General features: G+C 46.9%; 4 protein-coding genes, 1 long non-coding RNA gene and 1 pseudogene across 7 annotated transcripts; 2 read left to right on the forward strand and 4 right to left on the reverse strand.

The window, feature by feature from the left end:
• Nucleotides 1-5,209: 5,209 nt before the first annotated feature.
• On the reverse strand, nt 5,210-42,265 carry OTOP1 (otopetrin 1). Its single transcript, XM_008017904.3, has 6 exons — nt 41,798-42,265; nt 29,212-29,348; nt 22,389-22,447; nt 18,962-19,092; nt 13,711-14,642; nt 5,210-5,563 (listed from the first exon to the last, which is right to left on the reverse strand). Exons 1-6 carry the CDS (start codon nt 42,198-42,200, stop codon nt 5,393-5,395), a joined length of 1,833 nt encoding a protein of 610 aa, XP_008016095.2. The 5' UTR covers nt 42,201-42,265; the 3' UTR covers nt 5,210-5,392.
• A 6,250-nt stretch (nt 42,266-48,515) lies between these two features.
• TMEM128 (transmembrane protein 128) lies at nt 48,516-63,010 on the reverse strand. Of its 3 annotated transcripts, none has more exons than XM_038008708.2 (5): nt 62,878-63,010; nt 60,737-60,878; nt 55,561-55,719; nt 53,026-53,134; nt 48,516-49,628 (listed from the first exon to the last, which is right to left on the reverse strand). In XM_038008708.2, the coding sequence occupies exons 1-4, from the start codon at nt 62,972-62,974 to the stop codon at nt 53,035-53,037; spliced, it is 498 nt and encodes a 165-aa protein (XP_037864636.1). In that variant the 5' UTR covers nt 62,975-63,010; the 3' UTR covers nt 48,516-49,628; nt 53,026-53,034. The 3 variants fall into 3 exon arrangements, with proteins under 3 accessions (XP_037864636.1, XP_008016096.1, XP_008016097.1); XM_008017905.3 differs by lacking the exon at nt 48,516-49,628 and adding an exon at nt 50,781-51,495; XM_008017906.3 differs by lacking the exon at nt 48,516-49,628 and adding an exon at nt 51,504-52,029.
• LOC103246376 (uncharacterized) lies at nt 63,009-69,810 on the forward strand. The gene is made up of 2 exons (XR_502408.3): nt 63,009-63,147; nt 63,397-69,810. It is a non-coding gene; the product is annotated as an uncharacterized lncRNA (long non-coding RNA).
• Nucleotides 69,811-69,860: 50 nt separating this feature from the next.
• Nucleotides 69,861-82,406, reverse strand: LOC103246546 (SH3 domain and tetratricopeptide repeat-containing protein 1-like). The gene is given in 9 exon segments (XM_073012401.1): nt 69,861-71,057; nt 72,287-72,467; nt 77,284-78,012; nt 78,015-78,846; nt 80,039-80,082; nt 80,224-80,328; nt 80,420-80,554; nt 81,414-81,647; nt 82,328-82,406. Coding segments are annotated over 9 exon segments (2,922 nt in total). The 3' UTR covers nt 69,861-70,474.
• A 1,168-nt stretch (nt 82,407-83,574) lies between these two features.
• On the forward strand, nt 83,575-93,842 carry LOC103246378 (uncharacterized; annotated as a pseudogene).
• Nucleotides 93,843-106,973: 13,131 nt separating this feature from the next.
• On the reverse strand, nt 106,974-118,841 carry LOC103246379 (SH3 domain and tetratricopeptide repeat-containing protein 1-like). Its single transcript, XM_073012402.1, has 7 exons — nt 118,818-118,841; nt 116,710-116,734; nt 116,383-116,549; nt 113,242-113,364; nt 111,880-111,967; nt 110,410-110,606; nt 106,974-107,363 (listed from the first exon to the last, which is right to left on the reverse strand). The coding sequence occupies exons 1-7, from the start codon at nt 118,839-118,841 to the stop codon at nt 107,010-107,012; spliced, it is 978 nt and encodes a 325-aa protein (XP_072868503.1). The 3' UTR covers nt 106,974-107,009.
• Nucleotides 118,842-121,936: the final 3,095 nt, after the last annotated feature.

Raw genomic sequence — 121,936 nt, forward strand, 5'->3', positions numbered from 1 at the left:
TTTATAAGATGATATGACTAATGAAGAGAAAAGGCAATGAAGTTCTTAAAACCGGCATGAACCAAATGCTGCCACTGACTACCTATGTACTTGTGATCCAAAGGTTCCCTGTGTTCAAACAAAATAAGTGCTTACCTAACCAGGTCAATTGTGAGCTGGGACTTCACAGACAGGCGTAGGGGGAGACGGATGCGGGAAGGGCTTGTTAGCTGAGAGGGTCATGCAACTGGAAGGCAGTAGCAAGCATTTTCCAGTTGGATCTGTTGGCTGACATTTGTGGCGAGGAGACAAACAGGTCTAATTTGCCCCCCGCGCATGGGTAGGTAGGAAGATGCTGGTGGGTTTGGTTCGACAGTTTGGAGAATGTCTTGTGGAAGGGGTGCTTTTTTTAATGCACACTCAGGCACCATGGGAGCCTGTTGTCACCCTGGATATCTGGCTCCATGCCCTTGCTCTTCCACTCTGCCTCGACAAGAGTCATGGCACCCAAAATCCATGGTTCAAATCTGAGTTTCACAGGCTCAGGGACGAACTCAAGCTACCAAATGCACAGGTCCCTCCTGTATACGGTTACAGCAGGTAAGGGAATAACTTACTCAGTGCAAGCTGCTATAACAAAATAGCACAAGCTGGGTGGCTAATCAACAGCAGGCATTTATTTCTCATGGGTCTGGAGGCTGGAAGTCCAAGATCAGGGTGCCAGTGCTGGCATGGTTGGGTTCTGGTGAGGGCCCTCTTCCTGGTCACAGGCAGCTTTCTTCTCATTGCATCCTCACATGACAGAAAAGGAGTGCACAAGCTCTCTGGCCCCCTCTTACAGGCACTAATCCCATTCACAAGGGTCCTACCATCATGACCTCATTACCTCCCAAAGACCCACACCTCCAAATACCATCACATTGCGATTAGAGCTTCAACATATGAATTTAGGGGGGAAACAAACATTCAGTCTGTTGCAGATTGTCCTGATAATATGTGTGCCCAGGACATTTTCCCCACAGCGAAGAGCTACATTGGAAGGCAAACCAATATCAGGTTTCCTAATATGCACAGAGTCATCCCTGGAAGAGTGAGTCCAGTGATCTTACCAGCTAATTGCATTGAGCTACCCCACCTTGGGGATCTACCTGCCAAGGAGAACAGAACACCACTGACTTTGACACCCATCTCTCAACAATGATGGATGAATGCTGGAAATTTACCTGCTTGGGTGGCTTTGTCTAAGTCCATCTTCCTTATGCAGACTTTCTTTTTTTCTTGCTCTCAAATACTTTTATTATGAAATATCTCATTTAAAAGTTCATTAAAATACATTAAAAGTACACTTAAAGAGTACATGTTTAAAGTGCAGATGAAAACATAATGAATACATCTTTCTTGAGAAAAAATATTTCGGACACAGCATGAACTCAGTTGTTGGTTCCAAGCCCCTCCCCTTCTCACTACACTGAACTTGGCATGCATTCTTTCTTCAGGTGTGTTTGTAATCTTACTACATATGGACATATCCCCCAGTAATATCAGGGATTGTCTTGCTTGTTCCTAGACATCATATTAATGTATCATACCAATTGTACCCCTGTGCTACTTAATGTTTCATTCAACACTGTTTTGGGGACACTCCATGTTGATACATGAATTCAGATGTGTTCATTTCTTCCTCTTGTGAAATATTCCATTATGGAAATAGTCCCTAGTGTGTCTATCTTCACTACTAATTGACAGGCATTTAGGCTGTTTTCTATTTTCCTAATTACAAGTGATGCTGAGTGAACATTCCTGAACCCATGCGTGAGGTTGTCTCTGGAGCACATGCCAAGGAACGGAATTCTTAGGTGGTAAGGAATGTGTATCTCCAGCCTTCGTCAATATTGCCAATAGCTCTCCAATCTGATTTCATTCATTTACACTCCCACTAGCAGTATATGTGAGTCTTTCTTTCACATCTTGCCAACTCTTGCCAATCTGATAAATGGGAAGTGGTAACTCATTATTATTTCAATTTGTATTCCCTGTATTAATCCCTGAGATCTTAACACTTGCGTATTGCACATTCTGGTTCCTCTTCGGCAAATTGCGTTGGCATTAAGATAGTAAATTTTCCTTGCCACCTACCCTGGTTGAGTCAGGTTGCTTAATTACTTGGAGGTAAAAAGCACCTTTCTGAGTGCAGATTTCTGGGCCCTCGTCCAGACTGAATCTGCACTTCCAGCTTGAAGGGCTGGAATCCTAACAAGTTCCCCAGATGAGTCTCAGGCACACTAAAGCCAGAGCGTCGATGCCTGGGACCCAAAATAGGGAAGAAATAGCCACCCCTGAGGCTGCCTGTTGGGGATAAGAGATGCTCCATCCATCTTTAGGTCCCTTCTTGGAAACGCTGAGCCTGGCCAGTCATGCAGGCTTTTCCAAGCTCTGATGCTGCCCTGTGTCCACAATAGCATCCCCACAGCCTGGATCCAACATCCCAACATTATGATGGCTCCTTTGTCTCCTTGGCAGAGCCCAGAACTCCCAGCTGAGGCCTCAGGGCTGTTCTAATGTGCTTAGAATGGGGATAAAGGTAATGCCAACCAAAAGGGGGAAACCGGTATTCCTGCTCAGTCACTGCCGAGTCAGCATGAATCGCTCCAGAGCACAGCTTGTCACTGACCTCAAAGACTCAGTTACAAAGATGATCACCATAGCATTGTTTACAGTAGTACCAACAAAAACAAACTACCTAAATGTCTCTAAATGTCCAACGTCATGGTTTGAAAAAATAAGGAATGGTACATCCTTCCATGGAATGTACCCACCCAAAATCATACTGCACACGGATACTGCGCAATCACACTGCACAATGTCAAGGAAACTTGCTCAGGAGTTCATGGACTCCCAAGGAGATGCCTATCAAAGGGAGTTGGCACCCCCTGAGATGCTGATGAAAGTGCAGATTTCCGGGCCCCCCTCCAGATTGAATCTGCACTTCCAGCTTGGAGGGCAGGAATCCTAACAAGTTCCCCAGATGAGTCTCAGGCACACTAAAGCCAGAGCATCGATGCCTGGGACTCAAAATAGGAAAGAAATATGCTGGTATATCAAGAGGAAAAAAGCAAGTTACATACAAATGCAGTATATATATATAAACCACCCCCTTCATGTGGGTGTGAGTGTATGTGTACTTTTGAAAAAAAAAAAAATTATCAGCCAGGTGCGGTGGCTCACGTCTGTAATCCCAGCACTTTGGGAGGCCAAGGTGGGTGGATCACCTGAGCTCAGGAGTTCGAGGCCAGCCTGGCCAACATGGTGAAATCCTGTCTGTACTAAAAATACAAAAATTAGCTAGGCATGGTGGCAGGCATCTGTAATCCTAGTTACTCCAGAGGCTGACACAGGAGAATCACTTGAACCCAGGAGGCAGAGGTTGCAGTGAGCCAAGATTGTGCCATTGCACTCCAGCCTGGGCGACAAGAGTGAAAGTCCATCTCAAAAAATAAAAAAGTTTAAAAAAATATATATATTATTTATTTATTTATTTATTTATTTATTTATTAGCGATAGGATCTTGCTGTGTCACCCAAGCTAGAATGCAGTGGCACAATCTTGGCTCACTACCCAGTTTCAAACTCTTGGGCTCAAGTGATCCTCTACACTCAGGCTCATGAGTAGCTGGGACTACAGGCATACCCCACCGCACCTGGGTTTTTTTTGTTTTGTTTTTGGTTTTTGTACAGACAGGGTCTCACTATGTTTGTGTTCCCTGGCTGGTCTTAAACTCTTGGCCTCAAGTGATCCTTCCGCGTCAGCCTCCCAAAGTGTTGGGATTACAGGCGTGAGCCACCACGTCCAGCCTGTGTGTGTGTACTAATAGCTACCTAGATAACAAAACTTAACAGCAGTTACCTCTAGATTTCCTCAGCACCATTGACAATCAGCCTGATGCCTCTTTGCGGTGGGGCTGCCCTGTGAGTTGTAGGGTGTTAGCAGTATCGCTGGGCGCAGTAATGTAACAATCAAAAATGTGTTTGGTAGCACAAAAGCGCAACTATAGTTAAGAATAATTTATTGTATATTTCAGAGTAACTAACAGTGAAATTAGAATGTTCCTAACACAAAAAAAGATACATACTTGAGGGTATGAATATCTCAACCACTCTGATTTGATTATTACTTATTATATGTTTATATCAAAATATCACATGTACCCTATAAGTATGTACAAATATTATGTAGAATTTAGATTTATGTAAATTTTAATAAAAAATAAATATTAAAAAATATCTTAAGATATTGCTAAATGTCCCCTCAAGGAACAAGGTCCCCAGGTGGAGAACCGATTCTTTAGATGGGACATGTATAGATGATGTTTTCCTTTGTTTTTTTAGTACATATGCCTAGTTTTTTGTTTTTTCTAAAATAAGTGTACTTTAGTCATATATAAAAAAACTTTGTATCTATTATTATCCCATTGCCTGCACTGTCTGATTAAAAAATACACTCAGATGAAAAGATATTCACATTAATACTTACAGTAAGAAAATTAATTTTATTATTATTTTAAAATAACTATGGAAAAACTACACAAAGGCCTCCCAGATGTCAATATTCCTTAGGCAACTTTGAAACATTTATAATCTTAGTCTTTGGACTAGGCATCCTAATTGTAATTCCATATCTTAAAGAAGCAATTCTAAACATAGGAAATGCTTCACAAATAGGGTTGATTTTTGCAGAGTTACTTATAAAAGCAAAAAGTTATAAACACTGTAAAACCAATCATAGGAAACTACGTTAATTAAGGTACATTCACTTGATAGACTATCGTACAGCATTAAAACGATATTTATAAAGAACTTATAACAATATGGGGGGCAAGGTTTATGCCATATTGTTAAGTGGGAAAATAACTGAATACAAAATCAAATATGTTACATCACATTCAAAGGCATAATAATGACAACGAAAAGAATCTCATCAACATGGTCGGAAGAAATACACCAAGATATTAAAAGTAATTGTTAATTGAACAATGGCATCATAGGTGACTTTTTCACTCTACTTTCCTGAAATATCCAAATTTTTTACAATAAACATGTATGTATTTACAGTGAAAGAGAGAACAATGAAATTTCTTTTTAAAAATACTTGAAAATGATCACAAAAATGTGCCAACATTTCAGGTAAGAAATATCTTTTTATATTGGATAGATTCCAGCCACCTCATGGATTTTGATTTAACTTGTTTACATTCATCAGGGGTGATGAACAGTTCCAGCCCACAGGAAGCACAATCTTTGCAGACAAAAGGTGGCCCTTCTCATATTTGTCAGGCAATATTTGTCCAACCTGGCTACTCCCAGGTGGCTCCAATGAACCCTTGTTAGCTCACTCCTCTGTCTCTTGTGGACCCAGACTATATGTTACAATAGACCTCAAAGAGGGAGGCAGCTGCGTGCATTCGGTAGAAAATAGAAAAAGGCATGGCCAGGTTGACCACAATTATCCAGGGTTCAAAGCCAAAGACAATCTCCTCCAATCCGTTGTCATACTCGGGTCGACAGCCAAAGGCAGGAGGTATCCAAAGCTGCAAGAGAAGAGAAAATGGCCTGTGGTGGGGAGCGGCTTCCAAGCCACCACAGAGGCCCCACTCAAGTCCCAGGCCTCGTGGGAGCTAACCTGGATACATGGGGACTGAGTCGCCCCTGACAGAACAATAAGGAAATCTCGCGGCATTTCCCATCTCCACAGAAACCACCAAATCCATGTCTGCCATGATCCTGCTCACTTCCTCACCCACCCTTCCCTGCAATCCATCCCAAATGAGCGCTTTTTGAACCCATCTAACTCTCTCCATCCCTACAGCCCTCGCCCAGCCTCGGTTTCCTCATTTGTAAGATGGGAATTCTAACACGTGTCTGAGAGGGCTTAGATGAGAACTAAGTTTGCAAAACTGAAAGCAGTGACTTTTGTTTGTGTTGCTCACGGAACCTACACACTGTTCCCTGCTTCTCAGTCTCTTCTCTGTCCCAGTTCTCTCTCCTTCTGCCACCCCTTGAGTTGTCAGGCTCCTCACTCCCACTTCAGGCTGCACACTTCTTCAGCTTCCTCCACCCCCTGGCTGTGGCAGGCAGCCTCTAGGATGACCCTCAATGCTCCCCAGCTCCTGCAGTCACCCCCTTGTGGAGTCCCCACCCCTTGAGTGTGGGATGCACCTAACAACTCACTTCCAACTCACAAAATATGGCAAAAGGCCCGGGAAGTCACTTCTGAAATTAAGTTGCGAAAGGACCTGCTATCCCTCTTGCTGGTGTTCTCCTGTAAGACAGTTGGCAGAGCTGCCGTGCTGCGAAGCACCCTGTGCGGCAAGGAGCCCAGGGAGCACTCCCGTCAACAGCCAGCAAGGAATTCAGACCCTCAGTTCAATAAGCCACAGCTGAATCCTGCCAACAGTCACATGAGTAGATTTGGAAACAAATCCCCTGCCACCTCTCACAAAGTCAAGCCTTGAAATGAATGCAGTCCCAGCCAAAAGTTTCAGCCTAGGAATGGCCCTGTGCAGAGACACTCAGCTAAAACTAGTTGGATTCATAAGTCAGAGAAACTATGAAATCATAAATGTACATTGTTTTAAGTTGCTGAGTATTGGGGTGCTCTCTTCCATAGCAATAGGTAACTGAGACACGTAGCCTTCATTAGTATCACCATACAGAAAACTCCCTGGTATGTACAGCCAACCTCTGTATCCAGGGACCTGTGTCTGTGGATTCAACCAACCATGGATCAAAAATACTCAAAAAGTAGGCTGGGCATAGTGGCTCACACTTATAATCCCAGAACTTTGGGAGGCCGAGGCAGGTGGATCACCTGAGGTCAGGAGTTCAAGACGAGCCTGGCCAACATGGTGAAACCCCGTCTCTACTAAAAATACAAAAAATTAGCTGGGCATGGTGGCACGTGCCTGTAATCCTAGCTACTCGGGAGGCTGAAGCAGGAGAATCCCTTGAACCCAGGAGGCGAAGCTTGCAGTGAGCCAGGATCGTGATGCTGCACTCCAGCCTGGGCAACAGTGAGGCTCTGTCTCAAAAAATAAAGATAAATAAATTCAAAAATAATATGGTTGGTTGTGTCTGCACTGAATATGTACAAACTTTCTTCTTGTCCTTATTCTCTAAACAATACAGTATAACAACTATTTACATAGCATTTAAATTGTATTACATATCCTAAGTAATCTAGAGATGTCTTAAAGTATAGGGGAGGATGGGTAGGTTACATGCAAATACTACCCCATTTTATATAGGACTTGAGCATCTGTGCATTTGGTATCCACCATGGGGGCCCTGGAACCAAGACCCCTCTCTTCTACTTTGCTTACTGGCTTCTGTGACTCTTAGGGTCTCTCCTACCTGTTCGTCGGGTCCCTCCCAGTCTCCTTTGCTGTTTCATCCTTTGCTCTGCCTCTAAATATTGGCCAGTGTCCAGAGCTCATTCCTGGGTCCCTTTCTATTCTCTATACACATGAGCCGTGGGGCTCTCTCCCAGTCCCTGGTTGTAAATACCAGCTATAGGCCTATGACTTCCCAGTCTAAATCTCCAGCCTGGACCACTCCCAAGAACCCCAAGCTCATAGTTTCCTGTGGCAACTTGAGTGTCTAAAACACATCTCAGACTCAACCTACCTTCCCCATTTCTCCATCTGATCAGCTACATCGTCCTCCCAGGTGGTCCATCGAGGTTCCGGGTGTCATCCTTATTTCCCTCCTACTCTCATAACCACAAACCCTCCCATCCAGTCCATCAGTGCATCTCCACTGTGCACCTCCAAAGCAGTATCTTCAGCCCGCCTGTGGCTCTCTCTCTCCACCTGTCCAGTCGGACTCTCTCACCTGGACCATGGCGGTGGCCCCCTGCCTGGTCACCCAGCTCGCACTAGGGCTCCACTCGGCCACCAGATTTACATTTTATGGAAATCAGATCCTGTCCCTACCTTGATTAAACCCCCAAAGTCTTCCCAAAATGTTTAAAATAAAAGCTACACTCCTGCATGGGGTGATAAAGCTCTCTTAGCTGATTTCTAACCACTGCACATGCTTCTCCTCACTCACCCCACCCACTTGGCATGCAGCCCTTCTTCCTGTTTCTCAAACCAGACCCGCTCACTCCCACCGGGGGTTTTATACCAGTCCTTGTTCCCTCTGCCCTGAACATGTGTGGCCAGCCCCTCCCTGTTTCACGTCACCCTTCAGTGAGGCCTTCCCGCTAAGCTGGTCCATCTGATCTGCAATGGCCACCCAAGAGCTATTTCCCACACCCTCCTTTTCCACTTCTCTGCTTAATACGCGTACACTATAAGGTGTCTTTCTTGCTCAGTTGATGGTTTTGCCTGCTGTTGCCTGGTTTGTAAGCCCCATAGGAGGAAGACCAGAGATCTTGGTCATTGCTCTACCCTCACCATTCATAGCAGTCCCTGGACCTCTGTAGGTACTCAAGGGACACCTTTTAAAGGAAGGGAGAGAGGAAGGGAGAGGCAGACGGGGGGAGAAAGGAGAAGAAAGGAAGGCAGGAAAATGGGACCTCTTTTCTGAAATCCACATCTTTATATCTGCTGTTCAGCTGTCTGTAAATTCTTGTTACTTATCCTATTGAGAGGCGGCTTATGACCTCTTTCCTTGAATCTATATGGACTCTGTCACTACATGACTAATAAAATATGGCAGAAGTGACACCATGCAGTTTCCAAGCCCAGGGCTTAGAAGACAAGCAGCTTCCAGTTCAATCTTTTGGAGGGTTGGCTCTGGGACCTTGAGCCACCAGGTACGGAGTCTGACAACCCTGAGACATCATGCTGGAGACCCAACTGTGGATACCCCAGTCAAGAGTCCTGCTGAGCCCAGCCTCCCAGCCACTCCCACCCAAGACATCAGACCATGGAGCTTCCGGCCAAGACTTCACCAACTTCACTTGATACTGTGAGGAACAGAACTGCCCATCCAAGCCCTGCCATGAGTCACAATAAATGCCATGAGACAAAAACAGTCATGCATGTTGCTTTTGTCACGTCTTTGGGGTAGTTCATTGCATGGCAATAGAAAACCAAACTATCCGCCTACTGGGTTCATCCATTTGGATGCTGCAGAGGCACCTGAAACAGAACATGTCCATTACTTAACTCTGGTCCTTCCTTCCACACTGACCTCCACCCACCCCTCCCAAGGTTGCCCCTCCTCCAGTGTCCTCCGTCTCCAACATAAGATCATCATCTCCCCAGGAACTCAAGTGTGAAGGCAGGGGTCACGCTTGGCATCTGTCACCCTTTGCGAGTTGCAACCTGGAGACCTTGGAGGGTGTTATGATGAGTAGTCACAAAAGCACTAATACTCCACAAATCCACTTATATGAGGCATCTAGGAGTCAAATTCCTAGAGACTGAAAGAACAGTGGTTGTCAGGGGCTGGGGAGAATGAGGAGTTCATATTTAATGGGACAGAGTTTCAGTTTTGCCAGATGAGAATAACCTGGAAAAGGGCATTGGTGATGTTTGCACAACCATGTGAACGTACTTTACTCAACTATACACTTGAAAGTGGGTGCAATGGGAAAGTTTATATGGTATGTTTTTTACCACAATTAAAAATATAATAAAATAAGCGTGAGTCAGATCCCATCACTCTCAGTGTAGACCCCTCCATGATTTTCTGTTGCATTTAGGATCGAGTCTTGGCTCACAGGCCCTGTGTGGTCTCCCCTCTGCCCTCTGCTCCATGCTCCCAGGTCATGTCCAGTGAGCCCTGCCTTGCCTTGCATCCGTCCCTTCCCCACACCTGTAGCTCTGCCCTGATAGTCTCTCACCCCAGCCCCATCCACACCCTTCCTTAGAAGAGGCCTTCCCTGACCCGTCTCCCACAGCACCCTGCCCTTCCCCGTCACCATACCCACCCTCTATTGTCTCCAGGGCCACGGCTCCTGGAAATTCAACTAACATTTCCATCTCTGTCTCTGGAGTGGAGCCCACCCCACCTGGACAGGCACATCAGCACCTGCAGCTGGGGCCTCTGGACTGGCTCCCGATGCTGGAGAAGACAGCTTTTGCTCTCTGCCAGATGCCTTTGGCACCACCTGAGGTCAACCACAAGGTTTCTAAATGCCACCCAATGAGCCAGCATGGGCATCCTAAGACAGCACCCTGTGATGATTTCCATCCTCTGGTTCAATCCCCCAGAACCCAACCAGTGCCTGGGGGCATCATGGGCCAAGCATAGGGAGGAAGAAACGAAGCCCACTCTTTTCCTTGGACTGGGCCCTGGGTCTGGCCTTTGGGTCCTGACAGACCATCAGTTGCCTCTTGATTCTGGTATTTCAGACAGTGCTATCTTTCTTCAAGTGGGTCCAAAAATGTAAGCCAAGTATTTCACCCAGTGGTCAACCAAAAAGGCAACCAGGGAAAAATAACTTTTCAGAACTCAGTTTTAAAAAGATATATCAGGCCAGGAGCGATGGCTCACGCCTGTAATCCCACCACTTTGGGAGGCCGAGGCGGGCAGATCACCTGAGGTCAGGAGTTCAAGACCACCTTGACCAACCTAGTGAAACCCTGTCTCTACTAAAAATACAAAACTTAGCTGGGCATGGTCAGTGCATCCCTGTGGTTCCACCTCCTTGGGAGGCTGAGGCAGGAGAATCACTTGAACCCAGGAGGCGGAGGCTGCAGTGAGCCAAGATCATGCCATTGCACTACGGCCTGGGCAACAGAGCAAGTCTCCATCTCAAAATAAATGTATATTAATATTAATCACAGGATATGTACAAAAAGCATATGCTTGAGGAGGATTCTAGAACTAGCTCTGACTTTATAAGAATTTGCATTTTGGAATATGCACCTCAAAAAGCTGCAGCCGACTAGTATCTATCTCTCTTGTTAACTATTTAAATTCTTGGTTCACTGCTGCCCCAACATAGTCCCTGGCATACAGCAGGTGCCTGGCAAATGTCTGTTAGATGGAGAAGAGGGTCTGCCTGCAGCCAAACTCTTCTTGACCTTCCCCCTTCAGAGCCCCTCCTCACTGCCTAGCGAGCTGAAGGAACCCGGGTGATCCAAGGCTAGGGTGGATCAAGTTTGCTTGGCAGACACACATCCATTCTGACTTCAGAAGGGACCTTCCCAACTTTGCGTTCTTAGGACTATATCAAAAGTTGCAGGCCTTGTATGCACCATCTGAAATTCAGGGGAGGAAGCTCAAAAGCCTCTGAGCTTCTGGGGCAACAGAGAGCAGGCTTGATAATGGAGGCTGGTAGCAGAGAGCTGACTTCACCCGGAGTGATGGGCAGGCACCTCTGTGGACTGGGGCATTCCCCTCCAGCCACCAGTCACCATTACTGCAGAGACTCATGCGGTGGCAAAGGCTGCTTCCCCCTCCTTCTCAGCAACCCCCACCATCCTTCCTTTATGTGTCTTTAAAAAAATCCCAACAGCACACAGTGCTTCTTATTTCTTTTTCTTCTCTCCATCCCTCTGTCACTGCGCTGGTTCAAGCTCCTCCCCTTCCTGCCTGGGCTGTTGCACGGCTTTCTCTCCCAGTCTTTCTGCTTCTGGCCCTGTCTGTCTCCATCCTTGCTACACACAGCTGCTGGGAGGATCATTCCAAAACACAAATCTTAGAGAATTCTCGCTTACCCTCAGCATAAAGACCAGACTCCAGCCAGGCCTAGGAAGCCCTGCTCAAGCCAGAGTCCACCTGGCTGGGCCCTCTCTCCTATTTCCCATTCTGCTGCTCCAAACTACGTGGTGCTCCCAGAACATGCCATGGTGTCTTTGCTTCTGTGTCTTCACATATTGCGTGCCTCTGCCTGAAATGCTTTTCCCTGCCTTGATCACCTGGTGAACTTCCAGCCATTCCTTGCTGATGCAGACAAGATTGGGTGAGTGACTGTACACCTTCCTCTCCCTTGCTACCTTCCATCAGAGAAGCTGGAAAGCAAACCACCCACTTCTCCAGCCTCCCTTGCAGCAAGGGGTGCCCACGTGAGAGACACAGCCCTTCCCTGCTGCTTTCTGTCTTGAACCTAGATGTGATGCCTGGTGCAGCTACAGCCATCTCATGACCATGTGGCAACAAGCGCCACACCACCCAAGTGACAAAATGAACGGTGCCTGGATGCCTGATGACATGGTTCAGCTGCCAGGCCAACCCCAAGCAGCCAACCTCTGGAATTCTCATGAGACAAACATTGTTAAGACTGAAGACACTGTGAATAAAATCACCTATCACTAGCAACCAAAAGCACTCCTGATTGACACTGGGCCTCACGTCAAGCACCCACTACTCACTGAAGTCTTTCTGGATCCCTGCTCCTAGTACACCTTGCACAAGCCCCTCTCAGCACTTGTCCTGCTCACTGTATTAGATTTTCTTATTGTCTCCGTCTCCCGTTATACTGAGACCTTTTAGAGAAAAGAGACTGAATCTTTCCACTTTAATCTTTAGTACCCAGCCCAGCCGCTAGCATGCAGCAAATCTTCAGTAGGTAGATTTGTAGAATATAGGTCTACTTTCCAGTCTTATGTTTTAATTTTGTACTTACAGTATTTTTATTACAAGCTGCCTCCATTCCTTATTTTAAAAAGGCAAGAGAACCCTAGATGTCCATTAGTAATGGACTGGATAAAGAAAATGTATTATGGCAGGGTACAGTGGTTCACATCTGTAATCCCAGTACTTTGGGAGACTGAGGCAGGAGGATTGTTTGAGCCCAGGAGTTCAAGAGAAGCCTGGGCAGCACAGTGAGAACCTATCTCTACAAAAAAAAAAAAAAAAAAAAAAAAGTTTTGGCCAGGCGTGGTGGCTCACACCTGTAATCCCAGCACTTTGGGAGGCCGAGGTAAGCAGATCACTTGAGGCCAAGAGTTTGAAACCAGCCTGGCCAACATGGTGAAACTCTATCTCTACTAAAAATATTTTCAAAAACTAGCCAGGTGTGGTGGCTGGTGCCTGTAATCCCAGCTACTCTGGAGGCTGAGGCAGGAGAATCACTTCAACTCGGGAGGCAGAGGTTGCAATGAGCCAAGATCACGCCACTGCACCATAGCCTGGGCAACAAGAGTGAAACTCCATCTCAAAAAAAAAGAAAATAAGTTTTTTTAAATTTGCCAGGTGTGGTGGCACATGCCTGTGGTCCCAGCTACTCAGGAGGCTGAGATGGGAGGATTGCTTGAGCACAGGAGGTTGAGGCTGCAGTGAGCCGTGATCATGCCACTGCACTCCAGCCTGGGTGACAGGGAGCGACCCTGTCTCAATAAATAAATAAATAAATAATGTGGTAGCTATACACCATGGAATATTACGCAGCCTTAAAAAAGAATGAAATCACATTATTTGCAGCAACCTGGATGGAACTGGAGTCCTTATCCTAAGTGAATTAACCCAGGAACAGAAAACCAAATACCACATGTCCTCTCTCACAATTGGGAGCTAAACATTGGGTACTCATGAACACAAAGATATGAACAATAGACACTACTAGGTACTAGTAGAGGGGAGAGGTCAGAAGTGGGGTGCAGGCTGAAAAACTACCTATCAGGTACTATGCTCATTACCTGGGTGATGGGATCATTTGCTCACCAAACCTCAGTGACACGCGATTTACCCATGTAACAAACCTGATGTGTACCCCTTGAACCTAAAATGAAAGTTTAAAGTAAAATTAAAAGAATAAGAATAAGTTGGTGCAGATTACCGAAATATTGCAGAGGAACAAGAAGGCTGCAATATTCCTCAGGACTTTTCTCTTGGCGTTGCCCTGTAAGAAACGGGGAAGGCGGACTGGGCTTGGGCTCCCTCCCCAGCTGCTCTCCTCCTGCTTCTCCTCCTCCTTGCCACAGCCTTCTCTCATGCACACATTTCCTTCGGCTGCTGGTGGCATGTCCCTGCCCCGGGGAGCCACATCTCCAGCCACACCTCCACTTTTGAGGCAGGAAGAAGCAACGGGCTTGCCATTGCAGACTGTGACCACGCGAAGCGTTCGGATGTCCTCAGAGAGCTTTTCAGGCTCTCGGTGAATGGATTCGATGATGAAGAGGTTCTGGATGTACTTCTCCACCATCACCAGGATGGAGTAGGGCAGGTTGTACCAGGTGTAGCGGGGGTGGTCCTCGGCACAGAGGATGGCCAAGATTGAGCCCCAGGAGATAAGCCAGGAGCCCGAGGCGGTGCCCACCAAGAGGTCTGAGTCCAGTTTGCGGGCTGGATTTTTGGACTCGTCCAGTGATTTCTCCTCTATCCTGTAAATCCGGATTCCAGCCAGACCCGCAGCCCCCATAAGCATCAGCAGGGTGATGGCATACAGGTAGAACATGATGAGCGCCGACTCGCTCTTGGTCTTGGAGCGCCCAATATGGATCAGGTACACCACCACCACGGCAATGGTGGCGGCCAGCGCAGTCAGGCCCAGGACTGTGCCCACCATGACCCCATCAGACTTGAACTGCATCTTCTGGTGCTGATGGCTGTCAACTTTGCGCCCGATGTTCTTCCATAGGACGTAGAGCATTGTGGAGGCCAGGATCTGATACTCTATGTTGAAGGGGTAGAGGTAGTAGATCCCGTGGGAGATGGCAGTGCAGAGAGTTGGGGGTGTGCAGTTACACTGCGGCGTGTGGTCATCTAAAACTAGGGGAGACAGGTAGATCACACAGGAGGGCGATTAGCATGTGCAAGGGGAAGCAGAAAAGCACAGAAAACCGTTTCCACCATGGATTCAGGCTTGGATCTTCCCACTGGATTACAAACTGTATCATGTAATGGCTTATTATCACGTTTAATGTCATGGCTAAGTTGATAGCCCTGAGTATCCCCAAAGTGTATGTATGCATTACCTAAATCGCATTTATTTTGTGGGTTGCCAAAGAGGATAGAGAAGATGACTCTATTGTTGTAAAACATAGACATGTAGATGATAGATAGATGGATAGACAGACACACAGATGGGAAAAATCTGGAAGGACACAAACTAAAATCTTAACAATGGTTATCTCTGGATGGAAAAATGACAGATGATTTTTAATGTCTTCTAGATTTTGCTTCCCTGTATTTTCTAAATTTTCTCTGTGAAGATGATTTACATGTGTGATTTTTAAAAATTAATTTTTAAAAATACTTTCTGGAGAAATTGCCCCTTTTAATTAGCAAAAGATATGCCTCTTAAGACTCCAGTGCTAGCAAGCATGCAGGAGACAGGCGCTCTCCAGCATCAGTACGGGGAAAGCAAATGGGCCACCTTCTGGAAGAGAAGCTGACTGCGGTATGGAGGGCCCTGTCGTCACAGGAGGGCAGATGCTGCAAGAAAATGACAAAACGAGTCACCAAAGCCCTAAAGGCAATGCAGTCTCTGACTCATAATGCCATTCTTCCCATTCTACCCTTCTACTCAAAGGGACGAATAAAAAAATATAATCAAAGAGTCAGGTAAGGCCGGGCGCGGTCACTCAGCCCTGTAGTCTCAGCACTTTGGGAGGCCAAAGCAGGAGGATCACTTGAGGTCAGGAGTTCAAGACCAGCCTGGCCAACATGGCAAAACCTCATCTCTACTAAAAATACAAAAATTAGCCAGGCGTGGTGACAAGCCTCTAATACCAGCTACTCAGGAGGCTGAGGCAGGAGAATCGCTTGAACTTGGGAGGCAGAGGTTGCAGTGAGCTGAGATTGTGCCACTGCACTCCAGCCTAGGTGACAGAGCGAGACTCAGTCTCAAAAAATAATTTTTTTAAAAAAAAGGTTAGGTAAAATTATGTGTGTGTGTGTGTGTGTGTGTGTGTGTGAGAGAGAGAGAGAGAGAGAGAGAGAGAGAGAGAGAGAGAGAAACAGCTCAATGTCCAACAATTTAGAAATTGTTAAGTAAATTTTAGTATATCCCAACAATGAGATAGTAGGCAACCACTGTACATTATAATTAAGATGTCCTTGATGGTTTTTTGGTATTTGGGAGGGGGGGTTGTTTGTTTGTTTTGAGACAGAGTCTCCTGTTGCTCAGGCTGGAATGCTGTGGCACAATCTTGGCTCACTGCAACCTCAGCCTTCTGTGCTCAAGCATCCTCCCACCTCAGCCTACTGAGTAGCTGGGACCACAGGCCAATGCCACCATGCCTGGCTAATTTTTATATTTTTTGTAGAGACAGGGTTCTGCCATGTTGGCCAGGTTGGTCTTGAACTCCTGAGCTCATGCCATCCACCCACTTCAGCCTCCCAAAGTGCTGGGATTAAAGGCATGAGCCACCACACCCAGCCAAGATGTGTTTGAATATTAAGAAAGTAATCCCGTTTCAAGGAAAATGGGAAAAAGTGAGAACAAACTGTGTATCTATTTTTTTAATGCAAGTCACAACCCAGTACCAGGCTGTAAAATCAGGTAGCAACCAACTTTTTTGTGGCAGAAATAATTTTCAGTGGACTAGAATAGCATAGAATGGAGTGGAATCAACTACCATAAAATTTGGGAGCGTCTCTGACATAGTAAAAGTAAGTATTATTTCATCACCCATACACACATAGGTATGTGCGTGTTTGGGTTACAATGTAAAATCTGTCTCTTATTGTAGGTTGCAATAAAAAAGATCAAACATATAGTATAAAATCAACTATAAAAATGTGACACACTACAAAAAAATAACCAAACATTCACAGCATTTACTGCATTTCTGGGTAAGTGTTGTGGATTTTTTTTTCCTTCACACTTTGTCATTGTTTTAGTTTGTGATATGTATATATTACTTATAAAATCTGAGAAAAGCTATATCGTAGCATTAATTTTACATTCACAGAACACTATGTAATTTTCTTTTTCTTTTTTTCATTTCCTTTTTGTTTTTTTGATATAGAGTCTCCCTCTGTTGCCCAGGCTGGAGTGCAGTGGCACAAACACAGCTCACTGCAGCCTTGACTTCCTGGGCTCAAGTGATCCTCCTGCATCAGCCTCCCATGTAGCTATAGCTGGTACCACAAGCCCATGCCACCATGCCTGGCTTTTTTTGTTTTTTTTGTTTTTTGGTTTTTTTTTCCAGAGATGGGGTCTGTCTTTGTTGCCCAGGCTGGTCTCAAATTCCTAGGCTGAAGAGGTGATCCTGCCTTGGGATTACAAAGTGCTTAGATTACAGGTGTGAGCCACTGCCCCCGGTAATAATCTTCAATCCATACAGGGCTTCCCTAGCACTTACAATTCAATACGGCGTTATGCAGAAGACAAGGGAAGAAATCAGGAGGAAAAGTTCAGAGTAACAGAATGTTAGAGCTGACAGAGTTCTTTTTTAGAAAATTAATCCAACCTCATCTTTCACAGAGGGCCTTGAAGCCAGATTGCTAAGATTCCAATCATGACTCGATCACGTGTTCACTGTATTACCCTGGGCTAACTTCTCCGTGGCTTGAGGTTAATATTGTCTACCTGAGGCCAGGCGTGGTGACTCATGCCTGTAATCCCAACATTTTGGGAGGCCAAGGCGGGTGGATCACAAGGTCAGGAATTCAAGACCAGCCTGGCCAACATAGAAAAACCCTGTCTCTACTAAAAACACAAAAATTATCCGGGTGTGGTGGCACGCACCTGTAGTCCTAGCTACTCAGGAAACTGAGGCAGGAGAATCGCTTGAACCTGGGAGGCAGAGGTTGCAGTGAGCCAAGGTCGTGCCACTGCACTCCAGCTTAGGTGACAGAGTGAGATTCTGTCTCAAAACAAAACAAAACAAAACAAATCAAAAAAACACATATATATAGCCTACCAGAGAGTGTGGGGGCACAAATTAAATGACATGTGTAAATTTCCAAGAACAGTGGCAGGCACTCAGCAAATATAAAAGTTTACTTTTGTTATTGTTGCCATTGCTGCTACTGATATTGGTACCAAGGAGGACATGAGGCCCAAACACCAAGAGTGGCTGCTGGTTGGGGGTGGTGATTTCATTGTCTCCACCCCACTGCTGACGAAACAGGTTCAAAGTGGTTCTCCAGGACAGGCTGGGTGTACACAGCTGGCACAGACTCACTGCACATTAAAGCCGGAAGGGATCTTTGCAAGTGCATGATTTGGATACCCTCACTTTACAAAAGTGAAAAGGGAGGCTCAGAGAGATTAAATGTCCTTCCAAAGGTCACACAGCTCACACATGATGGGAACAAACCTGAGACACCCAGTTCCCTGCCCCACATTCCCCTCAGCCTGAATGTTCTAATATAGGAGTGACATATTGTAAATGCTAAAGGATTTTTAGAAGAAAATATAAAGATTGGGGGGGAGGAATAGCATTAGGAGATATACCTAATGTAAATGATGAGTTAATGGGTGCAGCACTCCAACATGGTACATGTATACATATATAACAAACCTGCACATTGTGCACATGTACCCTAGAACTTAAAGTATAATAATAAATATATATGTGTGTGTGTGTGTGTGTGTGTATATATATATATATAAAGATTAACCCAACAGGCTCTCAGATGGGAACAAGGTGGAACAGACATGAGCTAGAATTATAAGCCAAGTACAGTTAAATTAAAACTTTAAATGAACTACAGCCTATTAACCACAACCTACCATTAGACTTCTATGAATTTTTAAAAGCCATACTTTCACTAGAAGGAACTGGTAATAGAGGTTTAATTAAAAACACAAGCAGAAGCAACCATCAATCTTCTCTAGCTGAAAACAAAGACATTTATTTCTGCAGCAAACTGGACCCTGAGGAATGGCCATCAGAATGATCACTGTTGGTCTCACAAGTCCCTGAGTCATCGAAGAAACCTTTAATTATACATCACGTATGAGAGATTCAGGTTTTGGAAGATTTTCAACAACAGGGGGCTGTCTGGCTGATGCTGAGTTGGGTGGCCCTGCAGTTCTTTGGAACCTGCACTCCATCTCTGAGCACTGTGGACTCTGCAGGTTTCCAAGATATTCCAACATGGCAGAAGGGCCACTCACCTCTCTCACCACTCACCTGTGGTTATGTTCCCAAAGCCCAGAGTGATGAGCCGTTCCTTGTGCTCATTGAGTTGGTGCTTGGACTCATTGAGGACACCGTTGGCCCACAGAAGCAGGTTGGTGAACACTGAGTGGATCACCCCAAACCTGAAAAACACAAGGACTCAGTTCTCAAGCAGCCCTGGGAGAGCCGCAAGCAGCCCTGGGAGAGCCTCAAGCAGCCCTAGGAGAGCCTCAAGCCCCCCTAGGAGAGCCTCAAGCCCCATGGGCTGAGACAGACGTGTGCACACAAATACACGGCTCCTTCTCAGCCATGATTCTGGTTTCACCTAGCAGCTCAGACTCTGGACAGGCCCCCTGCCTGGCTGGGTGGGGTAGATCAATGGAACCTTCCAAACCCACAGACTCTTGGCATTCAGCCTTAGTCTTGAACGTGCTAGTACTCAACTCAATGCCTACAGGACATCAAAGAAGCTGGGTCTTGGAAGCAGAGCCAGAGGGATGAAAATTTACTAAAAGCAGAAAAACCACCCCACCACACCCCAGATATTTTTCCCAGAAGAGAAGAGGAGAGGAGAGAACAATGAGGGAAAGATGAAAGAGTACCACTGGAAATCTGGACAGCAGGTCCAGCCTTACTGCTGATTGGCCAGCCCCAACCATCATCCACCCCTCTACCATGCCACCTACTTCTAAGAACACTGAAACAAGCCAGAGACTCCTTGGCAGCTAGGCATGGCCATTCTGGCCAGTGAGATGTGAGCTTTAGTCTACTGGGCACTACTGAAAAGCTTTTGCTTTCCTGACAAAAGAAACAAGAATAAGAAAAGTCTACTGTGGTCCCTTTCTCCTTTTTATCTAGCCTTGAATGTGGACATGAAGGCTGGAGCTGTGGCAGCCGTCTTATGACCATGAGACAGCTAGCTTGGGCTAAAGCTGCAGCCCACTGAGGATGGCAAAGTGGAAATCTAGAAAGAGCCTGCTCGGTAATGACATTGTTGAGCTGCAGGAGATCCAGATAGGCTCAAGGATGAGCCCATGGTCACACATGGAGTAAGCAGCCACATGGGGGTTTGCCAAGACGGTAAGCAGCAGAGCTCTTCTAGTCTGATTCCAGAGTCCTGCCCTTGGCTCTGTGCCATGCTGCCTCCTACGGCAGAAGATAGAAAAGAGAACTAAGTGGAAGGTGGACACTGGACTCTGGGTAGCAGGCGAGAGATTCATGGGGAATGCGGTCCCCATAAGGTCACTGATTTCTTCAAATACTCCAAAGTCTTCCTATACCTGCAGGCTTAAGGTGTATTCACACTGGTAGCTTTCAGGGTACTTAGCAACGTGCCTTGCAGGTAGCAGGTGCAGCAAACACTGGTGATTTGAGAGAGGGATTCTTTAAAACTTTCTGTGGAATTGATCACTCCTAAATTGGAAAGCAGAGGCCCACAGGAAGCATGATTCTGGTTTCACCTGGCAGCTCAGGCTCTGGGTGGGTCCCCTGCCTGGCTGGGAGGGGCAGATCCATGGAAACTTCCAAAACCACAGAGTCTTGGCATTCAGCCTTAGTCTTGAACTTGCCAGTACTCAACTCAATGCCTATAGAACATCAAAGAAGCTGGGTCTTGGAAGCAGAGCTAGAGGGATGAAAATTTACTAAAAGGAGACAAAGACACCCCTCAACCATGATCTGCCCACGGGAAAAATGGTGCAACTGCGTTCTCAACCTTGACCCTGCCTCTTCTCTCCGTTTTAACCTCAGCTGATCTCTCTGGGACTCTCACGGGAAACTGCAGGCAAAACCTTGCCTCATTTGAATCCTGGCTTCTTTTGGCATAATGTCCAAGCACAACTGGAGAAGGAAACAGAATCCCAGGGTGTCTGAGTCAGGTGTTTGCCAATCTGTTTTCCCCTTGCGCTTGCCCAGTTGCTGTAGATCATGGCCAGCCTTCCCCAAAGCATCTGGGAAGCATTCTATAGAGCCTTTGACAAACGCAGACAATGCTGTTTGCCTCATACTGACTGGCTTTTCTTTTACTCATAATGCACACAGCTCCCCTTTCTTCTCTCCTTTTTCCTGGTCCAAATGGCACTATCCAGTCCCAGACCCATGGAACTCAAGGAGGTAGCACTGTTGCCACGCATGGCTGTAAGCTGTTCTGCCACGCAAGCTCCCTGCAAGCTGGCAGCCTCCTGTTGGCTTGATGTGGAAATGGTCCACAAACCAAGGGCAGATGTCATTTTCCCATGCCAGGCTGCCTTTCTCATCACTGGATTTGACAATCCCAGACTACTGTAAAGGGAAGGCTCTCATGAGCCATTTCTAATCTCAGTGTATGTTTCCTTCATCTGTGTGTGTGCACATGGTGCTTTCTTACACGGTAACAACACCTTGCAGTTAGGAGATTCACTCCATTACCCTGTCGATTCTTTCCTTCCATCCTCACAATCCCCTGGGAGGGTGGTGGGTGGACCTAGTAACAGATCCTACACTTGCTGAGTGCCTGTTACATAGTGCTTTACATCAATTCCTTCATTCAGTCCTTGAGGCAGTCTACGTTATTTTCTCTGAAAGAAACCAATAGATTCTTCTCCACGATACTGAAGATTGTCGAGCGGCAGAAGGTTAAAAACTCAGGGGACATTGCCTCTCCCTGTGCCTGCCTGATGGCAGGAGGGCGATTCACAAAAACAAAAGATCTTGCTACCTCCCCTTCCTTTCCTGCATACAGACAGAGATGTGAGTTTTGTTCTTATTGGGGACAGCTCTGGGCTCTTACCAGCTCAGAAATGAGGTCAGCAGAGATAGGAGAATCTGGGAGCAAACTTAGCTTGGTCTTGTTTGCTTATAAGATCTTATAAGATTTTATAAATCTTATAAGATTTATGGCTCTTCGTTAAAATACTATCTAAGCAAGGCCCCCAAACCACTGCCTTAACAGAAATTTGTTAGAACTGAGGTCCCTCCCACATTATGCGCACACGGCAAGTGTCAATAAACTCCTGTTAGTTTTTCTCTTGTTAATCTGACCTTTGTTTTCAGGACAGCATCTCAACTGAGAATTTATGAGGGTTAAAAAAAGAAATTACATTTTCTTCCCTTCATCTCCATTTCATAGATGAGGAAACTGAGGGTCATAAGGGAAAAGTGTCTAAGATACAGACTCAAATTCAAAATGGTCTGAATTTCAAATTCAAATTCAAAATTCAAATTCTAAGATACAGACTCAAATTCAAAATTCAAGGCCACTTCTTGCTACTTCTGGACCCGTCCCATGGAGAAGCCAAAGGCAGAAACCCTCTTCTCTCTGCCGTAAGTGAGGGCTCAGCTTTTAGGACTGAGCGGAGAGTTGGTCTGTTTTTATCATCGAAGCGAGATGGCAGTGACGAGTTTTGATCATTCTAAATGAATGCCAAATTCAACATACAAAGCAATTACCCACAATTTTTACCTTTCCAGTGTTTTGAAAGACTGGATAATATCCTTTGCATGCCCCCAAAGAAAATACACCTAGATGGAAATAAAGAAAGAAAAGAAAAATCGGTGATACACTCATCATTACACTTGCAAACTTGAGAAGCTATAAAACTCAAAGAAAAGGTATGAGAAAATTCTGGGACATCAGTGACCTCCTGCTCCATCTTAGGTGGCAGTGCCACTCCCCACTGGGGACAATGATCCAGGACTACCGTGCAGAAAAATAAAGTGAGGCCTCTTGGTTCAGGAAGAAATGGTGCAGCAATTCATTAAGGATGTCTTCTGTGTCTTCTGTGAGATGCGGCGATTGATTTAGGATGTCTGCGGTGGGACAGAGTACGGAAGTAGTAGCCTGCCCGACATTAATCCTATAACTGGTTTATATCACATGTTAGTTTTCACCCAAGAAATATTCACTGTACAGTTACTGTGTGCCAGTGGCCAGAAAGGAAATGTTGAGAGCTTTAAATGAATAATGAAATTGATTTGGGCTGGCTTTTTATTTCACTCTATTACATATGCTAAGCAGTCCCCCGGATATGCAGTCACTAGCAGCAATACAGGGAAAGGATTGAAATCATGGATTCCCTATAGTAACAGACCTGTGAAAATCCTGACTTCCTCACTGAATAACCCATGGCCTTGGACAAGTCAGGGAACCTTGCTGAATCTGTTTTCCTGTCTTTGAAATGGGGATGACGGGAACTTACCCTAGCACCTGAAGAAGCGTGTGTGTTTTCAATAAATATTCTCCACTGTTCACTCACTAATTCACTGACATTGTCTGAGCTCCTCCTATATACCAGGCATTATTTGGGCTTCTAAAATGTTTTGGGCTTTATTTTAGAGATAAACACATATTGAGCAGCTACTGCATGCCAAACACTGCTAGGCATTTTATAAATTTGTCTCATTTAATCTTTATTTTCTAATTAAGAGTCACAAAAATCAAATCAGACAGTACAAAATAAAATAAATATCCACATATCACCTCGTTCACATTCTTTTACCTAAGATTTACCATCTTACTCAGGAAAACACACTCAGGGCATTAACTGTCTTGAAACATCCAGTAATAAAAACAGACAGCAGTGACTCCTCATTAAAGCATTCAGCCCAATAACAGGGAAACAGTTAAGTAAATTAGCAATTATCAATGATTTGAAAGTAGACAGCCATTTAATTGATGCTTTTTATAAAAACTACCTACCAACATTGAAACCTTTTTCTAGTGAAAAACTTGTAATAGAAAATTCTACACCCACAAACTTTGAGAAGAATGTACACTTTCAGTACAATGAATGGAGGAAATACATAAAAACAATAGCGAATGCTGGTTTCAGTTGATTTGCTTACAGGTGCATTTTTATTATCTTTTCCATTTTTTCTCAGTGATGTTACATTATATTTTTAAAATAAATGCTTTTTGCTTTTTTTTTAGAATTACCATATGGTCCAGCAATACCACTTCTGGAGATATATACACATACATACATATATATATATATATCTCCAAAAGAAGTGAAAGCAAGTTATCAGAAAGATATTTGTCCACCCATGTTCATAGCAGCATTATTCACAATAGCCAAGAGGTAGAAGCAACTCATGTGCCCACTGATGGATGAGTGGATGATCAAAATGTAATATAAACCAAAAAGTACCTGAGATAGGTCTCAATCAATTTAGAAGTTTATTTTGCCAAGATTAAGGACACGCACCTGGGAGACATGTCTGTGCCTTTCTTTACAGATGATTTTGAGGTCTTCAACATTTTAAAGAGAAAGGAAAAATACCGTGAAACAAGGAAGAAATGTTTTTATAAAGGTGTGGGTAGATAAGAGGCAAATGGTTGCATTCTTTTGAGTCTTTGATCAGCCATTCTCATGTGAAGAGGGTAGAGGAATAGTCACTTACACATCGGTCTAGCTCGGTGAAACTGCGTTTCTACTAAGATAAAACAAATGTAGGGCACAAGAAGCCATCAGGTATGCGTTTGTCTCAGGTGAGCAGAGGGCTGACTTTGAGCTTTGTCCTTTGTCCTGTGCCTGCGAAGATCAGCTATCCATTTACATTGTGAGGGTGAAATTTAACACAACTGTTTTAGTGTAAAGATCTTGGATCCCACAAGGAATTTCCTAGTGGACAAATTGTGAGGGAGGTTTGTAGCTTTTTAAAATCTTTAAAATCTGTGTAGCTATCTTATTTAGGAATAGAATGGGAGGCAGGTTTGCCTGACGCAGTTCCCAGCTTGACTTTTCCCTTTGGTTTAGTGATTTTGGGGTCCCAAGATTTATTTTCCTTTCACAGTGGTATAGACATACAATGGAATTTCACTCAACCTTAAAAAGGAAGAAAATTCTGATACGTGCTACATCATGGATGACCCTTGAGAATATTGTGCTGTGAGAAATAAGCCAGACATGAGAAGACCAATACTGTATGATTCAATTTGAATGAGGCATCTAGAATAGTCAAACTCATAAAGACAGAAAGTAGAACAGAGTTTGCCAACAGCCAGGGAGGGGGAGGAAATAGAGAGGTGTTTAGTGGGTTCAGAGTTTCAGTTTTGCAAGATGAAAAAGGCCCGCAGATTGGTTGTACAACAAGTGAACGTACTTAACATTACTGAACCGTATGCTTAAAATGACTAAGATGGTAGATGTTATGTGATTGTCAACCTACAAAGAAAAGACACTAGAGAAAATTATCTCTAAATATGTTGGATTTCCTTGGAAATAGAAATAGGAATTACAATCCAGAATGTATGGAATGGCAAGCCACCAGTGCATTCGGTGAGGGAAGGGTAAGGAGGAGCTGTTATTAGCAAAGAGAGATTTACATAATTCACTGAGAAACAGAGTTCATTGGTTCTAGAGGCTCAAAGCCAGAGTTGTCATCAGTTCATTGGTGGAGATGCCAGTGCTGGGCAAGAGTTCTTCCAGGAGCATCTTATCTGCTTTACTGCAGTCCTAAAGAACGTCTAGTAATGTCTAGCTTCATCAAAGCAGGAGATGCATGGAAGGTTTTTAGAAAGTCCTTGGAAACACTTTGTATCTCAGACACATAGGCAGGAGTCCCCTCTCCTTGGTGCTTTCCCAGGCCTGTTTTGCCTGGGTCTGACAAAAGTGATTTCATCCTGGTATCTACAGGTTTTACAGTATTTGCCACAATTTTAAAATAAATACTCTGTTTTTTAGAAGAGCGCCTAATTGTTACATATATATGTGTGTGTGTGTGTGTGTGTGTGTGTGTATACTGTTTTCCATTCTCCAGTCATCTAATGTAGCAAAAGCACATGGTAAGTGTCCAACAGGTATAGAATGATTAATTCATTGACTTGCCAGGCCAATAAAATGCCTTAAATTAGAAAGCTAGGATCTCCAACCCACCAACTAAGAGGGATATTTTGAAAATTCATATCTGTCCCGGTCATTCTTCTGCCTAAAGCCTTCAGTGGTTCCCCACTGCCCTCGAGGTGAAACCCAAGCCCCTAGCTGATGATCAGCCTTGACCAAGAATTTGCTGCACACCTAGCCCTGTGCTAAGTGCTTTTCATACACCTGTGCCTTTAATCTATACAATGAGCCGATGAAGTAGGTACTGTGATTGTCCTCACCTCGCAGGTAAGACCCATGAGGCCCAGAGAAGTTAAATAACTTGCCTGAAGTCACACAGCTGTGGTCAGAGCCAGAGTCATGCAATCTGACCAGAGTGCAAGCTTACAAGCCCTACGCCAAACCGCAAATCCAACCTGTGCCCACACATCCTCTCCCTACCCCACTGTGAGGAAAGACACCCTCTTCCAGTGGCCTCTGACCCTCTACCCCTGTACTCCTCCCTCTCTCACAGATGGTTCTGGGACCTTCCCTGGCAGAAAGCAACCCTCACGCCAAGCTGCCAAAATGCCCTCCTTTGTGTTCCCTCATTGCTCTGGGACACTCTGGTCAAAGCACTGAGCCCAGTGTTGTCACTGTTTTGGGGACTGTCATCTAACTGACACCCTCATGGTGTGTGCCACAGACCATGGCTTTGCACCTTTGTATTCCCCATGCTGAGAACAATGTTCACCCAGTACTTAAAGATGAACTGCATGAAAAATGAATGAATGAATAAATGCAGTTCTTTCTGGTCTCATTAAAGCTTCCCACATTGTCACTGAATCACTATAAGGCTCTGTCTTCATGGGATTTGGCTCCCCTGGAATGAGCAGCCAGTTATCTTTGATCGGCTCTGGCTTCCATAACAAAGGACCACAGACCATCAGCTTCAATAACAGGAATTTCTCTTCTCTGGGTCGTGGGGCTAGAAATCCAAGATCAAGGTGTTGGCAGGGTTGGTTCCTTTTGAGGCCTCTCTCTTCGGCTTGTAGGTGGTCAATTTCCTCCAGTGTCTTTACATGGCTGTCCCTCTGTGTGTGTCTGTGTCCTTCTCTCCTCTTCTTATAAAGACACCAAGGCCAGGCACAGTGGCTCATGCTGTAATCTCAATACTTTGGGAGGCTGAGGCAGGTGTGTCGCCTGAGGTCAGGAGTTCGAGACCAGCCTGGCCAACATGGTGAAATCTCATCTCTACTAAAAATACAAAAACTAGCTGGGCATGGTGGCAGGTGCCTGTAATCCGAGCTACTTGGGAGACTGAGGCAGAAGAATTGCTTGAACCCAGGAGACGGAAGTTGCAGTGAGCCGAGATTATGCCATTGCATTGCAGCCTGGGCGACAAGCAAGACTCCGTCTCAAAAAAATGAAAAATAAAGACACCAGCAATATTGAATTTGGGCCACCCTAATGATCTTATTTAACCTCAATTTCCTCTAAACGACCCTATCTCCAAATACAGTCACATGCTCAGGGACTCAGAATGAGGGTTTCGGCATATGAATTTCATGGGGATACAACTCAGTCACTCAGTCCATAACAGCTTTCGAGTGCAAGGTAGCCCCTCCAAATGAGCCCCTCAGCAAGCTCCCCAGCGATCCCACCGTGCCACCACTGAGTTAAACTGTTTCCAGGCTCACTGGGCATGTTCTGTCTGTTAGCTTCACTGTTCGAGAATGTGTTTGATCTAGAGAAACACTCTAAGATCATCCAGTGCTATCTGGTATGTCAGCTAGGGATACCAACTGAAGGCCATTTTGGGTAAAAGATGAAGTTTTAAAAATGGCATCCCTGGTTTTCTAGAGGTAGAAAACTTTCCAAAGAACATTCCCAAACTGGGAACTCAAAAATATTTCCAGCAATGGCAGGATCACTAGAACAAGTTCATGGTCTTCCAGGGTGACTTGTCAGGAAGAAAATAATCATTGTGTCTCCGCAGTGACTTTGAGCAAGTTATTTGTCTTCTCTGAGCTCCAACTTCTTCCTTAGAAAAGAATGAGGGCAGAGCCTGCCATTTGCAACAACATGGGCAAATCTGGAGGACATCGTGCTCAGTGAAATAAGACAGATACAGAAAGAAAAATACTGCATAATCTCACTTATATGTGGTATCTAGAAAAACATTTTTAATCAAATGCATAAAAACAGACAGTAGAAGCTGGGCATGGTGACGTGGGCCTGTAGTCCTAGCTACTAGGGAGACTGAGGCAGGAGGATCACTTGAGCTGAATTTACGGCTGCAGTGACCCATGATGGCACCACTGCACTCCACCCTGGGCAACAGAGCAAGACCCTGTCTCTAAAATTAAAGTAAATTAATAAATAAAAATAAAATAACATAAAGAGTGGAATGCTGGTTGGAGGGGAAAAATTAGAAGATTTTGGTCAAAGGGTACAAAGTTGCAAATATGTAAGATGAATAATTCTAGAGATGTAATGCACAACTTGAAGACTATGGTTAATAATATTGTATTGTATGCTGGAAATTTGCTAAGAGAATGGATTTTAGGTGCTCTTACCATACTTAAAAAAAGAAAGGCAACTATGTGAGATGACAGATATAAATATGCTTGACTGTACTAATCACTTCACTACGGATAGGAATATAGAAGAATCATGTTGTATACCTTAAACATATGCAATAAAAAAGAAAAACGAATGAGGCTGACAATTCAACAATTCAGATCCTGACTCTGACAACATTACCACGGATTTCTGCCAAGGGCAAACACTACCCTGAAGGCCCATCTAACATTCTTTTCAACCATGAGATTTTTCTGACCCTGAGCTATGTATTTCAATCATATTTATCAAATCCTTACTTCTGAGCCACACCAAGTTTACTGGTGCTACGGGAAAAAATCCTCATACATTTCTAAAAGATTTTAATCCCCAAATGAGAAAACAAAAGTGTTCCCATGACCCAGAGGAGGCACTGCAAGGGCACAAGGTTTCTATGTAGGAAGAATATTAAATTTTTTTAAAAAAATAAAACTGATTTTGGCAATGTTGCATAACTCTATGAACAGACTAAACCATTAAATTGCACATGTTAAATGGGCGAATTATATGCCATGTGAATTCTCTCAATAAAGCTGTTACATACCCAGAAAATAAAATTCCCTCAAGCCTTTACTGTAGACTTTGGCTTGGCAGAATTTCCTGACTCTTCAACATTAGAAGTTCTGCCTCATAGGATCCCTGCAGAAACGGCCATGGGGACACAGACTTTTATTTTGCAATGGAGGCAGCTGAAGAACTAAGCCTCAAAGACAGACTTCAGTTCATCTTGGGACTGGCTGAGCAGTCCACAGCTGCTCACACTGGCTCCACTTGCCGCACGTCTTGATGTTACAAGTTTCTACACACCCTGGGAGATGCTTCACAGGAATGAGGCAATATAAATAAACATCAGTGGTTTACCTGCAACAAAGTGTGCACTGCATGCATGACAGGGAAAACTCCTTCAGTGGCTGATAAACATTCTGAAAATCCAATGAAGTATCCAATTTTAAGGCATCCCAGGACGATGGTAATGACTGCAAACAATGTGATACTACCTAAATGCGGGATGAAAGGGGAAGTGGAAACACACACATTGCATTAATATACATTGATGTCATTTCAAAATAATTTATATTATGTATTAAACCTTTATGTATATGGTCAAATGATTTTTCCCAAGGGTGCCGAGACCATTCAATGGGAAAAGGGCAGTCTTTTCAACAAATGTGGTGGGAAAACCGGATATCCACATGCAAATGAATGAAGTTGGACCCTCACCTTACACCATATACAAAAATTCACTCAAAACAGATAAAAGATCTAAAATAAAAGTATCAACCTTGTAAAAGAAGACATGGGGGAAGCTTCATGACATTGGCTTTGGCAATAATTTCTTGGCTGTGACACCAAAAATTCGAGCAACAAAAATTAAAATAAATAAGCTGAACTACATGAAAATTAAAATTTTTTGCATATCACAGGATGCTACCAACGAAGTGGAAAGATAACCCACAGAACTGGAGAAAACATTAGCAACTTATGTGTCTAGTAAGTCATTAATATCCACAATATACAGATTTGTTTACATTAAATACCTTGTATAATGAAATCGTACAGTACTGTCCTTTTGTAGTTGAGTTTATTTTACTTAGCATAATGTCTTCATGGCTCATCCATACTGTATCATGTGTCAGAATTTCCTTCCTTTTTAAACCAAATAATATTTTGTTGTATGTCTATACCTCATTGTGTTTATCCATCTATCTGTTGATGGATGCTGGGTCGCTTCCACCTTTTGGATACTGAAAATAATGCTACTATGAGGGAATTTATAGAGAATTCTTATATATCAACAACAGTGGGCTGGGCACAGTGGCTCACACCTGTAATCCCAGCACTTTGGGAGGCCTAGGAGGGTGAATAACTTGAGATCAGAAGTTGGAGACCAGCCTGGCCAACGTGGTGAAACCTGTCTCTACTAATAATGCAAAAATTAGCCGAGTGTAGTGGTGCATGCCTATAATTCCAGTTACTTGGGAGGCTGAGGCAGGAGAATCCATTGAACCTGGGAGGCAGAGGTTGCAGTGAACTGAGATCACGCCATTGTACTCCAGCCTGGGCAATAAGAGCGAAACTCCGTCTTCAAAAATCAATCAATCAACAATGACGAAAGCCAATTTAAAAATTGGCAAAGGACTTGAATAAACATATCTCCAAAGAAGACATAAAGATGGCCAGCAAGTACATGAAAAGATGCCCACCATCACTAATTATTAGAGAGATGTAAATCAAAACTACAAAAATACCACCACACTATCAGGATGGCTACTATCAAAAAAAAAAGAAGAAGAAGAAGAAGAAGAAAATGATAGAAAATAACAAGCATTGGTGAGGATATAGAGAAATAGTGCTCTGTTGGTGGGAATGTAAAGTGGCACAGCTACTACAGAAAACACTAGGGAGGGCCTTCAAAAAATCCAAAACACTATTACGGCAATGATCTGGCATTTCCACTTCTGAGTATATACCCGAAAGAATTGAAAGCAGGGACCCGAGGGGATATCTGTATTCTCCTGTTCATAGCAGCATTATTTTCAGTATCCAAAAGGTGGAAGCAAACCAGCATCCATCAACAGATGGATGGATAAACACAATGAGGTATAGACATACAACAAAATATTATTCAGCTTAAACAGGAAGGAAATTCTGACACACGATACAGTACGGATGAGCCATGAGGACGTTAGGCTAAGTAAAATAAACTCAACCACAAAAGGACAATACTGTCGGATTTCATTATATGAGGTATCAAATGTAAGCAAATTCATAGACAGAAGTAGAATGGTGGTTGCCAGGTGCTGGAGGGAGGGAAGAATGACGAGTTAGTGTTTAATGAGGACAGAGTTTCGGTTTTGCAAGATGAAAAACTTCTGGAGGTTGGTTGCACAGCAGCGTATATGTACTTAATACCACTGAGCTGTACACTTAAAAACTGGTAAGCTGGTAAATCTTATACATATAAATGCATGTTTTACCATGATTAAAAATATGTTAATAAAATAAATTCTAGCCCAGGCATGGTGGCTCATGCCTGTAATCCCAGCCCTTTGGGAGGCCATGGCGGGAGGATCACTTGAGGCCAAGAGCCTAAGCAACTCCATCTCTACCCAAAAATAACATAAAAATTATTTCTAAATAAATAAATAAATTCTACTGTTGAGTTGCAAAGGTAAAACTAGAAGGCAGGTGCTGTGTCCTGTTCATCACTGTACCCACCCCATAGCCCAGAGTCTGACAAATGATATACAATCAACAAAACCTGGTCCAATCAACAGAAGGCTTCTAGAAGCTTTTTCAAAAAGGAGCAATCTAAGAAGGTCACTGTTCTACTCAAAAATCTCAGTTCTCTAATCCTAAAATCCTGTTCTCTGAAGAGTAAGAGTGCAACTGGCCGGGTGCGGTGGCTCACACCTGTAATCTCAGCACTTTGGGAGGCCCAGGTGGGTGGATCACCTGAGGTCAGGAGTTCGAGACCAGCCTGCCCAGCATGGAGAAACCCCGTCTCTACTAAAAAATACAAAATTAGCGGGTGTGGTGGCGCATGCCTGTAATCCAGCTACACAGGAGGCTGAGGCAGGAGAATCACTTGAACCCAGGAGGTGGAGGTTGCAGTGAGCCAAGATCATGTGACTGCGCTCCAGCCAGGGCAACAAGAGTAAAACTCTGTCTCAAAATATATATATATATAAATAAGAAATTAGAATGCAGAGTGTGCAGGTCATATAGGTATACAGTAATTCTCTGAACTATCTTTGCCACTTTTCCATAAATCTAAAGCTTTTCTAAAATAGAACGTCTATTTATTTATTTATTTGAGACAGGGTCTTGCTCTGTCACCCAGGCTGGAGTGCAGTGGCATGATCTTGGCTCATTGCAACCTCTACCTCCTGGGTTCAAGTGATTCTTGTGCCTCAACCTCCTAAGTACCTGGGATTACAGGCGTGCACCACCATGCCCAGCTAATTTTTTGTATTTTTAGTAGAGACGGGGTTTTGCTATGTTGGCCAGGCTGGTCTTAAACTCCTGGCCTCAAGAGGTCCACCTGCCTCAGCCTCCCAAAGTGCTGGGATTACAGGCATAAATCACTGAGCCCATCTGAAAGCATATCAAAAATAAAAAAAGATGAGTAAGGGCTCTAGAGTAGTAGCTGAGGAAGGGCCTGTGCTAGATGTACTGAAGAAAGGAAGCAATCTTTGATAAGATAATGAGCATGGTTTTGCCCAAAATATAAAAACAAACTAATAAAAAATATGCATATAAAGAAGACTGGAAAGGAATATACGAAATACATTAAAAAGACACTTGGTGACAAATGAAGAAATTAGTGAGAAAAAGGCCGTGATCATGAGCTCTTGATCAAGTCAGAGATCCTCATCTGTCTCCTGGGCTAGCATTGACCGCCATTTACACATTTGCTCCCACCAACAGGAGGAAATTGGATCATGTAGGACGTGCATTAAGGCACTGAGCAGAGAGGAGGGCATGAGCCATAACATTGGGCTATAACGTTACAGCTCCAGCCTGAGAAGCCTCCTCTGAAGAGTAATGCAATCGCCTGGCACTTTTCCACTGCTCAAAGCCTTATAGAAACAACTCTAATTCACTTTTTTTTTTAATCCTGGAAATGCCCCAATGAAATCAGAAACTTTGTAAGAGTGGAGATTCGATCCCAGTGCTTTCAAATGTTTTGACAAATACGTGGTTGGTTTTAATTACAACAAAACATAGCAAGATGAGGCGAGGCAGCGTGGTTGAGTGGCAAGAGCACAGGCCTGAAACTGTAGGGACCTGGATGCTCACAGAACATGTGAGTCACTTCCTGCTCCCAGCCTCAGGATCCCATACAGAAAATGAGGATGGTCTACAGCAGTGGCTCTCAAACTGGAGCCTGCATCAGAATCATCTGGAGGGCTTGTTAAAACACAAATTCCTGGGCTCTGCCTCCAGAGTTTCTGATTCAGGAGGTCTGGGCGGGGCCCCCAAAATTTGCATCTCTAACAAGTTTTCAAATGGGGCTGCCACTGTTAATCTAGGCCCCACTTTGAAAACTACTGGTCTAAACCATCTCTGTGGTTGACATGTCAAGGGTTCAGTAATAAATATTTACATATTTTCTTATACTCTTTAAGTCCTCCCTTTCTTCCTGTGTTCATCCATTCATCCATGGATTCATTCACCTAGTTATTTATACAACAAATATCTTGGGGACTCCTACTATGCATGAGACATTATGCAAAGGGCTCAAAGACAGACATACGAGATTGCTATAGAAACAAAAATATACGAGTATAATATTGCATAAATTGGGGTGTGCACGAAATATCAGAGAGATGAGCTGGCAACAGACTTTTTCTGCACAGCCTGGGAAACCAGAAGACAATGGAAGAATCTGCCGCAAGGAAAGGACTGCACCTCAGAAACCTTCTTCCCAGCTAAGATGTCGCCCACGTGTCAGGGCAAAAGGCAGAACGATGTTTGAAGATATACAAAATGTAAATTTTTCCACAAGTGTTTATTGAGCAGCAACCATGGGCCAGGCATTGTCCCAGGCACTGAAGAGATAAAGGTCAATAAAACAGAGTATCTGCCTTGAGGAGTTTCACATCTAGTGGGGAAGGCAAAAAACAAACCAGTAAATAGTAGACATATAAGGAATGTCAGGAAGTGCTAAGTGCATGAAGAAAAGTAAAGCGGAAAAGGGGACTGAGGTTGAAGGTACATGGACAGGAAAGGAGGTGACTGTTGAACAGAGAACAGAGGGTGAGAGAAAACTGTCATACGCATAACTCGTCTGACAAAGGACTTGAACCAAACAGCTTGGAACTGGCAGAGAGTCCCCAAAAGAGGGGAAAAGGAGAGCAAATTACAGCGACCAATCAACTTTGTGGAAGGCTGGAGGCATAAAGGATGGAGAGACAGATGGAGATAGATAATTAGATTCATGGGAGAGAAAAGAAGAAAAGAACTTAAATTCAAATGGATAAACTGCCTGAGATGTGTAATTTACATGCCCTATAAAGACTTGTCATACAGAATAGACATTTTGAGGCGAAATTCTATTAACCATCTCTACAAAACCCCTAAGTTCGGCCGAGTGCAGTGGTTCACACCTGTAATCCCAGTACTTTGGGAGGCCGAGGCAGATGGATCATCTGAGGTCAGGAGTTCGAGACCAGCCTGTGCAACATGGTGAAACCCCGTCTTTACTAAAAATACAAAAATTAGTCGGGTGTGGTGGCAAGCACCTGTAGTCCCAGCTACTCAGGAGGCTGAGGCAGGATAATCAATTGAACCTGGAAGGCAGAGGTTGCGGTGAACCAAGATTGTGCCATTGCACTCCAGCATGGGTGACAGAGAGAGACTCTGTCTCAAAAAAAAAAAAAAAAAAAAAAGAAAAACCGCCAAAAACAACAACAACAAAAAAAAACCTAAGTTGGAGAAGGACTGGATACGGAACAAAGAAAAACCTTTGAAAGCCTTCATGGTAAATAAACAGAAAGGGAGAGGGAGGAAGGGAAAGGAATAGGGAGGCAAACGCACGCTAAAGGTCCCATCCCATGAGATAGAGAGGATGTGGGAGCAGCGAGCATCTTGGACTGGGACACAGTGTGGCCCGCTGAGGGAAATGTTCAATGTTTTGTTTTCAAATAAGAATGAAGTAATAGGCAGCCGGGCGCGGTGGCTCACACTTATAATCCCAGCACTTTGGGAGGCCAAGATGGGCGGAACACTTGAGGTCAGGAGTTCGAGACCAGCCTGGCCAACATGGTGAAACCCTGTCTCAACCAAAAACTTATCCCAGTGTGGTGATGGGCACCTGTAGTCCCAACTACTCAGGAGGCTGAGGCAGGAAAATCACTTGAACCTGAGAGGTGGAGGTTGCAGTGAGCTGAGATCATGCCACTGCACTCCAGCCTGGGCAACAAAGCAAGACTCCGTCTCAAAAAAAAAAAAAAAAAAAAAAAGAATGAAGTAATATGCATCTAATTATGAGAGTAAGGAAAGAAAAAAAATGGTCATTAATGGAATAAAATATCACAATAAATTTTTCAAATGCTTAAAAAAGGCAAACATCTGGAAAAGGAAAAGGAAGAAATAGGAATGTAAATATATCATTATAAACATCGTAAAGAAAAATGGAAACAAAAAAGTCAAATATATAAATTATTATTGTAAATCAGAATGATCTAAATCCTCCCACTAAGTAGTAAGCAACAATAGGAAGATTGAATTAAAAACAAAACCTAGTTACATGATCTTTACACAAATCACACTTTTAACAAAGTAATAAAGGTTTAAAATAAAGTAGTGGACAAAGAGGAATCAGATAATGCAAACAAAAAGAAAGTCAGAATGGCAATATTAATATCAGACCATACAGAATTTAAACTTAATGTAATAAGTAGGATAAAGAATCCCTCCTCCTTTATCACTACATATGATAAAAGACAGACTGTATGAGGAAGATATAACAGCCACACATGTGGCCAAATAAAACAGTTTTTGCTTTATATATACACATATACGTATAAATATATAAATATAAATAAATACATATACATATACATGTATATTATATATATATATTTTAGATGGAGTTTCGCTCTTCTGGGCCAGGCTGGAGTGCAGTGGTCCAAGCTCTGCCACTGCGACCTCTGCCTTCCAGATTTAAGGGATTCTCCTGCCTCAGCCTCCCTGCTTTATGTATTTAACTGCTGGTAATAAAAAAAAGAATGGAAAATTTCAGAACTAGATAGATCAAGTAGACAAAATATAAGACATAGAAGAATTGAATCATACAATCAATGAATTTGCTTTTATATGTATATAAAATCTTGCATACCTCAGAACAGAGTATACAATGTTGGATGTCCATGGAATATTGACAAAAATCATGCTCTAAAAGACAGTAGAACATAGAGTGGCAGAGGCCAGCTGCCCAATTCCTACCACTTATTAGTTGATGACCTTGGGCAATTATGTAACTTACCTTTGCCTCAGTTTCCCCATCTCTAAGATATAATGACAGTAATAACACCTATCTCATAGGGGTGCTGAGGAGATTAAGTGAGTCATTACATGGAAGTCACCTAGAACAGTGTTCCTTAACTAGAAAGTTCTATAAGCAGGATGTTATTGTCATCACTCAATTGCCAAGAAAAAATCGATGCATTAGAATCAATTAGAAAGTTTACCAGCTACAATACTTGAGAATAATCCAAAGACTACCTAGGGTACCCATCTAGTGATGGCAGAGGGACCCCCCTCCTCTTTGGTAGGCACCCAAATCCCTCCTAGGAGGCTAGAATCTTGAACCCCCCTCTTAGAGGTGGAAAGTCTCACAGAGTTAGTCTACATTCTATTCCATGCAAGAATGCTTTCCAATGCATCATGACTGGCAGCCATCTGACCTCTACTTGGACAAACCCAGGGCTGGGAGGCTCAACATCTCTCAAAGCACACCCTTCCATCACCAGCTGGTACTTACTTTATTTATTTTTTATTTTATTTTATTTTATTGAGATGGAGTCTTACTCTGTTCCCCAGACTGGAGTGCAGTGGCATAATCTTGGCTCACTGCAAACTCTGCCTCCCGGGTTCAAGCAATTCTCCTGCCTCAGCCTCCTGAGTAGTTGGGATTATAGGCACCCCACCACGCCCAGCTAATTTTTATATTTTTAGTAGAGACAGGGTTTCACCATGTTGGCCAGGCTGGTCTCAAACTCCTGACCTCAGGTGATCTGCCCACTTCAGCATCCCAAAGTGCTGGGATTACAGGCGTGAGCCACCACGCCTGGCCTGGTGCTTACTTTAGAATGTTTTTCTTTATATTGAAGTGCAGTTCACTTCCTAGAACCATCATCCTCTTCCCTGGAGCTTCTATCATCATTCACTTATGCATTCACGCATCTAGTCATCCATCCATCTATCCATCCATCCATCCATCCATCCATCCACTAATTCATTCATCCCATTATTCAGTAGATATGAATTGGTATTTACTACATGTTAGGCACCATGCCAGGAGCTCAGGATACAATGGTAAGCACATTCAGACAGGGTCTCTGCCTTTCGGGGCTCAGTCCGGCTACCCCAACAGTCACTGAATAATACAATCTCCTGCTTGATTCGTGCTAGAAAGAAAATGAAGAGTGCTATGAGACCATACAACCTGGGAGCTGCCCCTGGTCTGAAACTATCAGGACTCTTATTTGCTGAAAGACAGAGGATGGCCTGGAGCTGACAGGTACAAGGCAGCAGCACTTTCTACTCTGTGACCTCCTCATCCTTCTCTCTTCTAGACTGACCCTCCTTTTGTTCCTCCTGCCACCATTCTTTCCAGGGGCCTGTAAAATGCTCAAGGAGGATGATACCCTCCACACACAGTCTGACTTCCTTTCCAATGAAAGCCAAGCTTGCATCTGATTTTTTGGCAGCAACGTTCTCTTGTTTGTGTTGAAATTGTGACACTATGTCTATATTTTCCACTGGACCAGAAATTTCATCTAAGAAAATAAATAAGTAAGAAAATGCATGCAGTTAAGCAAGACTCTCATAGTGGCCCCAGAATTGATCTTGGGGATCACTCCTCTTTTTCCTGAGGGATTTGCCCTCTGCCAATTGATCTAAGATTGTCACCAGCACCAGGGCAGAGCTGAGTTCCTGGGTCAAACCTGTCCTTCCAGCTAGAATTCCAGAGGAAACCCTAGTCCCTGTTGGAGTGCTTTCTTTTGGCACCAGGGCCTCCTGACACTAATAATTAGCTTCTTGCTTCTTTGATGAACCCACAGGAATGGCCAGGTCTTTGCAAACTGCTTCTCTTAACATCCCTCAGCTGCTCCCAGAAAGGCTGGGATTCTTATCTTACTGATGAGGAAAGCGGGACTCAGAAAGGTGAAGGTGATAGAGCTGAGACCTCAAGTCAAGCCTCCCAGAGCCAACACCATTTCCATGATACACACACCTCACTTGAATTACATTATTATGACGAAACTCCCTGAATGTCTAAATAGCCACCATCTACTGAACACCTATCACATGCTCTCTCTACCTTGCCCATTTATTCCCTCTCTACTTAGTGTCCCAAAGACACCTCAAACGTAGCATGTTCAGAAGAGAAATGTAACATGTCATTGGTTTTGTGTCCCCACCCTGCTCTTCCCTTTGGCTTCCCAATCTTGGGAAATGGTGCAACCGTTCACCCATAGACTCAGGCGCCAATGCTCGGAGTCAACCTGGAAGGAGGCAGAGAAAGAGGAAGAACAAGAAAACATGGATGGATGGATGGATGGATGGATGGATGGATGGATGGATGGACGGACAGATGATGAATAAATGAATTATGATAGAAGCTCCAGGGAAGAGGATGATGGTTCTGGGAAGTTAACTGCACTTCAATATAAAGAAGAGCATTCCTTGGATAAGCACAGACTGACAAGAAGGAGAAGGAGAAGGAGAAGGAGAAGGAGGAGAAGGAGAAGGAGAAGAAGGAGAAGGAGAAGGAGAAGGAGAAGGAGAAGGAGAAGGAGAAGGAGGAGAAGGAGGAGGAGGAGAAGGAGAAGGAGAAGGAGAACATTCTAAATTTACCAGGCCAGGTATGGTGGCTCACGTCTGTAATCCCAGCACTTTGGGAGGCAAAGGCAGGCGGATAACCTGAGCTCAGGAGTTCAAGACCAACCTGGCAAACATGGTGAAACACTGTCTCTACTTAAAAATAACAAAAATTAGCTGGGTGCGGTGGTGTGTGCACCTGTAGTCCCAGTTACTCAGGAGGCTGAGGCAGGAGAATCACTTGAACCCTGGAGGTGGAGGTTGCAGTGAGCCATGATCCAGCCACTGCACTCCAGCCTGGGCAACAGGGTGAGATTCCATTAAAAAAAAAAAATGAAAAACAACAAACAAACAAACAAAAAAACAGCAGGAGAGAGAGGAAGAGAAGAAGGAAGAGAAAGAAAGGAGAGAGGGAAGAGGGATGGTGGAGAGGATAGAGGAAGGAAGAGAGGAAGAAAGGATAAAGGAGGAGAAGAGAGAAAGAAAATGAGGAAAAAAGAAGGAAAGGGAGGCTGGGCATGGTGGCTCACACCTGTAATCCCAGCACCTTGAGAGGCCGAGGCAGGCGGATCATGAGGTCAGGAGTTCGAGACCAGCCTGGCCAACATGATGAAATCCCGTCTCTTCTAAAAATACAAAAAATAGCTGGGCATGGTGGCAGGCTCCTATAATCCCAGCTATTTGGGAGGCTGAGGCAGGAGAATCGTTTGAACCCAGGAGATGGATGTTGCAGTGAGCCAAGATTGTACCATTGCACTCCAGCCTGGGAGACAGGGCAAGACTCCATCTTAAAAAAAAAAAAAGAAAGAAGAAGAAAAGAAAAGAAAAAAAAAAAGAAGGAAAGTGAGAGAGGAAGGAAGGGGAAGAAATAGGGAGGGAGGAGGAAGAAAGGAAAGGAGAAGGAGGGAAGAAAGAAGGGAGAAAAAAGGATGGAGGAGAAAAAGAAGTGAGGAACAGAAAAGGGGGCTTTGACTGCAGGAAAGCACAGGTAAAGGCTCATGTGTATAATCCTTTTTAGCCTGTGTAAGTCAATATCCTAAAACAACACTTTGTGCCTTGTTCTAAATAGTACCAGATTCACTGTCATTCACAGAGTCACAAAACCATGAACTTCCCTAAAACAACCATTTTCAGAACAGGAATTTGGGCCACCCTGCAATGGTATCAAATTTTCCCAAAAGCAAGATACTAGATCCAGTCCCTGAGCCTAAGAAGCCTAAAATCTCATCTGGATGATAAGGTTCATATCCAATAGTCATAATACAAGGCAGAAATGGACAAAGACCAAAAGACCTTTCCAGAAGGAAGGTCACGGTGGCCCACAGAAGTGAGGAGTAATTCCTGCCAGGCATTTGGAAAGAAGGTGGCATCTGGCCAGGACCTTTGAAAGAAATGTGGAAAGGAGGCCTAGTGTGTGCTGGGCAGCCGCCTCATCAGTCACTGGATCCTATCCAGTGCGGGATACCTGTTCTACAGATGCTGAAACCAGGGTTCAGGGTAAGGGAGGCAATCAAGTAACTTGCCCAAGCTCATGCATGCAAGGAACACGGAAGCCCCACTCTAATGGAGATTTAAATTCAGGTCTAATGTGAGAATCCAAGTGGCCATGTGTGATGTGTCTGGACCACATGTTGTGAAATGCACTCAGCCTCTCCCAGGAAGGTTACTCAGAGGCTTTCTTCACAAGCACGCTCCCCACGACCTCCTCCCTTTCACCTGCACCACATCTGTCTCCCATTCAAGACTGGCAGCCCCAGCCAGGCACAGTGGCTCATGCCTGTAATCCCAGTATTTTGGGAGGCCAAGGCAGGAGGATCCCTTGAGGTCAGGAGTTTGAGACCAGAAGACAACACAACGAGTCCCTATCTATACAAAATAAAACAAAACTTAGCCGGGCAAGCCCATGTGTGCCTACAGTTCCAGCTATTCAGGAGCCTGAAGTGGGAGGATTATTTGAGCCCAGGAGGAAGAGGCTGTAGTGAGCTGTGATTGTGCCACTGCACTCCAGCCTGGGAAATAGAGCAACACTGTCTCAAAAATAAAAAACAAAAACAAGTGGCAGCCCCTTGAGGAAGGGAGAGTTCCTGTCTTGACAATTTCAGTCAATGCCTGTGAGTACCAGCAGGAGCCTCTATCCCTCTCTGCCCCACTCTGCATCCACACATTCATTACTTCATTCATCCCCCCCTCATTTTCTCAACACCCACTTCGTGCCAGGCCCTGAGGTGGCCTGAGGATCGAGAGACAGGGATCACAGAGCTCCCCAGTGGAGTGGAGGGTACAGACATGTCGACAAGAACACTGGGGCCCAGTGCAGGCTGGGGGCGTGTGGTCAGACCTGCAAAGCAGGGAGGAGAAGGGGGTCGGAGAAGCTTCGCGAGAAGAATGGGGGTGAGGCCTGAACCCTGTCTCGGAAAGCAGGGAGGCAGGTGGGAGAGTGGAAAAGACATTCCTGGAGGAGGGAACCGAAGGTGCCAAGTATGCAGAGGCAGAGATCCTGCCAAGGGAGAAGAAAGTCAGCGAGAATGACCCCAGGACAGGATGAGAACAAAGGAGGGGATCAAAGGAAACGGGCCCTCGGGGGTCGGATGCTAGAAGGCCCTGAGTGCCAGGAGAGGGAGTGTGGCCTCCATCATGGGGTCAGTAGGGCCACTGCATGGCTTTAAGCCAGGGAAGGACTGAAGAGATTTCTGTAACTGTAGCTGTAATGATGGAAGCGTCTGGGAGAGAGAGAGGAAAGAAGGGCAGACGGGAAAGCAAGGAAAGATGCACAGAGACCAAGGCAGGAAAGGCTGAAGGGAAGACGGCAGCGGTGGGAAATGCGCAGAGCCGCCTCAGGATGCAGCCAGCGGGCGAGGAGGCTGAGAACCGCTCGCCCGGTGCCTGGACTCACCGCGCAGCCAGCCGGCGCCGGCGTGCGTGTCCTTGAGGCGGAAGAGGCGGCGGTGCGCGGAGCTGCGGCCCACGTACCACAGCATCCACAGCAGCTGCAGCAGCATGAGCGCCGTCAGGAAGCACAGCAGGTCGCTCTTGCCCACGCCCGCGGCGTGCACCGCCCAGGCCAGCAGCAGCAGCAGCCCCGCCACGAACACGATCAACCCATACTGGCTGCTCAGCGTCTCGGCCAGCTTCTGTGGGACGCTGGCGCGCACACCGCCCCGCCGGGGGACCGGGGACTCCGGGGACCTCGGGGCCGAGGGGGAGGGAGGCGGGCAGGCCGCGGGCCCCGACGACCCCGCGACCGAGGTGCTCGCAGCTGCCGGTGGCGAGGCGGGCAACCCCAGGCCCTCGAGCATCTTGGAGACACCCGCGCCAAGTCTGGTCCCGGGGGTGGCTGCCGTCGGGCTCCACCTGCACTCCTGGCTCCTGTCCTTGCCCCGACGCCTCTGCCAACCAGCACCCCCCTTTTCACCTCCCCTCCTGTTCCTACCCCACGCCTCTGCCAACCTGCTCCCTCTCCTGTCACCTCCCGACGCCCTCCCTCGCCTCTTCTACCCCTTCGTCCTCCGTCAAGGTACCACCCTGTCCACTTACCCAGCGCCCCACCCCGCTGACCCAGGATTCTACGAGCTCCCCTGCCCACTGCCTCTCACTGGGCAACGCCCCGGGCAACCCCCTGCCCGCTCCAGGACCTACGCGGACAGCTCCCCGCCCCCGATCCCTGGGGACACAGGCCAGCACTGCCGCGACACTTGTGCGTCCTCCCGCACCTCCCCCCGCGCGCCCGGCCCCTGCCCGCTGTCTGCAGCCCTCACCCCTGCGCCGACGCCCGCCCACCCTGCCCCTGTCCGGGCGCCCCGGAAACGCTGGGTGACTAGAGGTGCCTCCCGGGGTCGCGGGGTTGCGGGGCTGGGGAGAGGGGGTCTCCTGGAGCCAGCCCGAGGGAGTGTGCGCGGGGGTGGGGGTGGCTGTTGCCAAGTGGGGTGCCCGGGACTCCACAGGGGCGTGCGATGCTCCGGGCTTTCCCAGAGGGTCTCCGTTGGGGAACCCAGAGGTCCAGGTGTTCCTGCCTGGGTCCGTGTCCGAGCGTCCTTCGGTCTGTCCTCGTCCCTGCGTATTTCTGTATTGTCTTCTCTGTGCGGGTCACTCTGGCCGTCTGTCTTCGGGTGTGTCTGGTTAGGGGTGGAGGAACGCCCGTCACTGGCTCTCTGAATTGGGGGAGGGGCCGCCTTCTGTGGGTTTTTTTGTTTGTCCGTCTGGTGTGCCTGTGTGTTGGCTGCGAGATGCCCCCAAGCGGAATAAGACCTGAGCCACTTCCTAAGAAGAGACCATCCCGTACCCTCTCCCAAAGGAGCGGCAGCCATTCTGGACCGAGAGGAGCTGGAATGGGGGCGCCCCGGGGTCTGCCCTGGGGCTACCCGCGTCCAAGCCTCTCCACCAACCCCTTCCAAAGCCCCGGTGCCCGCCTGGCACCCGCCTGCTCCCGGAAGGCGACTGTGTCTGCCAGGGCTCCCCGCTGGGTTGCCGCTAAGTGGAGGTCTGGGAAGTTTCTGCAGAAGAGCATCCTACGGGTCGGGCGTGGCTGACAGGAGGCGCCGGACCCCAGCCGCAGGTTGGAGAGGGGAGTTGGGAGCCAGGCGAGGGCGAGTCCACATCCCACCGTGCAGCAGCCCAGGGCTGGGCCCCCGAAGACGACCCTTTCCCTCTTGGTTTAAGGCTCTTGACGTCTTGAAATTCTTAATTTTTGAAAAAGAGGGCCCATATTTTTGTTTTGCGCTGAGTGCAGCAAATTGCAATAGCAGGTCCTGACTAGGTGGGTAGCCCTGGGCCGGCAAGGAGTCAACCTGGGGGACCTTGCCTTGCCACCATCATTCTTCCAATTCATGCGTTCATTCATTTGATCAACACATATTTATGTGTTGACTTATGAATCATTTGCTGGTCTCTGTTCTAGGTGCTGGGGTTTCAGCTATGAAAGGCTCTGCTCAGGTGGAGCTGATGTTCAGGCAGAGAAACAGCAATAGACAAACAGCTAATGAGCCCTCACTGGGAAGCTGGGGAGCATGACCTGTGAGACTTAGCCCTCAACTTCTAGGAGCTTGGGGGTGGAGACAGAGTAAGCAGCACAGCACCCTTAAGCAGGGCTAGAAGAGGGGCCTGGGGGGAACCCAGGTCTGCAGGAAGGCTGAGAGGTTCAGGGAGGAGGCAACACCTGCACAGTCTTCTTTCTTTATTTATTTTGTTTTTAATAGAGACAGGGTCTCCCTATGTCTCCTAGGCTGGAATGAAGTGGTGTGATTATAGCTCACTACAGCCTGGAACTCTGGGGCTCAAGTGCTCCTCCCACCTCAACCTCCCGAATAGCTAAGACTACAGGTGTGTGCTACCACGCCTGGCTCTGTTTTTTGTGTGTTTGTTTGTTGTTTTTTGTAGAGACAGCGGTCCCGCTATGTTGTTCAGGTTGATCTCAAACTCCTGGGCTCAAGCCATCCTCCCACCTCAGCCTCCCAAAGCACTGGGATTACAGGCCCAAGCTACCAGTCTGGCCTCCTGTACTAGGCACCCTCCACATTCTCCCCTCCTCTTCCTACCAATGGATGCCCACACCAACAGCTAGAGCAACCTGGGGGCCTGAGCTGAAGATGGAAGAGGCAGTCTGCCTGTCTCCCCAGTGACTGGTGAGGCAGCTTCGTCTCCCGAAGCTGGACCTTACACAAGTGAGAAATAAACTTCCATTGTGCTAAGCCACCACAAGTCTGAAATGTTCCAGTAGCTAGCAGTACCTTAACCCGCTGCGTACAAAGATAAATAACACTCAGTCACCATCTGAAAATCAGGTGGAATGCCTGTCTCTGGGCTACCTGCACTTTTTTTTTTTCGAGATGGAGTCTCACTGTGTCACCCAGGCTGGCGTGCAGTGGCGCTATCTTGGCTCACTGCAACCTCTGCCTTCCAAGTTCAAGCGATTCTCCTCCCTCAGCCTCCTGAGTAGCCGGGATTACAGGCATCTGCCACCATGCCCAGCTAATTTCTGTATTTTTAGTATACCATGCTGGCTAGGCTGGTCTCAACTCCTGACCTTGTGATCCACCTGCCTTGGCCTCCCAAAGTTCTGGGTTTACAGGCGTGAGCCACCGCGCCTGGCCTGCATTTTTTTTTTAAGAAGCAATGAAATGAAAGTTTCTGGAGGCTAAAGTCAGCCCCGTTTATTGTAATCTCAAGACAATGTTAAAACTAACTGAGAGCCTGTAATCCTAGCACTTTGGGAGGTCGAGGCAGATCACTTGAGGTCAGGAGTTCAAGACTAGCCTGGCCAACATGGTGAAACCCCGTCTCTACTAAAAATACAAAAATTAGCCAGTGTGGTGGTGCGCACCTGTAATCCCAGCTACTTGGGAGGCTGAGGCAGGAGAATCGCTTGAACCCAGGAGGCAGAGGTTGCAGTGAGCCAAGATTGTGCCACTGGACTACAGCCTGGATGACAGAGCGAGACTCCATCTCAATACATACATACATACATACATACATACATACATACATACATACATAAATCAGAGATTTACCCACACTGTGTTCTGCCTTCCACTGGTGAGATTTTTTTTCAAAAATCTGAGCCACACGGGGCCCCCAATTTCTTATGACTGACCCCTGCTCTGTGGTGGACAGATACAAGGGGTCAGAAATGATGCTCTGGTGGCACCCAGGCCTTAGGTTTTCACCACATTTGGCGCATCTTACCCCTGCCCACACTGTGTCCTGAGAACTGTGTGGCATGGCTCAATCAGTGTAAAACCTGGAAACGTCCTGACCAGGCAGCTGCCTCCCAATGATGATTCAGTACCACGCAGATGGACAGGCAGACATGCTGCCCTCAGACATGGGCTCCCTTCTTTTTTTATTTTTTTTAAATACTTTAAGTTCTAGGGTACATGTGCACAATGTGCAGATTTGTTACGTATGTATACATGCGCCATGCTGGTGTGCTGCACCCAGTAACTCATCATCTACATTAGGTATTTCTCTTAATGCCATCCCTCCCCTGTCCCCCTACCCCACAAGAGGCCCCAGTGTGTGATATTCCCCACCCTGTGTCCAAGTGTTCTCATTGTTCAGTTCCCACCTATGAGTGAGAACATGCGGTGTTTGGTTTTCTGTCCTTGTGATAGTTTGCTCAGAATGATGGTTGCCAGCTTCATCCATGGCCCTCCAAAGGACATGAACTCATCCTTTTTTATGGCTGCATAGTATTCCATGGTGTATATGTGCCACATTTTCTTAATCCAGTCTATCATTGATGGACATTTGGGTTGGTTCTAAGTCTTTGCTATTTTGAATAGTGCTGCAATAATCATACATGTACAGGTGTCTTTATAGTAGCATGATTTATAATCCTTTATATCCAGGATTGAGATCGCTGGGTCAAATGGTATTTCTAGTTCTAGATCCTTGAGGAATCGCTACACTGTCTTCCACAATGGTTGAACTAGTTTACAGTCCCACCAACAGTGTAAAAGCGTTCCTATTTCTCCACGTCCTCTCCAGCACCTGTTGTTTTCTGACTTTTTAAAGATCGCATGAGCTCCCTTCTTCCAGTGAAGATGATGGGATTTCACAAGGCCAGAGACCCCCGGCACACTCAGCTACCAGAGATAATAGAAGGTCTCAAGGGGCAATTAGAACATTTTGCCCCCAGTCACCTTTGGTGGTAGCTATGTAATCCCAGTATTTTTAAGAACAAAAGAGTTAGTGTATCCGTTTCTTTTCTTTCTTTTTTTTTTTTTGAGACAGAGTCTCACTCTATCGCCTAGGCTGGAGTGCAGTGGCGTGATCGTGGCTCACTGCAACCTCTGCCTCCTGGATTCAAGTGATTCTCCTGCCTCAGTCTCCCAAGTAGCTGGGATTACAGGTGCACACCACCATGCCTGGCTAATTTTTTGTATTTTTAGTAGAGATGGGGGTTTCACCATGCTGGCCAGGCTGGTCTCGAACTCCTGATCTCGTGATCCACCCACCTCGGCCTCCCAAAGTCCTGGGATTACAGGCCTGAGCCACCAAGTACAGCCAAGTGTATTCATTTCTTAGGAAGGGTGTAACAAAGTGCCACTAACTGGGTGGTTTTAAAACAATGAAAATTTATTCTCTCACAGTTTGGGAGGCCAGAAGTTCAAAATCTAGATGTCAGAAGAGCCAAGTTCCCTCTGAAGGCTCCAGCAGCGCTGGCCTCTTCCAGTTTCTGCTGGTTGCTGGCAACCCTTAGCATTCCTTGCCTTGTGGCTGTATCACTCCAATCTTTGCCTCTGTTGTCATTTAACCATCTTTCCTCTGTATCTGTGTCTCTTTTCCTCTTCTTATAAAGACACCAATCATAATGGGTTAAGGGCCCACCCTACTCCAGTATGACTTCATTGTAATTTACAACTTAATTTACAAAGATTCTATTTCCAAATAGGGCTACAATCAGAGGACCAGGGGTTAGGATTTCAACAGATCTTCTGGTGAGAGAAAATTCAAGCCATAACACACAAATCATAGTCAAGATATGCAATTAACCTATGCATCCATCAATGGATGAATGGACAAAGAAAATGTGTGTATGTATACACGTTGTATACATACACAACAGAATACTATTCATTCAGCCTTAAAAGGAAGGAAACAGCCAGGCACAATGGCTCACGCTCGTAATCCCAATACTTTGGGAGGCCATGGTGGGTGGACCGCTTGGGCCAAGGAGTTCAAGACCAGCTAGGCAACATGGCAAAACCTCAACTCTACAAAAAAAAAAAAAAAAAAAAAAAAAGCCTGAGCGCGGTGGCTCACGCCTGTACTCCCAGCACTTTGGGAGGCTGAGCCAGGTGGATCACCTGAGGTCGGGAGTTCGAGACCTGCCTGACCAACATGGAGAAACCCTGTCTCTAGTAAAAATGCCTATAATCCCAACTACTCAGGAGGCTGAGGCAGGAGAATCACTTGAACCCGGGAGGCAGAAGTTGCGGGTGAGCCGAGATCGTGCCACTGCACTCCAGCCTGGGCAACAAGCGTGAAACTCTGTGTCAAAATAATAATAATAATATTAGCCAGACCTAGTGGTGCGTACCTGTAGTACCAGCTACTTGGGAGGCTGAGGTAGGAGGGTCATTAGAGCCTGGGAGGTCCAGGTTTCAGTGAGCTCAGATTGTGCCACTGCACTCCAGCCTCGGTGACACAGCCAGACCCTGTCTCAAAAAAAGAAAAAAAAAAAAGGAAATCCTGACATTTGCAACAATATGGATATGAACTTGGAAGATACTATGTTAAGTGACATAAGCCAAGCACAGAAAGACAAATGCCACATGATCTCATTTATATGTAGAATCTAAAAAAGCTGAGGTCATATAGGTAGAGAGTAGAATAGTGGCTACCAGGGGCTGGGCAGCAGGGGGAATTGGGGGGTTGGGAGATGTTTGTCAAAGGGTACCAAAGTTCAGTTAAGAAGAGTAAGTTCAAGAGACCTATTGTACACATAGTGACTACAGTTAATAACAATTTATAGCATTTTAAAAATTGTGAAGAGAGTAGATTTTAAGAAATCTCACCACAAAAAATAAGTATGCAAAGTAATGCATATATTAATGAACGCAATCTAGCCATTCCACATGTACCCTCGGACTTCAAAATTTGGAAACAATGAATTAAAAATAATAGTATAAACTTTATTTCTCAACATAAGCTCCATCAAGTTCAAGACACTTCTGTATGTCATGATACAGCCATGTAGCCCATCCCTAAGGAACTGAAGGTCCTGAGAATTTAACCGTATCAATGCAGTCTTTTACACATTAACTGAAGATAAAAGGGTACCCTTTACAGAATTTTTAAGATTAGGAAACGAAAAGAAGTTAGGAGGAGCCAAATCGGGACTGTAATGATTTCCCACCAAAATTCTCCCAAAATTGCCCTTGATGACAGGAATAAGCAGAAGCATTGTCGTGGTGGAGGAGGACTCTGCTGAAGCTTTCCCAAGAATTTTCTGCTAAAGTTTTGGCTTTCGCAAAACTCTCTCATAATAAGCAGATGTTACCATTCTTTGGTCCTCCCGAAAGTCAACAAGCAAAGTGTCTTGAGCCCCAAAATACTGTTGCCACGACCTGTGCTCCTGACTGGTCTGCTTTTGCTTTGACGACCCACTTCCACTTCTTGGTAGCCATTGCTTAGATGGTGCTTTGTCTTCAGGAATAGTACTAGGAAATCCATGTTTCATATCCTGTTGCAATCTTTTGAACAAATGCTTCAGGATTTTGATCCCACGTGTTTAAAATTTCCATTGAAAGCTCTGCTGTTGTTTGCAGCTGATCTGGGCACAACAGTTTTGGTGCGCATCAAGTGGGAAGTCTGCTTTCAGTCAGAATTGTGTAACCTGAACCAATTGTTCAGTGTCTATGACAGTGGTTATTGTTTCTGCTATTGTTAACTGCTGTTAATCATCAGTCCTCTTTGATTAGGGCATAAACAAGATTAATTTTTTCCTCAAAGATCCATGTGTAAGGTCTCTCACTGAGGGCTTCCTCTTCAACATCATCTGGTACCTTCTCAGAACAACTTATTCATTTGTAAGCTGTTGATTTCTTTGGGGCATTGTTCCCATAAACTTTTCGTGAAGCATTAATGATTTCACCATTTTTTCACCCAAGCTTCACAATAAATTGATGTTTGTTCTTGCTTCGATTTTAGCAGAATTCATGTTGCACTGATGTGGTCTCTTTCCAAACTGATGTCTTATCCTTTTTAGTGTCTCAAACTAGATCCTGTTCAGACATGTTATGACAAGTTAAAGACTGTCTCAAAAAGTCTCTTTTTAAGTAATAGGATAATCTTCATACCATCCTAATTGGCCAGTTATTAGCACTTGGGAAACTAGATTTTAACTAATTGTTGTAAACACATCCCAGCCTTAGATTTCTATCCATGTTGTAAGCATACTCTTCAAGAAAAAATAATAAAAAAAGACAGATATAAAATGTGTGAAGGCTGACACTGGGGCACTCTTCACCCAAGCTCCCTCCAGGGGATCTGATCCAAATGCCCTACCTTCCAGAGCTGCAGCCTCAGTTATGCTGGACCCTCACATCACTGCCTGGTTCATCCCTGCCTGACTCAGCTGCCTGATTATGGCCTTCACCTGGCCTTGCTCCCTATTTTAAATGACACTCTCGCCACACCTGCACATACCCATGACCACAAACTGGGTTTGCTTCTGTCCATTCATCATGCCTGACTTTCCCTTTTGCAAATGTCATAACCGGATGTGATATTCCTGATCCTAGATTCTGCTTTCCCTTTCTTTCCCTCTCCATTACCATTTATTGAGTGGACACCTACTGTGTGTCAGGCACTGTAATTGGTGTTTTACAAACATTATTACTATTATCCACAACCCACAATAAGACAGATATTATTCCCACTTCACAGCTGAAAAAAGATTACAGGCTGACTACCACTTCTCTGAAATGCTTGGGACAAGAAGTGTTTTAGATTTTGGAATATTTGCATTATATTCCAAAACCTGAAATGCTCCAATGAGCATTTCCTTTGAGTGTCATGTCAGCAATAAAAAAGTTTCAGATTTTGAAATTAGGGATACTAAACCTAAACTGCTGAAGGTCTTGCAGCTAGTAAATGGCAGGGTATGATCTGAACCAGACACACACACAAGTGGTGATTAAGTCAGGTCATTATTAGAAGTCACCTTACAGAGAAAACAATCAACATGAGGTACCTTCTGTCACAATGCTTATGCTGTTTAGATTAAATGCAGACATACTGCATTTGAAAGTGCAAATACTGTCTTTATAAAGTCTTTGAAGAACAGAGCCCTTGTTATTTATACCGTTAATTCAAAGTGCTCATAGCTAAAAACCAGAAGTTATTCCAAAGTTTGCATGAACAAAACTCACAAGAAAGTTGTAAAAATATTTTATTTAAATGGTACAGAAAAAAATATGTATACTTAAAAATGATTAAAACTGCACATTAGGAAATGCTAAAAACCCAGTAATTTACACAATGATAAAATCTAAAGTGATGGGAAAACGTAAAATACTTTCATTTGGTCCTGTACCTGACAAAACTATCATAAATATGAGATTATAGTAATTACTAAAGCTGGTTAAAGGCACATGACAACATAATTCCTTTATACACATCCAGTCATTTTATATAAGGAACGGTTATCCCTTAAATAGAAGAGTGAACTATTTGTTTAAAATATTAGGAGTGCATTATGCACCTATAATGAAACCACCTTCTCCAAATATTCAAATGGATTAACATTGCAAAATAGTATTCCTATATCACTGACTTCTGAAAATTTTAATAATTTAAGAGTATGCAAGTGAAATATAATTTATTCTGATTTCAACAACAGTTATACAAAGTCACAATTTTTCCCAGGAAACCATTCACTTCATAGTTGCAAAACCACACTGTAGCTTTTCTGTGAGGGTCTGCCATACTTTCAGCTAGCTGGATGTTTAACCATTCACTTCAAATTTACATGTCCAGCCAGGCACGGTGGCGTGGGCCTCTAGTCCCAACTCCTTTGAAGGCTGAGGCAGGAGGATCACTTGATCCCAGGAGTTCAAAGCCAGCCTGGAAACATAAAAGACCCTGTCTCTTAAAAAAAAAAAAAAAAAAAAAAAAGTATATGTCCTTAAATCTGAAAGAAAACCAGCATTTATGTACCAAGGAGAACATTCTATCTTAAGCTATTGCATTTAACACTAAAAAGCATAGTTCACTCTGTGATCTACAGCACTGTCTGAGTCTCCGTCACCAATTATAAATTCATGTCAGAGTAACAGCTCCCAAACATCTGTAAAAACTCAAAATTGAAGAGCCAAAGAAGGGGCTGAGAACATGAGGAGAGAGATGGCTGACAGGGTCAGGTGAGGAAGTGTTCTGAGATGTGTAGGATTCCTCCAGGCCCAGAGCCGCTTGTGGCACCACAAATGTATAGGAATGAAGGGCCTCCAGTGAGGGCTCCCAGTGATCCCAAGACACAGCAAGGTGCATGAAGGAGGCTGGAGACACTGGAATGGGCATGGAGGTGCTAGCAACTATTTTCAGACTGCTAACAATGAGACTGTGTCCATTTCTTCTGTACACGGTTACCACTGACCTTCCTTTAAATCCCATAGAGAGAGCATGCTGTTGGCAGAAATGTCAGTTTTTCATTAACATCTTGAAAATTTAGTGTATTAACTTTCATTTCCATAGGCCTCAGTTTCCACACCTGTCAACTGCTGTATAAAGCAGATTTTCTGCAAGTTCTGATGTAAGTGACCTGACAGGAGGCACTTTGTCCTTTTCACCATGCCCCTAGGCATCTGGAGTGAGCATTCCCAATATACACTTATTTAATAACAGAGTTATCCGACACTCAGAAAACAGCCTCCACTGTGTAAGGCAGCAGATCTCAGGATGGGGTTATCTGCGGGGAGGCAGAAATTCTATGAATAACACCAAACCAAAGCTGATTGTGTCATCCAACACATTTTTATGAGGAAGTCAGGACAGTTAGAAGATGGCAGATTTTTTTTTCCCAATTGGGTAAAATTGTCCATTCTTCCTGTATTCCCACTGCTTAAGAATGATCTAGCCAACAGTCATTGAATGTAAGTTGACAGAAATTAATATGATCTCAACATAAAATGGTCTAACGTGTGAATTTAACTATATTGGAAGGTGCAAATCCTGTCTTTATGAGGTCTTTGAAAGGCAGTGTACCTTTTCTAAAAAGTAGTAACTTAGAACCAACTTTTTCAAAAGAAGGAGTCTCAGTCCCCCACCCCCGACAGCCTGGGCAGCACAGGGAGACTCTGTTTCTACAGAACATTTTTTAAAAATTAGCCAAGCATGGTCGCACATGTTTGTAATACCAGCTACTTGGGAAGCTGAGGTGGGAGGACTGCTTGAGCCCCCAGGTGGTCAAGGGTGCAGTGAGCTGTGATCATGCCACTATACTCCAGCCTGGACAACAGAGTGAGACCCTGTCTACAAAAAAAAAAAAAAAAAAAAAAAAGTCTCAATCCCTCCTATCTCAGAGGTCAATGGACGGATAATTCTAGTGTGGACAACAAAACTGTCATAAAAGACATTTTTCAAACGAGTTCATTTTTAGAAAAACCATTCCTGATATCTTACCTTCAGAAATCATCCAAGGAGTGTGATAAACATTACAACCCCCATAAACTGGGTAAACAACAACAACGGAGTGAAAAATGACCACACATGCCATAGAGCAATGTTGAAGCTGAAAAAACAATAAATAAACAGTTGACAACTCTGATATGCAACAATATATTTTACTCTAGAATCTAGATTTAAAGAATTCAATGTGGAAAAGTTCATCCAGTCAGCAACTGTCTCTATGTATCATAATTCTCAGTTATGTGACTTAGCCAATGCTGAAAAGGAAAACTCTAGATATACTTATACAATTATCACAATTTCTTCAAGAAGGCCCTGGAACTGAAACCACTAAAGGTCTCCTAATAGGAGTTGACATGGCTTAATAGAAACTGAAGTCTCTTAGTTTCTGCACCTGAACAAGAATTTAAATGGCTACAGCTTGTTTTTATGAAATCACACACTAAATTATCATGGTAAAAAATACCAAAGTATTTTCTCTTAAAAACAGAATGAAAACAGTTATCATTTATAAGCTGCTATTATATCTTTCATTGAGAAAAACACTATTCCTGTCATCAAAGTAAAATTAAAAACTTTCTAAATATAAATGATTTTTAATGACTGAAATGTCTAAGAACAGAATAGGGAAAACTATATTCAAATAAGCTCAGATAATTATTGGTTTTAATATATAATATTTTGATAAGTGTGAGTATTAAATAACTATAATCACACTGTCTAAAAAATTAATGTTTCTGGAGATGACCTTAGCCTTATGGGAAAAGGTAAAACAACGTATCTGTATGCCCCCACATCACTAAAAAGGTTAACAATAACCGTATCACACTGTCAAACAACTTTGAACTTCAACTACAGAAAGTGAGTCATAGAAAGAATACATTTAAACTGAGTATGTATAAAGGTATGTGGTTCTTCCAAAATAAAAATTCAATTAGGCTGGGGGTGGTCAAGGTGCACGCCTGTAATCCCAGCACTTTGGGAGGCCGACACAAGCAGACGGCTTGAGGCCAGGAGTTCGAGACGAGCCTGAGCTGCATGGCGAAACCCTATCTCTACAAAAAATACAAAAAAGAGCCAGGTGTGGCGGTATGTGCCTGTGGTCCCAACTACTCAGGAGGCTGAGTGAGGTAGGAGGATCACTTAAGCCTGCGAAGTCGAGGCTGCAGTGAGCTGGGATCACACCACTGCACTCTGGCCTGGGTGACAGAGTGAGACCCTGTCTCCCTCCAAAAAAAAAAATTCAATTGATATAAAGAAAGAAAAAACTAAAGAGCTACACACAACATAGGAAAACTAGTTTTCTTTCTGGTTGGATCATAGGATGTATTTCCTTTGTGTTTTTCTGTAATTTACAGATTTTTTTTCCTCAGTGAGCAAGTCTTACTTTTATAAACAAACCCAAAAAAACCCTGTATTTTTCATTGAGTACTTAATTAACTTATGAAGGAGGTTATTCATTGTGGCATTGTTTGAGTATAAATATAATTAAGTCCAACAGCAGGTGACAGGTTACATAAATCATGATATGTCCATGCTGTGAAAACTATGCAACTGCTTAAAAGAATGAGAAACATCTGTAAGTACCATTATGGAAGAATCCCAAACTATAAGAATCCATTGAAAAATAAAAGGAAAAAAAAAATGAACAACCACTTTGGAAAGCAGTTTGGCATGATATATTGAAGTCAAAGATATGTACACCCAACAATTTTTCCCCTTGGAGTACATATATATATACACACACACATATACACACACACCAACTTCAGTTGGGTGTACCCAACTGAAATGTGTTCACTGTGCTACAAGAGCCATATACAAGAATGCTCTTTACAGCATCCTTTATAGTAACCCCAAATTAAAAAAAATCTAAACACAATCAACAATGGAAAAGAGAAACTGGGATTCAATTAAACAATGGAATGCAAAAGGGCAATGAAGATGAGTCACTGTTCGGGGCGACGACATGAAAGAATTGCACATAATGCTGCACACAGCCAGCTCAATGTGAAGGAATACACTCTGTACCAATCCATTTCTATAAAGTTCAAAAGTGTAGATGAAAAAAAAATAGAAAACCTAATGGAAGCAAAGCAAGTAGTTACCATGAAGGTCAGGGCAGTATTTACCTGTGGCAGGAGGGAAGGTGTAGCAACTGTGAGGGAGAATGAGGGGGGTTCCCAGTGTGCTGGCTCGATTTACACCAATACTCACTTCATGAGAATTCATTCACTAATTCATTCATTTTAGTTTTTTCCACTTTTCTATATGTATTGTATGTCAAATACATTTAAAAAGCAAAATGCAAAATATGTACAGAATGTCATCATCTGTCCTTTAAATAACTAGATCCATAAATAGAAGGAGAAAGAGATACTAATGAAAAGGGAACCAGAGAGCATGAATGACCAGAAGATTATTTTTCTGTTATACCTTTTTTCTTTCAAAGTTTGGACCAAGTATATCACTATCTGATCAAAAAAAATTTGTTGTTCATTCCTTTTAGTCATTTCAAAGTTAACTTACCATATTCCTGCTGCAATAAAGGAGGCAGTGGTAATAGGTATCAAGGCTGGATACCTGACATCATATTCTCGAATTCCACAATACCATTCCAGGTAGACTACGCAGTAAAACGCAATTGATAAGCTGACAAGCAACAAGGCACTGCCACAGACAAACCAGCTGTGGAGATAAAAACAGTAAGAGGGCTGACAGCACTTAATGAATCATCGGGTATCTTAAGTTTTCAGTAACAGCTTAAAAATCTACTTCTAAGAGGCCGGGCACAGTGGCTCACTCCTGTAATCCCAGCACTTTGGGAGGCCGAGGCTGGTGGATCACCTGAGGAGTACAAGACCAGTCTGGCCAACATGGTGAAACCCCATCTCTACTAAAAATAAAAAATTAGTCAGGTGTGGTGGCACATGCCTATAGTCCCAGCTACTCGGGAGGCTGAGGCAGGAGAATCGCTTGAACCCAGGAGGCGGAGGTTGCAGTAAGCCGAGGTCACGTCACTGCGCTCCAGCCCAGGCGACAGAGTGAGACTCTGTCTCAAAAAAAAAAAAAAAAAAAAAAAAAAAAAAATCTACTTCTAAGAATATCAAGTGGTGCAGAGAAAGCCATACTTAAACAATCCAGACTTTCAGAAAGTCTCAATCTATGGGAGATGGGGGTCAGAAAAAGAGACACACAAGTCAGGAAAGAATGAAAAGACAGACCTGAAATACATGCATTTACATATAAACTCTCATCAGCCAACCAACCAAGGGAAAAGTCTGGTCACGACAATGCATTTTCTTTAAAAATACAAGGAAGAGGCTGGGCGCAGTGGCTCACGCCTGTAATCCCAATACTTTGGGAGGCCGAGGCAGGCGGATCACCTGAGGTCAGGAGTTCAAGACCAGCCTGACCAATATGGAGAAACCCCATCTCTACTAAAAATACAAAATTAGTCAAGCATGGTGGCACATGCCTGTAATCCCAGTTTCTTGGGAGGATGAGGCAAGAGAATCGCTTGAACCCAGGAGGCAGAGGTTGCAGTGAGCTGAGATGGCACCACTGCACTCCAGCGTGGAGTGCCCGGGCAACAGGAGTGAAACTCTGTCTCCATAAAATAAAATAAAATAAAATAAATAAAAACAAAAATACACGGAAGATAGTGGCTTTCTGGTTGTTTCTGAAGTTTTGAGTGTGACAGGATTAAAGAAGTTTATCACTGGGCAACTTCATTCCTCCAAGTTAAGTGGACTTTATAATTCAAATTTTCTCTCATAAAAGATTCCTAAATGAAATTCTCCCATTTTCAAAATATCTTCTACCCACCACCTCACCCTCAATGCCAATGCCTTTTGACTCCCTTCCAATTCTACCTGTGATCTGATTCAGCCAGTGTGAGGCAACCTGGACAACCCCTTCCCTCCACCCCAGCTGGACTTGGGGACTGAAGTCCCTTTCCCATTCTCCCAACTCAATCCAATATCCCATCATCATCTGCTTCACTACGGGAAAAGCCTGACAGTACATGTGGAAGAGAGAGGGAGAACAGATAGCTACAACTGTTAAGTTACAAAGGCACAAAGTGAGCTTCCAATAATGCAAGGTTCCAGATTCCATGAAGGCTTTTTATGACGATGCAATTCTGAGATTCGGAGTCATGAGAGGCAGCAGAGTGAACGGGTTAAGAGCACAGCCTCTGAAATCTGTCTATATGGGTTTGAATCTTAACTTGAATAAGACTAGTTTTGTGACCCTAGGCAAATTACCTAACCTCCGTGTGTTTCAGAAATACTGACAGTACTTAACTCAGAAGAGCTGTAAGAATTAAATCAAGTAGTCAGCAAAGTGCTCCTCACAGCTCACCCTCAATCATAATCATTATTATTCCACTCATGTTATTTTTATTTTCATTTATTTATTTTTGAGACAGAGTCTCGCACTGTTGCCCAAGCTGGAGTGCAGTGCCGCAATCTCAGCTCACTGCAACCTCCGCCTCCCAGGTTCACCAATTCTCCCGTCTCAACCTCCCGAGTAGCTGGAATTATAGGCGCCGGCCACCACGCCCAACTCATTTTTGTATTTTTAGTAGAGATGGGGTTTCACCATGTCCATGTTGGCCAGGCTGGTCTTGAACTCCTGATCTCAGGTGATCCACACACCTCGGCCTCCCAAAGTGCTGGGATTACAGGCGTGAGCCACCGTGCCCGGCCTAAGAAAAATTTTTAAACTGCCTGAACAAAATATAATACTATCAGTCAGTGGTCCTCGGCCCTGGCTTTATATCACAATCACCTTGTACCTTTCTAAGAGAAACTACCTAGTCCCCAGTTTCCAAAATTCTGGGCCCGAGCATCTGGGATTTTAATTTTGCTTTCTGCTTTTAAGTCCACAGTTGATTTTGATGCACACAAGCAGAGTTTTTTAAACTGTGATTTCTATAGCATCACAGTGTTTTTCAGTTTTTAATACGGACCTGCTCTCCTATCTTTGAATAATATAAAGAACCTTAAGGCCTCAAGCTTCTAAACTTAGGCTACAGCCAGGGGAAAAAGAAATCACCTCAGGTGTCAGAGGAACAAGCCATTTTAGCCATTTTCCAAAAGCAGAACTCAGCCAGCACTGTCTCTTGTGCCGCCCTCTCATTTCATGGCTGCTCAATACCCTCCAACACCCCTTAATGAGTCCTTCCCAAGAAAACAATGCGACTCAAAATCCTCAGCCTTTGAGAATGCATTTATGCCTTTTGCTCTCTAAGATGACACCTTGTTGAGGACAGATCTACGACTTCTACTTATTTTTTCCAACCCCCACAGCCCTGGTCCCATTGTCTGCATCCCGGCTTCGCCACACAGCAGCTGTGTGGCCTGGGCACTCCACTTCACTGCAGTTGCCCCCAAACATCTTATGTGTGATCATTTCTTACTCTGCCATTTCTTTAAACTACCAGAAATACCCAATAAAAGGACACAAATAGAGAAGTTATCTCACATCTCCTAAAACCTCAAAAAGATCTCAGTCCTGAGGCTGACCTGGACTAGGTACCCCTCCTAGACGCTCCCATAATATCTTGCGCCTACATTTACAGAGCACACACGAGACCTGGTCACTTGTCTGCTGCAGCCTAAAATGAGCTGTTGGAGAGCTAGAAATGCACCTTCCATGTGTTTGGCACCCACAGTCAAACACGTCTCAGGTTCCATAAAGTCTCTAATGAAGGAAAGAGCAGCTGCTGTTGGTGGTGATTAAAGTATCCCTCCCCTCCAGGCAGGTGCAGTGGCTCACACCTGTAATCCCAGTACTTTAGGAAGTCAAGGTGGGAGGATCACTTGAGCCCAACAGTTTGAGACCAGCCTAGACAACATGAAGAGACCTGGTCTCTATAAAAAATAAACCAAATTAGCCAGGGAAGGTGGTGTGCGCCTATAATCCTAGCTACCTGGGAGGTTGACGTGGGAGGATCACTTGAGCCTAGGAAGTCAAGGCAGTAAGCCATGATCGCACCACTGGAGGGTGACAGCGCAGCGAGACCCTGTCTCAAAATAAAAATAAAGTATCCATCCCTCTTTTCCCAGGCCACATTCTAAGACAGATGACTGAGTCAAGCTGATGAAGATTAAATGTCTGTTATACTGATGCAGCGGTGGGAAGAATATGGCTTTGGTGAGTGGTGACAAAGCACTTCCTAATACCGGGTCTCTGAGACCCAGAAACCGGCAGGCTTACCCACTGGGTTCCAGGTCAAAATGAAAACCTAGAGACCTTTTCCTGTGAGGGCTGCCCCCATGAAATGACACCATGGGAAGGCAGACCAGACTCTGCACTTCCTACGGGCAGCTGACGTGCAGGAGAAGAAGGTGCTGAGCTACCTTTGTCCAATTCTTCATCACACACTCAATCAGTCACACCACCTCCCACAAAGGAGTGAGTGACATGGAAGGGCAGAAGATGGGAGTGTTTAGGGAAAGTTTCTCCCCTAGAAAGTAGAGGACAGTTTAAATAAACTCCCCTCTGCCTACTTTCCCCTGAGGGCTTGTTCCATGTGGCTCGACAGTCTCCCCCGCCAGAAATCACTGCTCCTCCTGAAGGCCCTTGAGGAGAAATCATGTGTCCTGCCGTGATACCAGGGGACCACAGTCCTGTCTGCATCTTCCTAATCCTACTGGTACTTCCAAATTACTACTCTTGACCCTAAGCACACCAGCCCTCCCAATGCCAGCTCTGCTGCTCACCAACATACCTCTCCTTTCCGTTTATTATCTGAGGGTTTCCACATCACTCTCCAATGTGCAGTAAGGACCCTAGGATATGATTCCAACCCTCTCCTGCATGTCAGCTCTGGAGACTATACTGAAGGGATCTCAGTCCCTGTGAATGAGGAACTATTGTACATCTGGCCTGGCCACAAAGCTCGCACTCCTCCCACTGCTGACCTTCACCTGCACTCCAACGCAGTCACACCCCGTAGTTACCTTGTCAGCTGTAAGTACCCTCTGAAACCAACCTTGAGACCCGGTTCTCACCGGCCACAGTTCTCAATCCTTCCTCCCAGTACTCTTGTACTTGGTCTTCATGAAGACCTTCAGTCAGTCTTTCTCCCTCCTTTTTTCCCCAAAAGGATTAGGTCCTTCTTAAATTTCTTACCTTCGTCATCCTACAATATATTTATTTGCATAAAAATAACTTCCAGTTCTCTTCCACTCTACTGTGTATGCCCAAAGCACACACCCTCCCATTGGTTTTATTTTTTCCATCTTTATTGAAGTATAATGGACAAATTAAAATTTTATATATTCAAGATGTACAATGTGATGACCTGATATATATATATATATATATATATACACACATCGTGAAATGATTACCACAATCAAGTTAATTATCATACTCATCACCTCAGTTACCACTGGTCAGGGAACGGGGGAAGACATAAGACCTACTCTTAGAAAATTTCAAGTATACAATACAGCATTATTAACTATAGTCACCATACTGTATGTACATTAAATCCCCAGACCTTATTCATCTTACAACTAAAAATATGTACCCTTTGATCCCCATCTCATATTCATCTTCGTACCACCAGCACCTCCAACACAGGGCCTGGCAGAGAGTAGGTGCTTACCGTTTGAAGAATTCAACTAACAAAATATAACACGAAAAATCAGACATGCGTTTAATTTATGAAGCAATAAAGTTTTCTTACCTGCTAGTGTGGAAGTTTTCTTTAAGAGTTTTAAAGAAGTCAACATAATAGGTCACAACAATGGATGCCAAAATCCAGAATCCAGAATGGATATTAAGTCTTGGAAGAGGTTTCTCCTTTTTCTGAACAGCTGTGGAGGTTTCTGCAAATAAGGGAGATTTCAACTTATTAAGTTACCATAATTTTGCGAGGAAAAATTACACTTAATTTAAGCCAAATAAAATCATTTCCTAGAGCTAAGAACCAGTCTCTCCCATGATAACAAATTCTTCTGTAAAACCCTTGACCATCCTGGCTAACACAGTGAAACCCCGTCTCTACTAAAAACTACAAAAAACTAGCCCGGAGAGGTGGCGGGCCCCTGTAGTCCCAGCTACTCGGGAGGCTGACGCAGGAGAATGGCATAAACCCGGGAGGCAGAGCTTGCAGTGAGCTGAGATCCGGCCACTGCACTCCAGCCTGGGCGACAGAGCGAGAATCCGTCTCAAAAAAAAAAAAAAAAAAAAAAAAAAAAACCCTTGAGATAGGTTTATATTTACAAAAAATAATAAGAGCCCACTAACAAATACAGTCAATTTATTTCCTCTAAATATATTTTGAAATCAAATTTACATTTTCATCGTCTTTCAGAAATAACAATGCCACCTGGAAATGTAAGAATTTTAATATGTTTCACATTTCTTCTAGGAAAGGAATTAGTCCTGCTGATCAGGAAAAATGCCAAAGGCAAATGGTAGCGCATGAACTGGACTTGTGGTCTTTCAAGAACACTTTTATAACTAAATTCCATTTTTTTTTTTTTGAGTCAGAGTCTCCCTCTGTCGCCCAGGCTGGAATGGAATGGTTCCATCTGGGCTCACTGCAACCACCGCCTGCCAGGTTCAAGCAATTCTCCTGCCTCAGCCTCCCGAGTAGCCGGGATTACAGGCGCCTGCCACCACGCCCGGCTAATTTTTGTATTTTTAGTAGAGACGGGGTTTCACCATGTTGGCCAGGCTGGTCTCTTTGGCCAGGTTGGTCTCGAACTCCTGACCTCGTGATCAGGCTGCTTCGGCCTCTCAAAGTGCTGGGATTACAGGCGTGAGCCACCGTGCCCAGCCTATAACTAAATCTTTTCATTACTTTAAACACAGCTCAAAAGTGGAAACGGCACACCAGAGCTCTAGTTCCAGCACAGCCCTGTCTAGACAGGTGATGGACAAGTCATTTTTCCTGTCTGGAACGCAATCCGAAAGAAAGGGTGGATGGGGGTTGGGTCAGATGGAAGATTTCTAGAAAGTTTTCCGAGGATTCTGACATGCCCTCTATGTTCACGTGAGAATGAATGGTCCACATCTGAGGTTTTGGGCCTTTAGATGACCATCGGAAACCCTACGGAGCATGTTCATAATATTCTGGAATATCCTCAAAATGTATACATCATCATGCCTGGGCATCAGGTTATTCGTGTTTATTTTGAAAAGGTAATAAATGGACACGGTTTTAAAACATAAGGGATACAAATATCCAAAATGAGGTATCTGACTCCCATCCTTAACCTCAGATCTAATCCCCAGAAGCAACCACCACTTACAATTTCTACTGAATTCTTCCATATTCTATGCATCTACAGGTGAACATACAGCACAGGTTACCTGTTTTGTACCCAAATGGCGGCATACCATAGTGTTCCGCACTTCCCTTTGAAAATCATCACCATTGGTACATACAAATCGACCTGGCGTATCATGTATACACATATCCAAATTTACTTAACCAGCCTTCTGCTGACGGGCAAGACAGGTATTTCTAGTGATTCGCTATTGCAAGCAATGCTGAGGTGAAACACTCCGCCCACATCATTGTACACTGCGATACAGGCATGTTTCTGGTAAATTCTTAAGACTTAGAACCGGTGGGTATTTTTAATTTTAATCGATATTTCCAAACAGGTGTCAAATCAGCTCTCCAGAGAATTCTGAAGCGCAGCTGAGATGACGATGCACAGTACTACGCGATTCTAAGGCTCTTCCCTGACATTAAATATTCGACTTGCAAAACCGAAACTCGGTCCCTTCAGACTGGGCCGGGGCTGCCGGAGGCCAGTCATTTTCCAGCGCCTCGCCTCTGAGAACCTCGGGGCGGCTTGGTGCGCGCCTCACCCGGCCTGGCGTTACTCTCGCAGTTCAGCTGGGCCTCGGTGTCCGGCAAGAGGAGGAATCGCCGACGGAGCTGTTCCCGAGCCCGTGAAGAGTCCATCTTGGTACCGCCCCAAAACGCGACGGAAGTGACGTCAGGCAGAGCGCTTCCGGCGTCGGCTCCGGAGTTGGGCCTCCTGGCGTTTGGATTGGAGACTGTGTTCTCTTCGCGGTTTTCGTTAAGGAGCAGCTAGGATGGAGTCGGCCTGAAGGGTTTCGCTCTCACGCCGGCAGGTGCGATTTGAATTTTAAAACATTGAGCTTTACGGGTCGAAAGGTTCCCAAGTTTATTGCGACCTATGGAAGCCCAGAAGGACCAGGATTACCGCTGCCGCAGGATGCGTCCAGGTCCGGGATGCGAGACAGTGAGACGCTGCGCTTCCGAAGCCCTCGCAGACTCCCGGATGCCAGAGCAGGAGAGATACCCTCTGTCCGGGCCTCCATCCTCAGCCCCCAGTTTCTTTCCTACTTTTTGCTTTTCAGGAGTCGCCCAGCAAGATTTGAAAGGAGGAGAAAGGCCTGCTGAACAGGATGCCAAAGCCTGGCAGTGACCACTTGAGGACCCCTGGGCATTAAATAAACTTCTTGGGGCCCGTTTCGTTATTACACTTGGCTCTAGATTTGTTGTGCGTTTCAGTGAGAAGCACCTGTATGTGGTTCACGTGAGCCTTCTCCTCGCCACTTGTGAAAAATCCTCCCAGCCTGAACCGAGGGAACTAGTTTCCCAGCAAAGTGCAGTTTTCCACACTACTCACGCCCACGAACTGTGTGTTACGAGTTCACAACTTTTTCTCCGTCAGTAATCCCGCGTATTACTCTTCCCAACCCTTTCCCACCGAGTCATGTGCTGAGAAATGGTGGGTTTAACCATGCAAACGTTTGCTGAGCACCTACTATTTGCTAGGAGCTGTTAGGCACCATGCCAGCAGTGGAGATAAAGATGAGTAAGACATGGCCTTGCACGTGAGGAGCTCCTGGTCCAAAGAAAACCACAGAGGTGTACTACAAGGTAACTCTGTATTTATAAATGTGTGAAAGCACTTCATCAATGTAGCCAACATTTTCTGAGCGGCTGCATGTGATAAAGTGGTGAGGACAGAAGTAAGAATCTAGTAGAGGAAGCAGCTTCAATACAGTGCCATAATAGAAACACTGTACATGGGGCATAATAGAAGCACTGTACATGTAAAGGGCAGTTTATTCTGCTGGAGTGTGGGAGAGCAGGGAGAGTGATTTCAGGTGGATTGAATACAGGGGTGGAGAGCAAGTGAGCTACATAGGAAGTAAAATTTGAATTAGTAGGCACTGTTTAATATCTACTATGTGTTGGGGTGTTTGTAAAAGGAAAGTAATGAATATTTAAGAAAAGAGTGCCGGCTGGGCGCGGTGGCTCATGCCTGTAATCCCAACACTTCGGGAGGCTGAGGCGGGCGATTCACGAGGTCAGGCGTTCGAGACCAGCCTGGCCAACATGGTGAAATTCTGTCTCTACTAAAAATACAAAAATTAGCCAGGTGTGGTGGCCAGCACCTGTAATCCCAGCTACTCTGGGGGCTGAGGCAGGAGAATCGCTTGAACCTGGGAGAAGGAGGTTGCAGTGATCGTGCCACTGCACTCCAGCTTGGGCAACAGAGCGAGACTCCATCTCAAAAAAAAAAAAAAAAAAAAAAAGAGAGAAGTACCAAATCTCTACTGATTTATCATTTCTTCAGCCTTTCTTCACCCTTTGGAGCACAGGATTTAACAACTGGGTGGATCATATGGCCTTTCTAAACAATACCTCCTTTATTTTCTGGGTTTTTTTTTTTTTTTTTTTTTTTCCTTTCAAGACTCCTAAAGAACTGGATTCGTTTCTTCAAAGCCAGCTAAAGTCTTTGCCCTCCCTTCTTGTCTCTCTCGTACAGGGTTAGGAGCCTTGTTAACAGGAAGTGAATTTGCCCCATCAAATACAATCTTCTGTTGATTGTCTCCTCGAAAAAGGGTCAGTGCAGGGCCTCCCTGGTAACTGAATACTCCCAAGAGCATCGCTGCTATCCCAGGTTCCCATACATGGTATGTTCAGGTCAGATCAGGTTTCTCCTTTTGTGGTTTCAGGGCCTTTGAATTTGGATCTGAAATCCTTCCAGAGTTTTTTTATCTGCAATTTTAAATGGCACTACTTGCACACCATATTGATACTTAAAAGCAGGTTGGAAAAATTCCAGTATTTAATGACCACATCTTCGTTTCTGAGGTCCATTAAAGAAGCCCTTTGGGCATGTGTGGTGGCTCACGCCTGTAATCTCAGCACTTTAGGAGGCCCAGGTGGGTGGATCACTTGAGGTCGGGAGTTTGAGACCAGCCTGGCCAACATGGTGAAACACCCCATCTCTACTAAAAAAATAATAATAAATAAATAAATTAGCTGGGCGTGGTAGCAAGCACCTGTAATCCCAGCTGTCTGGGAGGCTGAGGCAGGAGAATGGCTTGAACCCAGGAGGTGGAGGCCGCAGTGAGCCACAACCGCCCATTTCACTCCAGCCTGGGCAGCAAGAGTGAAACTCTCTCTCAAAAAAAAGAAAAAAGAAAAAAAAGAAAAAGAATAGAAATCCTTCAATGTGTGTACTGTGGCACCCTAATTATAGATAGATATGTGATACCAGATTTGCTACCAATTAAGACGTTTTCATTTTCAATGTGGATTACTTGTGGGGAACAATGAATTTCATTGTGACCTTTGCTGGCCTCCGCTTAGCAACATGGTGAAATCCAAGGTGTTTATAGACTGTTGAATCCTGCCTCCATCACTGTGGGTCCTTGGGCAAGTTATTTTATTGTTCTGAGTATCAGTTTTGCTCATCTGTGAAACATCAGGTATTGGAGTGAAGATACATGTTTATCGTTTAGCTTAGTGCCTGGCATATATAGTTTGCCTCCAAACATCAGTAGTTACTATTCGCTACTCCTTTATTTGGCCTGCCGGGCTGTCAAGATCTGGCACCTGTTCACCCCTTGATCAGTATTCCCTTGTCCCTGGGTTCCAGCTACTCTTTGTTCATGTCTCTCTTCCGAGAATTACCAAGCTTTATTGCTATTTTCCTTTTGCCTGTGTTTCCCCCAGTTGATTGGGAGAACCAACCATGTCTTAGTATGCCCCAGTGCCCTGCAAACACCGAGCACATAGCAGGTCCTTGAGCACAGCTAACTTGTCTTCAATATGGACATACACGTGTCTGCCTACAACCCTTCCTCTGAGAAACCACTACTGCTGCTTTCTATAGTGGTCCTGCTCAGTTTCCAGAGACTGACCCTGTCCTAGGGGAGGGTACAAGACCCAAAACAGACCTCTTATAGTCCAGGTCTTAGGCTGGGAAGATGTTCACAGTTGCTTTGATATGGTGAGCTGTGAGGTCAGTTTGGGCTTGGGGGCTGCTGTTCTGGAAACAGGGGAGCCCACATGGGAAGAAAGTGCTGAGAGGCAAGCTAAGAGGTCTTGGTAGCATTGCACCGCCTCCCTGATCTAGCTAAGCCTTAGTTAACCCTGTTAAGGAACTGAGCTCTGGAGCTAGCTGCCTGCCTGGCTGTCATTACCGGTTCTGTCATTGCTGACTCTTTCAACCTTGAGCAAGCGTCTTATCCACTCTTTGCCTTAGTTTCCTCACTTGCAAAATGGGGTTAAGAATAATATCCACCTCACAGGATTGGGTAAAGATTAAAAGTATTAATACATGCAGAGCCCTTAGAGCAGCCCATAGAAAACTCTCAATAAATCTTAACTGTTATTATCCATTGCTGAGACTTTACAGATGGTTAAATTTTCCTTTTTTTTTTTTCAAATTAACTTTAATTTCAGTTGTTTTCTGTTACTTGCAACTCTGAGGCCAGACCAGTACTACCCTGTTCTCTCATTGTGCCATGTAGCTGCCCCCTTGGTCCCCAGGTATTCTATGAGCACCTCCAGGAATGAGAATACAGGTAAAGCTCTTAGAAAGCACCTGGCATGTGGGAAGTGCTCAGTAAATGTTAATGTTAATATCTGTCATTTGGGATACTGTTCTTCATTCCAAGAAGAAAGCTAGTTTTAGAAAGGTCTTCCACTCATTGTATAAAAACACAATAAAAATGTGTGTGTCTCTTTCTACACAGCTGTGATTATTCCCCTGGTAAAAGCTGTAGCATTGGAATCACTAGATCAAAAGACACAAACATTTCAAAGACTCTTTTTTTTTTTTTTTTTTTTGACAGAGTCTTCCTCTGTTGCCAGGCTGGAGTGCAGTGGCACGATCTTGGCTCATTGCAACCTCTGCCCCCCAGGTTCAAGCAGTTCTCCTGCCTCAGCCTCCGGAGTAGCTGAGACTACAGGTGCATGTCACCATGCCCAGCTAATTTTTGTATTTTGGTTTTTTTTGTTTGTTTGTTTCTTTGTTTTTTGAGACAGAGCCTTGCTCTGTCGTCCAGGTTGTAGTGCAGTGGCGCCATCTGTGTTCACTACAAGCTCTGCCTCCCGGGTTCACGCCATTCTCCCGGCTTAGCCTCCCAAGCACTCCAGACTACAGGCACCGGCCACCACGCCTGGGTAATTTTTTGTATTTTTAGTAGAGACGGCATTTCACCATGTTAGCCAGGATGGTCTCGATCTCCTGACCTGTGATCCAGCCACCTTGGCTTCCCAAAGTGCTGGGATTACAGGCCTGAGCCACCGCGCCCGGCTATTTTAAAGACTTGATTGATATTATCAAACAAGCTCCAGAAAGGACTTACCATACTACTGTAGTTTAAATTCCCACCAGCAGAGGGCAGGAGAGGCCATCCTCAATATTTGCACCAGCCGTGGGCTTTATCATTTTGATACATTTTTCCCAAGTGATAGTTGTTGTCTGTAGGGACCTGCCATTTTAATTTGCTAACAGATTTTTGTATGTTAATCGAGTATGCATATATCTTTTTCCTTTTGGAATTTTCATTTTTGCATATTTTGATAGATCAAGGCTGTCTTTGAACCTGAGATATGTGGCAAGTCTACTTTTTTTCCAATGTGTTTGCCTTTTAAGTTTGATCATGTTCAACATATGTTCATACCTATGTTTTGTTTCTTACTTCTCATACCCTGTGATGAAGAGAGTTGGAATAGGCTTGCCCTGTAGGATCTAAATGGAAAAGCATATTTCGTGGGAAGTGTTCACGATGTTAGTGTCTTTCACTTAGGGGACATACTGTGTGGTAGAAATCACTTGAACCATCTTCAAGTGAGCCAAGTTTTCCTCACCCATTCATTACTCAAACTAGCTGTACTGTGAGAAGTTCTACCCGCAAAGGTCACCAACTTTAACCAGCCTCTGATGGTGAGTACTGTCAACTTGATTGGATTGAAGGATGCAAAGCATTGATCTTGGGTGTGTCTTTGAGGGTGTGGCCAAAGTAGATTAAGATTTCAGTCAGTGGGCTGGGAAAGGCAGACCCACCCTTAATCTGGGTGAGCCCCATCTAATCAGCTGCCAGCTCGGCTAGAACATAAAGCAGGCAGAAAAACCTGAAAAGGCTAGACTGGACTAGCCTCCCATCCAATATCTTTCCCCTGTGCAGGATGCTTCCTGCCCTCAAACATCGGACTCCAAGTTTTTTAGTTTTGGGACTTGAGCTGGCTCCCCTTGCTCCTCAGCCTGCAGATGGCCTATTGTGTAACCTTGTGATCGTGTGAGTTAATACTTAATAAACTCTCCTTTATTTGTATATATGTGTGTGTACATATACATATGTATGTGTGTGTGTATATATTTGTGTATATACATTTGTGTGTGTGTGTGTGTGTGTGTGTGTGTATATATATATATACTGTTAGTTCTGTCCCTCTAGAGAACTCTAATACACAGCCTACGCAAAATAACAGTAATGACAACAGTAATATTGGGCCATTCACAGTGGCTCACACCTGTAATACTAACACTTCAGGAGGCTGAGGCGGGGGGATCGCTTGAGCCCAACAGTTGGACACCAGCCTGGGCAATATGATAAGACCCTGTCTCTATTGATCATAATAATAATGACAGTAATAATCATTATCATCATAAAATGCATGTACAGTTTTTTAGAAAGAGACCTATTTGAATTCCTCTGAACTATTTCATAAGATTGAAAGAAAAGTAGGATTTCCATCAAGCCTGAGTGAGTGTGAAGCCCAGGACAGCTCGCGATGCAGCTTTGAGGACACTGTGCATCTGTCACATATGGTGTGCCTGCCGTCATCCCTGTGGAACTCACCACTTCAGTGCCTGCCTGCCCTACTTCTGACTCTCAGCACCTGTGCCACTTGGCCTGGGGTTTTCTCCGGATGCATTCTATTTACGCAGCGAGATGGAGGGGATTCTCACAGAAGCGAAGCCAATGTGAGTGCAACAGCTGTCTGCTGCACTGGCAGAAAAGGGCTGCGAGTGAGCCTCTAAGGACACAGGCAGTGTGTTGTTTTCTGAAACAGGATGTTGGGGAGAAGAACAGAGAAGAGAGGTGCTGGTCTCAAGCAAAATATCAGGAGCGGGGAAAAGGACAGTTCCTAAAACCAGAAAGCAAAGGGGAGGGGTAGGAGGGAACTGGCCTCCACTGAGAGGCCAGCTGGGCAGGACCTTTGACTATGTAAGTGTTCCAAGCACTCCTGAAATTTCTGGCTCTGTGGCAACATTTGGGTTCCAGTTCTGTGGGAGGACAATTTCTTTTATTAAATTGCTGCCATTCAGGTTGAGGGCCACTACTAGGCTGGCAAACCTAGAGGAAAATGGAGGTGGGTCCTGGCTGACTGCCCTTCCCAGGTGAACCCTGCAGCCTTGTCAATCTTGTCACTTGCTGATTGTTCAGTGCCTGGAACTTGGTCTGTTACTGGTTTGCAGATGATCAAATAAAACAGACTCATTTTTTTCTCTTTCAAAACAACCCCTGTATATTTGAATGATGGCTGTGCCTGATGTTATCATCCATAAAACTATGATAAAGGCTTTCTGATCACATGGCCCATCATGGAACCCACTTAGAAAACCCTGTTGTTTTTAGTTAAAACCCTACCTGCAAGATCTTTATAATAGTGACCTAATCAGTGCTGAGAAAGGGAAAGGGAAACAAGAGGGAGGTCCTGACCAAGGGAAAATGCTGGCTAGGAGAATACAAAGAAATCAAGGAGACACCTGTTGTGCCAAACCCCTATTGATTCCAGTGGGGATGCCACCAGGTTCAAGAGGCGGAAGAAGAGACCTAGAGACAGAGCAAATGAAGCATGGGGTGTTACATACAAGACAGAGTCCAGTGATGGAGGCCTGGCCTGGATAACTGCAACTGCTTTCAAAAGGCATAGAGCTTATATAGCATCTTTTAACACCCTCCCCCTAACAACCTCCACTCTACGCCTAGCAACCTTCATGCAATCCAAAACTCAAGGCTTCGATCCTCTCTACAGCTCGTGTTCCATAGGACAGGACAGGGGCTCAGATGACAAGGAAAGAATCTCCAATTGACCACTCCCAGATTCCTTAGCCTAGAACACATATTCAGGTGCATCTGCCATAAAGGTCGTTCCCAGGGTCTGCTTAAGTTATTGCTGTCAGGTACATTTATGGAGATGGATGGATGGACGGAGGGATGGATGATGGATGGATGGATGGATGGATGGAAAGATGAACAGGTGAATTGATGGATGATGGAAGGATGGATGGATGGATGGATGATGGATGGATGATGGATGGATGGATGGAAGGATGAACAAGTAAACAGATAGATGATGGAAGGATGAATGGATGGGTGGATGGACAGGTGGATGGATAGATGGGTGAATAGATGGAAGATAAAAGGATGGATGAATGATAGATGAATGGACAGATGGATAGATGATGGATGGATGGATGATGGATGGATGGATGGATGGATGGAAGGATGAACAGGTAAATAGATGATAGAAGGATGAATGGATGAATGGATGGGTGGATGGACAGAGAGTGAACAGCACAGGGGTCCTCCTGCATCCCTTGCCACTCACCTGGATGTACAGGTCCACCAGCTCGCTCTGCCGCAGGATGTAATAGATCCTCCCTGCTTGCAGCCAGGCATGCGCCTCCTTCTCTTTCCTCTGGAGGTTGATGAAAATCCCCAGACTTCGTTTGGTGTAGTCCAGAGCGGATTTGTAGGCCCTGGAATCAGACACAAGTGTCAGAACAAGGGCTCTCATCCTCCTGGAACCAGTCTGCCTCCTCCTGTGGGTCTGGTGACAGATGAGTCTGGAATGTGGGGACTGGGAATGGCCCTCTTGTATGTGCAGTGTTCTGCTCTTCCCAGGCTGCTGGGAGGGCCAGGGTGAACACACACGTCATGGAAAAGATGAAGGGCATCCTTCTGAGGGAATCGAGCATCATGCTGCCCTGTGGCAGGAGGAGTGTGCTAGTCCATCTCCCCTGCCTCCCAGACATGGCCTGTGTCTTCTCCAGACGCACCAGGAGCCGTTAGTGTTCAGAGGCTATCTAGGCCGATGGTTCTCCAGGTGTGCAGGCATCACAGTCACCCGGAGGCCTGTCCGTATAGCTTGCTGGCCCTGCCCCCAGAGCTTCCGGCTCCACAGGCCTGGGGCAGGCCCTAGAACTCCCACTCGGCACAAGGTCCTAGGTGACATGGATGCTGCTCTGCTGGTCCAGGGACCACACTTTGAGAAGCATGGTTCTAGCACACTGATCCATTTTCCTTCTGTGAACCTGAGGCCAAGACTGGAGCCAGTCTCCGGGGTCCCCATGGAATCTGGCTCCTTCCCTGCTCTCTCAGTAAGTCCGACACTCGAGGGGGTGTGACTGCAGCAATGTCACTGGGCCCTGTGGGTGGGGTGGCCAGGGCCATGGTTACCCCACCAGGTCAGGATGCTCTAGGGAAGCCGAGTGGGCCACATATGGGACGTGAGACCTTGAAACCCTGCCCCAGGGAAGCAGGTGACACAACTGGCTCTGTCTTCTGTGGGAGAGAAGCCACAGGTGGCTGCTGTGGTCACATTTAAGGGGACAGATGAAGGCCAGGAGTGAAGACTCGGGGCAGGCAGAGGTCAGATGACAAAAGCCACCATAGTAGGAAGAACAGCCCAGAATGCACATACTGCCTCTGCTGGGGTTGAGATGACCTTTGGGGAGGTGTGCAGGCAGGGATGGGAAGACATGTCACCCAACAAGGGAGACTCAAGCTGGGACTCACGGGCCATCATCGGCCCTGGGATGATCGCAGGCCCACCAGCTCAAAGCATCTGATGCCAAGGAACCAAATGATCCCAAGGAGAGGGGCTGCTGGGGCCCTGGGCCAGCTTCCCTGTGCCCCCCTCCCTGCCCTGCTCCCCCACCCCCTTTGCCCCCCTCCCTGCCCCCACCACTGCAAAGCCAGCCCTCACCGCTCAGTGCCCAGGGACAGGTAGAGCTGACTGATGGTCTCCAGGAGCTGCCCCTCCAGCACCTTGTCGGCCACCTTGCGGGCCAGGGAGAGCTGGAGCTCGTGGTAGATGACACACTGGGACTCGCTGGGCATGATGGCGCTGTAGAAGTAGCACAGCCACTGCACGGCCCGCAGCTGGCCTGGGCAGAAGACAAAAAGGAAGACATCAGCCTCCCAGCATTGAAGCGAGGCTGGCTGGGCTCGGAGGCCCCTGCGCCATGCTTACCTCTTTCACACCTCTGTGAGCCTGGGCCCCATAGGCGGGGAGCCTGAGTGCAGACAGGCCATGCACCCGTGCAAGGGCAGCCACCGAGCACACCGTGACATGGGCACAGCTTGGTGCAGATGCTCGTGGTAGAGGCCGGCCTTCTTTACAACCCCCAGGGCCGAGGTCCTGGCCAGGCTCGGCCCCTGCACCAGGCCATCTATTTCTGTTTCACAAAGCCCCTCTGGCCAGGACCAGGGCCGCCTTCAGCCCGAGCCAATGAGGCCAGGGGCACAAGTAGCCCCTGTCGCAGATGGAACCCTGAGAGAGCAAAGCCAAGCGTCATGTCTGCCACACACGGCATCATGTTGGGGGAATGGGGTTCAAAGCCGGCCCCTGGCATTCCCACACATGCTTCTCTCACACAACCAGGCTTCAAACCCACAGGCTCGCTGGCCTCTCCCAAAGCCAGGGTGCTGGGAATGGTGGAAAGCTTCTGATTTTCTAGTGTCAGAAACATTCTGGAGATTAACACCGGAAACCAGGTACGCCAAATGGACATCTGTCACACACGTCACCCAACAACAGCTGAATACACAGTCCTCTCGAGCGCCCACGGGACATTCCCCACGACAGACCACGTGCCAGGCCACAAAATGAGCCTCAGTGAATGGAGAAGGACTGAGACCAAAGCAGAGGTGTTCTTCGGCTGTACTGGCACGAAACTGGAAATCAACAGTGAAGGAAATGTGGGAAATTCAAAAATATGTGGAAATTACACACTCCTAAACAACCAGTGGGTCAAAAGAGAGACCATCAGGGAAACTGAAAACTAATTTGAGAAGAATGCAAACAAATGCACAGCCCGGGCCAGCGCGGTGGCTCATGCCTGTCATCCCAGCACTGTGGGAGGCCAAGGCGGGAGGATCGCTTGAGTCCAGGAGTTTGAGACCAGCCTGGGAAACATGGTGAAACCCCATCTCTATAAAAAATACAAAAATTAGCTGGGCGTGGTGATGCACGTCTGTAATCCCAGCTACTCAGGAGGCTGAGGCATGAGAATGGCTTGAACCTGGTAGAAGTTGCAGTAAGCCAAAATTGCACCACTGCACTCCAACCTGGGCAATAGAGCAAAACTCTGTCTTTAAAAAAAAAAAAAAAAAAAAAAAAGCACAGCATATCAAAAATTCCAAGATGCAGCTAAGGCAGTGCTGAAAGGGAAATTTATAACTGTAAATGTCTACATTCAAAGAAAGAAGAAAAGTCTCAAATCAAAAACCTAACCTTTCACCTTGAGAAACTAGAAAAAGAATGAACTAAACCCAAAGCGAACAAAAGGAAGAAAATAATAAACATGAGAGTGGAAATGGGAAGTAAAAATACAGAGAATGGAAAAACAAAAGAGATAATCAACAGAACCAAAAGTGGGTTTTTTGAAAATAATAACAAAATTGACAAATCTTTCACCAGACTGACCAAGAAAAGAAAGACGGGACACAAATGACTAAAATCAGAGACTGAGCACCATGGCTCACGCCTGTCATCCCAGCGCTTTGTGAGGCCGAGCTGGAAGGATCGCTGAGGCCAGCATTCAAGACCAGCCTGGGGGAACATGATAAGACCCCATCTCTAATAAAAATAAATAAATAAAAAATTAAAAACTCAAGTTTCTAAAATCAGAAATGAAAGAGGAAACCTTATTGCCCACCTGACAGAAATAAAAGGATTCCATGAAAACACTGCAAACAATTGTACACCAACAAATCAGACCATCTAGACACAACAGCCAAACTCCTAGAAAGACACAAATTACCGAAAGTGACTCAGAAATGACCCCAAGTAAGCCTGTGGGGTATCAGCCCCGCCCTCGGTCTCCTCGACTGTTCAGCGCAGGGTAGGGAGACAGGGAAGCATGATCCCCGTTCCCTGGCCTGCATTTCCAAGTCTGAATCCCCCAGCACCCCGGGGAGGGCCTCGTAGGAGGAGGTGCCACAGACTATTGTGCCAGGAGCCACCGGAGGCTGCAGTGGGGGCTGGGGGTGCTGGGTTCCTGGAGGGTCTCCTTCAAGTCAGAGAATGCCCCTGGGGAAGAAGCCTGGGTCTGAACCCCCTACCCCTCCTTGGGCAGATGTGTGGGACCGGGGCCCCTTCACATGGTCCTTTCCAAAATCTCATCCCTCCTAGGGCCAGGAGTGGGTGCCAGGCCTATGCTGGGAAATGGGCAGATTTGGCCACAGCCCCTGGGGCTCTGGGCCAGGCCACAGGAGGCACCTCTGAGTGGTCTCACTATGCCGTGACGTCCATCCTGGGAGAATGGACAAAGCGCTGCAAGGCAGAGGGGACCCACAACAGTATCGCTTGTCTCAGCCATTTCCCTGGACTCAACTTCCTCATCTATCCTCTGCGGCCTAGATTTCGGACAGCCCTGCCCACCTACTGTCCGTTCACTGCTCAGTCTGCAGTGACTGTTCTATAGCACTCCATGGCTCCCCAGTGCTCTTGGGGAAAAGGCCAAGCACAGCCTGAGGCCCCAGGCCCTGCGTAGCTCTCCAGAAGAGCTTCTCACCATCCAGCACCCAACCCACCCACTCCCAACTCTGCACCTCCCTGCATAAGCCCTGCTCACTCACCCCCGCTCACACCCCACTCACCCCCACTCACTCACCACCACTCACCCCACTCATCCCCGCTCACACTCCTGCTCACTCACCCCCATCACACCTCCGCTCACTCACCCCCACTCACCACCACTCACACCCCACTCATCCCTGCTCACACTCCCGCTCACTCACCCCCACTCACCACCACTCACTCACCCCCACTCACCACCACTCATCCCTGCTCACACTCCCGCTCACTCACCCCCACTCACCACCACTCACACCCCACTCATCCGTGCTCACACTCCCGCTCACTCACCCCATCACACCTCCACTCACTCACCCCCACTCACACCCCCACTCACTCACCCCCACTCACCACCACTCACCCCTACTCACCGCCACTCACCCCCACTCACTCCCCACTCATCCCTGCTCACACTCCCGCTCACTCACCCCCATCACACCCCCACTCACTCATCCCCGCTCACACTCCACTCACCCCATCACACCCCTGCTCACTCACCCCACTCACTCACCCCCACTCACACCCCTGCTCACTCACCCCACTCACTCATCCCCACTCACACCCCTGCTCACTCACCCCACTCACTCACCCCCACTCACACCCCCACTCACTCACCCCACTCACTCACCCCCACTCACACCCCTGCTCACTCACCCCACTCACTCACCCCCACTCACTCACCCCCACTCACACCCCCACTCACTCACCCCCACTCACACCCCCACTCACACCCCCACTCACACTCCACTCATCCCCACTCACACTCCCACTCACCCCCACTCACACCCCCACTCACACCCCCACTCACACTCCCACTCACACCCCCACTCACTCACCCCCACTCACTCACCCCCACTCACCCCCACTCACACCCCCACTCACTCACCCCCACTCACTCACCCCCACTCACACCCCCACTCACTCACCCCCACTCACACCCCCACTCACTCACCCCCACTCACACCCCCACTCACCCCCACTCACACCCCCACTCAGTCACCCCCACTCACACCCCCACTCACTCACCCCCACTCACACCCCCACTCACCCCCACTCACACTCCACTCATCCCCACTCACACTCACACTCACCCCCACTCACACCCCCACTCACCCCCACTCACACTCCACTCATCCCCACTCACACTCCCACTCACCCCCACTCACACTCCACTCATCCCCACTCACACTCCCACTCACTCCCACTCACCCCCACTCACACTCCACTCATCCCCACTCACACTCCCACTCACCCCCACTCACACCCCCACTCACCCCCACTCACACTCCACTCATCCCCACTCACACCCCCACTCACTCACCCCTACTCACTCACCACCACTCACACCCCACTCCTCCCCGCTCACTCACCCCCACTCGCTCACCCCTGGGCCTTCACACAGGCTACACCACCAGCCCCTCCCCCACCACCAGCCCCTCTCCCACCACCTATTACTTGACTAAATCCTCTCAACCCTCTGGTCCCAGACTAAAGAGGCTTCCCTAACCCAGGGCCAAGTGCTGCCCCGCCATCATGCCACTCACCCGTTTGTGGCTTCTCTGGCCTGAAGCTCACATTCCCACACTCAGCCCCTGCCACCCGAGGACCCCACAAGCCCCATTTGTGGGTGGGGCCTGGCACACTCGCCCAACGAGCTGCTTTTGCATGAACTGCTCTGCGGCTTTGGGCAATCACCCACCCCTGTGTCCTCTGTGAAGTGGGATGACAGGTGTGCAGGCTGCCGAGATACCAAGCAGATAACACGGGCACAAGAACCAGCGTTCAGGGCCTGGCTTATGCAGAGGCCCCAAGTCCCAGCTCAGCAGAGCCTGCCTTGATCCTAGGGTTATGTCTAGGGATTCCCAGCATGCAGGACTTTCAGTGCTCAAGGCAGGATGGTCCCTGGGCAAACCAGGAAGAGCTAGCTGCCCCAGTAGGACACAGAGGGCCTGGCACTGCATGGCAACCACCTGTCTCCAGGGCTTTTGCCAACATCTGCTGTTGGCCACGACTCAGCACTTTCGATGGTGGAAAAATCACCACTTGTTTCTAAATCACAAATCCCAGGTGTGCCCTGACCCGAGTGGCCCCGGAAGGCGCACAGGAGGAACTGGGGCACTCACTCTCCACGTGGCCCATCTCCACGGCGACCAGAAGGGCCCACTCATAGTAGCCCTTGCCCTGCTGGGCCGGGCCCTGGCGGGTGCAGAGGTGGCCCAGCTACAGGAGCACGTGGGTGAAGTCCCGGCTACACTCCCGACAGGGCAGCCTCGAGAACAGCTGCACAGCCTCCAGGAGGTAATGCTGGGCCAGCCTGCTGGCACCCGCGTGCAGGCACAGGGCCCCGAAGTTGGCCAGCGCCACTGCCTGGTTCCTCTGCTGGCCCAGGTCCTGAGTCACCCGTAGGGCGCGGTAGTAGCCCTCGGCTGCCTGCCTCGTCCGTCCCGTCCTCTTCAGAGCCACGGCCACCATGTTGGCAATCACACCCTCCTGGTCCTCGCTGGCCACCACTGCATCCTGGACAGACTGCAGGATGTCCAGGGCCACCAGGCTCTGCCCATGAAGCACATGCAGCCAGGCCAGGGCCACCAGGCGGTCCACGATGGCACAGACTCCGGCAACAGCACTGGCTTCCACCGCCTGCGTCATGAAGGTGATGGCCGGGCCGTGGTAGCCATGGTGGCTGTACAGCTGGGCCAGGCTGGTGTGGAGAAGGCCGCGCAGCGCTTGGCCTGTGCCCGGGGTTAGGGAGGCCAGCGCTCGCCTGAAGTAATGCGAAGTCTGGGTGGGGAGGCCATGGGGCTGGAGGGCGTTCTGGAGCACCAGGTTTACGCTTCCCAGCGAGCCGGCCAGGAGTCCTGTGTCCTCAATGAGGCCACCTTGACACAGCTCAGCACCAGGTGGGGCAGGCACTTGCGGCTGTAGATGTCAGCCAGGAGTAGGTAGCAGTCTGAGAGCCACGAAGCCTCTGGGGCTCCCGAGTCCCTGTGCAAAACCAGCAGCCGCTCTAGGAAGGGCAGGGCCTCCTCGGGCTGCTTGAGGTGCACGTGGTGCCTGACCAGCAGGAAGCAGGCCCGGGCCTCGGCCTGCAGGCTCTGGCCACCCACCACCCACCGCGGCGCCAGCTGCAGGAGCTCCCCCTCCGCCTCGGTGCTGCAGATGTGGCCGGGTGTCCCCAGGAGCAGGGCTATGGCTTTGGGAACCACCTGTGTACACTTCTCCCTGTTCTTCTGCTTCCGGTAAATGCTGGCCAGGTTGGCGTACACAGCCACCACCAGGAACAGGTCCCCGAAGCTGCCCTCCAGGGCCCCCAGTGCTTCCTCAAAGTATACCCGGGCCTGGGACAGCTTGAGTCTTCTGCTGCACAGCCGCCCCAGGAGGAAGCAGAGCCTGGCCAGGGCCAAGAGGAGGCCAGCTTTCTTGGCTGCCCCTCGGGCCTGTGCCAGGCGCCCAGTCAGCTCCTCCTCGTCGCTAAAGCTGCAGAACACGCTGCTCAGCCATGGCAGTGCCACATCGTACAGGCCACAGAAGCTGGCCTTGTACCCGGGGGCATTCAGGAACAGCAGCAGTGAGCTCAGGGCCTCTGGGTCCTGCCAGTCGTCCTCAGCTTCCAAGCAGAAGGAGGGCTCCTCATGGTCTTGCAAGCTGTGGCTGTGCACCCCTCCTGTGATATTGTTCTTTATATTCTAGGGAAGAGAGGATGATACTACACCCAGTATCGCAGGGGGTGTACACCCACCCAGTGATATTGTTCTTAATGTACTCCACCTCCCACCACCAGGGATATCGGTCCTAATATCCAGAGGAAGAGAGGATAACATTATGCACAATATTGCAGGGGAGTGTACACACCCTCTGTGATGTTGTTCCTAGTATCCAAAGGTAGAGACGATGATATTACTGGCCATATCGCAGGGGGTGTACACCCTTCTGTGATATTGTTTTTGACATTCAGTCGGGGAGAGGACAACATTAATCCCGTTATCGCGGAAGGTGTACAGACCCCTGTGATGTAGACCCTAATGTACAGGGGAGAGAGAAGAATATTGCTCTCAATATCGCAGGGGGTGTAACCACCCTGCCCCCCGTATATTGTTCCTAATATGCCGCGGGGTAGAGGCTGATTTTACTTTCGATATCGCAGTGGGTGTACACCACCCCCAACCCTGGGGTATCGTTCCTAATATCCAGGCGGGAAGAAGATGACATGGCTGACAATATTGAAGGGGGTGGACAACTCTTCTGTGATATGGTTCCTGATATCCAGGGTGTGAGTGGATGATATTACTCCCAATAAAGTAGGAACCATACAGCCACCCTGGGATTTTGTCCTTAATAACCACAGGGGAGAGGTGATATTACTACCAATATTGCAAGGGGTGTACACCCCTCCTGTGATCTTGTTTCTTATATCCAGGAAAGGAGAAGATGGCATTACTACCAATATTGAAGGGATGTACAGCCCCCATGGGATATTGTTCTAAAGATACAAGTTGAAAGAGGATTGAGATTCCATCCAATATAACAAGGGGTGTGCACCCCGCCTGCGATATGAATTGTAAAACCTAGAAGAGAGAATGACATTCCTTCCAAAAACACACGAGGTGTACACCCACCCTATGATATTGTTCCTGTCATCTAAAGGAAGAGATGATGATACTACTCCCACTACCGGAGAAGGTACACCCTCCTGTGATATTGTTCCTCATAACTTGTGGGGGAGAGCATATTACTTCCAATATGACAGTGGCTTGACACCCAGTCTGTGATATTGCTCCTAATTTCCAGCAGTATGATGTTCCTGCCGAGAGAGTAGCGGGTGTACAGCCGCCCTGCGATGTGTCTCTGATTGTTCAGGGAAACACAGGACGACATTACCCCAAATCTCCCAAAAAGTGTACACCCGTTGTGTGATATGGTTCCTAATATCCGGAGGTGCAGAGGATGGTGTTCGTTCTCCTATGGCAGGCTGTGTACACACAACCTGTGAAATTGTTCCTAATATCCTGAACTAAAAAGACTGCTAATAATGGACACACATTGCAGGGGGGAGTCATTATTACGATCCACATCATAATGGGGAGTAATAGCAACCCCTCTCTCCCCCTCGCTGTTACTATCCACATCGAAGTTGGCTGAGGCACCCCCCGCGATGGGTGAGGTGCCCCCTAATGCCATCACAGGCTTTAATGTATTCACTTAAAGTTTTTTCCTCATTTAGATCTGCCTTTCCCTTAATAGGTCTAATTGCTGCCTGACCTTCTGTATTAGCATTTTCATGAGCAAGCAGCTGAACGATCACTTTCTTGTCATGAGAATCGGAAATAGCCTTTTGAGCCGCATCCTGCAAACAGGCAATAGAATCTGGATAAGGCTCCCTTGGACCCTGTTGAACTGTGTTAAAAGAAGGATAAGCAGTAGCAGGGTTGTGAATTCTTTTCCCAGGCTCTTAGGCATGTAGTTCTGAGCTGATCAACAGCCTCATCACCCATTACCATCCGTTGATTTAGAGTACCCCATGCCTGTACAATTCCAAGCGATTGATCAGATGTGATATTAACGGGATATTGGACTTGAGCGTTTCTGCGTGCCTGATTTGTTGCTTCATCCATCCACCAGGTTTTAAATTGGAGAAATTCAGAGGGGGACAGGGTGTATCGGGCTAGTGCCTTCCAATCTGTAGGTATTCAACGTCTGTTATAAGCCACACATTGTAACAAGGAATGAACATAAGGAGAATTTGGCCCATCTTGTCCAATTGCTTGCTTTAAGTCTTCTAATATTTTAAAAGGAAATGGCTCCCAGCATGCTTGAGCAAGTTCTCTGGGCTCCTCAGCTGGCGAAAGAATTACCAGAAACTGCCAAGCATTCAAATCCCCCATTTCTTGTGCCTGGCGAATGGATGCCTGGATTGTCCCTGTGCCATAATTTGTATTTGGACCGGCTCGCAGCATTCCTCTACCATAATTAACAGGTGGGCAAGCCTGGATCATTCCCTCATCATGATTGGCTGTTGGACAAGCCTGAAGCTTCCCTTCACCATAGTTACTGGCGGGGCCTGCAACAATGGGAGCCCCAAGGCGCCTGTCAGGCTCCCCTTCCAAAAATTCCTAAGGCTGGCCTGGGGGTGGCCATTCCAGACCTTTCCCTAAAGGCGCAGTAGGTGACACTGTTTCTTTTATAAGCTTTTGGAGATTAGCATACATACCTTCCCATTTCTCGCCCTTTTTTAAACTAGACTGTCATGGTTCACTTAGCTGATAATTAGACTCCTGATTATTCAACTTTCCTATGTCATCCTGGAACTCCTCCTTCTCCTCCTCAGTGTGGAAGGGCTCCAGTGCTGCTTTAATTGCCGACCACACAGACCAAGCAGAGACGGGAATATCGTGGCCCTCTTGTTGTGCTCGTTTTAAGTCTGATCCGACCTTGTCCCAATCTTTTACATTCACGGTTCCATATTCTGGGAACCAAGGAGAATACTTGTCTACCAGATGGAACAAAGATGTGAGATTTTGGGTACTCACAATTACCCCTCCGCGGCGCAGTAACTGCCGCACAAGGCTTAAGTAATTAGCGAACTTACTCTCAGCCTGACTCACATTTTCCCGAGGTTTCCCTGGAATTCTCCCAGCGCCCTACTTACCCTAGAGCTTGAAGTGAAAACCTACTGGGGAGTCCTCTGTCGGTCGTCCTCCGCTTTCCACGCTCTGGTGTTCCTTCACTGGATTATTTGTAGAGATTAGGGGGAGCCCCGCCTTGGGCACCAGAGACCAGCCTGGGCAACCGAGGGAGACCCTCGTTTCTACCAAAAAAAAAAAAAAAAAAAAAAAAAAAAATTAGCCAGGTGTGGTGTCGCGTGCCTGTAATGCCAGCTACTCCATGAGAAATCAGACAAAACCTGGCACCAGAGACTGATTTTCTTCTAAAATGCTTTCTCCAAAATATTTTTAAAACAAAAGGGGGAAATTGGAAAGAAAATATTTTGGGGCCCCCAAATCACTAAGATAAAGGGAAAAGTCAATCTGGGAACTGCTTAGGGCAAACCTGCCTCCCATTCGATTCAAAGTCATCCGCTGCTCGCTGAGAAGCATGCATATCTTATTGCCTCCTTTGGAAAGGCTCATCAGAAACTCAGAAGAATGCAACCGTTTGTCTCTCACCTACCTGTGACCTGGAAGCCCCCTCCTGGCTTCGAGTTGACCCACTTTTGCTTCAGGTTGTACCAGAACGGACCAGTGTTCATCTTTCATATGTTGATTGATGTCTCCTGTCTCCCTAAAATGTATAAAACTGTCAGATACAGTCAGTTTCGCTTCCAAGGTTTGGCATTCTTGTTTTTTGTTCTGGAACTCAAAACGTTCTTGTTTTTTTGTTCTGGAACTCAACTTTCTTGTTCTCCATGTCTCCTTGCCCTTAGTTACTGTAAACAACCTTCCCGTCAGTTCTAATCAATAACTCACATCTGTTCCCTTGGTTACCTGCTCTGCACCCATTTCTCCCTTCGAAACCACACGTCCCACCGTTGTAACTCACATCCCCCTTCCCCCTTCCTTATTTGGGAAAATATTCACAAATAGCCAACCGGATTGGTTTAGATCTTGAGGTCTGGCCCTAGCCCATGCCAGAGGTAGGGATTGCGTTAGGAATAAAAACCCCTGCTTTCCTTTGTTCCGTGTGCTCTTCGCGATTGCGATTGATGCGAGCAGCACGCTTCTGCAAAGGTAAATTGCGTGGCTGAGAAAACTTTCGCTTGAGTGCTGGTTTCGCTTTGCGGCACCGAGCATTTATCTCCAACAAAACCAAGCTGTGCTCTGACAACCCTGGGCCACTGTCATCAGGATACCCTGAGGCTGTGTCATGCACAAGCATCCCCAACCTTGGCAAAATAAACTTTCTAAATACTCTTATCCCCAAATGCTCAGGGAGATTGATTTGCATAATCATAAAACTCCGAGGCTGCACTCCAGCCTGGGCGACAGAGCAAGACTCTGTTTCAGAAAAATAAAATAAAATTAAAAACTCCAGTCTACCGCACAGCCGACTCTGCGTGAATTACTCCTTCTCTCTTGCTATTCCCCGGTCTTGAGATATCGGCTCTGTCTAGGTAGCGGGCAAGGTGAACCCACTGGGCAGTTACAGAATTGTCATTATATTGCTTGCAATTTTATATATACTTTATGCACAAATAGCTATAACCTTGTACACAAGGTTAAATGCGAATGTCCTCCTTGCATGGTGAGATCCCAGGGCAGGAAGGACGCACCCTCTACAAACCGCTAGGCCAAAACGGTCATTCTGGCCTCATCCAGCCTCGCGGGAGAGCGCAATCTCCTGTCACTCAGGGCCTGAGGGGGCGGGGCCTGAAGCCCCCTGCAATCAGGGGCGTTGGGGCGGGGAGCGTTCAATCAGGCGCGCCGCCGGAAAGGAGAGGGCGGCTTCCGGGATCCGGCTGGCGGGCGCTTTGTCTGGCCTTGGCCGCAGTAGGCTCTTTCTGTGAGTCTCCGCTGCTACTTCTTGGCTCTGGGAGGCCCAGGTGGCTCTGCAGTAGCCTCTGCCACCCTGTGACCTGCGGGTATTGGGACATCCCTCGCTGACGCCGGGACACCCGGGGAGCCGAGGAATGGTGAGTGGACTGCGCCTGGCTTCCCGAAGTGGGGAAGAGAGCTGGTTGAAACCTGCTGGAGCCAGCCATCGGCTGCGGAACCTGCGGACCGAGTCTCCGCGGCGCAGCCGGGCCTCAGTCCCCTTCTGTGCAGGCCGGGCGGGGCGGGCAGCGGGACCCCTGCGTCCTGTCTGTACCTGCGGGCGCCACTTCCGCCGGCCGGAGCCCTCTCCGGAACCCCGCGCCTCCCCCACCCAGGTAGTGCGGTGACCACTGGAGGGTGATCCGGGAGAGCCCCGACTCGGTGAGCGGGGTTCCAGCGTGGGAGAAGCTGTGGATCATGGGGCTTCCAGTCCCACCTTTCTCCCCCAAAAATTAACCTGAGGCTTTGTTAAAACGTGAAACGGTGTGTTTGAGCAAACCGTGATTCACAAACCGGGTACCGCAGTCATGGTTTGTGGTTTGGGGTCCACTGGAGGGGCGTAAATGAGAGGCTTTGATAAGGTTAATGAGGAAGCAAACCATACATATATATACACACACACGTATATATATATATATTGTTTGTTTTGTTTTGTTTTGTTTTGAGACGGAGTCTCACCCTGTCGCCAGGCTGGAGTGCAATGGTGCAGTCTCAGCTCGCTGCAACCTCTGACTCCCGGGTTCAAGCGATTTTCCTGCCTCAGCCTCCCAAGTAACTGGGCTTATAAGCGCCCACCACCACGTCCAGTTAATTTTTGTATTTTTAGTAGAGACAGGGTTTCGGCATGTTGGCTAGGTTGGTTTCGAACTCCTGACCTTAATTGATCGCCCGCCTCGGCCTCCTAAAGCGCTTGGGATTACAGGCGTGAGCCACCTTGGCCAAAATATGTTTCTGTTTCCAAGCACTTTACATGAGAGGAAAGCGGAGAATAAATCATCTGACACTCTACTGTAAAAAAAATCTTTGTGCCTCTCTTCTTTTCATCTTTCCTAAGTGTACATATGACCAAAATGTCTTTAGGTCGAGGTCCCCCCGTGAAAACTTTACAGGGTGTTGTGTCCTCAGCCACCCTCCTGTCTTTTCCTAGTCCTGGCATTTTAGAACTGTGTGGGGATGACCCAGGATACCCACTGTGGCCATGTCTATTGGAGGGTCTAGTGAGCATCAGCCCTGGGGTCATCTCATCGCCAAGGACAGCCTGAGGTAGGGGGTAGAGTCGCTCAGGGGAGTAGCTGGATGCTCTTGGCCTTAGAGGAATCTCCTGGTATAGTTTCATCTAAAATGGTGACCCCTTAGGGTTATTAAAATTTTAGGAAATTAAAACTAATGAACAATACAACGTAATGTCGTTAAAGCTAGGTCACTAAAATTGTTCCTCCAGCCCGAGTTTTTATTCCTCGGAGACACATCGAAGGTCTGCCACTCGGATGCTGATAATTGAGAGGAAAAGGCAGAAATGATTTCTGCTCTCTAGATTGTCTCAGACTTGTGAAGAGAGAAAAACTGTCCCAAAGGACAAGGAAAACCCACCCCAGAGAGGATGTGCAAGAACCTGAATATTAAAATGCACTGAAGGTGCACAGGAGGACAAAGAGCAGTGCCAGTGCCTCTTAGGTGGTCACTGAGTACTTTACTGAACAGGATGGGTGTCCCGAGGGATAGAATGGCCTGCTGTGACACTTAGAAAGGTCTGTGTTGGAGTCAGCACTGCCTCTCCCTGAGTTTGTTACCTTGAAAAGGCTTGTCTGCTTATTTGAGTGTCAGGTTTTCATTGACTGTAAGATACATTTTGTCAGTACAGCTTGAAAGATAAAAATACTATTTCCAGAGAGGCAAGGTAAAATGATGTATTTTATTTGCTAAAAATCCGTGTTTATTTCTCCCCCAGAGTGAGTGTAGTAAGTTTTCAAGGTCTGTTCTTTTTAAGGGTAATTTCAAATGGAATTGTAGGACTTAGCTTTGTAAATGCTACTGGTGAAATAAAAGTGTGATAGATAAATTGATGATTTACAAAGATTCACCAGAATGTCAGTTCTCCTCTTGCAGCATGGTGAAGGATTTATGACAGTGGACACATCTATATCCTCATATCTGGATATCTGAGGTTTTCTTTTGTTGTTGTTTTTTGGATTTTTTTTGGAGACGTGTCTTGCTCTGTAGCCTGGCTGGAGTGCAGTGGCACCATCTCTGCTCACTGCAACCTCCACCTCCCGGGTTCAAGTGATTCTCCTATGTCAGCCTCCCGAGTAACTGGGATTATAGGCACCCACCACTACACCCAGCTAATTTGTGTATTTTTAGTAAACACGGGGTTTTAGGCCTGGCACGGTGGCTCATGCCTGTAATCCCAGCACTTTGGGAGGCCAAGGTGGGCAGATCACGAGGTCAGGAGTTCCAGACCAGCCTGACCAACATGGTGAAACCCTGTCTCTACTAAAAATAGCAAAAAATTAGCTGAGCATGGTGGCAGGCACCTGTAATCCCAGCTACTCGGGAGGCTGAGACAAGACAATTGCTTGAACCTGGGAGTTGGAGGTTGCAGTGAGCCAAGATCTTGCCACTGCACCCCAGCCCAAGCGACAATGCGAGACTGCATCTCAAAAAACAAACAAACAAACAACAAAAAGACAGGGTTTTGCCATGTTGGCCAGCCTGGTCTCAACCTCCTGACCTCAGGTGATCGCTCGCCTCAGCCTCCCAAGGTGCTGGGATTACAGACGTGAGCCACCACGCCCGGCCCACTCTATTTTCTCTTTATTCCCTAAATTTTAATATGTTTGGGTTTGTCTGTTTCTTTATCACTTTTTTCTTACATAAAAAAAAATTATGCCTAATCCTTCGTAAAAAAAAGTATCTTCCTGTGACTTCTGAAAGTGTTCTGATTTTATCTTTCATATTTGATATATAATAAGTTGATTATTGTTCATGGAATAGAGAAGAATGCAATGCATTTTCCCAAGTAGATGCCAGCCTGGTTTGCCTCATATTTTAAAGTGCATGTGATTTCTTTTTCTATTCTACGGTGCCTACTCTATCATTCCTCAACTTTCCATATAAATGCTGGGTCATTAAGACTTTTTTTCCCCTTAGTCTGCTTGCTCATCTCTCTGCTAATACTGTCCTGTCCTGAATATTTTCGTTTGAAAATCTTAGAAGTATGTTAGACAAGCCGTCACTCTTTTTTTAGATGACTAAAAATCATTAGACATTTGTCATTTTTACTACGTATGAAAAAGTAGTTTTTCTCGCCTAAAACAACCTGATTTGGGCATTTATGTGATTTCATAGGATTAGCATCTGGAAGTGGTGACATTAATGTCATTTTACAAAACATGCGTCATATTTCCCCTTATTCCTTTCTGCCTTGACATTGTGCAATAGAAATTTAAAAAATTTTTGTATTGGTATTGTTAAATATCAATTATTGGTTTTATTTACTTCTCAATTAAATTTAATAAGCCTATTCTGTCTTGGTGTAATCACATGGAATGGGCTCAACTCCCCAGTTAACAAGTAACAGCACATGTAAAACATTGTCTACCAGGGAAACTCGTTGAACACTTAGTGTTCAGACTGTATTTTGGTGTCTGGTTCCCTAAGCACCACCGCAGTGACACAAAATAATAGACCTTCAGCAGAAAAAAGTTTTGGCAAATACATTGAATAAGCTATTTAGATGCAGTGAGTCATTCTTATTACTTGGGTTGGTGGAATCCCTTTCAAAATGTAAGTTAGTAATACAAACAAAGATTGAACTTTGCGAGCAGGCGTTTTTAAGAATAAGTAACCTCAGGACTGATAATATTAACTCACTTACGCTCATTAGGTAGGACTTTATTATGGCAGATACTAGAAAGTACAAAGTGAAGTTAAAAGGTAACTCCTAGCAGCACATCTTACTCCCTGGATTCTCTAATAAGATGGGTGTTTCTACTTTGCTGTTGCCTTTTTGAATAGTTCAATTCTAGCATTCGTACTGCTGTGTGGGAGGCAGTACGTGTGAACAGAGTAAGAGTTGTGACAATCAAGTCATGGAATAAATGCTTGGAAAATTTAGAATCATGTAAATAGCATATGAATTGAGTATAGATTCCCAGTGCTGTCAGTCTCACCCATCCTTCTATCCACATGTGTGGAATGTTCTAGGACTCCGTGGCTTTTGAGGATGTGGCTGTGAACTTTACCCAGGAGGAATGGGCTTTGCTAGATTCTGCTGAGAAGAATCTCTCCAGAGAAGTGATGCAGGAAACCTGCAGGAACCTGGCTTCTGTAGGTAAGAATGACAACACATTTCACTTAATTACAGAAGTGTTTCCCTATCATCAGTGCTATTTGTGATTTGGAATGTGGCAAGGGAATGATTTGGTGAAGAAATCAGGCATGGGCACTGTGTACAATGAACATTAAATCTAGTAATGTTTCTATAGTTTGTAATAATTCATGATAATTTTGTGGGTCTGCATTTTAGGAAACAGATGGAAAGACCAGAATATTGAAGATCACTTCGAAAAACCTGGGAAAGATAATAAGATAATTTGTACTGAGAAGAGGAAATAAAGTCCTCTGAAGGAATCTTAGGATGTCATGAACTTAAAAACAAGCAATCAAAACAAATAAGAGTCACTTGAAATTTATTTCTTTTTAGAAAAATTTCACCCAAAATGTAACATACTTCAGTGTAGTAGTCAGTGTTTGGAAAACAGTTTAGTTGAAAATAGTACTACATGAATATGACTATTTTGGTCACAGCCATGCAGGTGGTAGCTGTGTTTTCAGTACTAACCCATTTACTTTCAAATAATTCAGTCATGGCAAAAAAAAAAAAAAAAAAAATGCATTTTCCCTGGTATTGGTAGCAGTGTAAGTCCAAGATCTATTAATAAGTAGAAAGTTATTAAACCAAGCAATAATAATGTGCTTGTCATTTTTTTACAGAAATCGTATGGTACAGAGACTGTGTGAAAGCAAAGATGGTAGTCAGTACGATGGACAAATTGTCAGCCAAATTCCAAATCTTGATCTGAATGAGAACATTTCTACTGGATGAAAACAATGTGAATGCAGTATTTGTGGAAAAGTCTTTGTACGTCATTCCCTCCTTAATAGGCACATCCTAGCTTAGGATACAAATTATATGGAGAGAAGCAATATAAATGTGAACAGTGTGGGAAACTCTTCGTTTCTGTTCCAGGTGTTAGAAGACACATGATAATGCACAGTGGAAATCCAGTTATAAATGTACGATATGTGGGAAAGCTTTTTATTTTCTCAATTCAGTTGAAAGACATCAGAGAACTCACACAGGAGAAAAACCCTATAAATGTAAACAATGTGGTAAAGCGTTCACTGTTTCCGGTTCTTGTCTAATACACGAACGAACTCACACTGGAGAGAAACCCTACAAATGTAAGGAATGTGGGAAAACATTCAGATTTTCTTGTTCTTTTAAGACACATGAAAGGACTCACACTGGAGAAAGACCCTATAAATGTACCAAATGTGACAAAGCCTTCAGCTGTTCCACTTCCCTTCGTTACCATGGAAGCATTCATACTGGAGAGAGACCCTATGATTGTAAACAATATGGCAAAGCCTTTAGTCCTTTGAGTTCCCTTTGTAATCATAGAAGTAGTCATACTGGAGAGAAAACCTATGAATGTAAACAATGTAACCAAGCCTTCAGTCCCCTCAGTTCCCTTCACCTCCACGAAAGAATTCATACTGGAGAAAAACCCTATGAATGTAAGAGATGCGTTAAAGCCTACACTCATTCCAGTCACCTTACTCGCCATAAAAGAAGTCATGATATAGAGGCTGGGTGTAGTGACTCAGCCTATAATCCCAGCACTTTGGGAGGCCAAGGTGTGTGTATTGCTTGAGCCCAGGAGTTCATAACCAGCCTGGATTAAAACAGTGTGAAACAACCTGGGCAACATGGTGAAACCCTGTCTCTACAAAAAATAAAATAATGCCAGGCGCAGTGGCTCACGCCAGCTACTCGGGAGGCTGAGGCAGGAGAATGGCATGAACCCAGGAGGCGGAGCTTGCAGTGAACTGAAATTGCACCACTGCACTCCAGCCTGGGCGACAGAGCAAGACTCCATCTCAAAAAAAAAAAAAAAAAAAATTACCTGGGGATGGTGGCACATTTCAGTTGTCTTAGTTCTTTTTCAAGGACATAAAAAGCCACAGGGGTTGGGGGGAAGCCCTGTGCATGCAGATGACGAGGTCAGGAGATTGAGACCATCCTGGCCAACATGGTGAAACCTCGTCTCTACTAAAAATACAAAAATTAGCTGGGTGTGGTAGCATATGCTTGTAATCCCAGCTACTCAGGAGGCTGAGGCAGGAGAATCACTTGAACCCGGGAGGCGGAGGTTACAGTGAGCCGAGATTGTGCGACTGCAGTCCAGCCTGGCGACAGAGTGAGACTCCGCCTCAAAAAAATAAATAATAAAGCCCCTTGAATGTAAGAAATGTGAAACATTTACTGTTTCCCGTTCCCTCATAAACATGAAAGAGCTCACACTGCAGAGAAACCTTAAGAATGTAGGAAGTGTGGTCAAACCTTCAGATGTTCCTGTTTTTGAAGATTTGGGAGGACTCGGAGTGGAGAAAAGCCTTTTGAATTTAAATTTGTGGTAAGGCCTTCAGGCGTGTTAGTTCCATTTGAAGACATCAGCTCAGTCCTGAGAAAAACCCTATGAATGTCCAGAATGTGGGAATGTTTCATTTCTCTCACACCCACTCAAGGACATATGAAAATGCAGACTGTAGCTGGCTGGACCTTGTAAATACAAGAACGTACACAGGATTAAAACTCTAATAGTTTAGAAACTGCAAGAATATTTTCTGTTTTCACATTTACTTGAAAAGTCATGTGAAAACTCCCACTGGAAAGAAGTTCTATAAGTGAAGCTTTTCTAATTTGGAAAGCCTGACGCAAATTAGTTATCGTGCAGTGCTTGAAAAAAATGTATGAAATGTTACACAAGTTACAAGTATATTGTTTTTATCAGTGCTCATTCTTAAAGAGTCTTGAGTATGCATTTCACCTTGTTTTGCAGGGAAACCTTGAGGTGAGCGTTTTGTCAATGTTCTTTAAGCAGTAGTACTTGAATTTCATAGATAATGATATTAAGTTTGTTGGTAGAATTTTTGTCTATTCATTTAATAATATGCTGGATTCATGGTTGAATTTTGATGTTTTTCTAATATGCAGGTGAGTTTAATTTTTTTATTTCATTATTATTTTTTTTTTGAGATGGAGTCTCACTCTGTTGCCCAGACTGGAGTGTGGTGGTGTGATCTTGGCTCACTGCAACCTCCACCTCCTGGGTTTAAGCGATTCTCCTGCCTCAGCCTCCCGAGTAGCTGGGACTACAGGCGCCTGCCACTACTTCCAGCTAATTCTTTGTATTTTTAGTAGAGACAGGGTTTCGCCATGTTGGCTAGGCTGGTCTTGAACTCCTGACCTCATGATTTGCCCACCTTGGCCTCCCAAAGTGCTGGGATTACAGGCATGAGCAGCTGCGCCGGGGCAGGTAAGTTTCATTTGTATGTATTACCCTGTGATTAATGGACCAGTGAATAATGATTGTGAATTGTTGGGATTGTCTTACTAGCCTCATTTGGCAAATTTTGTTTATCCCTTGTCCATTATACACATTCCACCTTTTTTTTTTTTTTAAAGGAAAAACTACTCTTGATGTAAAGATGTTTATTTTTTTGCTAATAATGAGTTGGTATTAATTCCTAAGTACATAAACTTTACCATAGAATATCATCTCCTGAGTTTTTGCATCTGTTGCCCTTTATTCTTTATTTTTTTGTCTGTTATTTGGATCGTTCACTTTGAATGAAGGAGAGAGAATTGTGATAGGACAATATGTTGTAACCAATCTGAGGGAGGAAGCATTCAGTCTGTCAGTCACATATGATAGCATTGGGCTTTTCATCGATGCCTTTGGTACTGTAGTCGATAGTATTACACCATTATGGTATTATAATTTATATATTGTATTTTACAGTATTACAGTCTTACCAGTGTCACATGATTCAGTTCCCTACCCGCCAACAGACAAACCAATCATATACTCCTGTAGGAACAAAGGAGATTCCTTGGCCAGGCGTGGTGGCTCACGCCTGTAATCCCAGCACTTAGGGAGGCCGAGGCGGGCGGATCACGAGGTCAGGAGATCGAGACCATCCTGGCTAACACGGTGAAACCCCGTCTCTACTAAAAATACAAAAAATTAGCCGGCTGTGGTGGTGGGCACCTGTAGTCCCAGCTTCTGGGGAGGCTGAGGCAGGAGAATGCCATGAACCCAGGAAACAGAGCTTGCAGTGAGCCGAGATCACACCCCTGCACTCCAGGAAGGGTGACAGACTGAGATTCTGTCTGAAAAAAAAAAAAAAAAGAACATCCTCACTTTTTTAATGTGATACCACTCTCTGCTCCCAAGTTAATCCCTGTTTGGGCCTGTGGGAGCTTACACCATCCTCCTATATGTAATTAATAACTGATGTCTGGCTCATCTGTTTAGTAATAGATGTTATGTGTTTAACAGTGCCAGTAAACATAGGATGCTAATTCCTTCCTCACCAGTGGGGTGCATGAGATGCTATTGAAACAATTGGCAATGCAACACAAAAGGAATGGACCAGCCCTCATGCAGGACACCTGCTCAACTTGACCTACCTGATGTTGACTGACGGTTCCGTAACACATCAGCAGTCACCTGGGTCAGAACCGTGAGCTGACCATGGGCCTTCCCTTTGTTCTGCACAGTGTTTTGTGGTCTTCAGCTGTTGTCATCTTCTCCCACACTAAAATGCTCTCATCTCTTAGACATGAATGTTTACTTGCACCCCAGCATGACATTTGGCCTGTGCTTAGCAAGCAGTTTTGAGGCCCTGGCTTATTAATGCACAAAAGCGCAGCACATAAGCCGACACTTAAGTCCTAATTAGCAAGAATCAGGCTGTATCTCCGTAGTCCCTGCATCTACTCTGGTCACCATCTCTGTATGCTGAGGGCAGCCATGTGAACATTATTAATTATTGTACACTCCAAGACAATAGTTATTATGTAGGCAGAAGTAGTGGCCTTGTTTGTTTCTTGTGCTGCTGCTCCGCTTGCTGCTGTCCCGTACACCCTCCTGATGAGGTGTACATCTATGGTGCCTCACGGCTCAGGCACTGCTGAGTAAAGACAATGGGAAGAAAGAGTTTGATATTAGCCCCTAACAAAGCATATGAAGAAGCGTCTCAGCTGCTTTCATTGAAAAATTCCTGGCCAATGTGTGGGCTTTTCTTATCACTGCTGCTTATCAGCATGCCAAAAGTCGAACCTTCGGACTGCAGGTTTTGCCAACCTTAGACATAATGGCCTTACTGCATGTGGAGCTAACCCCAGGAAGATGGAGTGGCACTCTGGAGGATTAGGTGGTCTCCTCCAATGTGGCTTGATGGGCTCCTGAACTCTTTCCTTTAACCATGCAGAGAGTCCACACTGCCAGTGGTCATTGTGCTGCAACTCTATAGATGTAGAAACTCAAAATATTCAAAACATTCTGAAACAGTTTCCATTGAAAGGGAAGAGAAAAGCAGTCAGGTGCCACGCTCCAGTCAAGAGAACTAGTACATGGCTCACAAGAACACTCTGTCGCTACTGTCTGTGCCTCTGTCACAACAAATATCCTGATCCTTCAGTTTTAAGGATGCAGGGCCATTTTCCTCCCTTTCTTACTGGTAGTTCTCAAGATAACTGTATGATATGCTGGGAACGCAATATCCTGATAATCAGGTGACATTGGTCAGAACAGCCCAGGCATTAATGTTAGAGTCCCTGCTCGAAACAGAATGGCCTTTAACGCTTGTGTCCAGCAAACCACATCCTGGGAGAAAACCCAAGGTGGGCTGCTTTCTGGGGTCCCTCAGTTGTAGTGCAAGTGAAGCATTTACAGTCAAAACTCCATCCATCTGCTCTGGGTAGCCTTCCTGATCTTGTGGTAGTGGTTCATATTGAATCCTAGACCTCTGTTGTCTTTTGTTTGCTATTTGTAAGTAATAAATTCACTTCATGGAATTTATGTATGAATGTGTTTGGTCTCATTGTACTCAGGAACATCGGCACCCATTGCACAGTGAACCCGTTTCATAATTGGTGAAAGCACCTATGGCCCCCTTGTGCCACAGCAAGGAGGTTAATTCAGCCAAACATAAACTTCATGTTTGTAAAACCCTGTAGCACAGTTATTACCATGTGGGAGGCCTTTAACAATGGTGATGCTGATTTGAAGAACTCTGAAGGAAGAAATTTACACAAATGGGTTGGGTACATGGGAGTCCCTTCTAACTTAAAGCAACCCTTACTCCCCTCCACCTAAAAAGAGTGGAGAGGCCGGGCGCAGTGGCTCAGGCCTGTAATCCGAGCACTTTGGTAGGCCGAGGTGGGCAGATCACAAGGTCAGGGGTTCAAGACCAGCCTAACCAACATGGGGAAGCCACGTCTCTACTAAAACACAAAAATTAGCCGGGCCTAGTGGTGGGCACCTGTAATCCCAACTACTTGGGAAGCTGAGGCAGGAGAATCACTTGAACCTGGGAGGCGGAGGTTGCAGTGAGTCGAGACCATGCCACTGCACTCCAGCCTGGGTGACAGGGCAAGACTCTGTCTCAGGAAAAAAAAAAAGGTGAATAAGAACTGAAACAGGTTTAAAATTTCACCTAATTGGAAATGCAAAGTGTACAAAAATAATATTTAAAATAAAAGGTTAAGTGAGTGCTCATTGAATTTTATGCCTCCACAAAATAGGTTGTGAATTAACTTCCACGTTTGTTGAAAGCCACCTAAGTTGGGAAGCCTCCATGTCTGAAATTCACATGTGGCTCAAATAAGAATTATACCTGGGGATACCCCAAAGTTTAAATATGGTATCCCCTATAATATTATGAGGAATGAGCTGTTCTTGGCACGTGGCATGGCACTGTGGTAGAGGTCAGCAGCTTGTGGAGTTAGGGGTGGGGGTGCTGGCAGGAGCAGGTAATTTTGGACCCACCATGGGGACGAAGGGGACATTGCCCCTTTCCCCACACCTTAGCCACAGCAGGAATTTTCTTCTCTGATGTGTGTGGGCACCAATGCCTATGTGGGTGTAGGCGCGTCCTCCCCTTTTGTTGAAGAACCTTCCTGCAGCCGTTGGGGTGGGTATGGGCACCACGTGTGCCTGGCAGCAGGGTGGGGCCTGCGGAGGCTTGGCCACCATATGTCCCATGGCCACCTCCCCAGGGGAAGCAGACCCTGTGCCCTTAGTGCCCCTCATACCCAGTCCCTCACATTCTTCACTTGGCATCCCCTTGCCTGATTCTCCCAACTCAGCCCCTGCCAGGTTTCTCCAGGCCCTGTGGGCCCTGGGATGGGATCAAAGGAGGCAGCAACTGTGCTGCCTGTCTCTGCCTGAAGTCGGGGATCCCTGGCCGCTACTGGCATCTGTGGGCAGGGTAGGTGGGGAGGTCAGGGGTCAGCTTTTCTACTCCCCAGCCTGCACTGGCTAAGCCACCAGGTGTAACTGGCCTGGAGGCTGATCTGTGTCCTCCACAGTCCCTTGATGCATTATATTGAAGCCAATCCTTGTGTGAATGACATGACCTGTTGTTACTGCCCAGATCAAACCAGAACCAAAGGACTGCTGCACTTGGGCCCAGAGCCTGGGGCTGAGGCTGCCACGACCACCCTGTTCTCTTCCTTCTGGGGTCCCCAGGAAGCTCCCAGGACTGAGTGATCCCCACAAAACACAGTGGCCAGGATGGGGGGCCTAGAGGTCAACTCCCCCCCACCCCTGCCACCACAACCAAGAGGCCCCCATGGAGGTTGGCCCTGAGCTGTGGGTCCCTGTGGGATGCAGGCTTCCATGGATACTTCAGGGGATGAGCATGGGTCCTCCTGGCTGACGGGAACCTGGTGGGCACTGGGTGTGTGGGGCCTGTGTGGGTGGGTTGGACAGCACGGGCCTAGCCAGGGAGCCACGGACTGGTGTGGCCAAAGTGGGCAGCAATATGTTGCCAGAACTAAAACTACAGTGCAACCAGCCCAGCTGGTAGGGAGAAGGACACCTGACTAGCAGGACCATCCACCCCTGTCCTGGCCCCAAGCCCAGACTGCCTGCCTGCACTGGACATTGCCTGGTCCAGGAGGCCTGGGCATGATGGTAAGGTGGTATGTCCCTGGGTTCCAGGCCTTGGTGGTCCCTTGGGAGCTGAGCATCTTCTGGGCAGAAGGAGGGCCCGCGGTCCACTGTTTGCATCTGTCCCTGGGGGTGTGCCCCCACCCCAGCTTCTCAGCCCTCACGGGGACGTGGCCAGGGCTCCTCCCCTGCTCTGTGGCTCCAGCTCTGATCAGCTCACTAGTGACTCTGACAGCTTCCTCCCCAAAGCTTGGGTCCTCATCTGTGGGAATGGGGTGTCCCAGGCCCCCTGCAGGCAGGAACCCACCCCCAGCGCCTCTGGTGGGCCCTCCTGGGCTTTCTTACCTACTGGCTTGTGAGACCCGGTTGGCCAAACTTGGTGTCCTATTTTTATTTTGGCCTTTTTCTTAGTGTGTGTTTTCTGTAACTACTGCTGTGTAGAACTTCTATATGAGTTTTAGGTAGAGAATCTTGCCCACCCAGAGGGCCCCCACCCCAAAGAGCCTCCACTTCGGCCCCCCCGGGCTGGTCCTGCCTGTGCTCCGCTTGGTGTGAATGTTACGTGTGATCGATCCACACGGCTGCTTGACCCTGCATCTCCTTCCTTCTTGTTGCTGAGGCTGGTTCTGTTCTCTCTTTCTCCACCTGAGCTGCACTTGAAGCCAAAATGAAGGATGAGAAGTGGTTGCTACAAAGGATCCTCCTACAGTGAATCCACTGTGAGGGGGCTGCGCTGGCCCAGCCCGTCATTTCCTTCTCTAAGCTCATTCCAGAGGTCGGCCAGGGGCAGCCTGTCCCTACCTGCTCTTGTGGCCCGTGAATCAGGAATGAATTTTACATTTCCAAATAGTTGAACAAATAAACAAATAACACTTCATGACACTGAGAAGTTTCCATGTCCATAAGTAAAGTTTGATGGGGGTGCAGTCATGCCCATCTCTCCACAGGCCACCTGCAGAAGGCGGCTGTCGTGCAGCCATGGCAGAGTTGCATCCTTGAGGCAAAGATCAGTTGGCAAAGCTGAAAATACTGACTCCTGGCTCTTTAGGGAAACAGTTTCCAGTCGCTGGTTTAAGGGCTGTGTGGCAGGACGCCAGGATCTTGGTCAGCTTGTTCCTCACTCAGGGCCTGCTGTGGCCGTCGCTAGTATGTCTGCAAAGTCTGCGTGCTATGGTGCCTCTCATGGGAGCGTTGAGCTCTGTCGTGCTAGATTTCAGGGTGTCTGCCTCATGGTCACCTGTCTCACCAACAGAGACCCTGTGGCCAGATTCAAACGAGCAGGAACAGTTGGTCTTTGGCAGCAGGGATACCTTGGAGCTGAACTGCCACCCACCCTGAGGTGGTCCCATGACACCCACTGTCTCGGTCAAGGTTGGGGCAGGGCTGGTGTCCTGAACTGCCGTGCGACGTGGATCGTAATAGCCAGGGGGAAAGGGGGTTGCTATTACTCCCCATATTGCGGGGGTTGCCTCACCCCCTGAGCTGTGGATCGTAATAGCCTGTTACTCCCCCCTGCAATGTGTGTCCATTATTGGCAGTCTCTTTTGTTCACGATATTAGGAAAAATTTCACAGGTTGTGTGTACACAGCCTGCGATAGGAGAACGAACACCATCCTCTGCACTTCTGGATATTAGGAAAGATATCACACAAGAGTGTACACATTTTGGGAGATTTGGGTTAATGTCATCCTGTGTTTCCCTGAATATTCGCAGACATATCACAGGGCGACTGTACACGCACTACTCTCTTGGCAGGAACATCATACTTTACCCACTGGAAGTTAGGAGCAATATCACAGACTGGGTGTCAAGCCACTGTCATACTGGAAGTAATATCATGCTCTCCCCCACAAGTTATGAGGAACAATATCACAGGGATGTGTGTACTTTTTCCGGTAGTGGGAGTAGTATCATCATCTCTTCCTTTAGATGACAGGAACAATATCACAGGGTGGGTGTACACCCCGTATGTTTTTGGAAGCAATGTCATTCTCTCTTCCTCTAGGTTTTATGATTCATATCACAGCTGGGGTGTACACCCCTTGTTATATTGGATGGAATCTCATCCTCTTTCGACCTGTATCTTTAGAACAATATCCCATAGGGGCTGTCCATCCCTTCAATATTGGTAGTAATGCCACCTTCTCCTTTCCTGGATGTCAGAAACAAGATCACAGGAGGGGTGTACACGCCTTGCAATATTGGTAGTAATATCACCACTCCCCTATGGTTATTAAGGACAAAATCCCAGGGTGCCTATACGGTTCCTACTTTATTGGGAATAATATCATCCACTCACCGCCTGGATAAGAGGAACCATATCACTGAAGAGGTGTCCACCCCCTTCGATATTGTCAGCCATGTCATCTTCTTCCCGCCTGGATATTAGAAATGATACCCCAGGGGTATCGTCCAGCCTCTTTCCCACTGGATATTAGCAACTATATCACAGGTGTGTGTGCACCTTCTGGGATATTGGGAGTACTATCAGCCTCCACCCCGCAGCATATTAGGAACAATATACAGGGGGCAGGGTGGTTACACCCCTGTGATATTGAGAGCAATATTCTCTCTCCTCTGTACAGTAGGAACTACATCACAGGGGTCTATATACCTTCTGTGATATTGGGATTAATGTTATCCTCTCCCCCACTGAATGTTAAAAACAATATCACAGAAGGGTATACACCCCCTGCGATATGGCCAGTAATATCATCGTCTCTACCTTTGGATACTAGGAACAACATCACAGAGGGTGTACTCCCCTGCGATATTGGGCATAATGTTATCCTCTCTTCCCCTGGATATTAGGAACGATATCACAGGAGGATGTACACCCCCTGTGATATTGGGAGTCCTATCATTTCCTCTCCCTCTGGATATTCGGAACAATATCACAGTGGGTGTGTACATCCCGTGCGATATTGTCACTAGTATCATCGTCTCCCTCCCAGGATATAGGGAACAATATCACAAGGGAGTGTGCACCCCCTACAATATTGGGAGTAATACCTTCCTCTCCCCTGCTGGCTATTAGGAACAATGTCACAGAAGGGGTGTACAGCCCCTGCTGTATTGGGAGTGATACCGTCCTCTCTGTCCCTGGATACTAGGAACAATATCACTAGGGAGTGTACAACTTCTGCAATATTGAGACTGATATCATTCTCTCGCCCACTGGATATTAGGAATCATATCACAGGGGTGGTGTACACCCACTGCGAAATCGGAAGAAATTTCATCCCCCCCACCTTTGGAAGTTAGGGACAATAGCACGGGGAAGGTCTATGCCCCTTGCGATATTGGGAGTGATATCATCCTCTCCCACCCAGGATATAAGGAACAAGATGACCGAGTGGATGTACACCCAGTGCTATAGTTTCGATAATGTCATCCTCTACCCCCTGGCTCTTAGGAATAACATAATAGAGGGGTGTACACTTTCTTTGATATTGGGAGAAATATCATCCCCTCCCCACAGGATATCAGGAACAAGTCTATTAATTATTAATATTAATAAATATAATAAAAATTAATAGTAATTATTGATATTAATAATCACAAAAAAGATAGTAAAAATTAATACTGGTTTAAAATGTTAACGATTAGTATTAATAATTAATAGTAATATGACAATTAATAATAAAATAGTGATATCAGCTATTAATGTTACTGAAATTAATACTAAGAGATGTTGGTAATAAAATAATAATTAATATTAAGAACTAATAATATTGTTAAATAACATTAATATTAATAATTAATTTGTAGCCTGCATAATCATATATGTAACATAATTATCCATAATTAATAATGGTATCCTATTAATTAATAGTATCATTGATAATTATTAAAATCGATCATTGATGTTTAATAATTAATCATATTATGACTCCTAATATCGCAAGGGGTGTACACCTACCTGTGATGTCGTTCCTAATATCCAGGAACGGAGAGCAAGATATTAGTTTTAACATCGCAGTAAGTGTACACTCACCCTGTGACACTGATCCTATTATCTAGGGTGGGTAGAGTATGACATGACTCCCAACATAGCAATGAATGGACAGCCACCTGGTGATATTGCTCCTAATATTCACAGAGGAAGCTTATGATATTACTCCCGAAATGGCAGGGAGGGTAGAGCTCCTCTGTGATATTGTTCCTAGTATTTGGAGGGGGAGAGGAGACTAATAATTCCAGTAACACAGGCTGTGTTCACCCTCCCTGTGATGTTGTTATTAATATGCTGGAAGGGAGAGGATGATATGACTCCCCATAGAGCAGGAGGCGTACACCCAGCCTGGGATATTCATCCTAACATCCATGGAGAGGAGAGGCTGATATTACTCCCAATATGGCAGGGGGTGAACATGCACGCTATGATATTCTCCTTAATATCTCAAGGCCGAGAGGTTGATATTACGCCCAGTATCCCAGACACTGTATGCCCCCGTGTGATACTCTTCCTGATATCCGGAAAGGGAGAAGGTGGTATTGATCCCCATATGGCAGGAGGTGAACACTCACTCTGTGATATCGTTCCTAATTTGCAGGGGGAGAGAGGATAACTTCATTCCCAATATTGCAGAAGATGTACATGTCCGGCTGTGATATTGTGCTTAATATTCCAAGGCAGAGAAGATGATGTTACTCCGACTATCGCAGAAAGTGTACGCCACCCAGTGATGTTGTTCCCACGATCCAGGAGGGAAGAGGATGATATTCGTTTCAATGTCGCAGTGGGTATACATGCCCCAGGTGATACTGATGCAAATTTCCACCTGGAAGAGGATGATATTACTCACAATATTACACCCCCCGCGAGGTGGCGCGTAAGAGCCACCCCCTCTCCCCCCCTGGCTATTAGGAGCCACCTCGCAGGGGGGGTGAGGCACCCCCCGCGAGGTGGGGACTAATAGCCACCCCCTCTCCCCCCCGAGCCATGGTGGACTCTCAGCCTCTTTTTGATTTTATGAGTAATATCATCTCCCCCTCTGGAAATTATGATGTCTTTCACTGACGAATGTACACTCTCAGTGTGTACACCCTCAGTTGGTGTACACTCATCTGTATTGGAAGTGATATCATCCTCTTCCTCTTGCACTTTTTTTGATATCTGGAGTCAGGTAATCCTCTCCTGTTTTGAATGGCAAGAAGAATATCTCATGGGGGATGTACACCCTCTGTCGTAGTAGGAATAATGCTATGATTAATTATTAAACATCAATGATCGATTTTAATAATTATCAATGATACTATTAATTAATAGGATACTATTAATTATTGATAATTATTTTAAATATATGATTATGCATGTTTAACGTTAGTTATTAATATTAATATCATTAAAATATTATTAATTTTTAATATTAATTTTTTACCAAAATCACTTAGTGTTGATTTAAATAACTTTAATTCCTTATATTAGTATTTTATTATTAATAGTGATATTATTATTAACTATTAATACTAATCTTTAACATTTTTAACCAATGTTACTTTTTACTCTCTTCATTGTGATTATTAATGTCGATGATTACTATTAATATTTATTATATTTATTAATATTAATAATTAATAGACTGTTCCTGATATCTGGCGGAGAGGTGATATTACTCCCGTCATCGAAGAAAGTGTACACCCCTCTATTATGTTATTTCTAATAGCCAGGAGGTAGAGGATGACAATATTGAAACTATCCCAGTGGGTGTACATCCTTTCGGTCATCTTGTTCCTTGTATCCTGGGTGGGAGAGGATGATGTGACTCTCAATATCGCAGGGGGCGTATACCTCCCCCGTGATATTGTCCCTAACATCCAAACAGGAGAGGATGATATTTCTTCCGATTTCGCAGGTAGTGTACACCACCCCTGTGATATGGTTCCTAATATTCAGGGGGCAAGAGGATGATATCAGTCTCAATATTGCAGGAGGTGTACACTCCCTAGTGATATTGTTCCTAATATCCCGGGACGGAGAGGACGATATCACTCCCAATAAAGCAGGGGGTGTACACCCCTTTTGTGACATTGTTCCCAATAGCCAGCGGGGGAGAGGAAGATATTACCCCGGATATCGTAGGGGTGTACACCCCGTTGTGATATTGTTCCTTATATCCTGGGAGGGAGACGATGATAGCAGTGGCAATATCGCAGGGGGTGTACACACCCACTGTGATATTGTTCCGAATATCCAGAGGGAGAGAAAATGACATGACTCCCAATATCACAGGGTGTGTACATGCTCCTGTGATATTGTTTCTTATATTCAGGGGGAGAGGATATTACTCCCAATATCGCAGGGGTTGTACACACCTCCTGCGATATTGTTCCTAATAACCCGAAGGGGAGAGCATAATATTACTCTCAGTATCACAGGGGGTGTACACCTCCTTTGTAATAGTTTTCTTAATATCCATGATGGGAGAGGATGATAAGAATCCCAATATCTCAACAAGTGTACAGCCGCCTGTGATATAGTTCCTAACATCTAGGTGAGGAGAGGATGATATTACTGCCCATATCACACGAGTTGTAGAACTCCTTCGATATTTTGCCTACAATCCTGAGGGGAGAGGATGATATTGCTCCCAATATGGAAGAAGGTGTACACCCCCCTGGGACACTATGCCCAATATCCACGTTGGGAGTCGGTGACATTATGCCCAACGTCACAGGAGATGTACACCCACCCTGGGATATTGTTCCTTATATCGACAGGGGAGAAGATGCTATTACTCCCAATAACGCATGGACTGTGGCTGTGCACCCCTCCTGTGATACTGTTCTTAATATCCTAGGGAAGAGAGGATGATACTACACCCAATATCGCAGGGGGTGTACACCCACCCAGGGATATTGTTCTTAATGTAATCCACCCCCCACCACCAGGGATATCGTTCCTAATATCCAGGGGAAGACAGGATAACATTGTGCCCAATATCGCAGGGGAGTGTACACACTCTCTGTGATGTCGTTCCTAGTATAGGTAGACGATGTAAAGGCAGTAAAGGTAGAGACAATGATATTACTGGCCATATCGCGGGTGGTTTACACCCTTCTGTGATATTGTTTTTGACATTCAGTCGGGGAGAGGACAACATTAATCCCATTACTGCGGAAGGTGTACAGACCCCTGTGATGTAGTTCCTACTGTACAGGGGAGAGGGAAGAATATTGCTCTCAATATCATAGGGGGTGTAACCACCCTGCCCCCCGTATATTGTTCCTAATATGCAGCAGGGTGGAGGCTGATAGCACTCCCAATATCCCAGAAGGCGCACACACGCCTGTGATATAGTTCCTAATATCCAGCGGGAAAGAGGCTGATTTTACTTTCAATATCGCAGTGGGTGTACACCGCCCCCAACCCCGGGGTATCATTCCTAATATCCAGGCGGGAAGAAGATGACATGGCTGACAATATTGAAGAGGGTGGACACCTCTTCAGTGACATGGTTCCTCTTATCCAGGGGGTGAGTGGATGATATTACTCCCGATAAAGTAGGAACCGTACAGCCACCCTGGGATTTTGTCCTTAATAACCACAGGGGAGAGGTGATATTACTACCAATATTGCAAGGGGTGTACACCCCTCCTGTGATATTGTTCTTATATCCAAGAAAGGAGAAGATGGTATTACTACCAATATTGAAGAGATATATAACCCCCATGGGATATTGTTCTAAAGATACTGGTTGAAAGAGGTTGAGATTCCATCCAATATAACAAGGGGTGTACACCTCGCCTGTGATATGAATCGTAAAACCTAGAAGAAGAGAGAATGACATTGCTTCCAAAAACACACGGGGTGTACACCCACCCTGTGATATTGTTCCTGTCATCTAAAGGAAGAGATAATGATACTATTCCCACTACCAGAGAAGGTCACACCCCCCTGTGATATTGTTCCTCATAACTTGTGGGGGAGAGCATGATATTACTTCCAGTATGACAGTGGCTTGACACCCAGTCTGTGATATTGGTTCTGCACACCAACTCCGTGCCCCTCGTTTCCCATGCCTTCTCTCCTCACTTTTGGAACCTCGGGGGAGGCTTTGTCTTTGGTTACAGATGAAGAGACGAAGGGTCTGAGAGTTTAAGCCAAGTTTGTTTCTGGAAAGCGGTTCCGATCCAGACCCCAAGAGAGGTTTCTTGGATCTCACAGAAGAAAGAATTCGGGGCGAGTCCATAAAGTGAAAGCAAGTTTATTAGGAAAGAAAAGGAATATAAGAATGGCTACTCTGGCTGGGCGCAGTGGCTCACTCCTGTAATCCCATAACTTTGGGATGCCGAGGCAGGTGGATCACCTGAGGTGGGAAGATCGAGACCAGCCTGGTGCAACATGGGAAAACCCTGTCTCCACTAAAATACAAAAAATTAGCTGGGCGTGGTGGCAGGTGCCTGTAATCCCAGCTACGAGGAAGGCTGAGGCAGGAGAATCGCTTGAACCCAGGAGGCGGAGGTTGTAGTGAGCCAAGATCACGCCACTGCATTCCAATTCGGCCAACAGAGCCAGACTCCATCTCAAAAAAAAAAAAAAAAAAAAAAAAAAAAATGGCTGCTCCATAGGCAGAGTGGCCCCAAAGGCTGCTTTGGCCCAAAGGTTGCCCATTTGCATGGTTATTTCTTGATCATACCCTAAACAAGGGTTGGACTATTCATGAGTGTTCCAGGAAAGGGGTGGGCAATTCCCAGAACTGAGAGTTTCTGCCCTCCCTTCTGAGACCATGTCGGGCAACCTCCAGATGTTTCCACGGCATCTGTAAACTGTCATGGCGCTGGTGGGAGTGTCTTTTAGCAGCTAATGCATTATAATTAGCACATAATGAGCCGTGACGACAATCAGAGTTCACTCTCATGGCCATCTTGGGTTCCATGGGCTTTGGCCGGCTTCTTTACTGTAATCTGCTTTAGCGGCAAGGTCTTTATGACCCGTGTCTTGTGCCGACCTCCTGTCTCATCCTGTGACTAAGAACACCTAGCACCCTGGGAACGCGGCCCAGCAGGTCTCAGCCTCCCTTTACCCAGCCCCCATTCAAGATGGAGTCGCTCTGGTTCACGTGCCTCTGACAAGTTGGCCTGGGTTGAGTGTTCCCTAGTGTGTGGTTGTTGGAGCTGTTCCTAGGAGTAAGAAGTATTGTCAGTAGGAAACAGGCCTCTGTTAGCCCTGGGACTGGCACTCTGCCCCAGTATGTCGGCCTCATTTTAGTGGTGACCAAACTGGGGCTCAGAGAAATCGACTCCCTCACCCCGAACCCCCAGACTGTGCGTGGTGGGCTGGGGTTTGAATGTGGGGCTTGAAGACCCATTATCTCCTCTGGTCCCCCAGTCTCTGCTGCCCAAGAGGAACAGGATCCCAGGATCCAGGCCCCTCATGGCACCAGCCAGGGTGGGTGGAGATGGGGAGGCACAGTTCCAAAGCCCCCCGGACTCTGAGGCAGGTCGGGGGCCGAGAGCAATCCGGACCTGCGGCCCCCACCCCGAAAAGAATGGCTGCAGGCCCGGCCCAGCGGGCAGGAGGTCTGTGTTCTCAGTAAACGTGACGGCGCTTCCCGCTGCTCCGGCCAGGCCATGCCGTCTTCACGTTTCCAATCATGTGGCCTCCTCTCCAATTCCCAAGCCCGACCCACAGAGACAGCGATCTGGGGTCCACCTGAGGTTTGTCAGCAGCTCTGACCCGCTGCTTCCCGCCAGCCTCGCGGCCAGTTCTGGAAAGCTCTCTGCTGCCCCCTGGTGGGGAGGCTCGGGGCAGGGCTCTGGCTGCAAGCGTGGGGCTCCCCTGTGGCGCTCCCAGAACCTCCCAGCTCTGTCACCTCTGCTGGGTGGAAAACCAACCCAGGACTGAAGCAGCAGATGGGTGCCCCATTCCTTATTATCAGAGCTCCGCCCACTGGCAAGTCTCTCTCCGGGCCTCAGTTTCCCCTTCCATTAAACGAGGGGCTGGGGGGATACCAAGGAGGGGTAACTGCTTAGTGAGGATGGGAGGTTTCTTCTGGGGAGATGAAAACATCTGGAAACTAGATGGCGTGAGTGGTTGCACAGGACTATGAATGCACAAAAGCCACCACACGATTCGCGTTGAAATAGTTAATTGCATGCGATGTGAATGTCACCTCACTTAAAGTGTTTAAAAGAGGGGCCTGGGAGAGTGCAGTGTATGTGAGAATCACGTGGGACACCCACAGTCTCTGAACCTCGGTTTCCTTGCTGTAAACTGGCAAAGAGACCGTGTGAGCCGTGTTCCCTGGGGCCCAGAGATTCCAAGAAGGAAAACCTGGGATTCCTGGGACTGGGAAGAGGGCCGGGGCCGGAAGGGGAGGGGTATGTGGGGACGGCTGGGGGGCAGCCCCGATAAGACTTTCAACACTGGGCAGCAGCGTCGACACAGGCGGTCTGTGTAGATCCCTGCATCTCACTCCCGCAGGGCTGACCAGTGGCCAGAGGTGGGACTGGCCAGGCTCGGCCCAGCCAAGTCTGGGAGCAGAGGACACTGAGTGAGGGATCCCCGGGGCCATCCTCACTGGCCTGTGGCTCTCCTCACACCACAAGAGAGGTCCAGGAGCTGACCTTGGGTCCTAATGGGGACACCTTCCTGGCAGCAGGCTGGCAGGGTGGTGTGGTGGTCAGTGTACTGGGCTCTGTGTCTCCGCCCCTACCTGCTGTGTGATGGTGGGCCAGACACCTAACCTCTCTGTGCCTCTATTTCTTCAATGGTGAATAGGGGCACTAACAGCCCCCACATTCGGGCACAGTGGCCTGAAAACTAAAGGCAAGAGCGGCACGAGACCTACAGCAAAAGCTCTGAGCAGGGAGCCGCCCAGGGAGTTCCACCACCATCTCCCCTCTGGCCGCCAAGGAAACCGAGGCTCATGGTGACCTGGCCCAGGTCTGTTGGACTCAAAGTCCTTCTCATCCCCAAGATCAGAAGGCTGCCACCAGGGAAAGAGCTGGCCCCTAGACACAGCCCAGGAAGCACACAGGGAAGGATGCCCTGGGGACTTCGGTATGTTATTGCAAAAAACAAAAACAAAAACAACAAAAAATTTATTGCTATTTGAACCCTGCTTTCATGCCTCCATTTCCCAGAAAATGAGCCACGGGAGACACCAGGAGAGGCAGGAGACCATCCTCCTTGCATAAAACCCACTCCCTCGGATGCTGTCCTCACCAAGGGTGGCTGGGGGCAACCAGGGGGCCCACCCGCAGAGTGGCAGAGGAGGCAGGTTGACCCTGCGGACATTGAGCTCTGTGGCAAAGGTCCTGGCCTTCTGGTAGAAGAGGAGCGACTTCTCGCGGTCCAGGAGGAAGTTGCGGTAGATGGTGACCGGCCACGTGTAGATCTTCAGCTGTGCCTTCTTGTTGCCCAGGTCCATGGTGGCTGCCAGTGCCAGCTGGTAGTACCCGGCTGCATCAAACGGGTCCTGAAGGGGACAGGCCATGCTCAGCAAAAGGGGGACTCAAAGCCTGTCTTCCCAGAGGCCATTCCTGTCTCCAGGTCGTTCCACATGTCCAGCCAATGCTGGCTCACCCCATGAGCTCCGAAGCCTGTGACACTGCTGTGGTCTCAGCTGCAGGAGGTGGGGACGACCCTGACACCCCTGGAAGCCTTCCTGACTGTCCCTACGCCCCACTCACCCCAAGCCTCCTGCCCCAGTGCCACCCTCTCCGCAGGCAGTGGCTGCTTTCCCCACGGGCTGAGGTCAGGGCAGACCCTGCCTGCTCTGAGAGTTCCATGCAGGACCCGTGGCTCCAAGCCACAGCAGGGGCACAGCGTTGAGTGACCCAAGCTCTCCTCTGGCCCCTGTCCATGCTGACCATTTCCAGGCCCTCCACGGGACAGGCCAGGTACAAAACCATCTCACAGGTGTCCTCTCTGGCAATGTTCCCTGAAATATTGACGGAGTGTGACTCCCCAGACATCCACTCCCATTTTCAGTGCATCTTTGGCTCAAACTCACCATCCCTGGGTTGGGATGTTGCCTCCCAGACCTCCTCCTTGACCCTCCCATCCCCCACCCGGCTTCTCCCCAGGCGCCTCCTCCACATGGGGGTTACCCAAGGGACCTCTCTAAGACCCATGCCTGGCCTGTCCCCCTTTACCATCTCAAGATGGCTCCCAGGGCCAAGGACAGAGTCCAAGATGCAGCAGTCCATTCCCTCACTGCCCCGCCCCACACATGGAGCAGGGGCGTGAGAAGGCTCCGAGTCGCTGCCACTGCTCATCCAATGCCCCCCGGCCCAGCCGAACACTGGACTCTGTGCTGCATGCATGGCTGAGCCTAACGTCCTTGCTCCCAGTCTGAGGGACCTGGGAGTGAACACTGACCACACAGGGTGGCCCGGGCTGTGGCAGAGGGAAGCCCAGGAGCCTGTGGGGGGCCCAGGAGGCCCCAAACTCAGCCAGGGGTGGCAGGCAAGGGCTTCCTGAAGGGGTGGGGGCATCCCAACGAAACAGGAAGGAGCCAGCCAAAGCATATGTCTCTGCGTGTGCCTATGTGTGTGTGTGCCTGTGCGTGTGTGTGTGTGTCCCTGTGTGTGCCCCTGTGTACACGTGTGCCTGTGTGCCTGTGTGTGCCTGTGTGTGTGCCTGTGCCTGTGTTTGTGTGCCTGAGTGTGCGTGTGCCTGTCTGCGTGTCCTTGTATGTGTGCCTGTGTGCCCGTGCGCCTGTGTGTCTGTGTGTGCCTGTATGTGCGCGCCTGTGTGCGTGTGCCTGTGTGTCTGTGTGTGCCTGTATGTGCGCGCCTGTGTGCGTGTGCCTGTGTGTGAGCCTGTTTGTGCATGTGCCTGTGTGTGTGTGCCTGTGTGTGTGTGCCTGTGTGTGCGTGTGTGCCTGTGTGTGTGTGTGCCTGTGCCTGTATGCATTTGTGTGTGCATTTCCATGTGCCTGTAGTGTGTGCAGCAGCTAGTGAGTGGCAGGCTGAGCCAGGACACACCTAATCCACCCTATTCCAGGGCTCACTCTCACATGTAGACTAAAGGGGACCCCATTTTAGAGGCAATCGGCAAAGATGCCCATTTACCCCTGCTTCTCTGCCAGCCTTCCAGGCCCCATGCAGCCCGGCTTTCTCTCCCACTCCTCTGGGCCCTGGGTCCAGAGCCTCCTATACAAGGAGGAGGGCGTGGCCTTGGAAAGACAGCCGCCCTTGGGGAATTCCGAGGGGGCCTCCCTGTGGGAAGCTGGCCTGTGCTGACAGCATAGTCACGATGAGGCCCAGAGGGCTGTGCAGGGGAAGCCGGTGAAGGAGGCCTCTGCCCCTCGACCCCCCCTCGACCCCAACCGTGGACTTTGGCCTCTCAGGTACTACTTGGCCCTTTCCTTCCTCCTGGGCAGGCGGAGTGGGCGGCAGGCTTGACCAAGAGAGATAAAGGCCTCTTCTGGGAGGCCCGTCCCCTGGGTCCCAGGCGAGCCCCTGAGCGGTGAGCAGCGTCCCTCTGGGCCTGACACTTGGCACCTCCCTATCTGGCTGGGACTTGGGAGGCCACAGGGACCGCTTCTGACCACCAGGTGTCGCCAGCACTGGGCGGGGGCCTCCCGGGCAGCCCCAGGCCTACGGTGGGGAATACGGGGCGGGGTCTTAGGGCGGCCCCAGCGTCTCATGTTGTTCTAAGGCCCCCAAGATCTCGGTCCCTGGACTGGAGCGCCCGTGCCCCTCAGCCCATAAGGAGCCCTGACGCGGCGCCAGTGCGATGCTAGGAGGGGTGGGCGCCTGCTGGGCAGAGGGGTGGAGACACCCCAGGTCCGAGTCTGCCAGTCCCAGCTCTCCACCCCTGCAGGGCTGGGGGCAGAGGGAGCACAGGTCCCAGCACCTCCCCTCGAGACAGACCCGACCCAGCAAGGCCTCAGCCTGGCTGGCTGGGGCCCGGCCCCACTGCACCTGCCCTGAGCTGGGGTTTCCGTCTGTGAAGTAGATGGTAAGACACCGGCCCCACCCCACCCTTCCTGGGTGATGTGAAGATTCAAGGTGTCTCTGGACTCCAGGAAGGAGTTGCTCAGTGCAGGCTGGCACCCTGGGCAGGCTTCCTAGAGGAGGCACCGGGATTTGGGTTGGATCTTGCAACGTGGATTCAATGTGAGGATGATGCTGTCCTCTGAAATGTCCTTCTCCCGACCCTGTTTTCTTTGTTAAATGCAACTTGACACTTGACCGTCAAGACTCAGCTTTGGTGTCACCTCCTCCAGGAGTGCCCCCCTGACTACAATCCCCCTTATTTACCCAGAGGCCACCATTGCCCGCTCATGTGTCAGCCTCCCTGGATGAGACTGAGTTCTTGAGGGTGGGGCCTGGCTAGCTTGGGAGCTGGGTTGTATCTGCTAACCTTGCCGGCCCCTCCAGCCGGGTGCAGAGCTCCAGGGAGGCCACTGGGCCATTCCTAAGGAAGGCTGGAACCCAGGCCTCTGGGGTCTGGGTGGAGATCCCACTCCAAGGGGGCCGGGAACACCCCGAGTCCTGCCCCTCCCCACCCACCTTCAGGTCGTAGAATATGATGTCACCGAGCACCAGGTACACCTTCACGTAGTAGAGGGTCTCCTCGTCGAACTCCAGCGGCGAGTTGCAGAGCGACAGGGCCTTGAGGTGGAAGTGCTCCGCCAGCTCGCTGTGGCCCAGCCGGTGGTGCAGTGCGGCCAGCCGGTGGTAGGCCACGTGCTCGTTCAGCCGGTCCCCTGGGGTGCAGGCCAAAGGGGCAGGTGTGAAGACATGGCTCCCTGGGGCAGGCAGGGCACAGGCCCCTCAGGAGCAGGTATGCAAACCCCGGGCAGCACCTGACTTGCCTCCAGGCACCTGTGGTCACCTGGGCAGCCCTGGCCAGTCCCTTCCAGGTTCCCAGACTCACTTTCCCATCTGCAAAGCAGAACTAATAAGGCCTGCCCCTGTCTACTGTGAGGCTTTGGCAAAGTCGGACTTGGATGGCCCAGCTCTGTGCCTACACATAGCCACCTGCCTTTGCTCACCGGTTTTAACCAGGGGAGCCCAAAAGCCATGCAGTCCAGGTGCTCCCGGGCGCCCCGGCTCCAGGCAACCCACAGACATGACATCCGACTCCTCCTGGGTGTGTCATGATCAGAGTCCCCTACCTTGGGGAGTCACTGCGTGCCTGAGCTCCAGGTCCCCCCACAGATGCGCAAACCCACCCAGGCTGTCTCCGATGTCCTCCCCTTTCCAGGGCGAGTGCCGTGGAGCCTGCATTGGATGCATTCCCACACAGCTGCACACCTACTGCGTTCTGGGCCCCGGGACACAAGGCGCTGGGGCATGCGGTCTGCCCAGGGCTCCCTATCTCTGGAGGAGGACAGACGACCCTGGCACAGCACCAGGGGATGCCCGGCCTTAAGGGGCAGGCTACTGGAAGGGGAACTGGGATTTCATCAGCCAGAGAGCCATGTGGTTGATGAGGGTGGGAAGGGCACAAGAGAAAGGGAATGTGCCACTCAACCTGGCACATACAGGGACCAACGAGATGCCTGGCATGTCTGGAAGGCAGAGGGCACACTGGGCGGCCCTTGTGGTCAGCAGCGGGAAGAGGCAGAGGAAGCAGAGCTCAGCCAGGCAGGGAGCTCTGCACTGTGTGAGAGACCTCGGGCTGTGCCCCACGGCCGGACGGGGAAGCCAGCTGGGCAGATCTGTCTGCCTGGACAGGAGACCAGGAAAATCCAGCAGCTGTTTCAGCTCCTGGCCTGCAGACCTGGAGGCTGGGCTCTGGCAAAGTGTGGGTCCTGGCAGGGCGGGGGCTCAGGGGACTTACCCAGAGTGATGCTGAGTGCTAGGGCCATGTGGGCAACCTCCAAGCCCTCCTGGGGCTCCTCCAGCATGGCCAGCAGTGCCACCAGCTTGTTGCACAGCCGCAGCTCCACCTTGCGGTTGCCCGTAGTCACTGCCAGGGGCAGGGCCCAGTCCCACTACACAGGCAGGTGGGATCAGGCTTCCCGCAGCACCCACCTTGCCCAGCGCCCTCCTCAGAGCTCGAACATGTGCTTGGAGCTTCCCACGCCCCAGCTACCCCTGGACCTCGACACAGCTCTGTGCTCTGGGATAACACACGGTGTGGGGAAAAGAAAGAGATCAGCCTGTTACTGTGTCTACATAGAAAGAAGTAGACATAAGAGACTCCATTTTGTTCTGTATTTGAGATGCTGTTAATCTGTGACCCTACCCCCAACCTTGTCCTTGCAAAAGACATGTGCTGTGGTAACTCAAGGTTTAATGGATTTTGGGCGTGCAGGGTGTGTCTTTGTTCCTAGAAAAGCTAGGTATTGTCCAAGGTTTATCCCCATGTGATAGGATGAAACAATGCCGCTAAAAGGTTTATCTCAAGGCACAGGATTTTCCTTTAAACTTGTTCATGTCACAGAGATCCTTGTTCTTATGTCTTACTGCTGATTTCCTCCCTAAAAACGATCCTATTGTCCTGCCACTCCCTTATCTTTAAGATGGTAAAGATAATTATCTATAAATACTAAGGGAACTCACAGACCGGCGCCGGCGTGGGTCCTCTGTAAGCTGAGCGCCGGTCCCCTCCCTGGGCCCCCGCTTTTCTTTCTCTATACTTTGTCTCTGTGTCTTATTTCTTTTCTCAAGTCTCTCGTTCCACCTAACGAGAAACACCCACGGGTGTGGAGGGGCAGGCCACCCCTTCACACGGTTCAAACACCCAAGTTGGGGGCTGAAGAGTCACCTGAGGCCCATCCAGCTACACCCGGCAGCCTCGGAACAGCCTCTCCCACCTGGGCACCGGGGGTCTGACTGGGGGGAGCCAGCACTCCTTTCTGCTCTAAAAACACATTTATCTGTGCCCAGGGCTGAGTCACACCATGAGCTCAGAGGAAGGGAGAAGCCGTCCCCGCTTCGGGGTGCAGGCAGACCTGGGCCCTGGCCCTGGGCCTCGCACTGACATACTGTGTGTCCTTTGACATGTCCCTGTGCCTCTCTGAGCCTCAGTGTCCTCATCTGGAAGATGAGGACAGGACTTCCCGCTCATGGTTGCTTGAGATCATCAGGTACAAGGGTAGAGCCATTGTCATGTCCAGGCCCCGAGCGTTTGTCCCGGGCAGGAGCATGATCGATATCATTCCCGGTGAGACCACCAGGCAAGGGTAGGGCCATTGCCATGTCCAGGCCCCAAGCGTTTGTCCCAGGCAGGGGGCACGGTCAGTATCATTCCTTGTGAGACCACTGGGAAACTAAGCATGGGCATGGGTGGCCCTGCCTCCAGGTGGGAGGCCTCTGCCCTGTCACACCTGTGCCTCAGCCCTCCAGGTGCCCCCCCCGAGGCCCACCCACATCAGCCACAGGCCAGCTCACCCGGTAGAAGGACACGACTTTCTCCCATTCCCAGGCCTCATTGAAGAAGATGTTTCCAGCTGCCTTAAACAGCTCCAGCCCCAGGTTGGGGTCGCCTGTGTACAGGGCCACATTCTGTGCCACCTGAAAGGAGGCAGAAATTCCCTCAAGATCCACATCTGGCGAGGTGGCCACGCCCACCTTCACCAGCCTCCTTCCTCTCACACACTGCAAGTACACCTGACCATTTTTCAGAGCCTGTGCATTAGGGCTGCCCCCATCACTGGCATGAGGACAATGAACTGATGCTCCTGAGTGCCAGGAGGTGACTGAGCAGCTGCAGCCCAGGAGCCTGACACCTGTGATTCCTACCACCAGGGCTAGCCCTAGCCCACTCCCCCTGCACTCAAACCAGTCTCCATGGCCCCCAGATGGGAGCCTGTCCCTTGGCTCCCTTCTGCATTGCCACATCCCTGCCACAGCTCAGGGCCGCACATCAACAGTGTTTGTGGGTGGGCCTGGTCCCCTCTTGGCCATGAGCTCTTGATCCCTCTCCTCAGCTCAAGGAGGTATACAGCAGGTGCTCAATAATGAAAGCTTCGCCAGGCTCGTGGGCTTCACAGTTTGTTCCAGATCACACTGTGTTTGGGAAAGCCTCTGAAAACAGCCGCTATGATAGATTCATTTTGTAAGGAGATGTGCCATGTGTCGCTTGGAGCAAGTTCTTCTGTGTGTTAACTGAGTGGCCACATTATTTGAGCATGTGCTGTATACCAGCTGGGCACTGTGAGGGGCCACGCCTCTGCCCTCAGGGAGAAGATGCTGGCTACTGGGGGAGGATATGAAGGAACCAGTTGGAGGGAGGGAAAAGGCATACAACAGGTGCTCAGCAGTGGCTTAGGAATGAGTGGATGGATGGATGAATGTATGAGCAGATGTATAGACACATGGATGGATGGATGGGTGTGTGGATAGATGGATGCTTGGATGGATGGATGGATGGATGGATGGATGAATGGATGGATGGATGGATGGATGGTTGGAATGATGTGTGTATGTATGTATGGGTGGGTAGATAATGTATGGATGGGTGGAGGGTAGATGATGTATGTACATATGGATGGATAGATGGGTGGATAGACGAATGTATGGATAAACAAATGGACAGATAGATGAATGGAGGGATGGATTAATAGGTAGATTGGTGGTGGTGGATGAATGAATGATGGATGGATGGACGAACAGGTGAATGGATGGATGGGTGAAAGGATGGATGATGGAAGGATGGATGATGGAAGGATGGATGGATGATGGATGGATTGATGGATGAATGGATGGGTGGATGGATGATGGATGGATGGAAGGATGAACAGGTGAATGGATGGATGATGGAAGGATGGATGGATGAATGGATGATGGATGGATGGAAGGATGAACAGGTGAATGGATGGATGATGGAAGGATGAATGGATGGATGGATGGACGAACAGGTGAATGGATGGATAGACGGGTGAATGGATGGATGATAAAAGGATGGGTGAATAATGGATAGATGAATGGACAGATGGATGGATGATGGATGATGGATGATGGATAATGGATGGATGAACCTGGGAGGTGGAAGTTGCAGTGAGCCAAGATTGCACCATTGCATTCCAGCCTAGGCAACAAGAGTGAAGCTCCATCTCAAAAAAAAGAAAAAAAAAAAAAAAGAAAAGAAAAAAGAGAAAAATCAGTGTTATAAGGTTGTCCCTGGAGGATGAATCCCCACACACGAGGGTGAGTCAGTTGGATGCTTGGATGCTGTAATATCCCTTTGGACATCATCCTAACACCACCATGTCAACTCCTGAGAATACTTGCTGACCCTCAAGTTAAAAAAGACAAAGGAAGCCGGGCGCGGTGGCTCACGCCTGTAATCTCAACACTCTGAGAGGCTGAGGCAGGTGGATCACCTGAGGTCTGGAGTTTGAGACCAGCCTGACCAACATGGAGAAACCCCATCCTTACTAAAAATACAAAATTAACTGGGCATGGTGGTGCGTGCCTGTAACCTCAGCTACTCGGGAGCCTGAGGCAGGAGAACCACTTGAACCCGGGAGGCGGAGGTTGCAGCAAGCTGTGACCACGCCATTGCACTCCAGCCTGGGCAAAAGAGCGAAACTCTTTCTCAAAAATATAAATAATAATAATAATAAATAAAAAATAAAGAAAGAAAAGACAAAGGAGAGAAACTGTCAGCCTTTCAAGATTGGCAACAGTGAGCAGAGTGCCCAGCTGTGAGGGAAAGAACAGCCACATCTGGAATCTCAGCCTGGGTGCTGTGATGCGGCGGGAAGCAAACCTGACATTCAGGAACCAACACAGCACCTGGCACAAAGAGCCCCCAAGATACGGTAGCTAGGCCGGGCATGCTGGCTCATACCTGTAATCCCAGCAATTTGGGAGGCTGAGGCCGGCAGATCACCTGAGGCCAGGAGTTCAAGACCAGCCTGACCAGCATGGCAAAACCCCGTCTCTACCAAAAATACAAACATTAGCGGGGTGTGGTGGTATGCCCTTGTAGTCCCAGCTACTCAGGAGTCTGAGTCACAAGAATCACTTGAACCTGGGAGGCAGAGGTTGCAGTGAACTGATATCACGCCACTGTCCTCCAACCTGGGCGACAGTGAGACTCTGTCTCAAAAGAAAAAAAAAAAAGATACAGTCGCTGCTGCCATCATTACAATTGTCTTGCAATTACTGCCACCCCCTATAGACCCACAACTCTCAAACTCATTCACACAGTAGAGTGCCAGGCACACTTCTGTGGAACATCATGAAATCTGGATAAATTAAGCAAAAAATAGCCAAGTGCTATCAATGTTTATGCCGGCTCTCCTAGCATCTAAATTAGAATCTCATGGCCACAAATGCCGAAAGGCTTAAGAGATGTTAAGCAGGGACACTAAAACTGAGAAATTCTATGACCTTAACTTTTTCCTGAAACCTGCAAGAGAGACTGCTGTTTCAAGTTCAGCTGTATGATAACTCCCTGTTCAGAATAAAATCAGGCTGAGCGGGGCTATCCTGACATTACTACTATAGTATCCTGACTCCAACTTGATGCCAAATCCCCAAAGCCTTGCTGTTAGCAACTGCTCAATGGAACTGAATCTTTACCTGCCTTTGATCTACAGTGGACAGAAGTCGGCCCGAGGTCACCGGGAAGGGAGGCGGGTGGCAAAGGTGGTATTTCAGCAGCTCACAATACCCGCTCTGTGGCCAAACAAAGGCCTGACCTCCTGAGCGATGTCTGACCTTCAAACTCTGACAAACATACGTATTTACTCAGCAATTACAATTTAAACTACCCAAGGGGCAATTTAATCACTTGTATCAAAGGGAATAAATTAAAGGTTCCCTAGATCCCATAACAGCAACAAGAAACGAAAGTAGCATTTGCACTCAAAAGAAAACAAAGAAACTTCTCTTTTCACCAGTACATACCATTTCTGTTTTTCTCAGAAATCGTCTGTGTTGTAACCCAGACAGACAGCGAGAAGCAGGGGCCAACCACAAATTACAGAAGCTGTTAAATCTAATGATTCATAAGTGGGCTGAGAGCAACATCTCAAGTTTCTTAAATGTGAAAAGGACAGAGGAAGGCCGATGTTATTCTTTAACCTGGAAGAAATTGCTATTCCGTTTTATTTTTAACATCATCCAAGACTGAAATCTGCTGGGAAAATGGAGTCACCATGTTTCACAGTTTTATAATCTAGGGGTAGCCAGTGACTTTGCTTGACAGCATTCAATAACACAGCTATTTTGAAAAGACAAACACAGAGATGGAAATTGGACTCATACTAAATTTCGGTGCATTTTTGGGCAAAATAAATGCATATACCCTCAAATAATGAGGGGGCAGTATAAACTGCTAAAAAGCCCTCTCAAAAGGGGCCACATTTGTTAAAGCTGAAATATACTCTATGACTTAGTCATGCCACTATGGGCACATCCTCAGCAGCAAAGAAAAAGTGTATGTACACACCAGGAGATGTGGAGAAGACATCATCAATTTCATTAGAAACCTAGCCACCCTGAAACAGCTGAACATTTGATTGATGGATTGATTGATTGATTGAGGCGGAGTCTTGCTCTGTTGCCCAGGCTGAAGTACAGTGGCGCAATCTCTACTCACTGCAACCTCCGCCTCCCGGATTCAAGCGATTCTCCGGCCTCAGCCTCCCAAGTAGCTGGGATTACAGGCGCCTGCCACCACACCCAGCTAATTTTTGTAATTTTAATAGAGATGGGGTTTCACTATGTTGGTCGGGCTGGTCTTGAATTCCTGACCTCAAGTGATCCTGCCGCCTCAGCCTCCCGAAGTGCTGGGATTACAGGCATGAGCCACCGAGCCCTGCCTTTATTTTTATCTTTTGAGACAGGGTCTTGCTCTCTCATTTAGGCTACAATGCAGAGGCATGATTAACGCTCACTGCAACCTCCAACTCCTGGGCTGAAACACTCCTACCTCAGCCTCTGGAGTAGCTGGGGCTACAGGTGCTTACAGGCATGTGCCACCACACCTGGCTAATTTTTTTTATTTTTTATTTTTTGTAGAGATGGGGTCTCACTATGTTGCCCAGGATGCTTTTGAACTCCTGGGCTCAAGTGATTCTCTCACCTCTGCCTCCCATAGCACTGGGATTACAGGCATGGGCCACCACACCAGGCTGTACAATCGAACATTTCATCAAGAGATGAATCTCATGGAATGTTGGGTGAAAGAAGCAAGACACAGATACATGCTGTACGGTTTCATTTACATCAAGTTCGAAATCAGGCAAAACCAACCATGCAGACAGAAGTAAGGTGGGCCGAATAGTCTTGTTTCTTTTTTTTTTTTGTCTCGAGATGGAGTCTCGCTCTGTCACCCAGGCTGGAGTGCAGTGGTGCGATCTCAGCTCACTGCAAGCTCCGCCTCCCAGGTTCACGCCATTCTCCTGCCTCAGCCTCCCAAGTAGCTGGGACTACAGGCGCGTGCCACCACGCCCGGCTAATTTTTTTGTAGTTTCAGTAGAGACGGGGTTTCACCGTGTTAGCCAGGATGGTCTCAATCTCCTGACCTCATGATCCGCCCACCTCGGCCTCCCAAAGCTCTGGGATTACAGGCGTGAGCCACCGCGCCAGGCCCGAATAGTCTGTTTCTTGATTGAGGTGTGGGCACTCCGCGAAACTCATGGAGTAGTACATTTACATTTTACACGTTTCAATAGGTATGTCATACTTCAATAGAAACCCACATTAAAATATTAACTCATATAGGTTTGACAGTTTTAGGATTGCGTCTTTGTTCAGAAAAACAGTTACACATTAACTATAAACTAGAGTGTTACTTCAAAAACTGAAGTGGATTTCTTCATTTAAATGCTGTATGATTTGGCCACACTGGTTCTTCTTTGCGGCCGTCCAGTCACTTGGAGAGCTTTGTGCAGGAAAAAGCAAGGCGTCCGGGCCTCTCTGTAGGGTCAGTGCCTCGGACAACCAATGGTAGACACTGCTCAGTCTGTGTACTTCCTGTACTTTAAGAGGAGATATTTTCAGACACCTACTCTGTGCCGCTTTGTGTACAGCATATCGATTTCACTCTATCTACCATAGAAAGTTAGTGTAAGAGAAAAACCCCTGAGGTTTCGAGATGCTAAGTAACATGCCCACGCGGGAACCTTTGGCGAGTAGGATACAAAGCTCAGATTCAACCTCAAGTCTCATTCTGGCACATGGACCCTGTTTAGAACATGTCACCTCATACAGCCTGGGTGAAAACAGAGTGGCAGGAATATGGAAAAAATGTCTTAGAACATCAAGCAGGTAATAGATAACCATTTACCTTCCAAGAATCAATCCAGGGGCCTTTAATAAACTGGTACCCACCATCCCCACCCAGGCAGAATTAGCCAGTCCTTCTCCGACCCACGTTCTCACCAGCACGCCTCATAACATTCCTTGTGTTGGCCTCACTATTGTGTCTTCCTTCCTGAAGACCTCAGTGCCCGAGTACCCAGCCTAGATCTCAGCCCGGGTGGGCAATCTGGAATGATTTTATTAGTCCTTGTGAACCCATTTGAAAATGGGTTCAATGATACAAGGGCTTGGTGCAGAATTGCAGGCACCGAGGGTACTAGAGGACTGAGGTCTAAACATGTTTGTGGGGGAAGCAAAACTCAAGACACGTAAGACAACTTCCCAACAGAATTCTTTATTCTATTTATTTATTTATTTATTTATTTATTTATTTATTGAGACACAGTCTCACTCTGTTGCCCAGGCTGGAGTGCAGTGGCACGATCCTAGGTCACTGCAGCCTCTGCCTCCCAGGCTCAAGTGATTCTCCCAAGTAGCTGGGAGGACTACAGGCGTGTGCTACCACACCAGGCAGATTTTTGTATTTTTCTGTAGAGTCGGGGTCTTGCTACATTGCCCAGGCTGGTCTTGAACTCCTGGGCTCAAGTGATCCACCCGCCTCAGCCTTCCAAAGTGTTGAGATTATAGTAACAGGTGTGAGCCACTGCCAGCCTACCATGTGAAATCCCACCATGTGCTTATGACCGGTACTTCCTCTTATGAAATTGAAAAGGCTGGGCATGGTGGCTCAGGCCTGTAATTCCAGCAATTTGGGAGGCCAAGGCAGGCGGATCACGAGGTCAAGAGATCGAGACCATCCTGGCTAACACGGTGAAACCCTGTCTCTACTAAAATTACAAAAAAATTAGCCGGGCGTGGTGGTGGGCACCTGTAGTCCCAGGCGCCTGTAGTCCCAGCTACTTGAGAGGCTGAGGCAGGAGAATGGCGTGAACCCGGGAGGCAGAGCTTGCAGTGAGCTGAGATCACGCCACTGCACTCCAGCCTGGGCGACAGAGCGAAACTCTGTCTCAGAAACAAACAAACAAACAAACAAAAGGAAGAAAGAAATTGAAAAGGACGAGCTGTCTCCTATCTTCCAACTCTTTTGCTAAACTCCAGTTTACTGGAATAAGAGCAAGGATTAACTACACAAACAACCTCCTGCCCATATGTAATTCAGGAATCACTATAAATAACACTCTCTGTACTCAGTAAACGAGAAACATAATATGCTCCCTGAGTAGAAAAGAAATTTAGAAGGCCTATTTTAGCCATTTCTTGAAAGCTTAATTTGCAGAAGGGATAAAGGCTGAATACATTCTGAGATCAACCACAAAGAACAGGTGAATATATAGGATATGCCTTTCTCTTACCTTGGATGAGGATAATAATTGATCTCCAATTTCCTTCCACAAGGGAAGGAGTTACAATCTTGAGTGCTGTGGTGTCATGGTTCTATATCTAGGCAAAAGTCAACAACATACAATTATCTGCTTTATGCTGGAGTCCCAGTTCATCACTGAGCCAAAAAAAGAGTAACACCCGCTAGGAGGATCAGTTTTCGGTGGTGGAATAAAGAACTGCGGTATACTCTCAATAGCTTTCACTATGGAGATTAATTGGCTAAAACCCCTTGATCTCTTAAAACTTTCTTTATTCGACTGCAAAAGTGCTATCTAAAAGACAGCAGTCTATATCAAAGACTGCTTTTCTGAAAAACAATGTGTAATTCCTAGAAATCTATTTTGGACAAGAGAGGCAATTCAAGGGTAGTGAGATTACCAAAGTAAATTGTTTAGGAGGACCTGGTCAGCGCAAGTTTTAACTTTCTTTCTTTTTCTTTTCTTTTCTTTTTTTTTTTTTTTTTTTTTTGAGATGGAGTTTTGCTCTTGTTGCCCAGGCTGGAGTGCAATGGTGTGATCTCGGCTCAGCGCAACCTTCGCCTCCCGAGTTCAAGAGACACTTCTGCCTCAGCCTCCCAAGTAGCTGGGATTGCAGGCATGCACCATCAAGCCCAGCTAATTTTGTATTTTTAGTAGAGACGGGGTTTCTCCATGTTGGTCAGGCTGGTCTTGAACTGCCGACCTCTGGTGATCAGCTCACCTCAGCCTCCCAAAGTGTTGGGATTACAGGCGTGAGCCACCACGCCCAGCCCAAGTTTTAACTTTCAAAGAAAATTTAGATGCTTAGAAGGATAATGTGAGAGCTTTTCATAGATATTCATGAAAACCTGCAGACCTGTAAAAATGCTGTTGATTAATCTTGCCTTTTAGTTTTTCATTGTTCTCCTAACCACCCTGAGGTGGGTTTAAACAGATAACTAGAAATGGGGTTCTGGAAAAGCCTTAGTTCCTCAGAGCAGAGGGGTCATCTTACTTCACCAAGGGAAAACTTGAGTGATTTTGCAATTTGTAAGCCTGAGTCTCACTCTGTCACCCAGGCTGAAATGCAGTGGTGTGATCTCGCTCACTGCAACCTCCGCCCCCCGGGCTCAAGTGATTCTCTTGCCTCAGTCTCCTGAGTAGCTGGGATTACAGGTGTGCACCACCATGCACGGCTAATGTTTGTATTTTTAATACAGATAGAGTTTCACTATGTTGGCCAGGCTGGTCACAAACTCCTGACTTCAAGTGATCCAACCTCTTCAGTCTCCCAAAGTGCTGGGATTACAGGCGCGAGCCACCACTCCCAGCCTCATTTGCATTCTTTTGACTTCTTCTGCATCAGTCTGGGGCTAGCTGCCTCGTCCACGTGCAAAAAGAAGGGAAACTTTGGTTCACTTCCTGGCTTCCCACTTGTTCTGAGCCTGTTTCCTTGCTGGAGTGCT

The sequence above is a fragment of the Chlorocebus sabaeus genome, chromosome 27, assembly GCF_047675955.1.
Source record: "Chlorocebus sabaeus isolate Y175 chromosome 27, mChlSab1.0.hap1, whole genome shotgun sequence".
In the NCBI taxonomy this organism is placed as follows: Eukaryota; Metazoa; Chordata; class Mammalia; order Primates; family Cercopithecidae; genus Chlorocebus; species Chlorocebus sabaeus.

Coding starts and splice junctions, on each gene's coding strand:
- LOC103246379 (XM_073012402.1), bottom strand. CDS start 118,841: ATGCTGTACACAAAGCGGCACAGA. Junction 116,550..116,709: donor TTCTGAGAAAAACAGAAATG/GTATGTACTGGT, acceptor GTAATTGCTGAG/TAAATACGTATGTTTGTCAG. Junction 111,968..113,241: donor AAGTCGTGTCCTTCTACCGG/GTGAGCTGGCCT, acceptor GTGTTATCCCAG/AGCACAGAGCTGTGTCGAGG.
- TMEM128 (XM_038008708.2), bottom strand. CDS start 62,974: ATGGACTCTTCACGGGCTCGGGAACAGCTCCGTCGGCGATTCCTCCTC. Junction 60,879..62,877: donor CGAGAGTAACGCCAGGCCGG/GTGAGGCGCGCA, acceptor CCTTATTTGCAG/AAACCTCCACAGCTGTTCAG. Junction 55,720..60,736: donor GAAAACTTCCACACTAGCAG/GTAAGAAAACTT, acceptor TTATCTCCACAG/CTGGTTTGTCTGTGGCAGTG.
- OTOP1 (XM_008017904.3), bottom strand. CDS start 42,200: ATGCTCGAGGGCCTGGGGTTGCCCGCCTCGCCACCGGCAGCTGCGAGC. Junction 29,349..41,797: donor CGGCGCCGGCTGGCTGCGCG/GTGAGTCCAGGC, acceptor TCCCGCATTTAG/GTAGTATCACATTGTTTGCA. Junction 19,093..22,388: donor TCTTTCAAAACACTGGAAAG/GTAAAAATTGTG, acceptor TGTGTTTTTCAG/GTTTGGGGTGATCCACTCAG.